The sequence below is a fragment of the Ranitomeya imitator genome, chromosome 7 (genome assembly GCF_032444005.1).
Source record: "Ranitomeya imitator isolate aRanImi1 chromosome 7, aRanImi1.pri, whole genome shotgun sequence".
NCBI lineage: Eukaryota > Metazoa > Chordata > Amphibia > Anura > Dendrobatidae > Ranitomeya > Ranitomeya imitator.
Genome location: NC_091288.1, coordinates 180,801,462 through 180,934,669, shown reverse-complemented (window position 1 = coordinate 180,934,669; position 133,208 = coordinate 180,801,462). Strand labels below are relative to the sequence as shown.

Sequence of the window (133,208 nt, the reverse complement as noted above, 5' to 3'; positions counted from 1 at the left end):
CGAGAATCGCACAAATTTTACCAAAACAGTGATCCGTGTGCAGTGCGAGGATGCGATTTTCTCGCATCAAATGATCCGTTTGACATCCGTGTGACATCCGTATGGCATCCGTATGGCGAGAATTTCTCGCAGGCTTGCAAAATGGACATATAACGGTTTTTCCACCTGAAAAAATTTAAAACATCACCAAGAACATTATTTAATGGCCCAAAACACAGGTGCCACCCACCAATCTATGCAGTAGAGTCCCTGCTTGTGTTGATGCACTTCGGATTGATGAGCAACATGTCTGATCGACTGACTTTCAACACCACAGAGCATGTGCTTTTCAACTGGGTACTTTCCCAACGTTTTGGCCAGCCATACCCAGTTATTGTAGATCCGAGGAGGCGGAGACGGATGTGGGTACATCCACTTATCAAACAACGTATCAATAAAGGCCATTTCAGCCGTCTGTATGCTGCTCTGAGGACTAATCCGGACAAGTTCTTCAACTATTGTCGGATGAGGATTCAAACCTTTGACATTTTGTTGGAGATTTTGCGTCCAGGGATCACGAAGAAGGACACCAGGATGCGCAAATCTATTTCAGCTGAGGAGCGCCTTATCCTTACCTTGCGGTATGCCTTAATACTAATTGACCCAATATGTTACTCATTTTTTTGTCGATACCCCTTCTTCAAATTATATACTTAAATGGTTAAGTAACTTCAACATAATTTTTACTTATTTTCTTAATGTAATTTTTTTAAAAGATCAAAGCCATAGCTTTTTTTTTTTTTTAAATTTAAAAAAAGTGTTTGATTGCCCCATATCACCCTGTATTGTGTTAATTTTATCTTTGATAAAAATATTATTTTGTCTTTTAGCTTCCTTGCCACTGGCCTATCATATGCGGCCCTGCATTTAGAGTTTTTATTGGGCAAATCTACAATTTCTGGGATTGTGCGGGATACATGCACGGAAATCTGGAGAAGACTCCATCAAGAGGTGATGCCTGAACCAAAAATTGCAGACTGGTTACGTATTGCTCAAGGATTTCAGGACACATGCCAGTTTCCGCACTGTATTGGGGCTCTTGACGGAAAGCACATCCGTGTGCGTAAGCCGCCAGGTTCAGGGACCCAATTCTATAAATATAAACAGTTTTTCTCTGTAGTGCTGTTGGCCCTAGTCGACAGCAACTACAGGTTTATAATTGTAGATATTGGGGCCTATGGGAGAACTGGAGACTCTAGAGTCTTCAGTTCTTCCATTATGGGTCGGCGGCTGCGCAACAATGAATTGGATCTCCCACCCCCAAGTCACATACCAGGTGCTAATTTGGATGCGGTGCCTTACATGATGGTAGCAGATGAGGCCTTTCAATTATCAAGGAACGTCATGAGACCCTATCCACGGAGAGGCCTGAACTACCGGCGCAGAATCTTTAATTTGCGTCTTTCCCGTGCCCGCCGCCTGGTCGAGTGTTTATTCGGCATTCTCAGTGCAAAATGGCGGTTCCTTCAGTCTGCAATCCAACTGAGTGAAGGCAATGTAAATGGTGTGATAAAAGCATGTGTTGTTCTTCACAACTTTACAAGAGACCATGATTGCCCATCATCTGCTGCAGATGACATTGATTATGCAAATACTGTCTTGACAACTACACGTGCTCGTCCTTCACGTCGTCAGCCCTCTGGCCTAAAAGTTCGTGATGTTTTAACCAATTTTTTTGTGTCACCAGAGGGATCTACGGTTTGGCAAGACAATGCTGTTTTGCCTTAATTTTTGTTTAGATTCTAAGTTAATAAATCACATAATTTCCTTCAGAAATTGGTGTAATATGTATCTGATGATGAAAAGATGTAAGTGTGTAAAGCTGACAAATCATGTATGTAGCTGGACCAAGACATAAGACTCTGTTTTCAGAACAAATTTTTACTGCTCTGCGCATATATATATGCATTCCCAAAACATATTTCAATTTTCATATGTAATTTAAACAAAACAAACAACACAGCTTTACATGCCATGGTCACAAAAAACTAAGGCCAACAAAAGGCCAAAATGACAGGCAAAATCTAACATCCAAAACATTACAGGTTATGGTAGGTTGGGGGTGGTGATGGTGATGGCGGGTGTCCAGCATGTGCGGAACTTGGCCTGGGTGGTTGACCAACCACTCTGTCTACCTGTGTTATTGCAGATAGAAATTGCGGGTGTTGCTGCAAGCTGCGATCATGTGTATGACCTAACACTTGATGTGGAGGGTAGAAGGGCATCAAGTCCTGGCTACTGGCTTGACCCATTTGTTCCGAACCCCCAATATGACCATGTCGAGCAGACACATGTTGGGACCAGCCTCCAAACATGTGTCTGTTCAAGTGGTCAGATTGGGGATGTGCTGCAAAATCATAAATACCCCTGTTTTGGCCTTGTTGTGTGGTTTGTGCAGGCTGTTGTTGTGGAGCTATAGGTTGCGGGGGTGGTGCTGACACAGTTTGTGATTGGTCCTGTGGAAGGTCTTGCACCGCCAGAAGGTTGGTAGATGACATTTGCCACCGTTCAAGATAATTAAAGATATTAGTCGGGTTGTTTGGGGGTGTTGCCGCATCTAGCAAAATTTGGATGCAACCTCTGGTCCGCAGCCTGAGCGAGCGGGGAATGGGACGTAAATAGCGGGCAAGACTGCGGAAGTAAGCTTCCTCCCCATCATCATTGGCAGCTCGGGACAAATAGTCCAACACCCCGGTATCAACTTGCCTCCTGGTGCCAATGTTCAAAGCCACCCTTCTGCGACGACCACGGTTTGGTCTGGTAGTAGGCTGTGGTGATGTATCCAGAGCCAATGTTGGACTGCTGCTCTGGCCTCCTTCATCAACCTCAGGATTTGCCTCCTGTGGAGCGGTAGACGCTGCTGGTTGTGGTGGTGGGGGAGGGTGGTTGCTGCCTGTTGCTTGCCCAGATGGTCCAGCCAATTCTGCATCTTCAGCAACAGGGTCAATCAGCAACTTAGAGTCAGATCCAGTCTCTCTTTCAGTCAGATTTGACTCTGTTCTGTATTTCACAAAACATTATTTATATTAAAAAATACATACATATTCACATCATAAAATGTGTTAAATATTTGTAGACATGCATGCACTTACAGTCGTAGCTCCATCACCGGGGCAAGAAAATTTAGACGGTCATAATAAAGGTATTTCCTTTTTTTGGGGGCTGCATCACCACTCCGCCCATGAACTTGACGCTCACGCCGGTATTGGTCCCGGCAACTCCGCCAGCGTCTATTTACATCATTGACTGCAAATATACAAAACATTTGAGATAAATATCACACACAAACAGTTACAGGCTTTGCAAAAACACATGGGCTAGGGGGACATAAAATTCCTTTGGCCCTATATTAACGGACTATAGCTAAATTAATTTAAAGCCATATTTGTGTCTCTTGGGAATGTTTTGGCATCTTCAACCAAGAGCATGGATGATTTACTAACATCATAAGCAAAACACATATGATGCTTTCAGGCTTACATGAAAAAAAAAAAATTTTGAAGAATGGTACTTACATATTTCTTGCTGAACCTCTTGAGGTCGCTCATCAAAATCGAGGAACATGTGGCGACATATTGCCCTCCATGCTGCGTCTTTACGTGCACGGTCCGCATAATGTGCGTCGCGTTGGTCCCATAATTCGGGCCTATCATGGACCAGAGCAATGAGCATCTCCACATTAATATGCCTGGCCATGCTGCTACTACAGAACACTCCGTGGAGGCGTGCTTCCTGGTTTGCAATCCAGCGTGGGCCTGAAATTAGCATTCCAAAGCTTCCTGATAATGGATGATTCAATTTCCTGTCACCTGGAGAAGTCTTCCGTATTTCTCGCAATGCACACGCATGGTCCGTATGTAATCCGATGTTTTCTCGCACCCATAGACTTTCATTGGCGAGTCTCGCCCGAGATACGCTGACAATCGCAGCATGCTGCGATTTCACTCGGATCCTGAATACGGCCGAGAAAATATCAGATGATGGGAGCTGCCCCATAGATTAACATTGGGGCGAGTGCTATGCGATTTTTTATCGCATTGCACTCGTCCGTATTACGGTCTAGTGTGACCCCGGCCTTATGTTTATTATCCTCCGGGGTCTGGCTAGAGTAGAAAAAGGGACATTCAATTTGCGGAGAATAACTTTGCTGTGAATCAAATTCGCAATTTGAGAAATTCTAAATGTTTCAGATCCGCTTATCTCTAGTGACTGTATATGTGAAATATGTAGTAATTTTTAAGGTGGGAAGGCTGCTTTAATATAAGTTGACTGTCTGCTTCTCTTGTCACCATCGGCCAAACATTCCACCTGCCATTTTATTAAGCAGTTAATATATTTAATGTTGCCTGTTTGATGTCTATTAGCTCTTTTCATATTCTTTAAATACATGATGTGGCTCTATCTAAATTATTTTTAAAAGTTTTAAAAAGCAACATGGCGTTCCTTGTCTGCCATAACTCTGTAGCACTTATGAGCTTTTTAGGACCCATTGATTATTTGGTAACTGTTGCTTTACACCCAAATTATGTCAATTCTATTCTTGGGGTGATTTGATTATTTAGACATTCCTGTTGACAAAGTTGGACTGACTATTAAGGTATTTGGGTTATGCTAGGAAGGAGGAAGAGAAGACTAGGGAATACCCTTTGGTTAGACGACCCCTCTAAAAAAAAAACTAGTGAATAAAACAAAGGCAGCAAGTGGAAAACATGACTCAATGAACGCAATTTAAGCTATATTTGGTTCGTAAATTGGCCAAAGTGGCAAATGTTTAACTTTTATGGCAGAATGACCGGTACTATAAACAAACATGACATAATCTTCAAGCTCTCATATAATAAAATACATAATATAATATAACACATAATAAAAAATAACACAAATGCAGAACTCACTTCTGGGGCCAACAACAAACTGTAAAATATTGGCCAGCTTGTTGTATTTGGAGTATGTCCAACCTCTAAGTGACCTATTTATGCACGGCTACCTCTTCATTTACAACGGTCATGAGACTAGGGGTCAGTGACCCCCATATAATGGCAGGTATTGGTCCCGGAGATCGGACCCACAAAATGTGTTTTACTTTTGGTGAAAAAAAATAGGTGTTACGTAAATACATTTTAAAACAACTCAAATCATGTGTGTCATAGCTATAGATATAGGTGTGGGGGGGTCATGACGTTTAATACCTGGGACCACAGATCACTCCTAAATTAACAGGAAGATACTGTAAATGCAATCATTCTTTAATAGACTGATCCTTTGCACCTTGGTGCTGTGGTCAATTCAAATTTGCTAAATGGTTTCATGCTGTTTTACATATTGAGTTCGTAGAAATATCGAAAATGCATTACTAGATCTTGTAAATTGTACCTTTAGAGAGGAAAAGGACTTGAACTCTGATGCCACCTATTGGAAGTAGCAATCTTGAAAGTCAATGTCCACTCTTTATCCAGCTTTGCCACATGACTTAGGATCAAAGCCAAACCAGAATCTCAATTTGCAAACACGTGTTTCGGGCTGTTGCCCCTCGTCAGTGAAAAGTATGAGATCTGATCCGGCTATATGAGAGACTTAAGACTGGGATCTAAGTAGTAACATTTCTTCTTATGGTGAGTGACATGGAGAGTGTAAGGAGACTTATATGCCATGCAATGTTCCTCTGGGAAATTAAATATACAAATTAAATTTCCCAGAGAAGCATTGCAAGGCGTATAAGTCTCCTTACATTGACATGTTACCCATGCCACTCTCCAAAAGGAGAAACATTACCCCTTAGATCCCTTACTAAGTCTTGTTATTTAATCAACATATTTTCAGAACTTAAATCCTAAAGTGATTGGACCAAGTATATGTTATCCCCTAGCGATCCTGAGAATGCGGCTCTTGAGAGTCCCATCTAAAAAGAGCAGAGCTCGAACATGTACACCTCCAAAGCTCCGTGCTGGTCAATGTCCAGCAGTCCAACAGAAAATGAATGGGGAGGAGATACACATGCTTCACTCAGACAGGACTCTGCAGAACCTCATTCTTGGGATTACTGGGAGTTTAAGTAGTCATACCCCAAGCGATCGATATATTTTACTATTTACTATTTGATAGGGAATAAATTATATACTTCTTACAATTCCTTTAAATCTCTGGTTACAGATGTGTCCTGTCCGCCCTTAACTCTTCTTGTGAAAATGTGGTCATGACTTAGCTTAGAAGAGTGCAGGAGAAGTCAGATAAGGGTTACAAACTCTGCTGAAAGTACAAACTCACTGCCAAATTCATAGTAAACTCATTCTGCAGCCAGCTATGCACAATAATACAGCACATACGTAGGATGTAAAGAAGCCAAATGGTCCAAAGGTTCTAATTAGTGATGAGCGAATATACTCGTTACTCGAGATTTCTCGAGCACGCTCGGGGGTCCTCCGAGTATTTTTTAGTGCTCGGAGATTTAGTTTTTCTTGCCGCAGCTGAATGATTTACATCTGTTAGCCAGCATAAGTACATGTGGGGATTCCCTAGCAACCAGGCAACCCCCGCATGTACTTATGCTGGCTAACAGATGTAAATCATTCAGCTGCGGCAAGAAAAATTAAATCTCCGAGCACTAAAAAATACTCGGAGGACCCCCGAGCATGATTGAGAAAAATCGAGTAACGAGTATATTCGCTCATCACTAGTTCTACTGCAAAAAAAATTATTTTTAAGTAAAAAATTTTAAGCTAATGTAAATCTGTCACCAGGATTTTGCCACAAGCCTGAGAGCATCATGATGCAGAGAAGGAGACCTAGATTCCAGTGATGTACCATTTACTGGGCTGCTTGCTGTAGTTTTGATAAGATTTTTATTTTATCAGCAGGAGATTATCACTAGAGAACTAGTAAACCTGCTGCCATGTAGTCCTCCATATTCATGAGCTCTGTATAACCCCACCCTCAACACTGATTGGCAATTTTCTGCCTATGCACAGTGTACACAGAAAGCTGCCAATCAGGGTGTGTGGGCGGGGTTATACTGAGGTAATCATTCAGAGAACTGGTTGATCCATAGCAGAGAAGACACTGATTTTATCAAAACTACAGCAAACAGATCTGTAAGTGGTACATCATTGGAATCATGGTCTCTACCCCTACATACCTTATGAACAAGTAATGTATGATAATAGACATTGTCTGCACAAGTTTTCCAAGGTCTTTGGTGTCTTGTATGACCCCCAAGCCCTAGCTGGCTATTCTCCTGACACCTTTAGGTACTGTCGGGCCTCCAGACTTGGTGAGGCTATGATGGACTATGTCATTCACTAAATGTCTAGTATCTAATATTTTCTCTGTCAGATGATCCCGTCAGGGAGGTATATAATAATGTGACCCTTGCTCTCAAATTGATTTAATGTTTTGTATTTATTACAAACCACACCGATATGTCTATTTTTGCTTTTCTTTATTGTATTGTACATAACCTAAAGTTCTAAGTCTAACAAAATGAGTAAAAAAAATGACATCACTGTTAGGTGGCCATATAGAGACACATAGAGAGTAAACATTTCGTGACAGTGTATCACAAAATCATATTTGTTTATGAGCTGTTAATGAGCTGGTAATCTTATCTCACACATTTGTATATTTTCAATGAAGAGCAAAGGTAAGAAAATACGCATCTTTCTAAAAATAAAAAAAAATAAAAAAACAGCCACTCTACATAAAAGGACTTTATTATACACTGGCCAATATTAATAGATAGGAACCCATATGTGCACAAAACATCTCTTCAAACATCAATTTTTTTAATGCATTTTATCATAGTAGATATTTATTTAAATTAAATTTTCAATTTTTCCGCAAGGTTTTACAATACACAAATTTTCTAAATTTGGAGGATAAGCAGTGGGAAGGCTCGTTAGAGAGCTTTACATCTTTATGGGCATATATACATTTTATCTTTTGATTTTATGCAATAGCAAAATCGAAGAGAATCTTAAGGGATAGGGACTCCAAAACTTGTAACTAAAACATAAGAACACAAAAATAACATGAGGAGGAGTATAAGAAGAAAAAATGGAAGAGGGAGATGATAAAAGAACCATTTTGGACTTCTCGAATGGTATTTAACCCCTTTACCCCCAAGGGTGGTTTGCACGTTAATGACCGGGCCAATTTTTACAATTCTGACCACTGTCCCTTTATGAGGTTATAACTCTGGAACGCTTCAATGGATCCTGGTGATTCTGACATTGTTTTCTCGTGACACATTGTACTTCATGACAATGGTAAAAATTATTTGATAGTACCTGCGTTTATTTGTGAAAAAAACGGAAATTTGGCGAAAATTATGAAAATTTCGCAATTTTCCAACTTTGAATTTTTATGCAATTAAATCACAGAGATATGTCACACAAAATACTTAATAAGTAACATTTCCCACATGTCTACTTTACATCAGCACAATTTTGGAACCAAAATTTTTTTTTGTTAGGGAGTTATAAGGGTTAAAAGTTGACCAGCAATTTCTCATTTCTACAACACCATTTTATTTTAGGGACCACATCTCATTTGAAGTCATTTTGAGGGGTCTATATGATAGAAAATACCCAAGTGTGACACCATTCTAAAAACTACACCCCTCAAGGTGCTCAAAACCATATTCAAGAAGTTTATTAACCCTTCTGGTGCTTCACAGGAATTTTTTGAATGTTTAAATAAAAATGAACATTTAACTTTTTTTCACAAAAAATTTTATTCAGCTCCAATTTGTTTTATTTTACCAAGGGTAACAGGAGAAAATGGACCCCAAACATTGTTGTACAATTTGTCCTGAGTATGCCAATACCCCACATGTGGGGGTAAACCACTGTTTGGGCGCATGGCAGAGCTCGGAAGCGAAGGAGTGCCATTTGACTTTTCAATGCAAAATTGACTGGAATTGAGATGGGACGCCATGTTTCGTTTGGAGAGCCCCTGATGTGGCTAAACATTGAAACCCCCCACAAGTGACACCATTTTGGAAAGTAGACCCCCTAAGGAACTTATCTAGAGGTGTGGTGAGCACTTTGACCCAACAAGTGCTTCACAGAAGTTTATAATGTAGAACCGTAAAAATAAAAAATCATATTTTTTCACAAAAATTATCTTTTCGCCCCCAATTTTTTATTTTCCCAAGGGTAAGAGAAGAAATTGGACCCCAAAAGTTGTTGTACAATTTGTCCTGAGTACGCTGATAGCCCATATGTGGGGGTAAACCACTGTTTGGGCGGATGGGAGAGCTCGGAAGGGAAGGAGCGCCGTTTGACTTTTCAATGCAAAATTGACAGGAATTGAGATGGGACGTCATGTTGCGTTTGAAGAGCCACTGATGTGCCTAAACATTGAAACCCCCCACAAGTGACACCATTTTGGAAAGTAGACCCCCTAAGGAACTTATCTAGAGGTGTGGTGAGCACTTTGACCCACCAAGTGCTTCACAGAAGTTTATAATGTAGAACCGTAAAAATAAAAAATCATATTTTTTCACAAAAATTATCTTTTTGCCCCCAATTTTTTATTTTCCCAAGGGTAAGAGAAGAAATTGGACCCCAAAAGTTGTTGTACAATTTGTCCTGAGTACGCTGATACCCCATATGTGGGGGTAAACCACTGTTTGGGTGGATGGGAGAGCTCGGAAGGGAAGGAGCGCCGTTTGACTTTTCAAAGCAAAATTGACAGGAATTGAGATGGGACGCCATGTTGCGTTTGAAGAGCCACTGATGTGCCTAAACATTGAAACCCCCCACAAATGACACCATTTTGGAAAGTAGACCCCCTAAGGAACTTATCTAGAGGTGTGGTGAGCACTTTGACCCACCAAGTGCTTCACAGAAGTTTATAATGCAGAGCCGTAAAAATAAAACAAAATTTTTTTCCCACAAAAATTATTTTTTTAGCCCCCAGTTTTGTATTTTCCTGAGGGTAACAGGAGAAATTGGACCCCAAAATTTGTTGCCCAATTTGTCCTGAGTGCGATGATACACCATATGTGGGGGGAACCACTGTTTGGGCACATGGGAGGGCTCAGAAGGGAAGGAGTGCCATTTGAATGCAGACTTAGATGGAATGGTCTGCAGGTGTCACATTGCGTTTGCAGAGCCCCTAATGTACCTAAACAGTAGAAACCCCCCACAAGTGACACCATTTTGGAAAGTAGACCCCCTTAGGAACTTATCTAGATGTGTGCTGAGCGCTTTGACCCACCAAGGGCTTCACAGAAGTTTATAATGGAGAGCCGTAAAAATAAAACAAAAATTTTTTCCCACAAAAATTATTTTTTAGCCCCCAGTTTTGTATTTTCCCGAGGGTAACAGGAGAAATTCGACCCCACAATTTGTTGTCCAATTTGTCCTGAGTGCGCTGATACCCCATATGTGGGGGGGAACCACTGTTTGGGCGCATGGGAGGGCTCGGAAGGGAAGGAGCTCCATTTGGAATGAGGACTTAGATGGAATGGTCTGCAGGTGTCACATTGCATTTGCAGAGCCCCTAATGTACCTAAACAGTAGAAACCTCCCACAAGTGACACCATTTTGGAAACTAGACCCCCTAAGGAACTCATCTAGATGTGTTGTGATAGCTTTGAACCCCCAAGTGTTTCACTACAGTTTGTAACGCAGAGCCGTGAAAATTAAAAAAAAAAATCTTTCCCCCCAAAATTATTTTTTAGCCCCCAGTTTTGTATTTTCCCGAGGGTAAGAGGAGAAATTCGACCCCAAAAGTTGTTGTCCAATTTGTCCTGAGTACGCTGATACCCCGTATGTTGGGGGAAACCAACATTTGAGCGCATGGCAGAGCTCGGAAGGGAAGGAGCGCCATTTGGAATGCAGACTTAGATGGAATGGTCTGCAGACGTCACATTGCGTTTGCAGAACCCTTAATGTACCTAAACAGTAGAAACCCCCCACAAGTGACCCCATATTGGAAACTAGACCCCCCAGGGAACTAATCTAGATGTGTTGTGAGAACTTTGAACCCCCAAGTGTTTCACTACAGTTTATAACGCAGAGCCGTGAAAATAAAAAATCTTTTTTTTTCCCACAAAAAATATGTTTTAGCCCCGAGTTTTGTATTTTCCCAAGGGTAGCAGGAGAAATTGGACCCCAAAAGTTGTTGTCCTATTTGTCCTGAGTACGCTGATACCCCATATGTTGGGGTAAACCCCTGTTTGGGCACACGGGAGAGCTCGGAAGGGAAGAAGCACTGTTTTACTTTTTCAACGCAGAATTGGCTGGAATTGAGATCGGACGCCATGTCGCGTTTGGAGAGCCCCTGATGTGTCTAAACAGTGGAAACCCCCAATTATAACTGAAACCCTAATCCAAACACATCCCTAACCCTAATCCCAACAGTAACCCTAACCACACCTCTAACCCTGACACACCCCTAACCCTAATCCCAACCCTATTCCCAACCGTAAATGTAATCTAAACCCTAACTGTAACTTTAGCCCCAACCCAAACTGTAGCCCTAGCCCTAACCCTAGCCCTAACCCTAATCCTAACCCTAGCCCTAACCCTAGCCCTAACCCTAACCCTAGCCCTAACCCTAGCCCTAACCCTAGCCCTAACCCTAGCCCTAACCCTAGCCCTAACCCTAGCCCTAACCCTAACCCTAACCCTAGCCCTAACCCTAGCCCTAACCCTAGCCCTAACCCTAGCCCTAACCCTAGCCCTAACCCTAGCCCTAACTCTAACCCTAGCCCTAATGGGAAAATGGAAATAAATACATTTTTTTAATTTTTCCCTAACTAAGGGGGTGATGAAGGGGGGTTTGATTTACTTTTATAGCGGGTTTTTTAGCAGATTTTTATGATTGGCAGCCGTCACACACTGAAAGACGCTTTTTATTGCAAAAAATATTTTTTGCGTTACCACATTTTGAGAGCTATAATTTTTCTATATTTTGGTCCACAGAGTCATTTGAGGTCTTGTTTTTTGCGGGACGAGTTGATGTTTTTATTGGTAACATTTTCGGGCACGTGACATTTTTTGATCGCTTTTTATTCCGATTTTTGTGAGGCAGAATGACCAAAAACCAGCTATTCATGAATTTCTTTTGGGGGAGGCGTTTATACCGTTCCGCGTTTGGTAAAATTGATGAAGCAGTTTTATTCTTCGGGTCAGTACGATTACAGCGACACCTCATTTATATCATTTTTTTATGTTTTGGCGCTTTTATACGATAAAAACTATTTTATAGAAAAAGTAATTATTTTTGCATCGCCTTATTCTCAGGACTATAACTTTTTTATTTTTTTGCTGATGATGCTGTATGGCGGCTCGTTTTTTGTGGGACAAGATGACGTTTTCAGCGGTACCATGGTTATTTATATCTGTCTTTTTGATCGCGTGTTATTCCACTTTTTGTTCGGCGGTATGATAATAAAGCGTTGTTTTTTGCCTCGTTTTTTTTTTTCTTCTTACGGTGTTTACTGAAGGGGTTAACTAGTGGGCCAGTTTTATAGGTCGGGCCGTTACGGACGCGGCGATACTAAATATGTGTACTTTTATTGTTTTTTTTTTTTATTTAGATAAAGAAATGTATTTATGGTAATAATATATATATATTTTTTTCATTATTTTGGAATATTTTTTTTTATTTTTTTTTACACATTTGAAATTTTTTTTTTTAACTTTTTTACTTTGTCCCAGGGGGGGGACATCACAGATCAGTGATCTGACAGTTTGCACAGCACTCTGTCAGATCACTGATCTGACATGCAGCGCTGCCGGCTTCACAGTGCCTGCTCTGAGCAGGCTCTGTGAAGCCACCTCCCTCCCTGCAGGACCCGGATCCGCGGCCATCTTGGATCCGGGGCTGGAGGGAGCAGGGAGGGAGGTGAGACCCTCGCAGCAACGCGATCACATCGCGTTGCTGCGGGGGGCTCAGGGAAGCCCGCAGGGAGCCCCCTCCCTGCGCGGTGCTTCCCTGTACCGCCGGCACATCGCGATCATCTTTGATCGCGGTGTGCCGGGGGTTAATGTGCCGGGGGCGGTCCGTGACCGCTCCTGGCACATAGTGCCGGATGTCAGCTGCGATAAACAGCTGACACCCGGCCGCGATCGGCGGCGCTCCCCCCGTGAGCGCTGCCGATCGCATATGACGTACTATTGCGTCCTTGGGAAGTAAAGCCCACCCCACATGGATGCAATAGTACGTCTAATGGCAGAAAGGGGTTAAAGGAAACATCATTAAGTTCATGCTGCCCAAATTACGGTCAACATGAATCGGCGAGAAGGTCTGGGAGGACTTAGCTTCAGCTCCAATGAAAAAAATGTTAAAACACAACTTTTGCTGTGCAATTAAAAATATGGTGAGAAAAAAAGAAATGGATAGAAAAGGTTAAGGATCCATAGGATTACATGTTTTGGGTTAGCAACACTTATTCAAAGATGTGAATAAGGGTTGCTATCCCGAAAGGTTTATAGATCCTTAATCTTTTTAATTATTTTATTTTTTCTCACCATTATTTTTTAACATCTTTTCATTGATGCAGGAGCCCAGTTTGCATAGACTTTTTCCCATTTCTTACCTTGATATCACCCTGGTGTGTCCCTACACTTCATGACCAAACGAGGTCTTCCTGAGATCCTACACGAATTCAAGTGGTTTTCACATTGAACAGTCCTAACTGGAAGGTGAGCTGATCATCATTTTTTCTTCTTCCCAACTTGAATCAGAGCCTGGCTCCACAAAGGAAAATAAGTCAAGCACTGGTCAGGCTTCATACTCAAACAAGTCCTAACAGATTTATATCAACAATGTCAGCAGGTTTCCGAACCTCCCCTTCCATTTTTGGAGAGACATTGAAATTGCTGTTTTTAGACTCAAAATAAACTTAGTATATAATTGTTGATACATACATACAGAGCAACACAACCTGCCAACCCTGCAGCATTTTGTTAAAAAAACACCAAACCATTAGCTGCCAGAGAAGGGCAAAGCTCTGGTGTGAGATTAACAAAGTATGACTTTGGGTGTTGGCGGTCAGGGAGGGTACAGCATCGTTTTACCTTTCTAACCGGGCATATGAATTTGGATACAGGCTTAGAGAAGGAACTGATCCTTTGCCCAAAGGGAAGAATATACCTTTTTTTTAATAGATATTACTATATCAGAAAATCATGCTATAGCACTGTGATATATTATCATCTTGTGATTTGTGGTGGTTCCAACGCCTTTTCTGAGAATGAAGAAGCAACGGCAGTGATGTAGCACTGTGCCCTCTTCACTGTTTTCTTTTCTGCACATTATCGTTGTGGCTTCTTTAGTTTCTGAATGTGATCCCTCTCATTTTATTATCCCCCCTATCAAAAAGTGATGATATAACCCTACGATATAACATCATTTCAGATGGTGGGGATAACCCTTTTAAGATTCTGTTATTAGGTGTCCAGGATAATAACCCACCAAAATAAATTCTTAGATCTAATTTTTCAGCACCCTTCAGGTGGTGACATAAGCTACTGGGAGAAGAGTGATTATACATGAATTTTTCATGATTTCATGATTTAAGTGCAGTTTTGCTATAATTGGTCTGGGTGTGATTTTCAGTAGAAGTCAACCAGAACAGCCTCATGCAACAAGTTCTTGGATTATAAAATATGGCAATGATATGTTGCACGTAGACACAATTTTACAACTTTATAGCTGTGGTTCTTAAGCCATTACTAAAATAAAACAAAAAGTGACGACAGAGTGACTATTTTGGGATAGGTATGTGTGACTCACAAAACAGAATTCCTATCATAAATGTTATATTGGACATATAGCTGTAATATTGTATATATATATATATTAAATCCGGTTACCATCTTCGGAAAACTGGCCATTAGAGGAATAGCTAAATTGTTGTCACCATTGAATTAGTTCAACCAAAAAAGTGTCAGCTCCACCAACAATTTTTAAGAAACTAACATTCAGGTGACGACCAATATGGCTGCACTTCCTCTTGCCAATTTTATAAAAAAATGGTCTCGAGATCAAAAAATAATATAAATGTATCTGAATGAAAAAAACATAATTACAAAACTTTTGATTTACTCATACTGTATATATACATTTTCACATTTTTGGTGGAAACATCTTCAAAGGAGTATCTACTGTCATATTTGTAGGAAGTGAGAGCATTATAAGTATAAACATTAGACGAATAGATTAGATGATTGTCAGCCATACGATAGTTCGGCCAACAGTTGTCTCAGCCAACTCTCCCATAAACAGAGGCACTTGTTTGGCTGAGGGCTCCTGTATTCTTCATAACATTTTACCTTATTCTAGTGACAAATGAAAACATAGAACCCTCTCTATGATCTTCACAGCATATGGACAATGATTGACTTCACGAGACAACTTCTGTAAAGTAGAAGATCAGAAGCTTATTCAGAAGGAATCCAGAACTCGGATCAACCGTCAGTAAAAAAAATTCTTTATTAGAAATATTAAAATATTGGAAAGTACCATTCTATCAATAAAGAACAGAAAGACATTTCAGAACTACGTCTCGGATTCCATATCTGTGGAACACTACTGATGATTGACAGCTCAGACCACTGGTAGACCGAACTGAGCTCTCATCCAAGATGCTATCATAGTCAGCTTCACGTCTGCATCATTCGAGTAGATCAGAAACACTGAAGTTGACCGGATTCAGTGATCCAAACATCTTCAGAGATGCATGTAAAAGTTCTAAAGCAAAGATTTTTCAAGCTTGTGCACCTTGCCCAGGAAATTAGCCACCCCTTAGAGATTGCAGAGGTAGTCCATAAACTAGGCAGTTAGTTGTAAACTATAAAATAAAAAAAAACCTCCATTCTTGATCTGGTAGAATTTTTAATAAGCAGTAGATTGCGAAGTTGCATGTACTTTTACATCATTATGGTTTCTCCTGAAGAAGAAGTTATATACTTCAAAACGCATTGAAATAAACCACCATCTTACTGTGCTACGCTGGGATATACATCTCCACTCTGTCGGCAGCGCGGAAATTCTCCACTATCTCCATTTACAATCTGATGTCTGATGGTCTCTTGCTGACCTGTGGATCCACTGCAGCTGATTTTCAATGAGTTGTTAACAGATTGAACAGGTGAGTTTAAACTGAGTCCAAAACTTACTGCATTTCTCGGATAAGGCCCTATTTACGCTCATCTCTCCTACAGTTTCTTGGTTATGTTGGGATCCCCGGCAGAGATACACGTGTTTGTGTATTTATCATCTATTGTTTTCATTGTATACATATATCTTATAATTCTTTTATGTGTTTAATATTGCAGGATTATGTGGTGGATTGTTTTGTCCATTTTTTTATCATAATATGGACTGGTGTGCACAGGTGTAGTAGTCTTTCTCCCACTTTTCCACCTTTGTAAGTGTTTTTACTATTTTTTGCACTTATATAATAATGATACAGTTTCACATTATTTGCCTCTCATAAATGCCTTTAAATGACGATTATTACTCTTTTGGGGCTTATTGGTGCTGGGTACACGATTTTTCTTATTCCTAGAATGCAATGTCATAGTACCCTTAAGAACAGACCTCAACTTTTTTGGTGCAGAAACCAATAGAAAAAGCCCTTTCTGTATGAAACAGTAGGGACATGGACAATAGGGGCTACGTGGCTCTGTGTAGCTTTATGTCAAGGTTATTACACCCATGCCTGAGCCATAAAGAAAAAAAAAACAGTATTACCATTTATCATTATAGTCAAAAACATAGCTACCATACTGTATTGCTATCTCAAATCAGGCAAAATTTCCAACAAACATTATTATTATTATCAAGGTTTTGGACACACTGGCAGGGAAAAATAAAGAAACAAAGGCAGTAATATAAAAAAATAGGGTTGAGGAACAAAAAGAGAGAATGGCTTTGTTAGGGTATGTGCACACGTTAAAGGGAATAGCGCTCTAATAATGTGTGGTGCTGGCACTGAAAGCCCCTCTGCCAGGAGGAAATTAATTTTATCCCTGCCGACAGCAATCGGCTTCAATTCAGGGGGATGATGTCACCACCATTTCAGTCACCGCTCTGTGTGTAGAGAGCAGTGGTTGTAACTGCACCCCAGCACTGACTGACAGCTGATCCCAATGCTAAGCGAGCTGTCAATCAGTGATGGAGCGCTGTTCCAGATGCCGCTCTTGGTTACTGAAACCATGACAATCTTGCCTTGCGCAGGCGTGTACTACGGAGGACAAAGAATGAACTTCAATCCAATATTGCGGCCAGCATGCAGCCAGCGGGTAAGGAAAGGGCGAATCAAACACCCGAAAACTCCGCCCATATGACCAAAAACCGGTCCCGCCAAATTCAGGTGACAGGTTCCCTTTAATTTTCCAATTTGGTTTGGACTGTTGGAAACCACTGTAATTCTCTGAAATGGGGAAGTGTTTCCTGCAAGTGTAGTTCTATTGTGAGAATGTGGTGAGGTTCTGACTGTCAGCTATCTTCTAATCAGGGAGTGATGACTTATGCAAGAAATCTGCCACTCCTTATAATGGTGCAAAGGTTTAGAAATTAGCTCATTTCAATCATGTTGAAACTGAGAATTCTCTTTTATATTCACACATATTTCTTTTTTGTTACATTTCCTAGAAGACTATCCCTGTATCTGGACAACATTTCACGCCATTCATATACCATTCATACTGGCCATCTTCTTTAAGACGATTATTTCTCTAGAAGAACATATTTCAATTTAACCCCTTAGTGACAGAGCCAATTTGGTACTTAATGACCGAGCCAATTTTTACAATTCTGACCACTGTCACTTTATGAGGTTATAACTCTGGAACGCTTTAACTGATCCCGCTGATTCTAAGATTGTTTTTTTTTGTGACATATTGTACTTCATGTTAGTGGTAACATTTCTTTGATATTACTTGCAATTATTTATGAAAAAATGGAAATATGGCGAAAATTTTTTAAATTTTGCAATTTTCAAACGTATTTTTATGCCCTTAAATCAGAGAGATAGGTGACTAAAAATAGTTAATAAATAACATTTCCCACATGTCTACTTTACATCAGCACAATTTTGGAAACAAAATTATTTTTGTTAGGAAGTTATAAGGGTTGACCAGCGATTTCTCATTTTTACAACAAAATTTACAAAACCATTTTTTTAAGGGACCACCTCACGTTTAAAGTCACTTTGAGGGGTGTACATGACAGAAAATACCCAAACTTGACACCATTCTAAAAACTACACCCCTCAAGTTGCTCAAAACCACATTCAAGAAGTTTATTAACCCTTGACGTGCTTCACAGCAACTGAAACAATGTGGAAGGAAAAAATGAACATTTAATTTTTTTGCAAACATTTTAATTCAGAACCAATTTTTTTTATTTTCACAAGTGTAAAAAGAGAAAATGAACCACAAAATTTGTAGTGCAATTTCTCCTGAATACGCCGATACCCATATGTGGGGGTAAACCACTGTTTGGGTGCACGGCAGGGCTTGGAAGTGAAGGAGCGCCGTTTGACTTTTTCAATGCAGAATTGGCTGGAATTGAGATCGGACACCATGTCACGTTTGGAGAGCCCCTGATGTCCCTAAACAGTGGAAACCCCCCACAAGTGACACCATTTTGGAAACTAGACCCTTTATTGAACTTATCTAGATGTGTGGTGAGCACTTTGAACCCCCAAGTGCTTCACAGAAGTTTATAACGTAGAGCCGTGAAAATTTAAAAAATCGCTTTTTTTACACAAAAATGTTCTTTTCACCCACAAATTCTTATTTTCACAAGGGTAACAGGAGAAATTAGACCATGAAAGTTGTTGTGCAATTTCTCCTGAGCCTTGAAAATAAAAAATCGCATTTTTTCGACAAAAATGATCTTTTAGCCCCCAAATCTTTATTTTCCCAAGGGTAGCAGGAGAAATTAGACCCGAAAAGTTGTTGTGAAATTAGTCCTGAGTACACCGATACTCCATATGTGGGGGTAAACCACAGTTTGGGCGCATGGCAGAGCTTGGAAGAGAAGGAGTTCTGTTTGACTTTTTCAATACAGAATTGGCTGGAATTGAGATCGGACGCCATGTCGCATTTGGAGAGCCCCTGATGTGACTAAACAGTGGAGACCCCCCACAAGTGACCCCATTTTGGAAACTAAACCCATTAAGGAACTTATCTAGATGTGTGGTGAGCACTTTGAACCCCCAAGTGCTTCACAGAAATTTATAACGTAGAGCTATGAAAATAAAAAATCCTTTTTTTTCCCTCAAAAATGATATTTTAGCTCGCAAATTGTTGTTTTCTCAAGGGTAACAGGAGAAATTGGATGCCAAAATTTGTTGTCCAGTTTGTCCTGAGTATGCTTATACCCCAAATGTGGGGGGAGACCACTGTTTGGGCACACATTGGGGTTCGGAAGGGAAGTAGTAACGTTTTTAAATGCAGACTTTGATGGAATGATCTGCGGGAGTCAAGTTGCATTTGCAGAGCCGCTGATGTACCTAAACAGTAGAAACCCCCGACAAGTGACCCCATTTTATAAACTAGACCCCCCAAAGAGCTTATCTAGATGTGTGGTGAGCACTATGAACCCCCAACTGCTTCACAGAGGTTTATAATGAAAATAAAAAAAAATATTTATTTCCACAAAAATGATCTTTTCACCCCCAGATTTTTACCTTCACAAGGGTAACAGGAGAAATTGGACCCCAAAATGTATTGTGCAATTTATCCTGAGTACGCTGATACCTCATAAGTGGGGGGACCACTATTTGGGCGCATGGCAGAGCTCGGAAAGGAATGTGCGCCGTTTTGGAATGCAGACTTTGATAGAATGGTCTGCGGGCGTTATGTTGCGTTTGCAGAGCCCCTGATGTACCTAAACAGTAGAAACCCCCCACAAGTGACCCCATTTTGAAAACTAGACCCCCAAGGAACTTATCTAGATGTGTGGTGAGAACTTTGAACGCCCAATTGATTCACAGAAGTTTATAATGCAGAGTCGTGAAAATATATATATATATTTTCCACAAAAATAATTTTTTTATCCCCCAATTTTTTATTTTCCCAAGGGGAACAGGAGAAATTGGACCCCAAAATTTGTTGTCCAATTTCTTCTGAGTACGCTGATACCCCATATGTGGGGGGGACCACTGTTTGGGCACACATCAGGGCTCGGAAGGGAAGTAGTGACGTTTTAAAATGCAGACTTTGATGAAATGGTCTGCGAGTGTCATGTTGCATCTTCAGAGCCCCTGATGTACCTAAACAGTAGAAACCCCCCACAAGTGACCCTATTTTGTAAACTAGACCCCCCAAGGAACTTATCTAGATATGTGGTGAGCATTTTGAACTCCCAAGTGCTTCACAGAAGTTTGACGCAGAGCCATGAAAATAAAAAATCTTTTTTTTCCCACAAAAATGATTTTTTAGCCCCCAATTTTTTTTTATTTTTGCAAGGGTAACAGGAGAAACTGGACCCCAAAAGTTGTTGTCCAATCAGTCCTGAGTACGCTGATACCCTATATGTGGGGGTAAACCACTGTTTGGGTGCATGGCAGAGCTCAGAAGGGAGGGAGCACCAATTGACTTTTTGAATGCAAAATTGGCTGTCGCGTTTGGAGACCCCCCTGATGTACCTAAACAGTGGAAACCCCCCAATTCTACCTCCAACCATAACCCCAACACACCCCTAACGCTAATCCCAACCTAATCCAAAACCCTAACCCCAAAACACCCCTAACCCCAATCCCAACCCTATACAATATACAAAAAAAGGTTGCACTCTATCGTGCCAAAGCATGTCGAATATGAAATACATGAAATATGAATAGCAAAATGGCTTTTTGAACATTAGGAAAAATATTTGAGATGCTTTGCACAGAATTTGGCCAAATAGTGTGAGCCCATCAACCATCGTCAAGGTGGTCTCGTTAATCTGATGGGTCCCTGACCTCCCTGTCCAAATGTGAACACTTACCGAAGGCTAATCCAATACAAGAAAAAATAGGAATGCACTCACCAGTCTGTTGAAGCAAAAAAAATCCTTTATTGGGACATGTGCAGGAGACGACAGGGAGAACGTTAGGACCCGTAGAAGCGCAGCAGCGCGAAACGATCGTCGTCCTTTTATTCCACATTCTCCCTGTCGTCTCCTGCACATGCCCCAATAAAGGATTTTTTTTTGCTTCAACAGACCGGTGAGTGCATTACTATTTTTTCTTGTATTGGATTTTACATTATTTTTGGATCTTTGGACCCGAGGGTCTTGTTTGTTTAGGCAGTTGTTGCAATAGCAGCGACATTAAGCGGTGGAGGTACAGACTTTGGGTCTCAGCGGTGACGATTTTTTTCTTTTATTGGATATTACCGAAGGCTAATGTCTGTATGCATGGGTGAATGTGGACACCTCTCTCAGTAAAGCCTACATGTATGGGTTGACCGAAACCAAGTATAATTAGATGTAATTAAAAACCACATGGTGAAGGGAGGAGTGTGCAGTCAGTAAGCTAACATAGAAATGACAGAAAAACGACTGGCACATCCAAACTAGTGTTTGCCAGGACTTGGCTGCAGAGATTACAACACAGGCACATCTGACTTTTCATATTTCTTGCACTGTTCCCATCTATCTCCAACCTTCACAAACTCCTCATCCTGCTGATACCCCAATACTCAGCCGCTGCTGCTGTATGTGTCCTGTTACTGCACCTGCTGTGTGGCACACAAGCAATGCTCCTCATAATGCATCACTGTGCCCCTTACATTATAAAATGTCTCCTTTGTGCCCTCACAGTAGCATCAAACTCTTTACAGGCCTCCACAGTAGCTCCCACACTGTATGATGGCCCGACAGCATTCTCCAAACTGTATAACGGCCCTTGCATTATCTCCCACACTGTATAATGACCCCCACATTATCTCCCATGCTGTATAATGGACCCTGCAATAGCTCCCACTCCTTAAATTCTGGTCTCTGTCTGTCCCCTTTCTGTGGGCTGCTTTTTGCACAGCTCTGATATATATGGCAAAGAGCTAAATAGAAGAAAATAGAAACAGATAGTGGGTTTGAATAGAGGCCAGTGTATGGGAATAGCTCCCTGAATGAATGGACAAAACACCAATGAGGGAAACAGAAAGGAGGGAACCAGAAGAAAGAGAGGGAGGTAGAATATTACCAATCTGAAGAAAAAAGTGCACCCCATGCCTCGTCTATTCTTCTCTTTTTCCCTTCTCCCCTTTGGGGTTTTGTTGTCTAGACAGAGTATATGTTCAGTGGCCCGCACCCATATGTGACTTTCTATATGCACTTACTTGCTGTTTCTTTTTTCTTCTGTCTGGCTATTTATCATATATATTCAGCCTCAACTTTTATTTTAATAAAAGGTCTTACAATGGGGTCTTTCGTGTTTATCATCTTGGATTTACTGATATGAGATCACACAAACACTGGTCTGATAGGACCCTGGCTATAGGACTGCATCACTATATATATATATATATATATATATATATATATATATATATATATATATATATATAGGAGAGTGACATGTATCCTCTGTAGGGTTCTGCAGCCAGGGTCACGTCTATTAGTGCACATTACCGACCAGTCTTGTCTCTCTATCTGAGGAACCATGAGATTTATGGCTGCTGCTCTGAAGTATTTTGTAGATCAGGTAATGCTCGGGTGGCCCGCACTGACAGTGACCAGATCTGTGTAACAGTTCAAGCAGCAGCCATTAATCTACTGTGTCTCAGAAAGAGACTGCAGATACAGCACAAGGCTGGGTCTTATCAGGGGGCAAGCAGCATCCTGCCACCGTCTCCCTGCACAGTGCAGACACTGCCAGTGAGCATACCTCCCAACCGTCCCAGATCCAGCGGGACAGTCACGATTTTGAGAATCTGCCCTGCTGTCATGGCCGGGATCTTACTTTACTCGCACTGCAATGTGAGCCTCATCCCTCCCCCCACAGAGCCACACACCACATATATGGCTGCTCTGTATCCACAGGACCTATGATGAGGTCACAGGAGGGGAGGAGTCAGGGGTCACATGATCAGGGGCCTCCGTGTATGCAGGAATCTGCTGTGCTGTCATGGTGCTGGATGATGGTAAGTTTATGTGTGGCGTCAGGAGGGGTTTACAGTGTGGATGTAGCAGAGCCATATGTGTACAAGATGTACGGAGTGGAGCCGTGTGTGTACGAGGTGTATGGAGTGGAGTCGTGTGTGTACGAGGTGTATGGAGCGGAGCCGGGTGTGTACGAGGTGTGCGGAGCGCAGCCGCATGTGTACAAGGTGTACAGAGCAGAGCCACATGTGTACGAGGTGTACAGAGTGCAGCCGTGTGTGTACGAGGTGTACGGAGCAGAGCCGTATGTGCATGAGGTGTATGGAGTGGAGGCGCATGTGTGCGAGGTGTACAGAGTAAAGCCACATGTGTATGAGGTGTATGGAGCGGAGCCGTGTGTGTACGAGGTGTATGGAGTGGAGTCGTGTGTGTACGAGGTGTATGGAGCAGAGCCGGGTGTGTACGAGGTGTGCGGAGCGCAGCCGCATGTGTACAAGGTGTACAGAGCAGAGCCGCATGTGTACGAGGTGTACGGAGTGCAGCCGTGTGTGTACGAGGTGTACGGAGCAGAGCCGCATGTGCATGAGGTGTATGAAGTGGAGGCGCATGTGTGCGAGGTGTACAGAGTAAAGCCACATGTGTATGAGGTGTATGGAGCAGAGCCGTGTGTGTACGAGGTGTAGGGAGTAGAGCCGTGTGTGCAAGGTGTATGGAGCGGAGTCATGTGTGTGTACGAGGTGTACAGAGCAGAGTCACATTTGTACAAGGTGTATGGTGCAGAGTCGTGTGTGTGCAAGGTGTACAGAGCAGAGTCGTGTGTGTACGAGGTGTATGGAGCGGAGCCGCGTGTGTACGAGGTGTACGGAGTGGAGCTGCATGTGTACAATGTGTACGGAGTAGATCTGCGTGTGTATGAGGTGTATGGAGCAGAGCTGTGTGTGTAAGGTGTACGGAGCAGAGTTGTGTGTGTCTATGAGGTGTACTGAGTGGAGCTGTGTGTGTACAAGGTGTATAGAGTGGAGCTGGCCATGTGTGTATGGAGCGGAGTCGTGTGTGCATAACTCCCAACCGTCCCGGATCCAGTGGGACAGTCCCGATTTTGAGACTCAGTCACGCTGTCCCGGCCGGGATCCTCCTTTTCCTGGCCTCAGACCAAATGCACCTCCGCTTTAAACTGCTAGTGCGATCACTAGCTGTGTCTGCTTGGAGCACATATTGCTCCTCGCTCCGACACTGACTAGCACAGGAGACACAGAGAGGTCTTTATCGGTCGTGTACCGGAGCTGTAGTGATGTGAGCAGTCAGCGGTGCGGTGTGGCTTGATGACATCATTCAGTGCCGAGGAAGCTGCCGGCTGCTGCGAGGGAGCGCGGTGAGAGGTGTGTGTGTGTAGGTGTGTGTAGTGATGGAGAAGGCAATGATGGGGGTTGGGGAGAACGCAATGATGGGGGTGTGGTAACTATATGTGGCCATTTTACTGTTTGCAGTATCATTTGGGGCCATTATACTGTACCCAGCATCATGTGGGGCCTTTAGACAGTATGGAGCATCATTTGGGGCCATTATACTGTATGCAGCATCATGTAGGGCCATTATGCTGTGCCCAGCATCATGTGGGGCCATTATAGTGTACCCAGCATCATGTGGGGCCATTATACTGTACCCAGCATCATGTGGGGCCATTATACTGTACTCCGCATCATGTGGGGCCATTATACTGTACCCAGCATCATGTGGTGCCATTATACTGTATGGAGCATCATGTGAGGCCATTATACTGTTCACAGCATCATGTGGGGCCATTATACTGTACCCAGCATCATGTGGAGCCATTATACTGTATGGAGCATCATGTGAGGCCATTATACTGCACCAAGCATCATGTGGAGCCATTATACTGCACACAGCATCATGTGGGGCCATTATACAATATGGAGCACTGTGTGGCCATTATACAGTATTGAGCATCATGTGTGACCATTATACAGTATGGAGCATCATTTGGGGCCACTATACAGTATGGAGCATCATGTGTGGCCATTATACAGTATGGAGCATCATGTGTGGGCATTATACAGTATGGAGCACTGTGTGGCCATTATACAGTGTTGAGCATCATGTGTGGCCATTATACAGTATGGAGCATCATGTGGGGCCATTATGCAGTATGGAGCATCATGTGGGGCAATTATACAGTATGGAGCATCAATGTTGGCATTATACAGTATGGAGCATAATGTGTGGCCATTATAGAGTATGGAGCACTGTGGGGCCATTATACAGTATGGAGCACTGTGGGGCCATTGTACAGTATGGAGCACTGTGTGGCAGTTATACAGTTATATGGTATTGAGCATCATGTGTGGCCATTATACAGTATTGAGCATCATGTGTGGTCATTATACAGTATTGAGCATCATGTGTGGCCATTATACAGTATGGAGCATCATGTGTGGCCATTATACAGTATGGAGCATCATGTGTGGTCATTATACAGTATGGAGCACTGTGTGGCCATTATATAGTATTGAGCATCATGTGTGGCTATTATACAGTATGGAGCACTGTGGGGCCATTATACAGTATGTAGCACTGTGTGGTCATTATACAGTATGGAGCATCATGTGTGGCCATTATACAGTATGGAGCACTGTGTGGCCATTATACAGTATGGAGCATCATGTGTGCCATTATACAGTATGGAGCGTCATGTGGGGCCATTATACAGTATTGAGCATCATATGTGGCCATTATACAGTGTGGAGCATCATGTGCGGCCATTATACAGTATGGAGCACTGTGGGCCATTATACAGTATGGAGCACTATGGGGCCATTATACAGTATGGAACACTGTGTGGCCGTTATACAGTTATACGGTATTGAGCATCATGTGTGGCCATTAAGCAGTATTGAGCATCATGTGTGGCCATTATACAGTATTGAGCATCATGTTTGGCCATTATACAGCATGGAGCACTGTGGGGCCATTATGCAGCATGCAGCACTGTGTGGCCATTATACAGTATGGAGCATCATGTGTGGCCATTATTCAGTATGGAGCACTGTGGGGCCATTATACAGTAGGTAGCGCTGTGTGGCCATTATATAGTATGAAGCATCATTTGTGGCCATTATACAGTATGGAGCACTGTGTGGCCATTATACAGTATGGAGCCTCATGTGGGGTCATTATACATTATGGAGCATCATATGTGGCCATTATACAGTATGGAGCATCATGTGTGGCCTTTATACAGTATGGAGCACTGTGGTTGCATTATACAGTATGGAGCACTGTGGGGCCATTATACTACAGTATGGAGCATCATGTGTGGCCATTATACAGTATGGAGCATCGTGTGTGGCCATTATACATTATTGAGCATCATGTGTGGCCATTACACAGTATTGAGCATCATGTGTGGCCATTATACAGTATGGAGCATCATGTGTGGTCATTATACAGTATGGAGCACTGTGTGGCCAGTATACAGTATTGAGCATCATGTGTGGCCATTATACTGTATTTAGCATCATGTGTGGTCATTACACAGTATGGAGCACTGTGCAGCCATTATACAGTATTGAGCATCATGTGTGGCCATCATACAGTATGGAGCACTGTGTGGCCATATCTTTTTGTTTATAATTATTGTTTATGAAACAGTGTGATCAGCAGTGCTAAATGGGTGTGGTTGGGGCGTGGATATGGGTGTGACTAGTTGTGAAATGGGTGTAGCCAGAGGTGTGGCCTAAAATTTGCTGCTGCATCCGCCGCAAACTTTGTCTTTCTTTGCCTTCTTCAAAAGTTGGGAGGTATGCCTGCGAGTAAAGGCAGAAGTGTGAGCTCTTACTTACAGCACTGTGTCCTGTTAGTATCTTGCTCCTCTCTGAATGGAAGAAGCAGCACCCCGGCCGTGATCCTGACTTCTCTGCAGCAGACACCCCCACTCAGAGTGCAAAGTGGGCTTGTTTGCATTATACTGGATATAAGAATAAATGTTAGCACAGCCAAACTAGGAGGTGCCACACAGTAGGTTCCCAAACCTTAAAGTTAAGTATCAAATACCGGGCACACTCAGGGATTTTTGGTGCAAAAATCAAAATTTAATACATACAGTAGCCACTAGTTACAAACATTTCGGTCGTGATAGACCTTCATCAGTGTGCTACGGTTAATTTTTAGATGCTAGTGTGAGTAGAACACAAACAGTAGCCAAAGATCAGCTTAAGGATGTAGCCCAGAGTGTAGGTAGTCAGTGACCTGCAGTCAGGTATACCAAACTAGATATGTGCCCAGTATCATATGTCACGGTGTCCACTGCAAGACAAGGAGGTGTCAACAGGACCGTCCCAGGACCCAGGGGGGCATATGCTCCTCTGCCTCTCCCCGGCCACTGACCGCGGTAGTGCAGGGAGAGATCGTGTCTCCCTGCTCTACCATGGTGCTTAACTATATCGGCGGGCTGTGCACGCTGATGAAGTTAAGGGTAGCTTAGCTCTAGGTGGGCCTCTGTGAGTGGCGGGCCCGGGGTGACCACACCCACGGCCCACCTGGTAGCTACGCTGCTGTACTTTGCCTTTTCACTACTTATTGGGGATTCTTTAACTTCCAGAAAGTTCTCTAAACTTTACTGCTTTGCAGGTCCTTCCTGGCATGTGCGTAGGTCAGCCCACTGTTGGGGGAGGGGCATAAAATACAGCTCTGGCAAAAATTAAGAGACCACCACATCAAAACCCTGTCATGGACAGCCCAATCTCCAGACCTAAACCCCATTGAAGACCTCTGGAATATAATCAAGAGGATGATGGACAGTCACAAGCCATCAAACAAAGAAGAACTGCTTACATTTTTGCGCCAGACGCAGTGTGAACGACTGGTGGAAAGCATGCCAAGACGCATGAAAGCTGTGATTAAAAATCATGGTTATTCCACAAAATATTGATTTCTGAACTCTTCCTGGGTTAAAACATTAGTATTGTTGTTTCTATATGATTATGAACTTGTTTTCTTTGCATTATTTGAAGTCTGAAAGCCCTGTTGTTGTTTTTTTACCATTTTTCTTTGTCAGAACAAAATACAAAATTTATTACTTGGAACTTCTGAGACATGTTGTCAGAAGTTTATAGAATAAATGAACAATTTACATTTTACTCAAAAATATACATGTAAAGAGAAAAATCATACACCTTGAACATTTTGCGGTGGTCTCTTAATTTTTGCCAGAGCTGTATATTGTACAAGGAGAACAATGGAAAAGATAGAACACAGGATGTTCCAAAGGGTATGTGACTGTTATTGCTTTGTGAGGCATTTCCTTGACAGCTTATTGCTTTTACTGACCTCTGTTTGTTTTTACACATCCCCCGAGATTTTATTTCTATTGTGGTACCTACTGTATGTGATAACCTTCCAGATTTATACTTTCGATTGCATGGCAATCACAGGCATCAACCTTTGACTTATTTACTCATACTCCATACAAAATGTCCTAGTTTATATATAAATATTATCAAGCAAATCCTACAAGTGCTCACCCTCGATACCTGGAATGCCCTTTGTAAATGGGCCTTTTTATAAACCGCATACACATTGGTAGCGTAATTGCTTTATCTATGGATCCAGCAATTTAGTGCTTAAATTCAATACTGCCACTTAGGGCTCAATCAAAAGTCAGTTTTTCTGGTAAATATGCTATCCGTGTTTTTCATGGATAGCACATGTGCCTGTTATAGTCTATGGGAATGTTCACGTGTCAGTGATTTTTTGCAGACCAAGTGGTCCATGCCCGATATTGATTCGAATTGTTGGATCAAATTTGGCAATTAAAATGTATGGGCCCGTGAAAGAATTGGACAGCATTCTGATGCTATCTGTGTGCTGTCCATTTTTCACTGACTGATCAGAGAAAGTAGAGGAACTTTTTTTTTCTCATCAGTGAAAGAAACTGATGAAACTCTGATGAAAATCACTGATGAAACTTGGTCCGTTTTTCTCGAACACCAAATAAATTAACATCAGAATGATCCCTAAGGCCATGTTCACATATTCAGTATTTGGTCAGTATTTTACATCAGTATTTGTAGCCAAAACCAGGAGTGGAACAATCAGATGAAAAGTATAATAGAAACATATGCACCACTTCTGCCTTTCTCACCCACTCCTGGTTTTGGCTTACAAATACTGATTTAAAATACTGACCAAATACTGAATGTGTGAACTTGTGCTAATATTTAATTACCGTATATACTTGAGTATAAGTCGAGTTTTTCAGTTCATTTTTATGGTGAAAAAGCCCCACTTGGCTTATTCTCAAGTGAGGGTCTCACAAGATGGATGGAGAGCGGCAGTGGAGCAGCGGGTCACAGGAGGCATGAGCCAGCTGCTAAGGCTAAAGCCTGTGGCCGCTGCTAAAGATAAATGAATATTCACTGCAGTCAAGTAATATATTACGCTATTTGTTGCCAAAAAATATATATAGGCCTAACATCGCGCCAATTAAGAATACGCATGCGCGAGCATGTACGTGATATTCTTGCGGCAGCTGCAGTCACAGATCTCACGACAGTAAAAACAATACCAAGACACTGTAAACTGTTTTACCAAAGCAACCCTAAATCATTTATGGTTAGAGGTATACAACATATACAGGGAGGGATTTGTGGGAGTGACATTAAGCGGCTGCTATCCCAAAAAGAATGTAGATGGATTACCATCTTGGGCACAATGTCCCCACATGGTCTTAACGAATCGCATGGATTTGCGTCGTTCCTAAAAAATTAACTATGTGTATTCCCCCCCCCTCTTTTTTGCCTCCTGCCCCTGCATGCCTCACTGCCACCCGATGATTTTAACCGTGACTTTTATTATTATTATTATTATTATTTTTTAATTCTTTGTGTTCCTTTCTCTTTTTTATAGTGACTAATCATGTTGATATCTGTATGATATATCCTTCCAAGATGTACTCTCTATATTGAATCAACTATCTACACAGCCACTATGCGGACTTTCCCCGTATGCCTCCTCTGGTTAAAAAGAAGCATGTTTTGGACCTTCGCTATTAGGCACCTTATGGACTTTATCTTTTACCACTACAACTGTTTGTCATTTTTTTAGATTTCACTTTGAAAGATACCTGTGCCCTTTATGTTGGTCTAGTAGCGTATGATTAATTGCCTAGGCATTAATGCTCAAATACGTTCCCGGGGACTGTTTGCTTATGTGCGCGTGCGCACTGATCTTCCGTGCCGGCTTCTCTCCGTGCACCTCCATCACCCCTTTGTGTGCTGGGTTGCATGGTGACGGCTAGGCGCCGGCCGCCCCACGTGATTCGGCTGGGGAGGGGTGATGCTGAGTGCTCGGCGTCTTGCGGCTCGGCGGTGGTGCGCAGGCGCAACAGGAGCATCCGTACTGGTCTCTTTTGACAAAGTGATCAGAAAGGCTGAGTATTTAGGGAGGGACACTTTACCCCATAAGTCACGCCCCTTGAAAAAGGAAAATTGTTTCCGAAACGTGCGTTGGGGAATGAGCCCTGACACATTTACAAGACATTAAGATGGGTAAATATACTTTATAAATTTACGACATTTGCTATGTACACTTCTATGGTGCTAATAAGTGTTTAGAGTCGCCCTATTGGGCTTAAACTATATTGGGAGTATATATTAGTGGCCGCAAGTACCCACATGGGAAATATACTCCATTATGATTACAAGGGGACTCCAACATAATTATGCTACCTGAACTTGTGTTAATATATCTTACATGCTATAGCAATATATTGTCTAAATGTGCCCCATATGCCTTGGTACTCTGTCGGGTTCTCATTTAATTTGGATTATCTGTCACTTATCTGTAACCCTTAAATTACACATTTACTTACTTGGTTGCTCCATGCCATGGGCTTCTTTTTTATCTAAAGCCCTTTTAAAGATATTTATATATGTGATTTATTGGATTAATAAAGTTTTCTAATATATTTCAATTATTAACATGACTCATTTTCTCCTGTACACTATATATATATATATATATATATATATATAGCTTTGTCACCATAGAAGGAAGGGGGCCCAGACACATTTCTTGTTGTCAGTGACCGCCCCTGGGTCCTGTTACTGTGCAGAGTGATACTATGTTGCCTTTTTTTCCTTCATTTGGTGTAGTGTAGAAGTTGGGAAAGAATAAGTAATGTGTTCTGCAAGCTGTGCTCTAGATAACTGTGGTATTTCCTGTAGAGACGAGCCCTGGCTGGAAGAAGTGACGTTGATCTGTGCTGGGTGAAGAAGAAAGACTTCACCTAGAGATGTCACTGGTGAGTCAGTGTGTTACCTATACACTGACACTATACACTGTACACTATATACAGAGTTCCTGTGTACAATGTCACCAGTGATCACTGTATTACCTTTACATTATACACTGTATACAGAGCTCCTGTGTACAATGTCACCAGTGATCACTGTATTACCTGTACATTGACACTACATGCTAAGTACAGATCTCCCATGTATAATGGCACATATGGTGATATTAGTATTGTGTTTTTTTTATTACTGATTAGTATTTTAGCATTCAGTCACAAAGTGGTGGTAATATGTTGTCCGGCCATGGTGTGGTGGTATTTGCTCCTTGTATGTGGTATTATTGGTCACCATGTGGTGGTAATATGTGGTCTGGTCATGGTGTGGCAGTATTTGTCCCTTGTATGTGATATTATTCGGTCACTGTGGTTTTAATATGTGGTCTGGACATGGTGTGGCGGTATTTGTTCTTTGTATGTGGTATTATAGGTCACTATGTGGTGGTAACGTAATCTGACATCTGCAAGATGTAGGAGCTGACATTTTGATTCCAGCGATGTATCACTTATGTTACTATGTGCAACAGTTGTGATAGAATCACTGTCTTCGCTGCTGCAGATCTAGCAGTTCTCTGAATGCTGTGCCTTGTATAACCCCGCCCACACCAGTGATTGGCTGCTTTCTCTGTACAATGCATATTGACTAAAAGTTGATAATCAGTGGTGGGGACGTAATTGGATCAGGAAGCTTGTCCTGTAGTTATACTCTCCTGCTGATAAAATACTGATTTTATTGAAACAGCAAAACATGGCCCAGTAAGTGACACATCACTGTAATCAGAGATGAAGTGGTGCCCATCAGTGAGGAGCAAGTATAATCGTTTCTCGGGTTTTCCCGAGCACGCTCGGATGATCTCCGAGTATTTGTGACTGCTCGGAGATTTAGTTTTTGTCGATGCAGCTAAATGATTTACGGCTGTTAGGCAGCCTGGGTACATGTGGGGGTTGCCTGGTTGCTAGGGAATCCCCACATGTATTCAAGCTGTCTAGCAGCCGTAAATCATGCAGCTGCGTCAACAAAAACTAAATATCCGAGCACTCACAAATACTCAGACACCACCCGAGCGTGCTGGGGAAAACCCGAGCAACGAGTATACTCGCTCATCACTAGTGCCCACCTCTTCATGAATCTGGAGTGTCTGTCAAGTGGTTTGCGCCTCCATGCGCTATACCAGAAATTTCATTTGTCAGATACTGGAGTGAGGTTTCTGGTGTAAAGAACACCCCAGCTCATCATAAATTAGATAAACTGTGGTGCCACGCCCTTGCCACGCAATGTCTCATCCCAGCCCCCCCAATTTCAGTGGAGCTGAGGGAAACTGTTGTGAAAACGCCAAAAGTAGCAAAATTTAATTTCAACTTCAACTTGTGCCTCAATTTTGTGATTTTCAAAGCTTTTATGCCAGAATTCTGGCATGAAATGCTTTGCAGAATCGGACCCATTCTGTGCACATACCATAAAGGTGTTGGTGTGGTTAGTTCCCTTGTTCATTATTTTGGATTTTGAGATAATCTTATAAATGTGCCCCTGCTGTGTACTGTGTAATGGCCGTGTTTGACATATTCCACCATGCTGTACAGAGACTGTCACCATTCGAACAATATCTGGAATCCATGTAATTGAAAAAAATCAAGTGCTGTCGAATTTAGAAGAGTAGTCCCTAAATTGCACAGAATGGATGAAATGATATTCTTCACTTTGGAGTAGATGCTTATGGGATTGGATTAGATTTCAGGACACTAACGTCTACGGATTTACTCCCAACAATCCCATTACATTATTTCGATCCATCCGCCTAGCCTTCCCATGGGCTCCATATGTTTTAATTCCTTTTCTTTAGTTTGACCTGTACTCAAGTCCATTTGCTGACTGTGTTCTTTAAGCTTCTGAGTGCTGTTTATTTTACCAAAATGATCATAATTTGTTCCTAAATGCTGGAGCCAAACTTGACTCTGGAATAGAACATAATAACATGTTACTAGGCAAATATATATACGGTATATAAAATTCTTACTTCAAATTTATTGCATTGTTATTGTTTCCAAGATAAGTTTTATTGGCCCAGAATAAATAGTTCTCTGTAATCTAAGTAAAGGCGTAAAGTATAGCTTCCATATAATGATTTGTATATGGTGGTGGTAAACTGTAAAAGTGCCCTAAAATCCAGTTTTAGACTTTAATGTGCTGCAAAAAATACTTTTTGTTTCAATTAAATTGCACACGTCATTGCGAAGGCCACATGTTACCAGTGCACATGTATAGCATAGCCCTACCTCTACTTATATATATATACAGTAGGTACGGAAAGTATTCAGACCCCTTTACAAAAAAACAGAAATGTAGAAATTTTTGCAAATTTATTAAAAAAGAAATACTGAAATATCCCATGGTCATAAGTATTCAGACCCTTTGCTCAGTATTCAGTAGAAGTAGCCTTTTGAGCTAGTACAGCCATGAATCTTCCTGGGAATGATGCGACAAGTTTTTCACACCTGGATTTGGAGATCCTCTGCCATTCTTCCTTGTAGATCCTCTCCAGTTCTGTCAGGTTGGATAGTGAACGTTGATGGATGCCATTTTCAGATCTCTCCCGAGATGCTCAATTGGGTTTAGGTCAGGGCTCTGGCTGGGCCAGTCAAGAATGATCATAGAGTTCTTCTCAAGCCACTCCTTTGTTATTTTAGATTTGGGTTTAGGGTCATTGTCTTGTTGGAAGGTGAACCTTCGGCCAAGTCTGAGGTCCAGAGCACTCTGGAAGAGGTTTTTATCCAGGATATCTCTGTACTTGGCCACATTCATGTTTCCTTCAATGACAACCAGTCGTCCTGTCCCTGCAGCTGAAAAATACCCCCATAGCATGATGCTGCCACCACCATGTTTCACTGTTAGGATTGTATTGGGCAGGTGATGAGCAGTGCCTGATTTTCTTCACACATACTGCTTAGCATTATCACGAAAAAGGTCTATCTTCGCCTCATCAGACCAGAGAATCTTATTTCTCATAGTCTGGGAGTCCTTCATGTGTTTTATACCAAACTCTATGAGGGCTTTCATATGTCTTGCACTGAGGAGAGGCTTCCGTTGGGCTACTCTGCCATAAAGGCCTGACAGGTGGAGGGCTGCAGTGATAGTTGACTTTGGAACTTTCTCGCATCTCCCTACTGCATCTCTGGAGCTCAGCCACAGCGATTTTGAGGTTCTTCTTTGCCTCTTTCACCAAGGCTCTTCTCCCACGATTGCTCAGTTTGGCTGGATGGGCAGGTCTAGGAACACTTCTGGCGGTCCAAAACTTCATCCATTTAAGGATTATGGAGGCCACTGTGCTGTTAGGAACCTTGAGTACTGCAGAATTTCTTTTGTAACCTTGGCCAGATCTTTACCTTGCCACAATTCTATCTCTAAGCTCCTTGGCCAGTTCATTTGACGTCATGATTCTCATTTTGTCTGACATGAACTGTGAGCTTGGAAATAATAAAGTAGTGTGGTTTATTCTATGCATTTCGAAGTTGTATGACTTCTTCATCAGGAAGAACCACTGACACTGGTACTTCCTGATGAAGAAGTCATACAACTTCGAAACACGTAGAATAAACCACACTTCTTTATGAGAATACGTCCGGACCTTCAGTTATTCGTCAGCGATGATTATTTCCATGCTTACCCGTTTGTTTTCTATGGTCTGGACAATTGTGGACCTGTGAATCTGCTGCAGCGGATAATCCTACATGCTGTAATAATTGCTCTATCTGGTGAGTACAATCTAATTGTATTAACCCCAATTGTATTGGATAAGACCCTATTTTGCGCTATTTTCTCCAGCAGCATTCAATGCACTGTGAGCTGTGAGGTCTCATATAGACAGGTGTGTGCCTTTCCAAATCAAGCAATATCAGTTTAATTAAACACAGCTGGACTCCAATGAAGGAGTAGAACCATCTCAAGGAGGATCACAAGGAAATGGACAGCATGTGACTTAAATATGCGTGTCTGAGCAAAGGGTCTGAATACTTATGACCATGTGGTGTTTCAGCTTTTCTTTTTTAATGAATTTGCAAAAATGTCTACATTTCTGTTTTTTTTTCAGTCAAGATGAGGTGCAGAGTGTACATTAAAGTAAAAAAAATGAACTTTTTTGAATTTACCAAATGGCTGCAATGAAACAAAGAGTGGAAAACTTAAAGGGGTCTGAATACATTCCGTACCCACTGTATACTGTATCAGTAGTCATGAGAGGGCGAAAGTATTATTATTATTATTATTTATTGTTATAGCGCCATTTATTCCATGGTGCTTTACATGTGAGGATGGGTATACATAGTAAAAACAAGTACAATAATCTTAAACAATACAAGTCATAACTGGTACAGGAGGAGAGAGGACCCTGCCCGCGAAGGCTCACAATCTACAAGGGATGGGTGAGAATACAGTAGGTGAGGATAGAGCTGGTCATGCAGCGGTTTGGTCAATCGGTGGTTACTGCAGGTTGTAGGTTTGTCGGAAGAGGTGGGTCTTCAGGCTCTTTTTGAAGGTTTCGATGGTAGGCGAGAGTCTGATATGTTGTGGTAGAGGGTTCCAGAGTAGGGGTGATGCACGAGAGAAATCTTGTATGCGATTGTGGGAAGAGGAGATAAGAGGGGAGTAGGGAAGGAGATCTTGTGAGGATCGGAGGTTGCGTGTAGGTAAGTACCGGGAGACGAGGTCACAGATGTATGGAGGAGACAGGTTGTGGATGGCTTTGTATGTCATGGTTAGGGTTTTGTAGAGGAGTCTCTGGACAATGGGGAGCCAGTGAAGGGATTGACAGAGGGGAGAGGCCGGGGAATAGCGGGGGGACAGGTAGATTAGTCGGGAAGCAGAGTTTAGAATAGATTGGAGGGGTGCGAGAGTGTTAGAGGGGAGGCCACAGAGCAGGAGGTTGCAGTAGTCAAGGCGAGAGATGATGAGGGCATGGACTAGGGTTTTTGCAGATTCATGGTTGAGGAATGAACGGATTCGTGAAATATTTTTGAGTTGAAGTCGGCAGGAAGTGGAAAGGGCTTGGATATGTGGTTTGAAGGAGAGATCAGCGTCAAGGATTACCCCGAGGCAGCGAGCTTGTGGGACTAGGGAGAGTGGGCAGCCATTTACTGTAATGGATAGGTTCGTTGGGGGGGTCGCGTGAGATGGGGGAAAGATGATGAATTCTGTTTTGTCCATGTTAGGTTTCAGAAATCTAGCAGAGAAGAAGGATGAAATAGTGGACAGACATTGAGGGATTCTGGTTAGTAGGGAGGTGATATCTGGTCCAGAGATGTAGATCTGTGTGTCATCAGCATAGAGGTGATACTGAAAGCCATGAGATTCTATGAGCTGTCCCAGGCCAAAGGTGTAAATGGAGAAGAGCAGGGGCCCATGGACTGAACCTTGTGGGACTCCGACAGATAGGGGGCGAGTTGAGGAGGTGGTGTGTGAGTGGGAGACACTGAATGTCCGGTCTGTTAGGTATGATGAGATCCAGGATAGGGCCAAGTCTGTGATGCCAAGGGATGAGAGGGTCTGTAATAATAGGGAATGGTCCACTGTGTCAAAGGCAGCCGACAGGTCGAGGAGGAGGACAGAGTAGTGTCGCTTGCTCTTGGCATTTAAGAGGTCATTGGTGACCTTAGTTAGGGCAGTTTCAGTGGAATGGTGTGACCGGAAGCCAGATTGTAAGCGGTCAAAGAGGGAGCAAGAAGAGAGATGGGAGGACAGTTCAAGGTAAACGTGTTGTTCCAGTAGTTTGGAGGCATAAGGGAGAAGTGATATAGGGCGATAGCTAGATATAGAGGATGGGTCAAGAGAGGGATTTTTGAGGATAGGTGTGATGGAGGCATGTTGGAGTATGGTGGAATAAGGCAACTGCATGGGGCACTATTGAGGATGGTGCCATTTATTTTTTATTTTTATTTTAAGGCTTGTGTCCCACCAGCGTATTTTCTCTCATCAGAGAGAATCAGTCCTATTATGCTAATCACGCTCTGATCAGAGTTAGATCAGAGTGTGATCATAGTGTGAGCTGATCTTTTCTTGGATGTGGAGAAGATGGAAAAAAATTCTGCATCTTCTCCTTTCTCTCAGTCTGTGAAAATCGAATCATACTTGGATGTCATCCTAGAGCAATTCGATGTTTTCCATGGGCTCATTCACTTGCATGGCCAAGTATGATCCAATAATTGAATCCAACTTGGTCATGCTGACACTTTTTTCCTAGGACCAGCTCTGTCCAAAAAATAAATGGGACATGTGGATGTCCCCATAGAATAATATTGGTCCGATTGCAATCCGACGTTTTCTATGGGCTTGCATGGCCAAGTGTGATCCAACAATTGGAACCAACTAGGACATGCTGTTAGGGCCAGCGTAACGCACCTAGTAAATAGATGAAGCTATTGGTGCATTCGCAGCCTGGGGTCCTCCGTGCAGGAGGAACCTGCTGCCAGCAAATCTATATATATAATTGTCTAAGGGTTTTTCCGTCTGTCTGTCTGTCTGTCTGTCTGTCTGTCCTGGAAATCCCGCATCTCTGATTGGTCGAGGCCGCCAGGCCTCAACCAATCAGCGACGGGCACAGCGACGATGATGTCATAAAGGACGTAGACATCCCGCGTCTGATTGGTCGAGGCCACCAGGCCTCGACCAATCAGCGACGGGCACAGTATCGACGTAGATGTCATAATGGTTGCCATGGCGACGATGATGTCATAAAGGTTGCCTCGACCAATCAGCGACGGGCACAGTCTGCCGCGAATTCTGGAATCATCATTGTCCATATACTACGGGCACATGCATATTCTAGAATACCCGATGCGTTAGAATCGGGCCACAATCTAGTGGCACTATATGGCGGTATAAGTGAACTCTGTTACTTCACAGAGTCGCCGACAAAAGAAAGCACTGTGCCCTGTTGAACTCACAGGAGTACGCAGCTTACTGCTGAGCTGATAGCAGTCAGTGGTCTTGCACACACACAAACTCCTCACCGGAGATGTCGGTATACTAGGGGCTTCTTTCATCCGGGACCCTGAATACATACACACAAAACTCCTCACCGGAGGTGCTGGTATTCTAGGGGCTTATTTCAGCCAGGGCCCTAAATACATACACACAAGACCACACTGGCGCAAAGCACATAACATAGATTGATACTAGCGCATGGCCGTGCGGTCATGCAAACCTTTTATAGCTGCAGCAACTACAGGACCTTCCCAGAAGGACCAATGGGAGGCTGCCACAGAACTTGAGCAACTTCAGGACCTTCCTAGAGGACCAATGGGAGTTGCTGCAGTACCTGAGCATGTGACCCTTGATCTCCAATGAGCAGGAGAAGAATGGGAGACCGCAGCGGAGATGGCTCGAGATTCCCCCTGTGCAGAGGTGGGAACTCGACCCCCAACATTACTCCCCCTCCTTGGACCTCGCTACGCTCGAAGGCAGCAATGAGCTGCGGAGCCTGAATGTGCTCAGCAGGCTCCCAGGACCTGTCCTCAGGACCATAACCCCTCCAGGCCACCAAATAAAATTTTTTGCCATGTACCACCTTGCACCCCAAAATAGCGTTTACCTCGTAATCGTCCGTAGGGTAACCCAATGTCCCAGCAGATGACTCGGAAAACCGGGACATGTATACGGGCTTCAAGAGGGACACATGAAAGGTGTCAGTGATACCGACGCGTGGCGGAAGGGCCAGACGGTAGACCACAGTGTTAACCTGTTCGAGGACCTTATAGGGGCCCAATGTTATGGACCTGGTGGTTAGGAGCACAAGTCACGACCTGATAGTTAAACTCACGCAGGACAAGCTCTGGGATGTGGGAGCTCTGCTGACCGCAGGCCCTAATCCTATCACAACAACTAGAAATAGCTGTGGAGCGTTCCTGACTCTCCCTAGACGCCTCTTCACAGCCTAAGAGCTAGCTAGCCCTAGAGATAGAAAATAAAGCCTACCTTGCCTCAGAGAAATTCCCCAAAGGAAAATGCAGCCCCCCACATATATTGACTGTGAGTAAAGATGAAAGTCACAAACGCAGAAATGAAACAGGTTTCAGCAAAGGGAGGCCAGACTTACTTTACAGACAGAGGATTGGAAAGGTATCTTTGCGGTCAGCACAAAAAACTACAAAAGACCACGCAGAGTGTGCAAAAAGACTTCCGCACCGACTCACGGTGCGGAGGTGCCACTCTGCATCCCAGAGCTTCCAGCTAGCAAGACAAAATCATGATAACCAGCTGGACAAGGAAACAATGAACAAATAATAACTATCAGGAACTTAGCTTCTGCTGGAGAAGACAGGTCACCAGAAAGATCCAAGAGCGAACTGAACCAATGCAGGAACATTGACAGCTGGCATGGAGTAACGATCTGAGTGAAGTTAAATAGAGCAGCCAACCAAAGGATAAACCACGTCACCTGTGTAAGGAACCTCAGAAGCAGCAGCTTCACTCACAGCCACCAGAGGGAGTCCATGGACAGAACTCGCCGAAGTACCATTCACGACCACAGGAGGGAGTTCGACAACAGAATTCACAACAGCCCAAGTAGCGAGGTGCAAACTTAGTGGACTCAACTTGCAGCCTGATGTTACGGGCGGAGAGCCACACTAAGTCACCAGGTGCAAAGGTCGGAGCGAGGTGCCGATGTGCATCAGTGGAGGACCTCATTCTCTCCTTGGAGACCCGAAAGGCATCCTGATTGTTGTCCCAAATGTCCCGTGCCTCCACAGTCCCATCTGCCACCCTGGAGTTGACGGAAATCACTGGCATTGGCACAGGAACCCGTGGATGCTGACCATAGTTAAGGAGGAATGGGGTCTGTCCAGTGGAGTCAGCTACGGTGTTGTTCAGCGCAAACTCCGCCTATGATAGCAAGGATGCCCAGTCATCCTGCCTGGCTGAGACAAAATGTTGCAGATATGTGAATATGTGAACAAGGTCTGGTTGGCCCTCTCTACCAACCCATTCGTCTCGGGATGTTATGCAGAAGAGGGATTCAACTCAATGCTGAGAAGACGGCAAAGCTCTCTACAGAACCGAGATGCAAACTGGGGACCCCGGTCACTGACAATTTTGTCCGGCATACCGTGTAGGCGGAAGATGTGTTTTATAGACAACGCTGCCAAGGCCCATGCAGAAGGTAGCCGTGGAAGCGTCATCAAATGCACCATTTTAGACAAATGGTCGGTGATAACCCAAATGATGGTGCAGCCACGAGACTTGGGTAAGCCCACCACAAAGTCCATCCCGACTATCTCCCAGGGCCTATCTGCCACCAGCAAGGGATAAAGTAACCCAGCTGGCCGTTGTCTAGGAGACTTATCTTTAGCACAGGAGACACGCCTGAATGTAATCTCTGACGTCACAGACCATATGCGGACACCAGTATGTCCTCGCCAGCAGCTCAGCTTTGTCCCAAAATATCCATCCACCCTGGACAAATGAGCCCAAGAGAGAACCTCCGGTCACAAATTAGTAGGTACAAAAGTCTAGCCCGGAGGTACTGACTATAGCGAAACCAGAGCTATGGTTCTCATGCTCTCAGAAGGGACAATTATCCGAGGCTCCCCTTCCTCCTCCTCAGAAGACACAACGGAGCGAGAGAGAGCATCAGCACGAATGTTCTTCTCCCCAGATACATAATGGAGGGTGAAGTGGAACCAGGAGAATAACAAAGACCATCTGTCTTGACGATAATTTAGCCGCTGGGCTGTTTGTAAGTACACCAAATTTTTGTGGTCAGTGAAGACTTGGAAGAGAAAGCGAGCCCCCTCCTAAATATGTCTCCACTCCGAGAAGGTCAAATTTATTGCTAGCAACTCCCTGTCCCCGATGGAATATTTTCTCTCCACTGCTGTGAAGGTCCTGGAGAAGAAGAAGCAAGGATGCTTCCGACCTTGAGCATCCTTTTGGAAGAGGACTGCTCCAGCACCAACAGATGAGGCATACACCTCCAATATAAACAGCTTATCAACATCGGGACGATGTAGGATGTGAGCACCAGCAAAATGAGACTTAATAGAAGTGAAAGCCTTGGAGACCTCTTCAGACCACATTTTGGGCTTTGCTCCCTTCTTGGTGAGGGCTACCATGGGAGCTACCAAAGTTGAGAAATGGGGAATGAACTGGCGATAGTAATTAATGAACCCAATAAAAGCACTGCACCGCTTTAAGAGAATGGGGTTCTTGCCAGTCCATAACAGCCTGTAGTTTGGCAGGATCCATAGCCAATCCCTGGGCGGAGATGATATAGCCCAGGAAAGGTAAAGTGTTATGAAATGTAATTCAGTACCGCAATGGACAAAGGGGTCAGTGCACATACAGTGACCTGGCAATAACCCAAAAAATAAGAACGAGCTCTGAGACGTGGGAACTCTGTTGACCGCAATCCCTAATCCTCTCCAACACAACTAGAGGCAGCCGTGGATTGCGCCTAACGCTACCTATGCAACTCGGCACGGCCTGAGAAACTAGCTAGCCTGAAGATGGAAAATAAGCCTACCTTGCCTCAGAGAAATACCCCAAAGGAAAAGGCAGCCCCCACATAGAATGACTGTGAGTTAAGATGAAAAGACAAACGTAGAGATGAAATAGATTTAGCAAAGTGAGGCCCAACTTCCTGAACAGAGCGAGGATAGAAAAGGCAACTTTGCGGTCAACACAAAACCCTACAAAATCCACGCAAAGGGGGCAAAAAGACCCTCCGTACCGAACTAACGGCACGGAGGTACACCCTCTGCGTCCCAGAGCTTCCAGCTAGCAGAAAAAACAAAATCACAAGCTGGAATAGAAAAAACAGCAAACAAATAGCAAAGAGGAACTTAGCTATGCAGATCAGCAGGCCACAGGAACACTCCAGGAGGAAACAGGTCCAACACTAGAACATTGACTGGAAGCCAGGATCAAAGCACTAGGTGGAGTTAAATAGGGTAGCACCTAACGACTTCCCCATAACACCTGAGGAAGGAAACTCAGAAGCCGCAGTACCACTTTCCTCCACAAACGGAAGCTCACAGAGAGAATCAGCCGAAGTACCACTTGTGACCACAAGAGGGAGCTCTGCCACAGAATTCACAACAGTACCCCCCCCTTGAGGAGGGGTCACCGAACCCTCACCAGAGCTCCCAGGACGACCAGGATGAGCCATATGAAAGGCACGAACAAGATCGGGAGCATGGACATCAGAGGCAAAGACCCAGGAATTATCTTCCTGAGCATAACCCTTCCACTTAACCAGATACTGGAGTTTCCGTCTAGAAACACGAGAATCCAAAATCTTCTCCACAATTTACTCCAACTCCCCCTCCACCAAAACCGGGGCAGGAGGATCAACAGATGGAACCACGGGTGCCACGTATCTCCGCAACAATGACCTATGGAATACGTTATGTATGGAAAAAGAATCTGGAAGGGTCAGATGAAAAGACACAGGATTAAGAACCTCAGAAATCCTATATGGACCAATAAAACGAGGTTTAAACTTAGGAGAGGAAACCTTCATAGGAATATGACGAGAAGATAACCAAACCAAGTCCCCGACCCGAAGTCGGGGACCCACACAGCGTCTGCGATTAGCGAAACGTTGAGCCTTCTCCTGGGACAAGGTCAAATTGTCCACTACATGAGTCCAAATCTGCTGCAACCTGTCCACCACAGTATCCACACCAGGACAGTCCGAAGACTCAACCTGCCCTGAAGAGAAACGAGGATGGAACCCAGAGTTGCAGAAAAACGGTGAAACCAAGGTAGCCGAGCTGGCCCGATTATTAAGGGCGAACTCAGCCAAAGGCAAAAAGGACACCCAGTCATCCTGATCAGCAGAAACAAAGCATCTCAGATACGTTTCCAAGGTCTGATTGGTTCGTTCGGTCTGGCCATTAGTCTGAGGATGGAAAGCCGAGGAAAAAGACAAGTCAATGCCCATCCTACCACAAAAGGCTCGCCAAAACCTCGAAACAAACTGGGAACCTCTGTCAGAAACGATATTCTCTGGAATGCCATGTAAACGAACCACATGCTGGAAAAACAATGGCACCAAATCAGAGGAGGAAGGCAATTTAGACAAGGGTACCAAATGGACCATCTTAGAGAAGCGATCACAGACCACCCAAATGACTGACATCTTTTGAGAGATGGGAAGATCTGAAATAAAATCCATAGAGATATGTGTCCAAGGTCTCTTCGGGACCGGCAAGGGCAAAAGCAACCCACTGGCACGAGAACAGCAGGGCTTAGCCCGAGCACAAATCCCACAGGACTGCACAAAAGCACGCACATCCCGCGACAGAGATGGCCACCAAAAGGATCTAGCCACTAACTCTCTGGTACCAAAGATTCCAGGATGACCAGCCAACACCGAACAATGAACCTCAGAGATAACTTTATTCGTCCACCTATCAGGGACAAACAGTTTCTCCGCTGGGCAACGATCAGGTTTATCAGCCTGAAATTTTTGCAGCACCCGCCGCAAATCAGGGGAGATAGCAGACACAATAACTCCCTCTTTGAGGATACCCACCGGCTCAGATACACCCGGAGAGTCGGGCACAAAACTCCTAGACAGGGCATCCGCCTTCACATTTTTAGAGCCCGGAAGATACGAAATCACAAAGTCAAAACGGGCAAAAAACAACGACCAACGAGCTTGTCTAGAATTCAAGCGCTTGGCGGATTCAAGATAAGTCAAGTTCTTATGATCAGTCAAGACCACCACGCGATGCTTAGCTCCTTCAAGCCAATGACGCCACTCCTCGAATGCCCACTTCATGGCCAGCAACTCTCGATTGCCCACATCATAATTTCGCTCAGCAGGCGAAAACTTCCTGGAAAAGAAGGCGCATGGTTTCATCACCGAGCAATCAGAACTTCTCTGCGACAAAACGGCCCCTGCTCCAATCTCAGAAGCATCAACCTCGACCTGGAACGGAAGCGAAACATCTGGTTGACACAACACAGGGGCAGAAGAAAAACGGCGTTTCAACTCTTGAAAAGCTTCCACAGCAGCAGAAGACCAATTGACCACATCAGCACCTTTCTTGGTCAAATCGGTCAATGGTTTAGCAATACTAGAAAAATTGCAGATGAAGCGACGATAAAAATTAGCAAAGCCCAGGAACTTTTGCAGACTTTTCAGAGATGTCGGCTGAGTCCAATTATGGATGGCTTGGACCTTAACAGGGTCCATCTCGATAGTAGAAGGGGAAAAGATGAACCCCAAAAATGAAACCTTCTGGACACCAAAGAGACACTTTGATCCCTTCACAAACAAATTAGCACGCAGAACCTGAAACACCGTTCTGACCTGCTTCACATGAGACTCCCAATCATCCGAGAAGATCAAAATGTCATCTAAGTACACAATCAGGAATTTATCCAGGTACTCTCGGAAGATGTCATGCATAAAGGACTGAAACACTGATGGAGCATTGGCAAGTCCGAATGGCATTACAAGATACTCAAAATGGCCCTCGGGCGTATTAAATGCAGTTTTCCACTCATCGCCTCGCTTTATACGCACAAGATTATACGCACCACGAAGATCTATCTTGGTGAAACAACTATCCCCCTTAATGCGAGCAAACAAATCAGATAATAATGGCAAGGGGTACTGAAATTTAACCGTGATCTTATTTAGAAGGCGGTAATCTATACAAGGTCTCAGTGAACCATCCTTCTTGGCTACAAAAAAGAACCCTGCTCCTAATGGCGACGATGACGGGCGAATATGCCCCTTCTCCAAGGACTCCTTCACATAACTCCGCATAGCGGTGTGCTCAGGCACCGATAAATTAAACAGTCGACCTTTTGGGAATTTACTACCAGGAATCAAATCGATAGCACAATCACAATCCCTATGCGGAGGTAGGGCATCGGACTTGGGCTCATCAAATACATCCCGGTAATCAGACAAGAACTCAGGAACCTCAGAAGGGGTGGATGAGGAAATAGTCAGAAATGGGACATCACCATGTACCCCCTGACAACCCCAGCTGGACACAGACATGGATTTCCAATCTAATACTGGATTATGGACTTGTAGCCATGGCAACCCCAACACGACCACATCATGCAGATTATGCAACACCAGAAAGCGAATAACCTCCTGATGTGCAGGAGCCATGCACATGGTCAACTGGGTCCAGTACTGAGGCTTATTCTTGGCCAAAGGCGTAGCATCAATTCCTCTCAATGGAATAGGACACTGCAAGGGCTCCAAGAAAAACCCACAACGCCTAGCATACTCCAAGTCCATCAAATTCAGAGCAGCGCCTGAGTCCACAAATGCCATGACAGAATACGATGACAAAGAGCAGATCAAGGTAACGGACAGAAGAAATTTTGACTGTACCATACCAATGGTGGCAGACCTAGCGAACCGCTTAGTGCGCTTAGGACAATCAGAGATAGCATGAGTGGAATCACCACAGTAGAAACACAGCCCATTCAGACGTCTATGTTCTTGCCGTGCAACTCTGGTCCAAGTCCTATCGCACTGCATAGGCTCAGATTTAGGCTCAGGTAATACCGCCAAATGGTGCACAGATTTACGCTCGCGCAAGCGTCGACCGATCTGAATGGCCAAAGACATAGACTCATTCAGAACAGCAGGCATAGGAAATCCCACCATGACATCCTTAAGGGCTTCAGAGAGACCTTTTCTGAAAATAGCTGCGAGCGCACCTTCATTCCACTGAGTGAGTACAGACCACTTTCTAAATTTCTGACAATATACCTCTATATCATCCTGACCCTGACACAGAGCCAGCAAATTCTTCTCTGCCTGATCCACTGAATTAGGCTCATCGTACAGCAATCCGAGCGCCAGGAAAAACGCATCAATATTACTCAATGCAGGATCCCCTGGCGCCAGGGAAAATGCCCAGTCCTGAGGATCGCCACGCAAAAAAGAAATAACAATCCTCACTTGTTGAACTGGATCACCAGAAGAGCGAGGTTTCAAGGCCAGAAACAGTTTGCAATTATTTTTGAAATTCACAAACTTCGCTCTATCACCATAAAACAAATCAGGAATAGGAATTCTTGGTTCTAACATAGGCTTCTGAACCACCATATCTTGAACCTTTTGTACATTTATAACGAGATTATCCAATGAAGAGCATAGACCTTGAATATCTATGTCCACACCAGTGTCCTGAATTACCCAAATGTCTAGGGGAAAAAAAAAAAAAAAAAAGGCAAAACACAGTGCAAAGGAAAAAAAAATGGTGTCAGAACTTCTTTTTTCCCTCTATTGGGAATCATTAGTACTTTGGGCTTCCAGTACTGTTATGAAATGTAATTCAGTACCGCAATGGACAAAGGGGTCAGTGCACATACAGTGACCTGGCAATAACCCAAAAAATAAGAACGAGCTCTGAGACGTGGGAACTCTGTTGACCGCAATCCCTAATCCTCTCCAACACAACTAGAGGCAGCCGTGGATTGCGCCTAACGCTACCTATGCAACTCGGCACGGCCTGAGAAACTAGCTAGCCTGAAGATGGAAAATAAGCCTACCTTGCCTCAGAGAAATACCCCAAAGGAAAAGGCAGCCCCCACATATAATGACTGTGAGTTAAGATGAAAAGACAAACGTAGAGATGAAATAGATTTAGCAAAGTGAGGCCCAACTTCCTGAACAGAGCGAGGATAGAAAAGGCAACTTTGCGGTCAACACAAAACCCTACAAAATCCACGCAAAGGGGGCAAAAAGACCCTCCGTACCGAACTAACGGCACGGAGGTACACCCTCTGCGTCCCAGAGCTTCCAGCTAGCAGAAAAAACAAAATCACAAGCTGGAATAGAAAAAACAGCAAACAAATAGCAAAGAGGAACTTAGCTATGCAGATCAGCAGGCCACAGGAACACTCCAGGAGGAAACAGGTCCAACACTAGAACATTGACTGGAAGCCAGGATCAAAGCACTAGGTGGAGTTAAATAGGGTAGCACCTAACGACTTCCGCATCACACCTGAGGAAGGAAACTCAGAAGCCGCAGTACCACTTTCCTCCACAAACGGAAGCTCACAGAGAGAATCAGCCGAAGTACCACTTGTGACCACAAGAGAGAGCTCTGCCACAGAATTCACAACAGTAAAGACTCCTGCTCAAACATACATTTCTCCAACTTTGCATAGAGGGAATTTACCCGTAAGAGGTCGAAGAGTTTGCAAACATCTCTCCGGTGGGAGTCAATATCTGGAGAGAAGATGAGAATATCATCCAGATAGACTATGACCGAGGTGGATAGCATATCTTGGAAGATATCGTCAACAAAGTCTTGGAAAACGGCTGGGGCATTACAGAGCCCGAAGGGCATCACCAGATATTCATAGTGCCCATCCCTGGTATTAAAAGCCGTCTTCCATTCGTCCCCCTCACGGATGCGAATCAGGTTATAAGCACTCCCGCAGATCTAATTTGGTAAATACCTTTGCTCCCCGTAGCCTATCAAAGAGCTCAGAAATCAGGGGCAACAGGTACTTATTCTTAACGGTGATGGCGTTAACACACCTGTAATCTATGCATGGATGTAATTCTCCGTACTTCTTCTAAAGAACCCTGCCCCTGCAGGTGAGACTGACTTCCTAATGAATCCTCTTGCCAAACTCTCCTGAATGTATTGGGACATAGCCTCCGTTTCCGGGAGAGAGAGGGAATAGACCCGTCCCCAAGGAGGTTCTGCTCTAGGCATGAGATCAATAGGACAGTCATAGGGGCGGTGAGGCGGAAGGGTCTCCGCAACCTTTTTGGAGAACACATCTGCATAGGACCAATAGCACTTGGGAAGGGAAGTAAGATCTGCGGGTATCTCTGTAGTGGTAACCTGAATGCACTCCCTCACACATCTGCCCTTACATGATTCACTCCATTCCAATATCCTCCCAGAGGTCCACTCAATATGTGGGGAGTGGAAATGGAGCCAAGGTATTCCCAGCAGAATCTTGTCTTTCCTTTGGGAATGACAAGAAGGGAAATAATCTCCTGATTGGAAGGGGACATGGATAATGTGAAAGAGATAGTCTGATGTGTGATTTGTGTGGGCAGTGTCGATCCATTCACTACTTGAACAGTCACCGGTTTGGCGAGCATCACCAGAGGTATTGCATAGCAGTGAGCAAAGGCTGAGGATATGAAATTCCCCTTTGCTCCTGAGTTCACACAAAGCTCGACTGTTAGAGTGGATGAGCCTAAAGTGATTGTCCCTTTAAAGGACAGCTTGGAGAAAAATGCCACTGTGTCCAGTGAACCTCCTCCAATGGTTACTGGACGCGATCGTTTTCCCGACCGCTGTGGACATTTATTAGCATAATGTCCTAACTGTTGGCAAATATTACAAACCACGGGTACTCGAGCGGCCCGGGATTTAGGTCCCACTCGAGAAACCTCCATGGCCTCATGGGAGTCGGATGCCTGAACGGAAGATTCTAGAGGTCTGGTGAAGGTGGGAGCCAGCAGGAACCTCTGCCTACACTGGGTCCGCTCTAAACTCTTCTCGTTAAAACGGAGGTCGATGCGGGTAGATATTTTAATGAGCTCCTAAAGTTTGGCGGGAATCTCCCTGGTGGCCAAGGCGTCCTTCACATGGTCTGCCAGTCCTTTCCAGAACACCGGAATAAGGACTTTACCCGGCCACTCCAACTCTTAGACCAGAGTCCGGAACTGGACGATGAACTGGCTGACCATGGATGAACCCTGTGTTATTGCCAACAGTTGGTGCACCGTATTGTAGGTGACACAAGGTCCTAGAAAGACCTATTTCAGAGAGTACAGGAAGAGAGGAGCACTCTGCGCCACACGATAATTGTGCTCCCACAGCAGCGTTGCCCACTCCAACGCCCTGCCCGACAAAAGGAATAAGATAAAACCCACTTTCACCCGTTCCATAGGAAAGCGTGCAGCCAGAAGCTCTAGGTGTATGGAGCACTGACTCACGAATCCCCTACATTGCTTACTGTCACCAGCAAACTTCTCTGGAAGCCGGAGACGGGATAAAGTTGAAGCAGGGGTGGCAGAGGACAAACTGGCTGCAGCCACAGTAGCAGCCTAAACAGCGACTGCGGTAACATCCCCAGCTGAGGTTGTGCATTCTAGATCCGTCAACCTATCCTCCAGCTGCTGGATGTACCGCTGTAGACGCTGATCGTCTGCCATTTACTAGCCAGACCCTGGAGCTAGTCTTCTAGGGCTAGTGGAACGCACCGAATAAATAGATGAAGTTATTGGTGCGTTCGTAGCCCGGGGTCTACCGTGCAGGAGGAACCTGCTACTAGCAAATGGCACTATATGGTGGTGTAAGCGAACTCTGTTACTTCACAGAGTCACCGACAAAAGAAAGCATAGTGCCCTGTTAGACTCACAGGAGTACACAGCTAACTGCTGAGCTGATAGCAGTCAGTGGTCTTGCACGCACACAAACTCCTCACCGGAGGTGTCGGTATACTAGGGGCTTATTTCAGCAGGCACCCTGAATACATACATACAAGACCACACTGGCACAAAGCTCATAACATAGATTGATACTAGCGCATGGCCGTGCGATCATGCAATCCTTTTATAGCTGCAGCAATTACAGGACCTTCCCAGAAGGACCAATGGGAGGCTGCCAAAGAACTTGAGCAACTTCAGGACCTTCCTAGAGGACCAATGGGAGTTGCTGCAGTACCTGAGCATGTGACCCTTGATCTCCAATGAGAGATCTTACCCTGGGCATGCTCAGAAGATGAAAAGTAGGACTTAGTCCCAAAGATATCTGCTCGCCGCTGACCAGAACTGGCTACAATGGCAGAAGCTAGAAAGGCAGCAGTAACCCTTTGCACAGTGTCAGACTGAGCGAGACGCTGGGACCGACACCTCCGCTGAGCAGGCTCCACTGCAGCAGGAGAAGAATGGGAGACCGCAGCAAAGACGGCTCGAGATTCCCCCTCTGCAGGGGAGTGAACTCAACCCCTAACACATGCTGCCATTTTATCAGACATGTGGACGGCCCCATAGAATAATATTAGTCTGAATGTGATTCAATGTTTTGTCAGAAAATACAGTCATGTGCATGAGCCCTTAGACAAGTTCATATGTTATTTTGCTCTAATTACAATACTAGAGATTGATGGGAAGCTGAATAACAGGACAACTATACATTCATCAATTATTATGCTGAAGATAATAAACTGCAGAAAGTAGGGGTGGGCATAACGTTGGTGAAACCTGTGCAACTGCACAGGGTCTAAAGAGGTAAAGGGGCCACTTCTACCTCCAAAGGTGGAATTGTGCATTTAGATGAGCTATTGGACTATTATAGAACCCATAATTTGTTCTTGCACAGGGGCCCTCTTCTGTCTGTGTCGACTCCTGGTGGAAAGTACTCGGGCACCACTGGTGCCGTTAATTTCCCATGGTATCTAGGTGAATTATGTATAAAAGGCAAATGAATGCTATTAAATCAGTGTGTATATAATTAGTACATTTGGGTTGACTTGACTTGAGAAGTTCTTACTAATAGTAACGAGCGGCGGTTGCATATGCTCAGTGCTGATTTATTCACGGGGGGGGGGGGGGGGGGGCGACCTCAGTTCTTATACTTGGTTGGATTCCCGTGATTGTACATTTATCACCAATTCTATTGATAGGTAAAATTTGTTGTTTATTGGTCCTTAAATTGCAGTAACCGTTGTTTACATTGATTTTTTTTAAATAAATGAACAGTACATGTGAAAATAAGAAATCTGCTTTTTTCTCCTACTGAAGGGATCAATAATTTTCAAAATACTCAATCAATTCATGATGAGTAAACTCTGTATTCCGTGAATGCAGATGTTCCCATTTCTGATATAGGAGATAACAGTTGGTGCTCATAAACTTCCATGGAGAACTGTAACTGTTGTTTATTAAAACGTTCAGTAGAATGTCTCTGTCTGCTTCTAGCTCCTCCTCTTCCTCTTTCCATAGAATTCTAAAAGCACCAACTGTCATCTCCTATTTTAGTAAATCTGTTTTCTTCTCTGAACACAGATTTTACTCATGATTTGAGAGTGAAAAATCTGTCCAGTTTGAAAAAAAAGGAAATTAGATAACTGTGTGCTTTATGAATTCGATATTAAAACAATGTTTACTTTTTAATATCAAATTGTACATTTTGGATTTTTAGGATACTGGTTTTTCTATCAAAAATATAAGAAAAGATCATTACCGTGATGTAATTAGTTATTTTTTAACTTTTTAAGTACAAAAGGTCAGTAAGTTGCGTCATTCAATAACGATAAAGACAAGGTTGAATAGCAATTAATTTATTTTTTGCAGCAAAAAAGAAATCAGTTTAAAAGGATACTCGCCCTGTTATATGTCATCACCTGCGCATTGGTGGGTGTCCGACTTCAGGGGCACCCACTAATCTCCTAAGAAAGGAGCTGCAGGGCTAATTAAGTTCTCTTGATGAATGGCCCTGCGCAGAGGGTTGACCTGAACGCTGCACTGTGCCAACAATATCTGGAATACCCTTTCAAATACATCATAAAATGAAGTGTAAAATCAAACCTTAAAATGTCAACGTTATACTTATTTTCACCAACTTTCTCCATGATCCCTGTGACTAATAAATATAGTGCATTTTTAAAGAAAAAATAAAGTGCCCATCTAGAGAATTTTTTAGTAAATGTTAAAACTCTCCGTCATTTCAGTCTTTTTTGATGCGTAAAAATTTTCAAAGGAGTATAATTCCAAAAGTTACAACATGAGGGTAACAAGTAAGATTGCAAATAGTGTCAGTAGGTCCAAACAAGTCCTTTTATCTAAAAAACAAAACAGCAAAAAAATATAATTATTTAAATTTTAATATATAATAAAATGCAAAACGCAACTAGAAAATATATAGAAAATAGTGATATCAACTTTTTTTTTACATAAGGGGTTATGCCTTTAAGTTAAAAATAGGGATTTTTTTTTACTATGGGTCTAAGAACCAACAAATAGGTAGTTGCTACCTGCTTACACGTCGTGATAGACGCCAATCTCTACCGGCAGAGAAGCTCCCGACGACTATTTAGCAGCTTCCGTTGACGTCATTTAGGCAGGGCAGCGGCTTCTTTAATGCTCTGCTCTTTTGATGGGGCACGAAGGCTGATGTCATGCTCATTGACAGCCTGCTCCCCACTGCCTAACTGCAGGGAGGCAGCTGTCAATCAGCATGACGTCAGCACTCAATCACTTTCGACACAGGAGCCCGAAAGAAGATGAGCTACTCTGACGTTAAGCAGCAGAATAGCAGGCAGGAGCAGTCAGTGACCACTTTGAGACAGCACCAGGTACAACAGGTAGCAACTTACTGCTTGTTAGTTGTTAGGCCCATAATTAAAAAAGTAAAATAGTCCTGAGTCACCCCTTTAAAAGGAATCGATCACCAGGTTTTTGATATATAATTCAAGAGCACTATGATGAATAAAATATAAATTATAATCATATTTTATTTATTTTTTATTTTCCATGAATCTTTTATAATTAACAAGGGGGGGAGTGGTAAGGGAAAAGGGTAAGTAGATTATGACTTGAGGGGTTTGTTTATTAACAGAAAGGATGAGAGGGGAAAGGGAGAGTGGGACATTGGGAAACATAGGGAGATCTTAGTTTTTTACAGGTGTAGGGGCTTTATGACCTTTCCCCGTGCCTGTGCACTGCAGGACTTTGCTCTGCCCTCAACAGGGCAGTGTAAGTATGCCTGTGCAGGAGCGTGATGGCGGGGATTGTGTGGATGATGCAGGGACACGTCATCCACATGAAGAAAGCAGGAGGACGGCATAGCAAAAGATGGGAGGCGCCGGACTAAGAAGAGCGACACCCATCGGACCGGACCGCCCTCAGGTGAGCATAATAAAAGTTATTTTTCTTCCCTTACAGGTTGGGTTGGGGGCAGATATACAGCATTATAGAATTCTATATATAAGCCCTGAAAGGGGGTGGCCGTGTATCGACCAAACCTGGCGATAGGTTCCCTTTAAACATCTTTCACAGTTAGGTATATTTGACATTATCGTTTTTTATGTGGGTTGATCACAACAATATCATATTCATACAGGTTTTTTTTTTCAATGTTTTTCAACATTTGCGTAAAAGAATAATTAAAAAGTAAGCGTTATTTTTGGTCACAAAATTTGATGTCCATAATTTTTTATTTTTATGTAAATGGAGTTGAATGAGGTCTTGTTTTTGAGGCACAAGGTATAGTTTCTGCTAATAAGATTTTGGTGTATACGTGTATTTTGATCACTATTAAATTCATTTATGGTAGGAGATAGAAACAAAAAGCATTGAATCTGAAATGATTTTTTTATTTCATTTTGAAGGCTTTCCCTGTGCAGCATAATTGATGCTAGCTTTATTCTAGGTTTAGTCCGCTGTATCAGGAGATTAACTTTGTATAACAGCCGACTCCTGTTATGGATGGCATGGGCACAACCCCTGTGCCTGCCTATACCATACCTGAGACATAACTATGGTAAACCTCTCGTTATCTAGGAGTATAGCTACATAAATTTGCGCCAAAGTGATAATGGTTATAGTATTTATCAAAGATCATCCAACTTGCCTGATTTATAAGCTTGAAGAAAAAATAATATTTATAATCAAATAGGTTGCATCTTATTCATTATTACTAAATACATACCAGCACTGGAAGTTGATGCAGTTATTATGGGAGATGTACTATTGGCATCTGTGGAAACAAAAACAGGATAATTTTACGAAAATGTGCAAAATCTTAAAGAGGTCATACACCCAGATATTTATGTCTAATCCCTTTTTTGGGGGGAGTCCTGTTGTAAGCCCTAACGGAACCACTGAGAATGGGGAAGAAGGCAATCTGAAAGAAGACTAACTAACAAAGTTACATCAATCACATAAGGAAAGTTTGACAATCATAGAAAATTGATTCCATGAAGAGCAACCAGCAGGCACTTTACAAATCAAATCACATTCTCTCAAGAATTCAGATCAAACATCAACTTGGACGTAATGACATAGTAATTGAATTGCAGTAGTCAATCATATAATGTGCTTACCCATAATGCTAAAGTGCCAGTGCAATATCCAGGGAGAGTCGCAAATGCTCATTTTGCATGTACTTTTCAAGGGGAGTGACTAAGTAGATATCATAGTTTCAGAAGTGAAGGACAGCATCCAATCCAGGTGAAGAAATAAACACTTTATTGTGCCATAGGTGCAACGTTTCAACCCCAAAGGGGTCTTTATCAAGCATACATGATAATCAAAATGACGGCCTTATATAGGAAGTGGATCACCACCACCTGACAGGTCCGCCCCCAACATTTACATAAATAATATCTGGTGATCATATTAATCATAAAAAAAATATACATAGTGAGACATACATAATTAAAATCTCATTGCATTAATATCACATAACCTCGTTGTTGGCAATAGTGTTCAAATTCATAGTAATCCGCACATGTCAACGGTAGAGAGTAAACAAACAAAGCCGCATGTCGCTTATAAGCCTATCAGAGGACTCATGGGGGCTATTGTGAGTGTGAGCTGCCTATCACTGAACTTATATCACATCACTACTGATTAACCAATCTAAGCCTTTGGTGAAGGTCCAATCCAGGGCACTGATACACATCAAGCCCATGCATTGTAGCCAATCCAGGCTCCGTATCTGCTTAAATAGAACCACCCCCCAGGCTGATCATTATCATACTCCATGGCAACATAGATAATAGCATTCAAGGCTTACTTCACTCACCCCTTAAGATATCCAATCACAGTGAGCAAGCCCGCCGGCCACACGGCAGCGCCAAGCATGTAAAAACATGCGGCGCCGCTGAAAGCAGCCGAGAGGCACGCCTACCCAAACCGGTACACGCCCCACATAATGGAAACAATCCAGACTCTGTATCTGCATCCGCCCCCACTCAGGTCACATGACCGACCGGCCTTCCATACGCGTCAGCCCAAGCCTGCCCACTAAATCGCACAAAAGCCCAGGACTGAGTGCGCACGCCTGACGGCTTCCCAGCGGCGCATGAAAACACAGCGCCGTCACAGAAAGCCGAAAGGCGCGCCCCCCGGCCACCGAACACCGCCCACTTCCAGGGCTAAAATAATGTGCTAATGATCCATCCATACCCTTACTATTACTAAGGTGCACATGCTAATGATCCATCTGTACCCTTATTCTTACTAAAGCGCTCATGCCATTAAACATACGGGCATACAGAAGAGAGGTATGTGAAGACATTAAAGTCCCCCATCTAAACATATTTAGAGGCAGTCCTCTTAATTAACCCCTCAATAAATATAAAGGGCCATAGTAAGCTAAAGATAGCTCAGACCCACCATAGTTGATAGACAACTATATGGGGAAACATACAAGTGAACCATCTTGACTAATATAACGCCATATCCATGGCTATATAGCCCATTATAAAGGCAGAACGTCACCTCAAACTGACAGGAGACAACCAACCAATTTATTGTATGCCAATTCACATACTCTAAAAAAACAAAAAATGCAATAAGTAATATACCAATCACCACATTAAAAACAATCTAAACGGATGCGAGCCACACGAACCATATAAAGATAGATCAAGATACACATAATGAGAGATTGTAGTCAACATTTAACCCCCCAGGCTGTCGAGAGCCCAACCTCGATATCCATCTAAGTTCTTTCTTTTTTAATAATTTAACCCTGTCTCCACCCCTACGTAAAGGAGGCACGCCATCAATCACCCTAAACCGTAACTGACTAACTGAGTGTCCACTCTCAATGAAGTGTTTAGGTATTGGTAACTCCATCATCTTGGTTCTGATGGTACTTTTATGTTTACTGATGCGTGCCTTTATTTCCATTGTGGTCTCCCCCACATATGTGAGTCCACAGGGACAAACAATAAGATAAATAACAAAACTTGAGGTGCACGTGTACCTCTCCCTGATGGAAAACTTCTGGCCTGTGCGAGGATGATTAAAAAAATCTCCCTTGATCATATTCCCACAGCACGCACATCCCAAACAGGGAAAATTTCCAAATTTCGGGGGACCTAACGTCCTCTGTACACTGACCACTGTAGGACCAACGTCAGATTTGACTAATTTATCCTTTAAATTACGTCCTCTTTTGTAGGATAAAATCGGTGGCAGGGCAAATTCTTCAATGTCAGGCAGACCTTGATGTAAAATGTGCCAATGTTTCAAAATCATATTTTTCATCAACCCACTAGCTGTATTAAAGGTGGACACAAAGGGAATTCGCTTCTCTCTAACCCTAATTTTTTTCTCCCTTGTGGCCGCTCTAGATGTCCCTTTAGCCCGTTCCACATGTTTTCTAACTCCATTCACAGGATAGCCTCTACTCAAAAATTTAAGGCACATCTCATCCAATCTAGAGTCAAGACGTGAGTCATCAGCCACTATCCTCCTAACTCTAAGCATCTGGCTCCATGGTAACGACTCAACCATATTCCTTGGGTAATGGCTGTTGAACCGAAACAAGCTGTTTCTATCAGTGCTCTTCACATATAGATCAGTTTTCAAAGAAGACCCAACTTTATACACCAGTGTGTCCAGGAATCGCACCTGTTCCTGAGAATGTGTGTTGGTATGCCAACATTTATATGGCGGTACTCGAGGACCAGTACGTGTATGTTTCACGGATTTGGCCCCGGGTCCGGGCCTGGTGGCGCTACATCGACGATGTGTTTGTAGTGTGGGAGGGGCCTCTCAGTGAACTCCTGGATTTTGACCAGGAGTTAGATAACATTTTTCCAGAACTCAGTTTTACAATCACACAATGAGATTTTAATTATGTATGTCTCACTATGTATATGTTTTTTATGATTAATATGATCACCAGATATTATTTATGTAAATGTTGGGGGCGGACCTGTCAGGTGGTGGTGATCCACTTCCTATATAAGGCCGTCATTTTGATTATCATGTATGCTTGATAAAGACCCCTTTGGGGTTGAAACATTGCACCTATGGCACAATAAAGTGTTTATTTCTTCACCTGGATTGGATGCTGTCCTTCACTTCTGAAACTTTGGTATGTACTCCTCCACTTGGATCCTGTGGAGTTAGGACGAGCAACCATTTTATACTACAGAGTGCTGTCTGCCGCAATTTTGCTGTAAGTAGATATCATGTCTGATATCCTGTATGAAGGAGATCAATAATTCACATTGGATATCACACTATCAATCCAATGGACATTATTGATTTCCCTTTATATATCGGACAGGATATCAATGTAGTTACTCCCCTTGAAAAAGCACAAAAAATGGTCATTGGGGACCGTCCCTGGATATTGCACAACACTTTATTATTATGAGCAAGCATCTTATATGATTACTGCACATTATTTACTATATCGTTAAATCCATGACAAGTTGACATTTGGTCTTCAAATTCTGGAGAGATTGTGATTTGATTTGTACTGTGCCTGCTGGTTGCACTTCATAACATCCATTTTCTATTGTTAGGGCTGGCGGAACATACCGAGTCAATATAGAGGAAGCATAGGTGCGTTTGCAGCCCGGGGTCCACCGTGCACTACGCCTGAATAGACACGGGTACCGTCACCCGGTCTGTATAGGAGCGAACTCTGTTGCTTCACAGTCGCTGAGATTAAAGATAGCGCTGTGCCCTGTTAGCATTCACAGGGCGCAGCAAATGGATACTAACAACTCACCCCCACTATGCTGGTGGTTGATCCCGCTCTGACCCTCGGTGGCTTTTGAGCCCGCGCCTGAGGATGCCCCGAGTCAGATGCTGAGATCAAACAGGAGTTCCCTCCCTACTCTCACGGATTGTCAGGAGACGCTAAGATAGCTGCACAGAGTGCGTACAGTACCGCAGCGGTGGTCACTGCAGGATAGACGCAGTATATTTGTGCCTGGTACTGGATGGCAATATCTGGCGCTAGACAGCTACAACACTCGTGAGCATTCAACAAAACTAGGGATGGGAATGATTTGGAGCTTTCACCAGAACAGGCATACATACGCACAAATACTGAATTATACTAGTGCATGGCCGAGCAGCCATGCGAACCTTTTATAGCTGCAGCTCTTCAGGACCTTCCTGGTGGACCAATAGGAGCTGCTACAGGCCCTGAGCGTGTGACCTCCGACCTCCAATGAGAGATCTTTCCTTGGGCATGCTCAGAAGGAGAAAAGCAGGACTTAGTCCCAGGGACGCCTGCTCACCGCTGAACAGTATTGGTTATAATGGCTGAGCCTGGAAGGGCAGAGGACCAAGCGCGCAGCATCTGTCCAAGCCAGGCGCTGGGACCGATGTCTCCGCTGAGCAGGCTCCACTGCGGCTGGAGGAGAATGGGAGACCCAAGTGGAGATGGTTTGAGATTCCCCCTGTGCAGCGGTAGGAACTCAACACCTAACATGTATGATTGACTAACTCTCGTTATGTGATTGATGTAACTACGTTCATTTATTTATCACATTTATTTTTATCTAACAGATAATTTACTGTTACTTGTGCCTACAATTCCTTGGATTTCTTTGATGCTCCGTTGGCAAACCTCTTCTTAAATTTTGTGTATATAATTATTGTCTGTTCATTGTAATTAATTATAACAATATATTGCATTTTTACTGTGGAAAAAGTTACATCATAACTTTTCATTCATTGTCATAATGAACACCGCACTATTACACGTGTTTTTCTTGCAAATCATCATCATTTTTATAACATCTGGGATTTTGGGCTTTTCATATTTTATTTTTTTAAGCTTAAAAAAAAATATATTTTTTGTAAGTGTTGAGATTGGAGCTAGGTTTAGTCCCTGCATCAGGCGATTAACTTTGTATAACGGCCGCCTCCTGCTATGGATGGCATGGGCACAACCCTTATGCCTGCCCATACTATCCCTGAGACATAGCTATGGTAAACTACTTGTTATCTGGGCGTATAGTTACATAAATTTGTGGCAAGGTGATAATAGTTATAGTATTTATCAAAGATCATCCAACTTTTCTGATTTATAAGCTTGGAGAAGAAATTCATATTTATGACCAAGTAGGCTGTATCATATTCATTATCACTAAATACATTGCTCATACCGGCTCTGGTAGTTACTGTGGTCGTTAGGGGAGATGTTTTGGCATCTGTGGAAACAAAAACAGGATCATTTTCTGAAAATGTGCAAAATCCTAAAGAGAACATAGATGTCTGATATTTATATCCTATCTTTGAGATAGGTCATCAAAATCAGTTATTCTGGGCTTGGTCCAACACGGGGGCATCACTCATGAAGAAACCTTGGTACTTCAATTCCTTAAAATTTGAAGCTATTTGGAAGAAATCCAACATGTATCTGTAACATTTCAGTCCTTAGATCTCCATCAAACTTATAGACGGTTTGAGAAAAAGCACATGCAGTAGTAGACTGAGTGTCCACCTCCACTATACGCCAGAAAATTATGTATGACAGAGCGCACGTTGGCTGTCAGCACCATTATAGTCTATGACCCCGTTTGCACATACATCCAAATATTGTTTTGTGGGGGAATATGGACATAAGCCCAAACGGGATGTTAGGTCTCGAGTTCCCGCTTCTGCACAGGGGGAATCTCGAGCTGTCTTCGCTGCGGTCTCCCATTCTTGTCCAGCCGCAGTGGAGTCTGCTCAGCAGGGACGTCGGTCCCAGCGTCTTGCTCATTCTCACTCTGTTCTGAGAGTTACTGCTGCTTCTCCAGTCTCTGCCATTAAAGTCAGTACTGGTCAGCAGCGAGCGGACTTCTCTGGGACTAAGTCCTTGTCTGCACACACTGAGCATGCCCAGGACAAGATCTCCCGTTGGAGATCGAGGGTCATGTGCTCAGACTCTGCAGCACATTCCATTGGTCCTCTTGGCAGGTCTTGGAAGGGCAAAGTTTCTGTAGCCACTTCCTGTGCTGCAACTATTTAAACTGCGCATGACCGCACGGCCATACGCTAGTGTACAATTATATTATGTGTGTGTGTAGATGGATGTATGTCGAAGGATGAAAGCTCCTAAGTATCCCTCCCTAGTATTGTTGTCTGCTCGCGGATGATGGTAGCTCTCTAGCGCCCGACTAACCATCTGCACGTTACACACTTCTCAGCGTCCTGTGGCTGTGTCCGCCAGTACGGCGCCGTGCGCTTGCCTTGCGCTTTCCATACCCAAGCCTGGGTGGATAGTGGCGTCCGTCAGTGCGGCTTCGCACACACTCTTGTGCTCATAGAACATTAATAAGGTTCTTTACACACCCAGTTTTGGTGTTGTGCCAGCAAGGGTCTAATCGGACTTCAATCCCAGTTGGGGTTAAGTTCGCTGACCACTTGCTCGCGCTCTATGTGCGGTACCGCGGTCCTGTGACGTAACAGGATCGCTTTCTTCACACTGGGTGAGGTTAACCCACGTGTGTATACTTTTGAGTACCGTCATATAGTCTGCCATTTACTAGCAGCAGGTTTACCTGCACGGTGGACTCCGGACTGCGAACGCATCCATATCATCTTTCTCGGTGCGTTCCGCCAGTCCTAACATTACACTAGCGCCAGGGTCTGGCTAGTAATGGCGGACAAGCAGCAATCTTTGCGGTATATCCAGCAGCTGGAGGGTAGGTTGGCGGCTCTCGAGAGCGCAACCTCATCTGTGGATGTTACCGCAGTTGCTGTACAAGCTGCCAGCGTGGCTGCAGCAAATATGTCCATTGCCACCCCTGTTCCGACATTTTCTCGCCTCCCGCTGCCAGAAAATTTTTTTTTTTGTAGGGGATTTGTGAGTCAGTGCTCTATTCACCTCGAGCTCCTGGCTGCACGTTTTCCCACAGAGCGGGCTAAGGTGGGATTCATAGTTTCTCTCTTGTCGGGCAGGGCGTTGGAATGGGCTACGCTGCTATGGGAGCGTGGCGATCATGTGGTGCCGAGTGCTCCTCTATTTCTGAGCACTCTGAAACAGGTCTTTTTGGGACCTCAAGTCACCCATGACACTGCGCTTCAACTGCTGGCATTAACTCAGGGTGAGTCCTTGGTCAGTCATTTTGCCGTCCAATTCCGCACTTTAGCATCTGAGCTGGATTGGTCGGATAGGGCCCTTATCCCCATATTTTGGAGGGGTCTGGCTGACCATGTAAAGGACGCTCTGGCCACTAGGGAGATTCCTGCCACACTGGAGGACTTAATAACTGTCTCCACTCGAATTGACCTCCGTTTTAACGAGCGGAGGTTAGAACGAGCCCAGTGTAGGCAGAGCTTTCGGCTGGCTCCTACTTTCGCCAAACCTCTGGAATCTCCGGTCCTGGTTCCTGAGTCACTTGAGACCAGGGAAGTGTCACAAGCGGGATCTAAGTCCCGGACCGCTTGTGCACTCAGGGTCTGTAATGTTTGCCAGCAGTCAGGGCATCTAGCCACTAGATGTCCTCAGCGGTCGAGGAAACGTCAGCGTCTAGTGGTAGTCGGTGGAGGTACACTTGACACGGCGACGTTTGCCTCTAAATTGTCCTTTAAGGGGACAATTACTATTGGCTCATTTTCCCACTCGGTAGAGCTCTGCGTGGATTCTGGGGCGGAGGGCAATTTTATGTCTTCTGCCTTCGCCCAACGTCACGCAATACCCCTGGTTATGCTAGGTCAACCAGTAACGGTACGAGTGGTGAATGGGTCGACACTGCCTTCACAGATAACACACCAGACCATCCCTTTTACACTGTCCATGTCACCATCTCATCAGGAGATTATTTCTCTGCTCGTCATTCCGGAAGGAATTGATGAGGTCCTGTTGGGAATACCTTGGCTACGGTATCACTCTCCTCATATCGAGTGGTCCTCAGGCAGAATTCTGGGATGGGGTGAATCTTGTAGGGGTAGGTGTCAGAGGGAGTGCGTTCAGGTTGCTACAACAGAGGTACCCGCAGATCTTTCCTCTCTCCCCAAGCAGTATTGGTCTTATGCAGATGTGTTCTCCAAAAAGGCGGCGGAGATTCTTCCGCCCCATCGCCCCTATGACTGTCCTATTGACCTCTTGCCTGGTGCTGAGCCTCCTCGGGGTCGAGTCTATCCGATATCTCTCCCGGAGACGGAGGCAATGTCACAATACATCCAGGAAAATCTGGCAAGAGGATTCATTAGGAAGTCAGTGTCTCCTGCTGGGGCAGGGTTCTTCTTTGTGCAGAAGAAGAGTGGGGAATTGCATCCATGCATAGACTACAGGGGTCTTAATGCCATCACCGTTAAGAATAAATATCCCTTGCCCTTGATATCTGAGCTATTCAATAGGCTCCGGGGAGCAAGGGTATTTACGAAATTAGATCTGCGGGGTGCTTACAACTTGATTCGCATCCGTGAAGGGGACGAATGGAAGACGGCATTTAATACCAGGGATGGGCACTATGAATATCTGGTGATGCCCTTCGGGCTCTGTAATGCCCCAGCCGTTTTCCAAGACTTTGTGAATGATATCTTCCGGGATATGCTTTCCACCTCGGTCGTAGTCTATCTGGATGATATTCTCATCTACTCTCCAGATATTGATTCCCACCGGAGAGATGTTTGCAAAGTCTTCGATCTCCTACGGGCAAACTCCCTCTATGCCAAGTTGGAGAAGTGTATGTTTGAGCAGGAGTCCTTACCTTTCCTAGGCTACATCATCTCTGCCCAGGGATTGGCTATGGATCCTGCCAAACTACAGGCTGTGATGGACTGGCAGGAACCCCATTCTCTTAAAGCGGTGCAGCGCTTTATGGGGTTCATTAACTATTATCGCCAGTTCATCCCGCACTTCTCAACTTTGGTAGCTCCCTTGGTTGCCCTTACCAAGAAGGGAGCGAATCCCAAATTGTGGTCTGAGGAGGTCTCCAAAGCCTTTGTCTCTATAAAGTCGCACTTCGCTAGCGCTCCCATTCTACATCGCCCCGATGTTGATAAGCCATTTATCATGGAGGTGGATGCCTCTTCTGTTGGTGCAGGAGCAGTCCTCTTCCAAAAGGATGCTCAAGGTCGGAAGCACCCTTGCTTCTTTTTCTCCAAGACCTTCTCACCAGCAGAGAGGAATTATTCCATCGGGGATAGGGAGTTGCTAGCCATGAAGTTGGCTTTCTCGGAGTGGAGACATCTCTTGGAGGGAGCACGTTTTCCCTTCCAAGTCTTCACAGACCATAAAAATTTGGTGTACCTGCAGACAGCCCAGCGGCTGAATTCTCGCCAGGCCAGATGGTCCTTATTCTTCTCCCGGTTTCATTTCACCCTCCATTTTCTTTCTGGGGAGAAGAACATTCGGGCCGACGCTCTCTCTAGCTCCGTTGTGTCATCTGTGGAGGAGGAGGAGGAGCCTCGGCTTATTGTTCCCACCGAGAGCTTGAGAACTGTGGCCCCGGTTTCGCTAGAGTCTGTGCCCCCGGGCAAGACTTTTGTTCCATCCAATTTGCGACCGGAGGTTCTCTCTTGGGCACACTCGTCCAGGGTGGGTGGACATTTTGGTACCAAAAGGACATCTGAGTTACTGGCGAGGACATACTGGTGGCCCCATATGGCTCGTGATGTCGCAGAGTATGTTCGGGCGTGTGTCTCTTGCGCCAAGAACAAGACTCCTCGGCAACGGCCAGCTGGTTTGCTTTATCCTCTGCCGGTGGCAGACAGGCCCTGGGAGATGGTCGGGATGGACTTTGTGGTGGGCTTACCCAAGTCTCGTAATTGCACCATTATCTGGGTGATCACCGACCATTTTTCCAAAATGGTGCACTTGGTGCCTCTTCCACGGTTACCTTCTGCACGGGCCTTGGCTGTTCTGTTCGTCAAGCATATTTTTCGCCTACACGGTATGCCAGACAAAATTGTTAGTGACCGAGGTCCCCAGTTTGCGTCTCGATTCTGGAGAGAGCTTTGTCGTCTACTCAGTATTGAGTTGAATCTCTCTTCGGCATATCATCCCGAGACAAATGGGTTGGTAGAAAGGGCCAACCAGACCTTGGTCACATATTTACGACATTTTGTTTCTGCCAGGCAGGATGACTGGGCATCCTTGCTACCGTGGGCAGAGTTTGCACTTAACAATGCCGTTGCCGACTCCACCGGTCAGACTCCATTCCTCCTGATTTACGGCCAGCATCCGCGTGTTCCTGTGTCCATGCCTGTGTCTTCCGCTGACTCCAGGGTGGCAGACTGGGCTGTGGAGGCACGGGACATTTGGGACCGCACGCAGGATGCCATTAGGGCCTCCAAGGAGAGAATGAGGTTCTCCGCCGATGTTCATCGGCGTCCCACTCCGACCTTTGCTCCTGGCGACTTGGTGTGGCTCTCCGCCCGTAACATCAGGCTGCGTGTTGAGTCCACTAAGTTTGCTCCTCGCTACTTGGGTCCCTTCAAGGTTCTCGAACAGGTTAATCCTGTGGTCTACCGTCTGGCCCTTCCTCCACGCTTGGGTATCACCGACACCTTTCATGTGTCCCTCTTGAAACCCGTATACATGTCTCGGTTTTCCGAGTCATCTGCCGGGACATCGGGTTCGTCTACGGACGACTATGAGGTGAACGCTATTTTGGGGTGCAAGGTGGTACGCGGCAAAAAGTTCTATCTGGTGGATTGGAAGGGTTATGGCCCAGAGGACCGATCATGGGAGCCTGCTGAAAACATTCGGGCCCCACAGCTCATTGCTGCCTTCGAGCGTAGCGAGGCCCAAGGAGGGGGGGGCCCTAGGGGGGGGGGTAATGTTAGGTCTCGAGTTCCCGCTTCTGCACAGGGGGAATCTCGAGCCGTCTCCGCTACGGTCTCCCATTCTTGTCCAGCCGCAGTGGAGTCTGCTCAGCAGGGACGTCGGTCCCAGCGTCTTGCTCATTCTCACTCTGTTCTGAGAGTTACTGCTGCTTCTCCAGTCTCTGCCATTAAAGTCAGTACTGGTCAGCAGCGAGCGGACTTCTCTGGGACTAAGTCCTTGTCTGCACACACTGAGCATGCCCAGGGCAAGATCTCCCGTTGGAGATCGAGGGTCATGTGCTCAGACTCTGCAGCACATTCCATTGGTCCTCTTGGCAGGTCTTGGAAGGGCAAAGTTTCTGTAGCCACTTCCTGTGCTGCAACTATTTAAACTGCGCATGACCGCACGGCCATGCGCTAGTGTACAATTATATTGTGTGTGTGTAGATGGATGTATGTCGAAGGATGAAAGCTCCTAAGTATCCCTCCCTAGTGTTGTTGTCTGCTCGCGGATGATGGTAGCTCTCTAGCGCCCGACTAACCATCTGCACTGTGAAGAGCAGAACAAAAATGATTACCTCAATGAACAAAAATAAAAAAAAGAATTTGTGATAAATATTGACCTGTCCATTCAAGGACATTTTAGCTATAGTATGAAATCCTGTTTTTCTTGTCTGTGGAATTGCCTTTGTACTGTTTGTTGTGAAACTGCCGCCCACGAAACTGTTTTCTTTTCTTTTCTTTCTTTCCTGTTTTGTCTCTTTGTTTAAACATGCAAAACTTGTATAACCACTAAACCTACTGAAACAGCTATATAAAGAAGGGATAGCACACTGAAGGCAGGCGTGCTTCAGAGACTTCCCAGTGATACACTATACAAGACGTGTCTTGTGTATTATTTCTGGTGATTCACCACTTCCAAAGGCTGCTCCGACTGAGTGTGATCCCGACATTTCCTGGCGCCTGAACAGGGACCCGAGGTCTGTGTATTCCTTCAAGAACACCGGCAGAATACGAACGAAAAGAGAATCTGGGATAATGGACGGCAGATGAACAAAAACCTGGCCAGGTAAGAGACACTGTTAGATCTCTTATATCTGCCCTGCACTGTCCGTAAGATTTTCTGTGTCGTGTTCTTTAGCGGGTAGTTCTAGTAGAGGAGGATACCTATAGCTCGGGTTCTTGAACTATTTAGGAATTGATCACCTCATGGAGTACGGCATTGAATGAGAGTGAATGTGAATAGAAGGTGTGTGGAAGTTGGGAATAGCCCTATAAGCCGCCCAGGGGGTTGAAACAGAAGTGACTGTCCCACTGGGCAACGTGGTTGCGTCCTTTCGGGGAGACCTCCGCGCCTATGTTCAATCTCTGATCCTGTCTTTGACAAAAACCTGGTGACGGATAAGTGTATGATAGTATGAGCCCAGGACAGATAAATTAGCCTGGGACAAGAATACGTTGTATGTGATAGTATAAGCCCAGGACAGATAAATTAGCCTGGGACAAGATACGTTGTATGTTCTTTTTCTGTCTGGTTGCATTTGTGTTGTTTGCTATAGGTGTAGGAATCAGGATTTTCTTACATCAACACAGTTTAAACATCCTAGCTCCTTAGGAAGAAGGTAACGAGGTATTCTCATACCCAAACGCCACCTAGGGCAAGAAAAAGACATCCTAGCTCCTTAGGAAGAAGGTAACGAGGTATTCTCATACCCAAACGCCACCTAGGGCAAGAAAGCTCAGGATAAGAAAATGGGGAATAAGCAAACAAAGTCGGAACCAGAAGAATTAGATATCTATACTATCATAAAGGAGAGAAGTGGTGAAGATGCCACTAAGGGGCTGAAAAAGATTTTTAGTAAGTTTGGAGTTACTAGGGCAGAAGCTTTTAGTAGAAAACTATGGGAAGGAATTCAGGAAAGGAAAAAAGGCATAATCAGAGACAAGAAATGGATAGATCAGATCCAAGCATTGATTGATGTCTCTAGGGTAGCAGAAAATGAGGGATGGACATATAATCAACAGAGTAAAAAGTGGTGTATTAGACCCACAAGCTGTGGAGAAAAACAAAATGTGGAATCTAAAAATACCCCACCCCCATACCTTAACCCACATGCCCCATCTTTTCTCCAAACACCACCTCAAAGTTTAGCCGGACCAGGAGGATGGGTATGTCCGCACTGTGGACAACAAAATCCAGACTGGAGAAATGATTGCCTAGCCTGTGGTACACCTAGACATGGCGCTGTACTTGCCCCTGTTAGGGTAGTACCAAGACCCTTTAGGGAACCTGGTGCTGACGGAGTAATGGGAACTAGATATCACCAAACTCGACAATATTTCCCTTGGTCCCCCGCTGAAGGCATGTCTCTCTTGCATAACGCACCAGATCCCACCCAGTGTCCAGTTAGATTTGCACAATATATACAGCAAATTATGCAGACTCACGCTGGAGTTTGGGCAGATGGAGAGGAATTATGTAGAATGAAAATGACTCCTGGACTCTTCCAGGAGCTATTAGCGAATCTACAGGTACATAGGCCCCAAGCAGGAGATGGTGCCTTACAAACGATAGAATCAGGTACACAATTTGTAGATCACTTAATGGTTTTCATGAGGGAGAGACAGAGGCAGAGAGGAACAACGGGAGTGGTGGCTCAGAAATCTGGACAATCAGTAGACGAATATTATCTAAGTGTAGAAAATAATTTCAGAGATGAAGGCATGGATCTAACCGCTCCAGGAATGATGAGGTTAGTTACAAAAACCTTTATAGATGGATTGTCTCCAAAAGTGAAGGAAAAGCTTAAGGCCGCAACCCCTGATTGGAGAACCTTGGAAGACCCACACCTGGCTAGACAGAAAGCTGTAGGGATAGAAATGGACTTAAGAGAAAATTCTAAGCCAGTAAGAATTGCACAGGCTAATACTGGCTCTGCTAATCAAAAGTTTACTTGTCATTACTGTAAGAAGCCAGGACATTTCCAAAGGGAATGTAGGAAGAGAAAAACAGATATAGATTCAGGAACCTTTGTACCCAAAAATAGGATAAATAACCCAGTGCCTGATCAAACAGACAGCTCAGAATGACTGAAAGTTATGCAGGTCTCTCTTCCTTCTAGAAGACCAATAATACAAGTTGAAGTTGAGGGTAAAAATGTACCTTTTCTGATAGATACGGGAGCAACATCCTCCATTTTAAATCAGGACTTTTTACCATATCCTGACAATATATCCTCAAAGGTTACATATGCAGAAGGGTATGATGGTAAAATTCAGGCGTTGCCCTTTACAAAACCTTTAAATGTGAGCTTTGGCCCTAAAACTTTTGTATCCAAATTTTTATTTGCTAAAGGTGCACCTACCTGCTTGTTGGGTACTGATGTCTTAAGTAAAATGCATGCAAACATCCATTTTAGAGAAGATGGCACAGTTATGCTGACCATCCCTGAAGATGCAGAAACTCTGGAACCATATGTTAGAATACAGGCAATGGAGGATTTTCCCGAAATTTACACTCAACAAGCAAAAATTGACTTGTCTCGGGTTCCTGACAGCCTATGGGCAAAAGGAGACACTGATGTAGGATTTTTATCAGTAGCTCCTATACTGTTAGAAACTGCCCCGGGAACCATATTACCTCAGCTTAGGCAATACCCCATCAGCGCCCAGCAAGAACAGGCGATTTCTCAACAAATTCAGGATTATGTGTTACAAGGTGTTTTGGTAGAAATCAGGTCACCCGCCAATACACCCTTATATCCTGTTAAAAAGAAAGTGTCCTCCAAAGAAACTATGGTGAAATATCGCATGGTGCACGACTTACGGGAAATCAATAAGGTTTTGGCACCGGTCACCCCTGTGGTACCGAATCCTCATACCTTACTGTCTCAAATTCCCAGCACTGCTGCATATTTTACGGTAATTGACTTATCAAACGCATTTTTTTCTGTGCCACTACATAAGAACTGTTGGCATTTGTTTGCCTTTACATTCAAGGGTAAACAATTAGCATGGACAAGATTGCCACAAGGTATGGTACACTCACCAACTTTGTACTCTGAAGCAATGCAGACCGTGCTAAAAAATTTCATCCCAGAACCAGGAGTAGTCATTCTACAGTATGTAGATGACTTACTTATTTGTTGCCCTGATGAACAGACGGCAGTTACCTCAACTGTTAATTTCTTAATTTTCCTAGCGCAAGAAGGCTGTAAAGTAAATAGACAGAAACTCCAGGCTTGTCAACAAACAGTCGTGTTTTTAGGTCACTGCATATCACAGGGCATCAGACACCTCACACCTCAACGTACGGAAGCCATACGTAACATGCTTGAACCCAGGAATCACAAACAGCTGCGTGCTTTCCTAGGTATTGTTTCACACTGTAGACAGTGGATCATACATGCAAGTCAACTCATGCAGCCTTTATATGACTGTATTGCCAACACACCATATTCACTCAGTGAAGAGGCTAAACAGTCATTTTCCTCTTTGAAAACAGCACTGGTATCAGCTCCGGCTTTGGGACTCCCAGACTACACTAAACCTTTTCAATTGATGGCAGCTGAGATATCCTCACATGCTACAGGGGTGCTCACACAAAAACATGGAAAGAAACAGAGACCTGTGGCATACATATCAGCTCATCTGGACCCTGTAGCTAGAGCCGCACCTTCTTGTGTAAGAGTAGTAGCCGCAATTTCACTGTTATTAGATAAAGCTTCTGAGATTGTTCTTGATCACCCACTTCTAGTTCAGACCACTCATGATGTACATGGCATTCTTAACCAGGTCCAACCTAAACATATTTCAATGGCCAGACACCTCCGTCTCCAATGTTCCCTACTACTGCCGCCCAACATTTCCTTTGCCAGGATTCAGACTCTTAATCTCGCGTCTTTACTCTATTTAGAGTCTGAGGGGGGTACCATACCTGAGGAAACTGCACTCTCCAACTCCTTTGAAACTGCACTGTCCAACTCCTTTGACCCATCAAAGTCAATGCATGATTGTGTACAATTAATGGAACAAGAGACTCAGGGCTTATGTAATGTACGTGACAAGCCACTCTGTAATGCTACATTTGAACTTTTCATAGATGGCAGTAGATATGCAGATATGAATGGACAATTTCATACAGGTTATGCGGTAGTAACTCAGCATGAAATGCTGAAAGCAGAACCTCTCCCTGCTAATCAGTCTGCACAAGAAGCAGAACTTACGGCATTAGTTGAAGCTCTAAAAATAGCCAAAGATCAGACAGCAAACATATACACTGATTCTAGATATGCACATGGCATTATTTTCGATTTTGGCGTAATATGGAGAGCCAGAGGTTATATGACTGCTTCAGGCCAACCTGTTAAACATGCCTCCCTCATTAGACAGATTCTGGAGGCAGCACAAGAAACTAAAGAAATAGCGGTGATAAAGGTAGCTGCACATGTGAGACTCGACACCGAGGAAGCCAGGGGTAACGATAAAGCCGATAAGGCAGCAAAACAGGCAGCACGTAAACCCTTACATCATGCCCACACACTAGATAGCTCTGAAGATGATGAGGAAAGATTGAAGGAAGCTCAGAAACAGGTAGACGACGAAGAACGAGGGCAGTGGCAGAAAAAAGGGGCAGAAGATCAGCAAGGATTATGGAAAAAAGGAACTTTGTTGTGTTTACCCAGAGCCTGGTACCCCGCAGTGGCAAGTGACCTCCACCTACCCACGCATGTGTCGGCAAATGGTATGACGCTCAAGGTAAAAGAAAGGTGGTTGGCTCCAGGCTTTGGTAATTTTGCTCGGAACATGTGTGCTGCATGCGCTATATGCCTGGCACACAATCCAGGTCAGGCCATTAAAACCCCAACCAAGCATCATGTAAGACCACTGTATCCCTTTCAAAGACTCCAGATCGACTACATCCAACTTCCTAGGTACAATGGATACGAATATGTGCTTGTGTGTGTGGACATGTTCTCAGGGTGGCCAGAGGCTTATCCAGTTCGTAAAGCCTCAGCAAAAACTACTGCCATTAAAATAGCACATGAACTGATACCCCGTTACGGCATGCCTGAGGTGATCGAGTCAGATAGGGGTACCCATTTTACTGGGGAAATATTCCAGAATGTTATGAAAATGTTGGGAGTAGAAAACCAGTTTCACACTCCATATCATCCACAGAGTTCAGGTAAAGTGGAAAGATTAAATGGGACAATAAAATTAAAAATCCAGAAGGCCATGGCAGAAACAGGAAAGCCTTGGACCGAGTGTCTACCACTTGCCCTGTATTCCATCCGAAACACCCCAAGGGGGAAGGCTAAGCTGTCACCACATGAGATTCTTTTTGGTAGAGCAGCAAATTTGGGTTGTTATTTTCCACAACAACTGATGTTGAATACTGAGACTTTAACTGCTTATGTACAAGAATTACAAAAACGTTCAACTAAAGTGCATTCGCAAGTTTTTGCTTCCCTTCCAGATCCAGAAAATCTCGAAGGAGGCCACAAGTTGGAACCTGGTGATCAAGTCTACGTGAAAAGACACACCAGAAAGACTCTGGAACCGAGATTTGACGGACCTTTCCAAGTCCTGTTAACAACTCCAACAGCAGTCAAGCTTGAAGGAAAGGCATCATGGATACATGCAAGCCATTGCAAAAAAGCAGTATAAGACTCATGATATTGATGTTAATAATGTTAACCTCAACGGAGGCATGGGAAAGACTGAATTCTCTAGCCCCTTTGAACAATAGATTCGTACAACATCATAGAAAATTAGTGCATGACTTGTTAAATAATACGCAACCCCTGGCAGATTGTTGGATCTGTACCCATTCACCAGTATCAGCCACAAGTATACCTTTTCTAGCAGTTCCCGTGTCAGCTGAAGAAATATTCGCTTGACCTAATTGTTCAGACAACCTGGCCAACAACCAACCTGGCAATACTAGACTATGGAATACTACAATCGCCATACCAATTGTGGGATGGGTAGAATTTCCTTGGTGGCAGGGCAATCTTACAGGAAAAATAGACAACTTACAATATTTAGCATTCAAGGGAGGAAAATGGGTACCTAGGAATAAGACTGGATTAACTGATTTAGGACAGGTCCCCACTGAAAATCTACAGCTCAGTTTCAGTACAACCACCCCTTCCTCTGATGCTTTCAAACCTACAGTATTGGAAAGATACATACATAATAGAAAATGGGAACATTCTGAGTTGTTCCCCCAAGGTGATGCAGACAGTTGTACAAGTAAGCCGGGGAACCTGGTTTGTAATGAATCCAATGAGTATGTCAACGGAATGCATGTATGTGGGAATCCCGCAGCCGGGTACTGTAGCCCCTTGGGACAAAAACCCTCTTGGTGTATGCTTCAGAATGTATCTAGTTTTGTGGATTTGGCTCACAGATTGGTATTGCAGCACTCAGCTTTGTGGGATCTGCCTGAGGGTACATTTTGGATATGCGGAGAAGGAGCATATAAATGGCTTCCCGTAGGTATAAAGGGTACTTGTACATTAGGACGCCTAACCCCGGCTACTTTCATAATTTCAAATAAACAAGTGAATATGCAAGCCGTGCCCAAGCACACACTGTATAAAAGAGCTGCAGATAACTCACCACGTCCCTCGGGGAGGCCGCATATAGTACAAATGGGAATTCCCAACAAAATTGCTAGTACCATTTTTATTTATCCTATGTTAACACAGATGTGGGATAAATTAGTTAGAGCCACGGATTATCTAGATGATCAGATTTGGGATATATTGGACATATTAAATAGTAGTATAGCTGTACAGAATCAGCTTATAATAGTCACTAACCAACATACCCTGGTATTGGATTACCTAACTGCCTCACAAGGGGGTATGTGTCAAATCATCGGACCCACCTGCTGTCATTATATAGACCCGAATAGTACTATGAGTATGAGATTTAAATTAAAAGACGTACAACGACTCAGGGATCAGTATGACAAAGACAATGACCAAAATAAGGATAGCTGGTGGTCAGATACCTTTTCTTTTCTTAACCCGGCCAATTGGTTCAGAGGGATCGGTGGGTGGGTTACCGGGATTATGCAAAGCCTAATACATACAGTTATGGTTATTGTAATTATATATGTATTATTCAAGGTTGTACTCAAGGGTATCTCGGTATGCACAAATAAATTTTGTGTAATGGATGCGAGAATATAAAGTTGTTTTTTTTTGTAATATCACAAAAAGAATGACTAAAATGATCGACAAGGTTTTGAATGGAATATGTCAAAGGGGGGATTGTGAAGAGCAGAACAAAAATGATTACCTCAATGAACAAAAATAAAAAAAAGAATTTGTGATAAATATTGACCTGTCCATTCAAGGACATTTTAGCTATAGTATGAAATCCTGTTTTTCTTGTCTGTGGAATTGCCTTTGTACTGTTTGTTGTGAAACTGCCGCCCACGAAACTGTTTTCTTTTCTTTTCTTTCTTTCCTGTTTTGTCTCTTTGTTTAAACATGCAAAACTTGTATAACCACTAAACCTACTGAAACAGCTATATAAAGAAGGGATAGCACATTGAAGGCAGGCGTGCTTCAGAGACTTCCCAGTGATACACTATACAAGACGTGTCTTGTGTATTATTTCTGGTGATTCACCACTTCCAAAGGCTGCTCCGACTGAGTGTGATCCCGACAGCACGTTACACGCTTCTCAGCGTCCTGTGGCTGTGTCCGCCAGTATGGCGCCGTGCGCTTGCCTTGCGCTTTCCATACCCAAGCCTGGGTGGATAATGGCGTCCGTCAGTGCGGCTTCGCACACACTCTTGTGCTCATAGAACATTAATAAGGTTCTTTACACACCCAGTTTTGGTGTTGTGCCAGCAAGGGTCTAATCGGACTTCAATCCCAGTTGGGGTTAAGTTCGCTGACCATTTGCTCGCGCTCTATGTGCGGTACCGCGGTCCTGTGACGTAACAGGATCGCTTTCTTCACACTGGGTGAGGTTAACCCACGTGTGTATACTTTTGAGTACCGTCATATAGTCTGCCATTTACTAGCAGCAGGTTTACCTGCACGGTGGACCCCGGACTGCGAAAGCATCCATATCATCTTTCTCGGTGCGTTCCGCCAGTCCTAACACGGGATCACTGAGTGTGGGGAAGAAGGCAATGTGAAAGGAGTCTAATGAACAAAGTTACATCAATCACATAAGGAGAGTTCATCAATCATAGAAAATTGATGTCATGAAGAGCAACCAGCAGGCACAGTACGAATCAAATCACATTCTCTCAAGAATTCAGATCAAACATCAACTTGGACATAATGACATAGTAATTGAATTGCAGTAGTCAATCATATAATGTGCTTACCCATAATAATAAAGTGCCAGTGCAATATCCAGGGAGAGTCCCCAATGCTCATTTTGCATGTACTTTTCAAGGGGAGTGACTAAGTAGATATCATGTCTGATATCCTGTATGAAGGGAGGTCAATAATTCACATTGGATATCACACTATCAGTCCAATGGACATTATTGATTTCCCTTGATATATCGGACAGGATATCAATGTAGTTACTCCCCTTGAAAAAGCACAAAAAATGCTCATTAGGGACCGTCCCAGGATATTGCACAACACTTTATTATTATGAGCAAGCATCTTATATGATTAACGACTGCAAATTATTTACTATATCGTTAAATCCATGACAAGTTGACATTTGGTCTTCAAATGCTGGAGAGATTGTGATTTGATTTGTACTGTGCCTGCTGGTTGCACTTCATAACGTCCATTTTCTATTGTTAGGGCTGGCGGAACGTACCGAGTCAATATAGAGGAAGCATAGGTGCGTTTGCAGCCCGGGGTCCACCGTGCACTACGCCTGAATAGACACGGGTACCGTCACCCGGTCTGTATAGGAGCGAACTCTGTTGCTTCACAGTCGCTGAGATTAAAGATAGCGTTGTGCCCTGTTAGCATTCACAGGGCGCAGCAAATGGATACTAACAACTCACCCCCATTATGCTTGTGGTTGATCCCGCTCTGACCCTCGGTGGCTTTTGAGCCCGCGCCTGAGGATGCCCCGAGTCAGATGCTGAGATCAAACAGGAGTTCCCTCCCTACTCTCATGGATTGTCAGGAGATGCTAAGATAGCTGCACAGAGTGCGTACAGTACCGCAGCGGTAGTCACTGCAGGATAGACGCAGTATATTTGTGCCTGGTACTGGATGGCAATATCTGGCGCTAGACAGCTACAACACTCGCGAGCATTCAACAAAACTAGGGATGGGAATGATTTGGAGCTTTCACCAGAACAGGCATACATACACACAAATACTGAATTATACTAGTTCATGGCCGAGCAGCCATGCAAACCTTTTATAGCTGCAGCTCTTCAGGACCTTCCTGGTGGACCAATAGGAGCTGCTACAAGACCTGAGCGTGTGACCTCCGACCTCCAATGAGACATCTTTCCTTGGGCATGCTCAGAAGGAGAAAAGCAGGACTTAGTCCCAGGGATGCCTGCTCGCCGCTGAACAGTATTGGTTATAATGGCTGAGCCTGGAAGGGCAGAGGACCAAGCGCGCAGCATCTGTCCAAGCCAGACGCTGGGACCGATGTCTCCGCTGAGCAGGCTCCACTGCGGATGGAGGAGAATTGGAGACTGAAGTGGAGATGGTTTGAGATTCCCCCTGTGCCACGGCGGGAACTCGACACCTAACATGTATTATTGACTAACTCTCGTTATGTGATTGATGTAACTACGTTCATTTTATTTATCACATTAATTTTTATCTACCCGATAATTTACTGTTACTTGTGCCTACAATTCCTAGGATTTCTTTGATGCTCCATTGGCAAACCCCTTCTTCAATTTTGTGTATATAATTATTGTCTGTTCATTGTAATTAATTATAACAATATATTGCATTTTTTACTGTGGAAAAAGTTACATCATAACTTTTCATTCAGTGTCATAATGAACACCGCACTATTACACGTGTTTTTCTTGCAAATCATCATCATTTTTATAACATCTGGGATTTTGGGCTTTTCATATTTTATTTTTTTTAAGCTTAAAAAAATATATATTTTTTGTAAGTGTTAAGATTGGAGCTAGGTTTAGTCCCTGCATCAGGCGATTAACTTTGTATAACGGCCGCCTCCTGCTATGGATGGCATGGGCACAACCCTTATGCTTGCCCATACTATCCCTGAGACATAGCTATGGTAAACTACTTGTTATCTGGGCCTATAGTTACATAAATTTGCGGCCAGGTGATAATAGTTATAGTATTTATCAAAGATCATCCAACTTTTCTGATTTATAAGCTTGGAGAAGAAATTCATATGTATGACCAAGTAGGCTGTATCATATTCATTATCACTAAATACATTGCTCATACCGGCTCTGGTAGTTACTGTGGTCGTTAGGGGAGATGTTTTGGCATCTGTGGAAACAAAAACAGGATCATTTTCTGAAAATGTGCAAAATCCTAAAGAGAACATACATGCCTGATATTTATATCCTATCTTTGAGATAGGTCATCAAAATCAGTTATTCTGGGAATGGTCCAACACGGGGGCATCACTCATGAAGAAACCTTGGCACTTCAATTCCTTAAAATTTGAAGCTATATGGAAGAAATCCAACATATATCTGTAACATTTCAGTCCTTAGATCTCCATCAAACATATAGACTGTTTTAGAAAAAACACATGCAGTAGTAGACTGAGTGTCCACCTCCACTATACGCCAGAAAATGATGTATGACAGAGCGCACGTTGGCTGTCAGCACCATTATAGTCTATGACCCCGTTTATAATAATAATAATAATAATTTTTATTTATATAGCGCCAACATATTCCGCAGCGCTTTACAAATTATAGAGGGGACTTGTACATACAATAGACATTACAGCATAACAGAAATACAGTTCAAAACAGATACCAAGAGGAGTGAGGGCCCTGCTCGTAAGCTTACAAACTATGAGGAAAAGGGGAGACACGAGAGGTGGATGGTAACAATTGCTATAGTTATTCGGACCAGCCATAGTGTAAGGCTTGGGTGTTCATGTAAAGCTGCATGAACCAGTTAATTAATTTTTTTTTTTTTTTTAATATAGGCCACACAGGGATCGTTAGGTTAATGCATTGAGGCGGTAGGCCAGTCTGAACAAATGAGTTTTTAGGGCACGCTTAAAACTGTGGGGATTGGGGATTAATCGTATTATCCTAGGTAGTGCATTCCAAAGAATCGGCGCAGCACGTGTAAAGTCTTGGAGACGGGAGTGGGAGGTTCTGATTATTGAGGATGCTAACCTGAGGTCATCAGCGGAGCGGAGGGCACGGGTAGGGTGGTAGACTGAGACCAGAGAGGAGATGTAGGGTGGTGCTGAGCCATGGAGTGCTTTGTGGATGAGGGTAGTAGTTTTGTACTGGATTCTTGAGTGGATGGGTAACCAGTGTAATGACTGGCACAAGGTAGAGGCATCGGTGTAACGGTTGGTGAGGAATATGATCCTGGCAGCAGCATTCAGGACAGATTGGAGCGGGGAGAGTTTGGTAAGAGGGAGGCCGATTAGTAGAGAGTTACAATAGTCCAGACGAGAATGAATAAGTGAAACAGTAAGAGTTTTTGCAGAGTCGAAAGTAAGAAAAGGGCGAATTCTAGAAATGTTTTTGAGATGCAGGTAAGAAGAGCGAGCCAGTGATCGGATGTGGGGGGTGAATGAAAGGTCAGAATCAAGGATGACCCCAAGGCAGCGGGCATGTTGCTTTGGAGTAATGGTGGAACCGCAAACGGAGATGGCAATGTCAGGCAAAGGTAGGTTAGTAGAGGGAGAAAACACGAGGAGTTCAGTTTTTGACAGGTTTAGTTTCAGATAGAGGGAGGACATGATGCTAGAGACAGCGGTAAGACAATCACTGGTGTTTTCTAATAAGGCAGGCGTGAGATCAGGAGAAGAAGTGTATAGTTGGGTGTCGTCAGCATAGAGATGGTACTGGAAACCAAATCTACTGATTGTTTGTCCAATAGGGGCAGTATACAAAGAGAAGAGGAGGGGGCCTAGGACTGATCCTTGAGGAACCCCAACAGTAAGGGGAAGGTGAGAGGAGGAGGAACCAGCGAAACATACAGTGAAGGATCGGTCAGAGAGATAGGAGGAGAACCAGGAGAGAACGGTGTCCTTGAGGCCGATGGAGCGGAGCATAGTGAGGAGGAGCTGATGATCCACAGTATCAAATGCTGCAGAGAGATCCAAGAGAATTAGCATGGAGTAGTGACCATTAGATTTAGCTGTTAGTAGGTCATTAGAGACTTTAGTGAGGGCAGTTTCAGTAGAGTGTAAAGAGCGGAAACCAGATTGAAGAGGGTCGAGAAGAGAGTTATCTGAGAGATAGCGGGTAAGACGGGAGTGGACCAGGCGTTCGAGGAGTTTAGAGATGAAGGGAAGATTAGAGACAGGTCTATAATTAGCGGCACAGTTTTGGTCGAGGGATGGTTTTTTAAGTAATGGATGTATGATGGCATGCTTAAATGAGGAGGGAAAAATACCGGAAGTGAGGGAAAGGTTGAATATTTTTGTTAGGTGAGAGGTGACAGCCGGGGAAAGGGACTGGAGGAAATGTGACGGAATGGGGTCACTGGTGCAAGTGGTCGGGCGAGAAGATGCAAGGAGCCTGCTTACTTCTTCTTCTGTAACTGGTTCAAAGTCAGAGAGTGAACTAGATGCAGTGGGGGAGGGAGGACAGTGCATGGTATGAAGAGATTGGGAGATGATTTCCTGTCGAATATGGTCAATTTTTTCTTTGAAGTAATTGGCCAGATTGTCAGCACGGAGATCCGTGGTTGGGGCCTGCGCTCTTGGGTTGAGTAGGGACTGGAACGTGTCAAAGAGACGTTTAGGGTTATTGGACAGGGAGGTGATGAGGGTGTTGAAGTAGGTTTGTTTGGAGAGGTGAAGGGCAGAATTGTATGTCTTTAGCATGAACTTATAATGGATGAAATCTTCGGGTAGATTAGATTTTCTCCACAGACGTTCTGCGCACCTGGAGCACCGCTGCAGGAAACGTGTTTGCAGCGTGTGCCACGGTTGTTGCCGTCTGTGCCGAGTTGTTTTATGTATAGGAGGAGCAGCTTCATCCAGGGCACTTTGCAGGGTTTCATTGTAATGCTTCAGAGCAGAATCAGGACATGAGATGGAGGAGATTGGGGCCAATGAGGACTGCAAGTTCTTCATAAGTTCCTGGGTGTTAATGGCCTGTATGTTTCTATAAGTGTGGAAAGTGGGGGTGACCTGAGCGGGATGGCAGTTCTTGATAGAGAATGAAAGAAGGTGGTGGTCAGAGAGTGGGAGAGGGGAGTTTGTGAAATCATCCACTGAGCAAAGCCGGGAGAAGACCAAGTCAAGGGAGTTTCCATCTTCATGTGTTGGCGAGTTAGTATGCTGCGAGAGGCCGAAAGAGGAGGTTAGAGCCAAAAGGTGAGAAGCAGATGGGGAGAGGGGAGAGGCAATAGGGATGTTTAAATCACCCATGATAAGGGTGGGGGTGTCACAGGAAAGAAAGTGTGGAAGCCAGGTGGCAAAGTGATCCAGGAACTGATGAGAGGGGCCGGGAGGACGATACACCACCACCACTCGCATGGAGAAGGGGACGTAGAGTCTGACCACATGGACCTCAAAGGAAGCACATACATCCAAATATTGTTTGCACATACATCCAAATATTGTTTTGTGGGGGAGTATGGACATAAGCCCGAACGGGATCACTGAGTGTGGGGAAGAAGGCAATGTGAAAGGAGTTTAATGAACAAAGTTACATCAATCACATAAGGAGAGTTCATCAATCATAGAAAATTGATTCCATGAAGAGCAACCAGCAGGCACAGTACAAATCAAATCACTTTCTCTCAAGAATTCAGATCAAACATCAACTTGGACGTAATGACATAGTAATTGAATTGCAGTAGTCAATCATATAATGTGCTTATCCATAATAATAAAGTGCCAGTGCAATATCCAGGGAGAGTCCCCAATGCTCATTTTGCATGTACTTTTCAAGGGGAGTGACTAAGTAGATATCATGTCTGATATCCTGTATGAAGGGAGATCAATAATTATCACTGGATATCACACTATCAATCCAATGGACATTATTGATTTCCCTTTATATATCGGACAGGATATCAATGTAGTTACTCCCTTTGAAAAAGCACAAAAAATGCTCATTAGGGACCGTCCCTGGATATTGCACAACACTTTATTATTATGAGCAAGCATCTTATATGATTAACGACTGTAAATTACTTACTATATCGTTAAATCCATGACAAGTTGACATTTGGTTTTCAAATGCTGGAGAGATTGTGATTTGATTTGTACTGTGCCTGCTGGTTGCACTTCATAACGTCCATTTTCTATTGTTAGGGCTGGCGGAACATACCGAGTCAATATAGAGGAAGCATAGGTGCGTTTGCAGCCCGGGGTCCACCGTGCACTACGCCTGAATAGACACGGGTACCGTCACCCGGTCTGTATAGGAGCGAACTCTGTTGCTTCACAGTCGCTGAGATTAAAGATAGCGCTGTGCCCTGTTAGCATTCACAGGGCGCAGCAAATGGATACTAACAACTCACCCCCACTATGCTGGTGGTTGATCCCGCTCTGACCCTCGGTGGCTTTTGAGCCCGCGCCTGAGGATGCCCCGAGTCAGATGCTGAGATCAAACAGGAGTTCCCTCCCTACTCTCACGGATTGTCAGGAGACGCTAAGATAGCTGCACAGAGTGCGTACAGTACCGCAGCGGTGGTCACTGCAGGATAGACGCAGTATATTTGTGCCTGGTACTGGATGGCAATATCTGGTGCTAGACAGCTACAACACTCGTGAGCATTCAACAAAACTAGGGATGGGAATGATTTGGAGCTTTCACTAGAACAGGCATACATACGCACAAATACTGAATTATACTAGTGCATGGCCGAGCAGCCATGCAAACCTTTTATAGCTGCAGCTCTTCAGGACCTTCCTGGTGGACCAATAGGAGCTGCTACAGGACCTGAGCATGTGACCTCCGACCTCCAATGAGACATCTTTCCTTGGGCATGCTCAGAAGGAGAAAAGCAGGACTTAGTCCCAGGGACGCCTGCTCGCCGCTGAACAGTATTGGTTATAATGGCTGAGCCTGGAAGGGCAGAGGACCAAGCGCGCAGCATCTGTCCAAGCCAGATGCTGGGACCGATGTCTCCGCTGAGCAGGCTCCACTGCGGCTGGAGGAGAATGGGAGACCGAAGTGGAGATGGTTTGAGATTCCCCCTGCGCAGCGGCGGGAACTCGACACCTAACATGTATTATTGACTAACTCTCTTTATGTGATTGATGTAACTACGTTCATTTTATTTATCACATTATTTTTTATCTACCTGATAATTTACTGTTACTTGTGCCTACAATTCCTTGGATTGTTTTGATGCTCCATTGGCAAACCTCTTCTTAAATTTTGTGTATATAATTATTGTCTGTTCATTGTAATTAATTTTAACAATATATAGCATTTTTTACTGTGGAAAAAGTTACATCATAACTTTTCATTCAGTGTCATAATGAACACAGCACTATTACACGTGTTTTTCCTGCAAATCATCATCATTTTTATAACATCTGGGATTTTGGGCTTTTCATATTTTATTTTTTTTAAGCTTAAAAAAATATATATTTTTTTAAGTGTTGAGATTGGAGCTAGGTTTAGTCCCTGCATCAGGCGATTAACTTTGTATAACGGCCGCCTCCTGCTATGGATGGCATGGGCACAACCCTTATGCTTGCCCATACTATCCCTGAGACATAGCTATGGTAAACTACTTGTTATCTGGGCCTATAGTTACATAAATTTGCAGCAAGGTGATAATAGTTATTATAATATTTATCAAAGATCATCCAACTTTTCTGATTTTTAAGCTTGGAGAAGAAATTCATATTTATGACCAAGTAGGCTGTATCATATTCATTATCACTAAATACATTGCTCATACCGGCTCTGGTAGTTACTGTGGTCGTTAGGGGAGATGTTTTGGCATCTGTGGAAACAAAAGCAGGATCATTTTCCGAAAATGTGCAAAATCCTAAAGAGAACATACATGCCTGATATTTATATCCTATCTTTGAGATAGGTCATCAAAATCAGTTATTCTGGGCTTGGTCCAACATGGGGGCATCACTCATGAAGAAACCTTGGCACTTCAATTCCTTAAAATTTGAAGCTATTTGGAAGAAATCCAACATGTATCTGTAACATTTTAGATCTCCATCAAACTTATAGACGGTTTGAGAAAAAGCACATGCAGTAGTAGACTGAGTGTCCACCTCCACTATACGCCAGAAAATGATGTATGTCAGAGCGCACATTGGTTGTCAGCACCATTACAGTCTTTGACCCCGTTTGCGCATACATCCGAATATTGTTTTGTGGGGGAGTATGGACATGAACCCGAACGGGATCACTGAGTGTAGGGAAGAAGGCAATGTGAAAGGAGTTTAATGAACAAAGTTACATCAATCACATAAGGAGAGTTCATCAATCATAGAAAATTGATGTCATGAAGAGCAACCAGCAGGCACAGTACAAATCAAATCACATTCTCTCCAGAATTCAGAGCAAACGTCGACTTAGATGTAATGACATAGTACGTGAATTGCAGTAGTCAATCATATAATGTGCTTACCCATAATGCTAAAGTGCCAGTGCAATATCCAGGGAGTTGCCCAATGCTCACTGGATATCACACTATCAATCCAATGGACATTATTGATCTCTCTTTTTATCTGATATACTACATGTAGGGAGATCAATAAATACCACTGGATATCACACTACCAATCCAATGAACATTATGAAAAATATCTGTGTAGTCACTCCCCTTGAAAAAACACACGCGAAACGTGCATCGGGGACCCTCCCTGGATATTACACCGGCACTTTATTATTATGGCCAATCATCTTCTATTATTGACTACTGCAAATTATTTACTACATTGTTAAATAGGAGACAAGTTGACATTTGGTCTTTAAATTCTGGAGAGCTTGTGATTCGATTTGTACTGTGCCTGCTGATTGCACTTCATGACATCCATTTCCTATGATTGACTAACTCTCTTTTTGTGATTGATGTAACTTTATTCATTGTATTTATCACTTTAATTTCTATCTACCTGATAATTTATGATTACTTGTGCCGACAATTCCTTGAATTTCGTTGATGCTCCATTGGCAAACCGCTTCTTATCGCCGGTGTGTATAATTATTGTGTGTTCATCGTAATTAATTGTAACAATAAAAGATTGCATTTTTTACTGTATGAAAATGGTACTCGAGTCTCCTGACTTTTTTAGGTTCAATATTATTGGGAGTTTTTTTATTTATCTTTTTCAAATTATTGGTGGGGGCACCATGGAATTCTAATGACAGCATGTTCCCTGTTACTATGGTAGCGCTCTCTAGTTTATACTTTTCTGGGAGGTATAATAGAGGAACAGCACAACACAGTGTTCTAAGGAAAATTTGATGTAAGCATTTACTGAAACAAACATGTCAGGAAGAATAAAGGTAAAGATTTATAACCGGAAACATATTACATGAAATGTACTGCTCTTACCAGTCTTATTCTCAGATACAGTCACTATGGGTGTATCGATGGGATCTATGGTAATGAAGCAAAATCGCATTACAATAACTTTACTAAATTGAAACTACAGTAGAATTATTAGCAGCCATAACAGTTGTGATAGTAGTAGAAGTATAAACTGAAAGGGGTAAAAAGTTGAGAAAATCCAGTACCAAGGAAAAATATATCTAAAAGAAATTCTAAAAGTTTATTTGAAATCCATTAAAAAACATCACACTGGACTGACAGTAAAAAAAAGGGGGGCATCCCACTGGAATCCTTTTGCGTTTTGGACATCCATGTCCTCACTCATAGGTAGTAAAATCCTTACTCATTAGTGGTAAAATGGCCACAACAAAAAATAAGAAAAAAAAATATAATATCATTCCTGAACTTTGTCTACTGTTCTCACCTTTAATTTACCAAAATATGTGAATTTTTACATAAGTTTTTACCTACTTTTAGGTATTATCTATGAGTAAGGACGAGGATGCCAGAAACGCGTACGGTAACAGTGTGACCGCCCTCTTTTTTACTGTCAGTCATGTGTCCCTTTTTTAATGCATTTTGAATAAATGGAATACTTTTAATTCGATTTTTCCTTGGTGCTGAATTTTCTCTATTTTTTTCTTGTTTGCAACCGGGGATATTGGCCCCCCGCCATGTCCAAGCTTCATTCCATGGACTTTTTGTTGCCTTGACACATTTTCTTGAGCTGATGTTTTTTTTCTGTTCCTTTTTTTTTTTTTACATAAACTGTATTAGCAGTCATTTCCTAGCCATCTGATATATGGCATTCTCCAGAATCACCGGGATCTTCGAGGATGAGCACAATAAGTCGAAGTTCACACCAGCATATAACACAATCATCTGATTTCGACTAATGATTTTCCATCTATATTATCTTCCATGTGCCATCCGTATGTCCTTTATTATATCGGTATAGCATCCATTTTTACACATAAGCTAAGACCAAATACAGTTTGCTATGTTAAGAATTACAATTTATCCATAAAAATCAGATGCTGTACGGTTGATTCAGATGGGATCCACTTTTTTTTTTAATGGGCAAGTGTTATCTAAAATATGGAAGAAACTAGTGCACGTTTAAACAAAGTCATTTTTACCATCTTGATAATATAGCAGTATTATTAGTAGTGATAGTACTAATTGTAGCAGCATACATTGTAATAGTATTTGTGAAGTATACATTTTGATTGTTGTATATTACCATTAAGCTTTATTTTAAATGAGTCCCTTTTGAAAAATTAGCTATAGTAAGGCCAATTAAAGATAATAAAAATCCTCTTTAAGTGTTATGGTGCTATGGCTATTAAGGTGTAATAATAATCTTTATTTTTATATAGCGCTAACATATTCCGCAGCGCTTCACAGACATTATCATCGCTGTCCCCGATGGGGCTCACAATCTAAATTGTGTATCAGAATGTCTTTGGAATGTGGGAGGAAAATGGAGGAAACGCACGCAAACATGCGGAGAACATACAAACTCCATGCAGATGTTGTCCTTGGTGGGATTTGAACCCTGGACCACAGTGCTACAAGGCTGCAGCTCTAACCACTGAGCCACGATGCTAGCCACTAAGCCACGATGCTAGCCACTGAGCCACCGTGCTAACCACTGAGCCACCGTGCTAACCACTGAGCCATCATGCTTAGTATTGTTGGATTGATGAAAGACATTTGTACAATATAATAGAGGACTAATGTCACACTGAGGCTTAGTAGCAAAATATAAAATGTTGTCCATAGATATTCTACTTACTGCCAGAGGGATTCACACCATTATCTGGAAAGAAAAACAAGCACAATGAGAATGCTGGAGAACATGGCATTGAGACACTCTCTAAAGAAAGAACATAGCTTCCTTTTAACTTTCTTCTCTAGGATTAACTTAAAAAAAAAATGGCTTGAAATGCAACCGGGCTGCTCAGCAATGACTGGCGCCAGCCAGAAGTTCTCGGATGCTGCCGAAACAAACAGCTCCTTGACTTCTGTAGTGGCTGCAGCCGGGAATTTCAGATTTGCCTCCCATTGTAAAAAAACACAGAATTTGGAATCTATTCGCATAAAACAAATTAGGTGCGTACCATGTGTTTTTTATTCTGTAATTTGTAAATTATGTTATAGAAATTAAATAAATAATGGCAGCAAACCTTAATTGTTTTCCAAATTGTTGGCCATTTTCATCACATTATTTCATGCAAAATGTTTTCTTTTTAGTGTCTGATAAAGTATAGTAATAGAAAGTAGACAGTAAGCGATATCCCTTTCACTAGCAGTAAAATGGCCATAACGATTAACCCCTTAGCGACCGCCGATACGCCTTTTAACGGCGGCCGCTAAGGGTACTTAAACCACAACGCCGTTAATTAACGGCGCTGTGGAAAAAGTAAATAGCGCCCCCCACAGGCCGATTTTCTCCGGGGTCTCGGCTGCCGGGGTAGCCGAGACCCCAGAGAACATGATTCGGGGGGTTTTTAACCCACCCCGCATTTGCGATCGCCGGTAATTAACCGTTTACCGGCGATCGCAAAAAAAAAAAAAAAAAAAAAAGCGATCTCTTTTTAATTTCTCTGTCCTCCGATGTGATCGCACATCGGAGGACAGAGAAAAGGGGTCCCAGGTGGCCCCCCAATACTCACCTAGCTCCCCCGATGCTCCTCGTGTCTCCCGGTGGGCGCCGCCATCTTCAAAATGGCAGGCGCATGCGCAGTGCGCCCGCCGGCCAGCACCGGGAGAATTTTTGGGGTCTCGGCTGCCGGGGGTAGCCGAGACCCCAAAGAGCATGATCGGGGTTGGTATTACCGACCCCTGTTTTGCGATCGCCGGTAATTAACTGTTTACCGGTGACCGCAAAAAAAAAAAAAAAGTAAAGTGTAATTCTCTGTCCTCTGATGTGATCGCACATCAGAGGACAGAGAAATAGGGGGATTCGGGGACCCTAGCATACTCACCTAGGTCCCTGGATCCTCTTGCTGCTCCTCCTGGCCGCCGGCAGAAGAACATGGCGGACGCATGCCCAGTGCGCCTGCCATCTGTCTCCATCTGCCGGCTGGCAGGAGAACAGCAGTTAGGGCTAAAATTAGGGTTAGGGGTAGGGTTAGGGTTAGGGGTAGGGTTAGGGGTAGCGGTAGGGTTAGGGTTAGGGTTAGGGGTAGGGTTAGGGGTAGGGGTAGGGTTAGGGGTAGGGGTAGGGTTAGGGGTAGGGTTAGGGGTAGGGTTAGGGTAGGGATAGGGTTAGGGCTAGGGTTAGGTTAGGGTTAGGGGTAGGGTTAGGTTAGGGATAGGGTTAGGGTTAGGGGTAGGGTTAGGTTAGGGGTAGGGTTAGGGCTAGGGTTGGGGCTAAATTTAGGGTTGGGGCTAAATTTAGGGTTAGGGTTGGGGCTAAATTTAGGGTTAGGGTTGGGGCTAAATTTAGGGTTAGGCTTCTTTCACACTTACGTCGGTACGGGGCCGTCGCAATGCGTCGGCCCGACATACCGACGCACGTTGTGAAAATTGTGCACAACGTGGGCAGCTGCTGTAGTTTTTCAACGCATCCGCTGCCCAATCTATATCCTGGGGAGGAGGGGGCGGAGTTACGGCCACGCATGCGCGGTCAGAAATGGCGGATGCGACGTACAAAAAAACGTTTCATTGAACGTTTTTTTGTGCCGACGCTCCGCCAAAACACAACTGATCCAGTGCACGACGGACGTGACGTGTGGCCATCCGTCACGATCCGTCGGCAATACAAGTCTATGGGCAAAAAACGCATCCTGCGGGCACATTTGCAGGATCCGTTTCTTGTCCAAAACGACGGATTGCGACGGAATGCCAAACGACGCAAGTGTGAAAGTAGCCTTAGGGCTAGGGTTAGGGTTGGGGCTAAAGTTAGGGCTAGGGTTGGGGCTAAAGTTAGGGTTAGAGCTGGGATTAGGGTTAGGGTTTGGATTAGGGTTGGTATTAGGGTTAGGGTTGGCGTTAGGGTTACGCTTGGGATTAGGGTTTGGTTTGGCATTAGGGGTAAGGTTAGGGTTGTGATTAGGGGTGTATTGGGATTAGGGTTAGGTTTGAGGTTAGGGTTGAGATTAGGATTAGCGGTGTGTTGGATTTAGGGTTTTGATTAGGGTTATGGTTAGGGTTGACATTAGGGTTGTTTTGGGGTAAGGGTTGTGATTATGGTTAGGGATAGTGATTAGGATTATGGATCAGGTTGGGATTAGGGTTAAGTGTGTGTTGGGGTTAGGGTTGGAGCTAGAATTGGGGGGTTTCCACTGTTTAGGTACATCAGGGGGTCTCCAAACACGACAGCCAATTTTGCGCTCAAAAAGTCAAATGGTGCTCCCTCCCTTCTGAGCTCTGCCGTGCGCCCAAACAGTGGGTTACCCCCACATATGGGGCATCAGCGTACTCGGGATAAATTGGACAACAACTTCTGGGGTCCAATTTCTCTTGTTACCCTTGTGAAAATAAAAACTTGGGGGCTACAAAATCTTTTTTGTGAAAAAAAAAATATTTTTTATTTTCACGACTCTGCATTCTAAACTTCTGTGAAGCACTTGGGCATTCAAAGTTCTCACCACACATCTATATAAGTTCCTTGGGGGGTCTAGTTTCCAAAATGGGGTCACTTGTGGGGGGTTACTACAGTTTAGGTATATCAGGGGCTCTGCAATCGCAACATAATGCCCACAGACCATTCTATCAAAGTCTGCATTCCAAAAAGGCGCTCCTTCCCTTCCGAGCTCTGCCGTGCGCCCAAACAGTGGTTTACCCCCACATATGGCGCATCAGCGTACTCGGGATAAATTGGACAACAACTATTGCAGTCCAATTTCTCCTGTTACCCTTGTGAAAATAAAAACTTGGGGGCTACAATATCTTTTTTGTGGAAAAAAAAATATTTTTTATTTTCACGACTCTGCATTCTAAACTTCTGTGAAGCACTTGGGCATTCAAAGTTCTCACCACACATCTAGATAAGTTCCTTGGGGGGTCTAGTTTCCAAAATGGGGTCACTTGTGGAGGTTTTCTACTGGTTAGGTACATCAGGGGCTCTGCAAACGCAACATAATACCCGCAGACCATTCTATCAAAGTCTGCATTCCAAAACGGCGCTCCTTCCTTCCAAGCTCTGCCGTGCGCCCAAACAGTGGTTTACCCCCACATATAGGGTACCAGCATACTCAGGACAAATTGGACAACAACTTTTGGGGTCCAATTTCTCTTGTTACCCTTGTGAAAATAAAAACTTGGGGGCTAAAAAATCTTTTTTGTGGAAAAAAAAATATTTTTTATTTTCACGGCTCTGCATTATAAACTTCTGTGAAGCACTTGGGCATTCAAGGTTCTCACCACACATCTAGATAAGTTCCATGGGGGGTCTAGTTTCCAAAATGGGGTCACTTGTGGGGGATTTCTACTGTTTAGGCACATCAGGGGCTCTCCAAACGCGACATGGCGTCCGATCTCAATTCCAGCCAATTCTACATTGAAAAAGTAAAACGGCACTCTTTCTCTTCCAAGCTCTGCGGTGCGCCCAAACAGTGGTTTACCCCCACATATTGGGTATCGACGTACTCAGGAGAAATTGCACAACAACTTTAGTGGTCTAATTTCTCCTGTTACCCTTGTGAAAATAAAAATTTGTGGGCAAAAAGATCATTTTTGTAGAAAAAATGCAATTTTTTTTTTCACGGCTCTACGTTATAAACTTCTGTGAAGCACATGGGGGTTCAAAGTGCTCGCCACACATCTAGATAAGTTCCTTAAGGGGTCTAGTTTCCAAAATGGTGTCACTTGTGGGGGTTTCCACTGTTTAGGCACATCAGGGGCTCTCCAAACGCGACATGGCGTCCAATCTCAATTCCAGCCAATTCTACATTGAAAAAGTAAAACGGCGCTCCTTCACTTCCAAGCTCTGCGGTGCGCCCAAACAGTGGTTTACCCACACATATGGGGTATCGACGTATTCAGGAGAAATCGCACAACAACTTTTGTGGTCTAATTTCTCCTGTTACCCTTGTGAAAATAAGAATTTGTGGGCGAAAAGATCATTTTTGTGTAAACAAAAGCGATTTTTTATTTTCACGGCTCTACGTTATAAACTTCTGTGAAGCACTTGGGGGTTCAAAGTGCTCACCACACATCTAGATAAGTTCCTTAAGTGGTCTAGCTTCCAAAATGGTGTCACTTGTGGGGGGTTTCCACTGTTTAGGCACATCAGGGGCTCTCTAAACGTGACATGGCGTCCGATCTCAATTCCAGCCAATTCTGCATTGAAAAAGTCAAACGGCGCTCCTTCACTTCTAAGTTCTGCGGTGCGCCCTAACAGTGGTTTACCCCCACATATGGGGTATTGGCGTATTCAGGAGAAATTGCATAACAAAATTTATGGTTACATTTCTGTTTTTACACTTGTGAAAATAAAAAAAATGGTTCTGAATTAAGATGTTTGCAAAAAAAAGTTAAATGTTCATTTTTTCCTTCCACATTGTTTCAGTTCCTGTGAAGCACGTAAAGGGTTAATAAACTTCTTGAATGTGGTTTTGAGAACCTTGAGGGGTGTAGTTTTTAGAATGGTGTCACACTTCATTATTTTCTATCATATAGACCCCTCAAAATGACTTCAAATGTGATGTGGTCCCTAAAAAAAATGGTGTTGTAAAAATGAGAAATTGCTGGTCAACTTTTAACCCTTATAACTCCCTAACAAAAAAAAATTTTGTTTCCAAAATTGTGCTGATGTAAAGTAGATGTGTGGGAAATGTTATTTATTAACTATTTTTCGTGCCATATCTCTCTGATTTAAGGGCATAAAAATACAAAGTTTGAAAATTGCAAAATTTTAAACATTTTCGCCACATTTCCGTTTTTTTCATAAATAATCGCAAGTAATATCGAAGAAATGTTACCACTAACATGAAGTACAATATGTCACGAAAAAACAGTCTCAGAATCAGCGGTATCCGTTGAAGTGTTCCAGAGTTATAACCTCATAAAGTGACAGTGGTCAGAATTGCAAAAATTGGCTCGGTCATTAAGTACCAAATTGGCTCTGTCACTAAGGGGTTAAAATAATTACAAAAATGTAATATACGGTAATTCTTGAACTTTGACTACTGCTCTAACTTCCGATTTACTAAAATATGTGAATCATTACATTTTAGCTTGAGATCTTTTTTTAAAATGAATCATTTTTCGTCAAGTGAAATCATGGTATGGGAATCCTAGACAAACATGCAATGAACTTTTGCCTAATATATTCACACCCAATGCCGGTGGCAATCACTAGCCTCAGCAGTCATATACTATACATGCAAACATCTCTGCTGAGGCCAATGACGTCATCTCAGCCTGACCGGTCTGGACCACTAGAGTCTTGGTCCCGAAGTTGTTATTTTAAAACTTTTTCAGCCTCGGCCTGTTTGGCTTTATTTTAAAACCTGGAGAACCCCTTTAAGTAATTATTCATTTAGAATTTTACCCAGATGAAATGGTCCAAGTGTTAAAGTCTTCCCAAGTGGTGCAGCGCTGCGTAAATTTGGTCTAGGACAAACCTAAAAAACAAAAATATTTAGCACGATAGATATATAATTCTGCAGACAATGAAGTGAAATAGATGAATGGTTACACTGACAGATAATGGATAGATAGATAGATAGATAGATAGATATGATAGATAGATAATAGATAGATAGATAATAGATAGATAGATAGATAATAGATAGATAGATAATAGATAGATAGATAGATAGATAGATAGATAGATAGATAGATAGATAGATAGATAGATAGATAATAGAGAGATTATAGATAGATAATTGTAAGATAAATGATAGAGAGATAATAGATAGATAATAGAGAGATTATAGATAGATAATTGTAAGATAAATGATAGAGAGATAATAGATAGATAATAGTTAGATAATAGATAGATAAATAGAAGATAGATGATAGCTAATAGATTGTCAAACTTGCACTTACAGGTCTACATTCACCAGATTTACTGCAAAGATTAACTTTGCAATGAAGAAAAACGTAGTTGTGCTTAACAAACTTGAACATTAAGATAGAGAATTTTCCTTCACTTGAAATTCCATTAGCATAAATTTTAATAGTTTGATCTTCTTCATTAGCACAGCTGTTCAAAAGAATAGATAAAAATATATTAAGTGCATCTATCTATTATCTAGCTATTATCTACCTATTTTCTATCTATCTATTATCAATCTATATATCTATTATCTATCTATCTATCATCTATTATCTATCTATCTATCTATCTATTATCTATCTGTCTATTATCTCTCTCTATCTATCGATCAGTTATCTGTCTATCTATTATCTATCTATTATCTATATATCTATATATTATCTATCTATTATCTATCTATTATCTATATATTATCTATCTATCATCTATCTATTATCTTTCTATTATCTATCATCTGTCTATCTATCAATCTATTATCTATCTATGTATTATTTATATGTCTATTATCTATCTCTCTATCATCTATCTATTATCTATTATTTATCTATTTTCTATTATCTTTCTATTATCTATCTATCTATCTATCTATCTATCATCTATATATCTATCATCTATCTATCTATCTATTATCTATTTATCATCTATCTATCTATCTATCTATCTATCTATCTATCTATCTATCATCTATCTATCTAGTATCTAATATCTATCTATATATCATATATATATATCTATTATCTATTATCTTTCTATTATCTATTATCTATCTATCTACCGTATCTATTATCTATCTATCTTTATATGAAGTCATTCTGATATTATTTACACGTTATTTTATAAATCTGCCAGAACACAAACATACCCTCTTCCTGTGTATGCCATGTTCCGGAGCATCACCATTCTACATTCCGCATACCGCACACATTCTACAAGAGTCAGACAAGCTTCATGCCCTGCTGTATAAGCCTAATGCCAGGGTGTAAGGTCCTTTTTTTTTGAGGCGGGACTCTACTGAATATGGCTCTTTATCTTACCTGTTCACAATAATTCCATATTTTGTTGGATCATCAGGATTTTGTGTAGGCGTTGCATAGCAATGCTGCATGACAAGGTGAAACTGAGTTGTATCGCCTTTAGAGATGAAAACACCAATAAACAACCTCTCTTTGGTAGATAAAGTAATCTCTCCTTTTTCGTAAGGCTCTTGGTAAGCTTCATCTTTGAAAGCAGCCATAATGACCTCAAAGTGCCCGTTGCCTGTTATATTGAAGTATACTGTGCTGCAAAAAAAACACAAAAATACGGAAGAAAACATTATAACAAATGGATTTTGCATCATCAACAGCCATAAAATCTAAATTCAAATGTGGTAATCCTATAGTTCTGTTTAGAGGTGGGAGGCTCTCATTGATGGTTAAATATATAAAATGCTAAGGAGACAAAAGACAGTGAGACCACCCAAACTGGGACAAATGGTCTACATACCGCTGGAGGCATTAAAAGTGTTTGGTGTTATAAAACTATAAGTACTTTTATGCAGAAGAGTAAGAGCCATAAGTTGGAGAGTTGCAGCTCTAATTAAAAAGTCATTTCCTATAATTGATTTTCAATGAGAATCTCCAAGAAAACATCACGAGTGAGTCGTGTAGTCCTGAAGTGAACGGGGTTTACTAATTCAATAGATTCAATAAAGGGAGGTCCCTGAATATTGACCTCCTTCAATTAAAGGGTTTCTAGTAGAATATACAGTAATATTAATGATGTATTCTAGGGAAACCTCAGTAAAGGGAATCTGTCACCCCCAAAATTGTATATGAGCTGCGGCCGCCGGCATCAGGGGCTTATCTACAGCATTCTGTAATGCATTCTGTAATGCTGTAGATAAGCCCCCGATGTAGCCTGAAAGATGAGAAATAAAGGTTAGTGTTGTGAATTCTGTGGCTGAATTCACTCCTGTGGTCACAAGTGGTACTGCAGCTTCTGAGCTTTCTTCCTCAGGTGTTCTGGTGAGCTCGTTGACTGCTTCGTTACTTAACTCCGCCTGATGCTGCTATCCCTGCTCCTTGTCAATGTTCCAGTGTTGGATCTGAGCTTCTACTGCTTGTTCCTGTGACCTGCTGCTCTGTATAGCTAAGTGCTTTTTTGCTATTTTGTTGCTTTTTTTCTGTCCAGCTTGTCTTTTGTTTTGCTGGTAGCTCTGAGAAGCAAAGGGTGTACCGCCGTGCCGTTAGTTCGGCACGGTGGGTCTTTTTTGCCCCCTTTGCGTGGTTTTTGCTTTAGGGTTTTTTGTAGACTGCAAAGTTCGCTTTACTATCCTCGCTCTGTCTAAGATTATCGGGCCCCACTTTGCTGAATCTATTTCATCCCTACGTTTTGTCTTTTCATCTTACTCACAGTCATTATATGTGGGGGGCTGCCTTTTCCTTTGGGGTATTTCTCTGGGGGCAAGTCAGGCCTATTTTTCTATCTTCAGGCTAGCTAGTTTCTTAGGCTGTGCCGAGTTGCATAGGTAGTTGCTGGGCGCAATCCACAGCCGCTATTAGTTGTGTTTAGGATAGGTAGGTGTGCAGTCTACAGAGTTTCCACGTCTCAGAGCTCGTTCTTTGTTTTTGGGTATTTGTCAGATCACTGTGTGCGCTCTGATTTCTAGGCACACTGTGTCTCTGGATTGCCTTCATTACACCTTTCATTAGCAAACATAACAGTACAAGGAGCCCAACTAATGATTCTCAATAGAGGGAAAGAAAAAGTTCTGACATCATTTTTTTTTTTTTTTTTCTCTGCTCTGTGTTCATTTTTTTTTTTTTCCCCTAGACATTTGGGTGATTCTGGACACAGGTGTGGACATGGATATTCAGGGTCTGTGCTCTTCAATGGATAATCTCGTTTTAAATGTACAGAAGATTCAAGATGCTATTGATCGGAAAAATGTGTTAGAACCAAGAATTCCTATTCCTGATTTGTTTTTTGGAGATAGAACAAAGTTTCTAAGTTTCAAAAATAATTGTAAGCTATTTCTGGCCTTGAAGCCTCATTCTTCTGGTAATCCTATTCAGCAGGTTTTGATTGTTATTTCTTTTTTGCGCGGCGACCCTCAAGACTGGGCATTTTCTCTTGCGCCAGGAGACCCTGCATTGAGTAGTGTCGATGCGTTTTTCCTGGCGCTCGGATTGCTGTACGATGAGCCTAATTCAGTGGATCAGGCTGAGAGAAATTTGCTGGCTTTGTGCCAGGGTCAGGATGATATAGAAGTATATTGTCAGAAATTTAGGAAATGGTCAGTACTCACTCAGTGGAATGAATCTGCGCTGGCAGCTTTGTTCAGAAAGGGTCTCTCTGAGGCTCTTAAGGATGTCATGGTGGGTTTTCCTATGCCTGCTGGTTTGAATGAGTCTTTGTCTTTGGCCATTCAAATCGGTCGACGCTTGCGCGAGCGTAAATCTGTGCACCATTTGGCGGTATTGCCTGAGGTTAAACCTGAGCCTATGCAGTGCGATAGGACTATGACCAGAGTTGAACGGCAGGAATACAGACGTCTGAATGGGCTGTGTTTCTACTGTGGTGATTCCACTCATGCTATCTCCGATTGTCCTAAGCGCACTAAGCGGTCCGCTAGGTCTGCCGTCATTGGTACTGTACAGTCCAAATTCCTTCTGTCCATTACCTTGATATGCTCTTTGTCGTCGTTTTCTGTCATGGCGTTTGTGGATTCAGGCGCTGCCCTGAATCTGATGGATTTGGATTATGCTAAACGTTGTGGGTTTTTCTTGGAGCCTTTGCGGTGTCCTATTCCATTGAGAGGAATTGATGCTACACCTTTGGCCAAGAATAAACCTCAGTACTGGGCCCAGCTGACCATGTGCATGGCTCCTGCACATCAGGAAGTTATTCGCTTTCTGGTGCTACATAATCTGCATGATGTGGTCGTGTTGGGGTTGCCATGGCTACAAACCCATAATCCAGTATTGGATTGGAATTCCATGTCGGTATCCAGCTGGGGTTGTCAGGGGGTACATGGTGATGTTCCATTTTTGTCGATTTCATCATCCACCCCTTCTGAGGTCCCAGAGTTCTTGTCTGATTATCAGGATGTATTTGAAGAGCCCAAGTCCGATGCCCTACCTCCGCATAGGGATTGTGATTGTGCTATCAATTTGATTCCTGGTAGTAAATTCCCTAAAGGTCGATTATTTAATTTATCCGTGCCCGAACACGCCGCTATGCGCAGTTATGTGAAGGAATCCCTGGAGAAGGGACATATTCGCCCATCATCATCACCACTGGGAGCAGGGTTCTTCTTTGTAGCCAAGAAGGATGGTTCGCTGAGACCGTGTATTGATTACCGCCTTCTTAATAAGATCACTGTTAAATTTCAGTATCCCTTGCCATTGTTATCTGACTTGTTTGCTCGGATTAAGGGGGCTAGTTGGTTCACTAAGATAGATCTTCGTGGTGCGTATAATCTGGTGAGAATCAGGCAAGGAGATGAATGGAAAACTGCATTCAATACGCCCGAGGGTCATTTTGAGTATCTAGTGATGCCGTTCGGACTTGCCAATGCTCCATCTGTGTTTCAGTCTTTTATGCATGACATCTTCCGTGAGTATCTGGATAAATTCCTGATTGTTTACTTGGATGACATTTTGATCTTCTCAGATGATTGGGAGTCTCATGTGAAGCAGGTCAGAATGGTTTTTCAGGTCCTGCGTGCTAATTCTTTGTTTGTGAAGGGATCTAAGTGTCTCTTCGGTGTGCAGAAAGTTTCATTTTTGGGGTTCATCTTTACCCCTTCTACTATCGAGATGGATCCAGTTAAGGTCCAAGCCATCCAGGATTGGATTCAGCCGACATCTCTGAAAAGTCTGCAAAAATTCCTGGGCTTTGCTAATTTTTATCGTCGCTTCATCTGTAATTTTTCTAGCATTGCCAAACCATTGACCGATTTGACCAAGAAGGGTGCTGATTTGGTTAATTGGTCTTCTGCTGCTGTGGAAGCTTTTCAGGAATTGAAGCGTCGTTTTTGTTCTGCCCCTGTGTTGTGTCAGCCAGATGTTTCTCTTCCGTTCCAGGTCGAGGTTGATGCTTCTGAGATTGGAGCAGGGGCGGTTTTGTCACAGAGAGGTTCTGATTGCTCAGTGATGAAACCATGTGCTTTCTTTTCCAGGAAGTTTTCGCCCGCTGAGCGTAATTATGATGTGGGCAACCGAGAGTTGCTGGCCATGAAGTGGGCATTCGAGGAATGGCGCCATTGGCTTGAAGGAGCTAAGCATCGCGTGGTGGTATTGACTGATCATAAGAACTTGACTTATCTCGAGTCTGCCAAGCGCTTGAATCCTAGACAGGCCCGTTGGTCGTTATTTTTTGCCCGCTTCGACTTTGTGATTTCGTACCTTCCGGGCTCTAAAAATGTGAAGGCGGATGCTCTGTCTAGGAGTTTTGTGCCCGACTCTCCGGGTTTATCTGAGCCAGCGGGTATCCTCAAGGAAGGAGTCATTGTGTCTGCCATCTCCCCTGATTTGCGACGGGTGCTGCAAAAATTTCAGGCGAATAAACCTGATCGTTGTCCAGCGGAGAAACTGTTCGTCCCTGATAGGTGGACTAATAAACTTATCTCTGAACTTCATTGTTCGGTGTTGGCTGGTCATCCTGGAATCTTTGGTACCAGAGAGTTAGTGGCTAGATCCTTCTGGTGGCCATCTCTGTCACGGGATGTACGTACTTTTGTGCAGTCCTGTGGGATTTGTGCTAGGGCTAAGCCCTGCTGTTCTCGTGCCAGTGGGTTGCTTTTGCCCTTGCCGGTCCCAATGAGGCCTTGGACACATATTTCGATGGATTTCATTTCTGACCTTCCCGTTTCTCAAAAGATGTCAGTCATTTGGGTGGTCTGTGATCGCTTTTCTAAAATGGTCCATCTGGTGCCCTTGGCTAAATTGCCTTCCTCCTCTGATTTGGTACCTTTGTTCTTTCAGCATGTGGTTCGGTTGCATGGCATTCCTGAGAATATTGTTTCTGACAGAGGTTCCCAGTTTGTTTCAAGGTTTTGGTGAGCCTTTTGTGGTAGGATGGGCATTGACCTATCCTTTTCCTCGGCTTTCCATCCTCAAACTAATGGCCAGACCGAACGAACCAATCAGACCTTGGAAACATATCTGAGATGTTTTGTTTCTGCTGACCAGGATGATTGGGTGTCCTTTTTGCCGTTGGCTGAGTTCGCCCTTAATAATCGGGCCAGCTCGGCTACCTTGGTTTCTCCATTTTTTTGCAATTCTGGGTTCCATCCTCGTTTCTCTTCAGGACAGGTTGAGTCTTCGGACTGTCCTGGTGTGGATTCTGTGGTGGACAGGTTGCAGCAGATCTGGACTCAGGTAGTGGACAATTTGACCTTGTCCCAGGAGAAGGCTCAACTTTTCGCTAATCGCAGACGCCGTGTGGGTCCCCGACTTCGTGTTGGGGATCTGGTTTGGTTATCTTCTCGTCATATTCCTATGAAGGTTTCCTCTCCTAAATTTAAACCTCGTTTTATTGGTCCGTATAGGATTTCTGAGGTTCTCAATCCTGTGTCTTTTCGTTTGACCCTCCCAGACTCCTTTTCCATACATAATGTATTCCATAGGTCGTTGTTGCGGAGATACGTGGCACCTATGGTTCCATCTGTTGAGCCTCCTGCCCCGGTTTTGGTGGAGGGGGAATTGGAGTATATTGTGGAGAAGATTTTGGATTCTCGTGTTTCTAGACGGAAACTCCAGTATCTGGTTAAATGGAAGGGTTATGCTCAGGAAGATAATTCCTGGGTTTTTGCCTCTGATGTTCATGCTCCCGATCTTGTTCGTGCCTTTCATGCGGCTCATCCTGGTCGGCCTGGGGGCTCTGGTGAGGGTTCGGTGACCCCTCCTCAAGGGGGGGGTACTGTTGTGAATTCTGTGGCTGAATTCACTCCTGTGGTCACAAGTGGTACTGCAGCTTCTGAGCTTCTTCCCTCAGGTGTTCTGGTGAGCTCGTTGACTGCTTCGTTACTTAACTCCGCCTGATGCTGCTATCCCTGCTCCTTGTCAATGTTCCAGTGTTGGATCTGAGCTTCTACTGCTTGTTCCTGTGACCTGCTGCTCTGTATAGCTAAGTGCTTTTTTGCTATTTTGTTGCTTTTTTTCTGTCCAGCTTGTCTTTTGTTTTGCTGGTAGCTCTGAGAAGCAAAGGGTGTACCGCCGTGCCGTTAGTTCGGCACGGTGGGTCTTTTTTGCCCCCTTTGCGTGGTTTTTGCTTTAGGGTTTTTTGTAGACTGCAAAGTTCGCTTTACTATCCTCGCTCTGTCTAAGATTATCGGGCCCCACTTTGCTGAATCTATTTCATCCCTACGTTTTGTCTTTTCATCTTACTCACAGTCATTATATGTGGGGGCTGCCTTTTCCTTTGGGGTATTTCTCTGGGGGCAAGTCAGGCCTATTTTTCTATCTTCAGGCTAGCTAGTTTCTTAGGCTGTGCCGAGTTGCATAGGTAGTTGCTGGGCGCAATCCACAGCCGCTATTAGTTGTGTTTAGGATAGGTAGGTGTGCAGTCTACAGAGTTTCCACGTCTCAGAGCTCGTTCTTTGTTTTTGGGTATTTGTCAGATCACTGTGTGCGCTCTGATTTCTAGGCACACTGTGTCTCTGGATTGCCTTCATTACACCTTTCATTAGCAAACATAACAGGTTAGATTATACTCACCCAGGTGCGGTCCCGGTTCATTTTGGGTCCGATGGGTGTCGCAGTCCGGGTCCAGCGCGCAGGCACTGGGAAAGGTCAGAGAGGCCCGGCGCCTGCGCACTGCAGTACTTTGCTCTTCCCTCAACAGGGCAGACAAAGTACACCTGTGCCGGAGCCGCGGCAAGAAGACAAGAAGAGGACATCATCGTAAGAAAATAGGCCCCGGACCCGGACCGCTACGCTCATGGGACCTGACCGCAGCAGGAACCTGGGTGAGTATAATATAACCATTATTTCTCATCTTTCAGGATACATCGGGGGCTTATCTACAGCATTACAGAATGCTATAGATAAGCCCCTGATGCCGGTGGCCTTAGCTCATATACGATTTTTGGGGTGACAGATTCCCTTTAATATCAGACTGTTGGGTTTTCAACATCCAACACCACCATCGATCAGCTGCTATTAGGTAAATATTCATAGAGCTCAATGGCAGATCAGCTCTTGTCAGAACCCCGTAATCTGGTATTGATGACCTCACTAGAAATATTACTCCAGTCCATAACTGGAGTAAGAAATGCCAGCATTTTTGCCCCATTCTGCCCGGGCTCCTCCCCTGCTCTGCCAATTTTGGCCGAGCTGGCTCAAACTGGTGTGAAAGTGTCAAAAGTTGCATAATATGTGCAACTTCTCAATGCATTTTCTAGCATAAAATCTTTGATGAAAAAAAGTAAAAAAAACCTTATGATTGGAGACAGCACTTTTTGAAGAGAAACATTCAAGTCCAGGGGATAGATGCAAGAGACGTTGATGTAAAAAGCGGTCCTGTAGATGATTTGAGAACTAATTGGAGGCAAATAAATCGAGTTCTTATAGATCGCATGTGTTTTGTTGGTCTGAAAAAACAAAAGAATAAAAATTAATTAATATTAACACAGTATAGAAAACAATTCACCGTTTACACTAAGCACCCTGTGCCATAGATGTGCCAGTTATGGATATGACAGGGGCAATATTCCTGGTGGTCATATCATAGTTACTTATACCATACCTATTGAACATTAACACTTATGGCATATTCATAGTACCAACCACTGGTACCTTTATCTTAGTGGAAAATTGGGTCCGATAACCTGCACTCTGTGATACAAGTGTCCATTATATTGTAGATAGATAGATAGATAGATAGATAGATAGATAGATAGATAATAGATAGATCATAGATAATAAATATATAGATAATAGACAGATAATAGATAATAGATAGATAATAGATAATAGATAGATAATAGACAGATAATAGATATAGATAGATAATACATAATAGATAGATAATAGATAGATAGATAGATAGATAGATAGATAGATAGATAGATAATAGATTGTTAGGACTGGTGTAACGTGTCAAATAAAGCTAATAGAGAATATGAGGTGCGTTCACACTCCGGGGTCCACGGTGCAGAGATGACACCTGCTGCTGGATAATGGCGGATGGACGCTTGCTCACACGTTGGTTTAGACCTCACCCAGTGTGAATGGAAGCGAACTTTGTTGCTTCACAGAGTCGCCAATATACGCTGCGCCCTGTTATCAGACACTAGTGGGATCCGTATGAATCACCCCACTAAACTGGTGATTGGACTCGCTCTGACCCTCGATGGCTTTTGAGCCCGCGCCTGAGGACGCCCTGAGTCAAATGCTGAGTCCAAGCGGGAATTCCCACCCTACACTGACCGGTTGTCAGGAAAGCGCAGAGATTACGCACGGTGCCGCACTGGCGGGCAGTGCGAAGAGACGCTGTAACGTGTGCTGAGTGTGAAGGTTAGCACTGTCGGGCGCTAGGTAGCTTCCACCATTCGTGAGCAGTCATCAACACAAGGAATGGGAATGATTAAGGAGCTTTCATCCATCGACAGACATTCATCTACACACACACGTTAGTAAGTATACACTAGCGCATGGCTGAGCGGCCATGCAAAATTTTATAGCAGTAGCAGACCGGGACCTTTTTGATAGTCCAATAGGAGCTGCAACAGGACCTAAGCATGTGACCCCTGACCTCCAATGGGAGGTCGCCCCGTGGGCATGCTCAGTATGGGAAAAGCAGGACTTGGTCCCAGAAAGGCCTGCTCGCTGCTGATCAGTGCTGGCTACAACGGCAATGCCTGGAAAGGCAGTAGTAACCAGTCATACAGTATCAGCTTGAGCCAGATGCTGGGACCGACGTCTCCGCTGAGCAGGTTCGACTGCGGCTGGAGAAGAAACTGAGACAGCAGCGGACATGGTTTGAGATTCCCCCTGTGCGGCGGGAACTTGACACCTAACATAGATAGATAATAGATACGTAATACATAGATCAAACAATCACAGCTGCAAGTCACCCAAGGGAACAATTAAATAAAGTAAAAAGAAAAAAAAAGTATTTAAAAAAACACAAACTTTGAAATCACCCCACTTTTGCCCCATTGGAAAAAAAATTACACATATTTGGTATCACTGCATTCAGAATTATCAGATCTATCAAAATGTAAAGTAAATTAATCCGATAAGGTAAACGGCATGACAAGAAAAAAAATCGAAACTCCGGAGTTACATTTTTTTGGCCACAGCAACATTGAAATAAAACGCAATTAGAGGTGATTATCATACCTACTCCAAAATGGTATCAGAAAATTTTCAGCTCAGGTTGCAAAAAATAATCCATCACCCAGCACGAGATCTCGAAAAATGAAAACGTTACAGGTCTCGGAAAATGGCAACAAAAGCAAAAACAAATTTTCATGCATATTTCAGAATTTTTTAAATAAAAAAAAAACTATACATGTTTGGTATCTGCGTACTCGTACTGAACTGGAGAATCATATTTTCAGGTCCATTTTACCATATAGTGAACATGGTAAATTAAAAAAAAAAATTGTGGAATTGCACGTTTTTGCAATTTCACCACACATGGAATTTGTTTCTGGTTTACCAGTACACAATATGGTGAAATCAAATGATGTCATTCAAAAGTACAACTCGTCCTGCAAACACCAAGCCCTCATATGGGTATATTGATGGGAAAAGTAAAAAAGTTATGGCTCTTGGAATGATGGGAGGGAAAAACAAAAACAAAATAACGGAAAATGGGGTCCGATAACCAAAAATAAAATAACGGAAAATGGCCTGGGGGTGAAGGGATAAGACAGAACATAAGACTGGAAATGATCTCGATGTTTGATACCTACAATCAGTTCTGCTCCACATATACCAACTCCAAGCGGCCATCCTACTGACACAATGTTTCCATCTTCATAGAAATCATGGCATTTCCTTGCATTGGTTTCCAGCTGTGGAATATCCACATGAGAATCTATAAGATCCTTTCTTGGTAACGTCACGTTGATATAGGAAGCACCGCACTGGAGATCCGGACACAAGTTTTCAGGTTCTAAAGTCAAAGAAATGAAAATATGCATCATGACGGCTACATTAAAAATGTGTTTCAGTATTTCACTATTTTCAAGACCTCTGCAAATACGTAGAGAATCTAAGATGTGAACTGTGTGCAAATCTTTTTGTACTATATAGGAGCTGGCACTTCTCACAAGCAGTGCCGCTGTGTCCGCAGTCTTCATGCCCCGAATTCCAAAAAAGTTAACTAAAGGCAAAAAATGAGAAAGGCTCCGTTCACATTCGTTTTTGCCATTAGAATTTTTCGGAACACTTTTTTACTTTATGCTTCTATATTAAATAATTATAGTATATTACACTATGTGTGATATATGGTGTGAGCTTTCCTTGCATTTGCCCAAAGCACAATCTTTTAGCAAATTCCTAGCCAATAGAAATTTATGAATATTGGTTTATGCCTATGGCCGTGATTTTCTAGCAGGCCAAATTTACACGTTCAGTATTTGGTGAGCTTTTTACCTCTGTATTTGCAGGGAAAACCAGATCTCACACTTTGCACTGATGAGGGGCAGTACTCCGAAACAGTGTCTGTAAATTGAGATTTTTATTTGGTTGGTGGGCTAGAGTTCTAGTCCTCCTCCTCTCTGAAAAGACAATTTGCATAGTTCCCATTGCGGCTTAAAAGTCTCTTCACCTTGTCATGTCAGGCTTGACATGTTCCTCTCTGCAAGGAGGAACATTACCCGTTGGATCCCGATCAGACGCCTGTCACCTAGCCAAACCAGATCTCACACTTTGCACTGACGAGGGGCAGTGCCCCAAAACAGTGTCTGCAAATTGAGATTTTGGTTTTGCCTTTTATCCTAAGTCATGTGACAAGACTCGTCAAAGAGTCGATAATGACGCTAGAGTTCTAGTCCTCTTCCTTTCTGATGAATGAAACAATCAGAGTAAAAGTATAATAGAAACACGTCACCACTTCTGTATTTTTCACCCGGAAAAAAAAATATGGATGTAAAATACTGACCAAATACTGGATATGTGAACATGGCCGTATGTCAAAATCGATCTGAGTTTCATTAGTGTTTTTTTTTATCAATTTTTCTCCCATCTGTCATGGAATTCGAATGTGGTCCAATTTTTTTGTGGACCTATAGACTTTTGTTGCAAAGTTTGAGCTGACATTGGACGTGTTTTGCACAGACCACTCGATCCGCAAAAAATCAGGGACATGTGAACAGACTATCATAACTATCAAGCTAGCTTTATGGGGTGTCCCTACTGTTTTTACATACATAACAGAGTAATTATTCCCCTTCACTAGGTCCAGCGTGGGCTTTCGCTGCTGCTCCGACCTCATTGTCTTGGCTTCAGAAGTGGCAACACATCGACAGCTCATATTATGGTTGCTACCGCTCAGGAAGCTTAGCGACTCTGCCTATGTAAACAGTTTTGGGGTTCACTTTTCCTGAAGTGTAAAACCCCTTAAACAGTTCTGTCAGATAATATAATCTCTATGTATGGCGGTTCTTCTTCTGGCATTACCTTTGACGCCTACTCCAAGTGATAGGTAATCATCAGGATTCCCAGAATCATCATCAGAAGAACCGTTTCCATTACAGTCCTAGAAGAGAAGATATAATAAGGAACACAGTAACCGCACACAGACCTTTATCTACAGCTCTACACACATTGTATCAGTGGGTACAAAAGAGGGATGCGATGTGGAGCGAGCCTTCACTTTCAAAATCAATCGTCGGCTGCTCAGTTACAACAGTACGATAACATATAAATTATATAATTAAATATCATTTTAAATATATATATTGTTTAATTATTTTTTGGTTATTTATTACATTTGCTTATTTATCATTTACTGCCAATCCTATTAAAATGAGTCTCTGGTTTCCATTGTCTGTCCTTAAGGGGATTTTCCCGCTAACAAAGTACATTTTAATAGATCTTTAAATAATAAATTCCACAATTGGATGTGTAAAAATAAAATGTTCCCGTGCTGAGATAATCTTATAAATGTGCCCCTTCAGCACAGAAACAATCATTTTTAACATATCCAATTGTGAAACTTTTTTTTATCCCGCAAACTATTGACTAAAATTATCTTTAGTCATAGGAAAAACCCTTTTCAAGAGCCCCTTTTAGAGATGAGCAAATCCATTTAATCTGAATTGAATTCATGTCGAATTTTTAAGAATTTTTTCAACCGAGTGAATTAGAATAGGCTTTAGTGGTCGAGGTGTCCTGCTTCAAACTTTAACCAGTCATTGACTGAGTATAAACTGCGATGTTCCTACCAGCCATGGGTCTCGTAATCCAAACTCGACAGTCTTATAGGCCAGACTGTATGCAGAGGTCTACACGGGTGATGCAGTGGCTAAGTGGATATCACTGTAACCTTGCAACGTGGGGGTGTTGGGTTCAATTCCTACCAAGGACAACATCCTACCAAGTGCCTGACCAGTTGAACCCTGATCCTACTCTGACCTGAGGTCATATAACATAAGGTTAGGTTTCAATACTAGAGGATAGGATTGTCTCGATTTCGGTGCATCTTGTCGCGGTGGGATGGCTTTGACGCCTTTTTTAAAAGCAAAAACGGTGTTTATTAGGCATTCTATGTTATTTATGTGTACTATTACTATTCACTTACTTACAGCAGGGTATTTGCTCATTTCTTTTCTATCTTAGGTCTTGTTTGCTAAATGGCCACAGTGTGAACGTGCTTTTGTACTTTGCATGTGTACCAACTTATCCTTCGGCTCCTTTCTTTGGTTTTGCTGTAGTTTCTTGTACAAAGAGTGGTGTGACTCCTTTGACCTAGGCATTTCATTTATATAGCTTCCCATTACTAGATGACCAGTTGGACCCCGGTCCTGCTTTGACCCTATCTACATTGAGGTCATCTGACACTAGGTGTGGTTTCAATGCTAGAGATTAGGACTGTCCTGATTTGGGTACACCTTGTCGTGGTGGGATGGCTTTTACACTTTTTTGATCAAGAACAGTGTTGACTAAGTACCCAATGTTATTTATATGTACTTTTACTATTTACTTACTTACAGCTGGGTATATGCTCATTTTGTTTCTAAGTTAGTTTTTTTTGAAGGACAACATCTGCAAGGAGTTTGTATGTTCACCCCATGTTTATATGGTTATCCTCCCACAGTTCAAAGACATTCTGATAGGAAAATTAGATTGTGTGCCCCAATGAGAATGGGGGCAATGTTTATAAATTGCTGCAAAATTAATGGCGCTATGTAAGTAAAATAAATTAATACTCAGATGTTGGATGTATGGCGGGGAGCCTTACGAGAATGTAAAAGCAGCTGTTTTTCTTCTTGACCATTGCTGCAGCAGTCTACATTCAGTAGCAGGAATTATATTCTATCCACGATGTATTGTACATTCGGGCGAATACAATTGGGAAATTGGGGAAAACTTAAAAAGACTTTTCAAAAAGATATAATAAAGATGATGAATAATTATACAATCAACAAATCGTCATTATTATTGTGGATTTAGAACCGTTTCCCTTCCTTTTTGCTTTTCGATGTGGTTTTCAGAAAGCCAGAATGTGTATTTTTATTTGCTATCTTTGTACAAACCAATAATATATTTTACTATATCCGTACAGATAACAGATAGATGAAGGTTTTATAGTCCTTTTGTACATTCCTGAAGAAATCTGATGGCAATAAACTTGAACTTACAGGTACACAAGATCCCGACTTCTCACAAAGGTGAACTTGACAGTGCAGAAAGATTTGACCGTATCCCTTGATAAACTGGAAAGCTTGCACGGAGAATTGACCATAGCGGGCAATGCCATTTGCAGCCACATGAATGGTGTTGTCCTGCTTATTTTTGCAACTGTAATAACAATAAAAAAATTAAAAAAATTTCTGCCCAGATTCATCCTTTGCATTTTAAGTCATTGTTCTTTTCTGTCTTATGGTGTTGATGGCTGTTTTTTTCTGCTCCAGATTCCTCAAAATAGTACACATGATTCCTAGATTTTACATATAATTAGTTGTGTGTTTTTGCCTTTAATTTTTGTACATTCAGTTGCACATTTCAAAAAAATGGCTCAAAAATTGCGCAAAAATATATGAAGTACATAACATCTCTCTTTTGGGGACTGAAGCATATTTTGTGAACATATATAAAAATAGAATTTAAAAAAAAGCAAATATAAATATGAATTTTGAAGCAAGGAAAAAAAGGGCACAAAACACTAAAAGAACCCCAAAAAATTGTATTTTAAATATTGACACTTCGCCCCTGTTAGTATGGTCAAATACGCTATCACTAAAGTACTAAGGAAATTTACTGCTTGGACTTTATTAAGGTTGAAAAATACTTTGAGATAAGTAGTAAAGCCTTTTGTGTAGGAAAATGAGTCCATCCTTTATATTATTGGACAGTTATCTATATGATTTGGAGAACATAACATACAATGGAGCAATGTACTAGAATACATAAAATCACTTACCTGTGTTTGATAATGTAATATTTCAGATTGTCATAGATATTATTTGTAGGGGTCGCAAAACAGTTTTTCATCACTAGGTGAAAATGATCCGTATCTCCTTTAGTGATGTTCACACCAACATACAGCATGTCCTTAGTGGAAAGCACATCTCCTTCCTCACGGGGAATTACATAAGCAGGGTCCTTAAAAATGGCCATTTTCACTTCAAATTGACCACTTCCTGTAACGTTGAGGATTTTTGTGCTGCAAAATGTAGTAATCAATTAAATTAGTTTCTTCAAGTAATAAAAAATTTACAAAGACAAAATCATTGGAAAGGAATTTTTCATGAGAAAATGGTGTTTTAGTTAGTTTTTTACATGACTTAATATGTTAATGGGAACTCATGTATCCCAAACTTCGGGCAGCATGAATCAGAGAATGTCTGCACGATTGCAGCCAGGTATATTATGCTTGCTTTCCCTCATTTTCCATCTAATTCTTCTTTGATTGACATCTCTAGATTCATAGAGCCAGAAAATGGTGGAGAAAGACGGAGAACATATACAGCTCTGACAAAAATTAAGGGACCACCACATCAAATCCCTGTCATGGGCAGCCCAATCTCCATACCTGAACCCCATTGAAAACCTCTGGAATGTAATGAAGAGGATGATGGACAGTCACAAGCCATCAAACAAAGAAGAACTGCAGTGTGAAAGACTGGTGGAAAGCATGCCAAGACGTATGAAAGCTGTGATTAAAAATCATGGTTATTCCACAAAATATTGATTTCTGAACTCTTCCTGAGTTAAAACTTTAGTATTGTTGTTTCTAAATGATTATTAACTTGATTTCTTTGCATTATTTGAGGTCTGAAAGCACTGTTGCCTTTTTTTGTAATTTTGACCATTTCTCCTTTTCAGAAAAAAATACAAAATTTATTGCTTGAAAATTTGGAGACATGTTGTCAGAAGTTTATGGAATAAAAGAACAATTTACATTTTACTAAAAAATATACCTATAAAGAGAAAAATCAGACAAACTGAACATTTTGCAGTGGTCTCCAAATTATTGCCAGAGCTGTAGGTGGATTAAATGATTGGCACCGCCCGGAAGCACAGAGCAGCTGTGCTTGGTTTAAACTTTGATTCTGTGGTGACAGATTCCCTTTAAGGTGGGGATAAAAAAGGCAAGCGAAAAACAGCTTGGTCCTTAACCCCTTAGCACATAAGGACATAACTGTACGTCCATAATGTAGCCTACATTTACAGAGCAGGCTCAGGAGCTGAGTCCGCTTCACATGCAGCAAATGCCATTGTGTTCCTCAACCAGCAATTGCCTGTACAGCAACAGCAATTACCAGAGTGGTTGTTTGACCATTTTAACCAATCACAAACAGCAGCATTTAAATTGTACGATTTCGGGGTTTGGTTGGGTTACCTTGGCAACCAGAGGCCTACTGAAGACCACCAGCAGGTTCCATCATGGTGCTCCTAGGAAGCTCAGACTGTGGCTGAGCTCTATAGGAGACCAAAACTTTCACTATACACTGCGGTATATAGAAGGTCAAAACACAACAGATTCTATAGATACTATATAACATTTAATGCCCCCTTTTCTCAAACTATAAATAAAGAAATAAAGTGAAAAAAATGAAAAGTGGTCCAGTCCCAAAGAGTTTAAAGAGTTGATTTAAGATGGTCAGTGTGGGGCACAAAAATCATAATAGTCAGATCAAAAGTGGTGCACTCATCTAGTTAGGTGGTGCTCAAAGGAAAAAACTAAGATACAAAGAGAATAACCTTCGGCACTCAACAAGTCCACAATTTTTTACTCTCTGAAAGGATGGATTTATTAGTAGACAGCCGGCTACAAAAATCAGACAGTATTAGTAATAGAAGGGCTTATTGCATTAGAGGAGGGAGAGGTCAGTGATTTCAGTGTGGTTTATGGAACTAGGACTATGGTATTACATGAATATCTTTATGTGGCTTATAGCTCCTCATGCAGAATTGAGCCACCATTTTACTACTAGCACTAATAATTATAGAATAATTATATTTGTTACCATTATTGATTGTAAATAAATATAAAATACAATACCAAGGAGCATTAGAGCATAGTATTGACTTTATACTAGTGTTCTTAAAGTTGTTGTCCAACGAACAAAGTACATCTTAATTAATAATAATATCTTGAAATATTAATAAGTTCCACAATTAGTTGTGTTGAAGAAAAATATTACTGTTCCTTATAAATGTGCCCCTGCTATATACTGTGTTATTTGCTGTGTCTGACCACATACAGCTAAAGCAGCTCTTGGTCCAGCATGCATACACAGCTCCTGGACAGGGGAGAAAGAGTTAGTGAATATGCCAGTGACACTGCAGGGACTCTCAACTGTTTTCTGAAGAAACACATTTCCCTGTCTGTTTGTTTTATCACAGGAGCGAATGTTTCTGCATTGTTACCAGCCCTGTGAGATCATTGTAAATCAAGTCAGTAACATAAGTCAAAGCTTGTACGCATTAATCTGCAATTGGTGAATAGCCTGAACACCTCAGCCTTCGGATGCAAGACAAACAACCATGACTTTAACCAAAGACTGAAGGACATTGATATACAGATCCTCCTTAAAACATGGACTAAGGCCTATAATGAATCCTATGTCCCCACCGGATACAGGGAATTCTCTGTCTCTGCCCAGAAAAACAAAAGCATCAAACAGGCCCGGAGCTCAGGAGGAATATTAGTATGGTACAAAGAAGAGCTCCATGAACATATCAGAGCAGTGAAGAGAGGAGACAGCCAAATCTGGATAAGAATAAGCTGCTCCATCCTCACATCCGGGGCCGACATCTACCTCTGTGCAGTGTACGTAGCTCCTCCAGAGTCTCCATACTTCAACCCAGACAGCTTTGAGACCCTAAAGACTGAAGCTGCCCATTTCCAGACTCCTGGCAACGTTCTCATCCACGGAGACCTCAACGCAAAAACGGGAAGAGAAAGAGACTATCTGACCACTGATGGAAACATCTATATACTTGGAGCAGATACCGACTGTGACAACCCAGTGCACACTGACAGGAACAGCTATGATTGCACAGTTAATAAAAGCGGCAGAACGCTATTGAACCTATGCCGAAGCCTTGGACTTCGTATCCTCAATGGCCGCACCAAGGAAGACTCACTGGGAAGACATACCCTAAACTCCCATGTGGGCAGCAGTGTGATAGACTATACTGTTATGACCTGGTGGTCCGGACAATAATGGACCTGGTGGTTAAGAGCACACGGAATGACCTGATAGTTACTGATAATAAAGGACGAGCTCTGGGACGTGGGAACTCTGCTGACCGCAATCCCTAATCCTATCAAACACACTAGAAATAGCCGTGGATTGCGCCTAACGCTCCCTATGCAACTCAGCACAGCCTAAGGATCTAGCTAGCCCTGAAGATAGAAAAACAAAGCCTACCTTGCCTCAGAGAAATTCCCCAAAGGAAAAGGCAGCCCCCCACATATAATGACTGTGAGTAAAGATGAAAATACAAACACAGAGATGAAATAGATTTAGCAAAGTGAGGCCCGACTAACTGAACAGACCGAGGATAGGAAAGGTTACTTTGCGGTCAGCACAAAAACCTACAAAAAGACCACGCAGAGGGCGCAAAAAGACCCTCTGCACCGACTCACGGTGCGGAGGCGCTCCCTCTGCGTCCCAGACCTTCCAGCAAGCAAGACAACAATAAAATAGCAAGCTGGACAGAAAAATAGTAAACCAAAGAAATACAAGCTGGAACTTAGCTTCTGCTGGGAAGACAGGTCACAAGAACGATCCAGGAGTGAACTAGACCAATACTGGAACATTGACAGGTGACATGGAGCAAAGATCTAAGTGGAGTTAAATAGAGCAGCCAGCTAACGAATTAACCTCGTCACCTGAGGTAGGAAACTCAGAAACACCCACCAGAGGAAGCCCATGGACAGAACCAGCCGAAGTACCATTCATGACCACAGGAGGGAGCCCGACAACAGAATTCACAACACTATACCATCACAGATATGGACCCTACAAATATTGGTACCCTTATAGTCACCCCACAAACACATCTGTCAGACTATAACCAACTGCTCCTATACATCAAATCCACAAAGAAATCACCCTCAGAAACCCCGCAAAAGACTGACCTCTTTAGCCTGCCACCATCCTTCAAATGGTTTAAGATGTCGGCCCCAAAATACAAAGATGCCATCAACAGACCAGAGATCAAGGAGAAGCTCCAATGCTTCCATAATAACGTGTATGAACTTAACCCAGAAGGAGTACAACTAGCGGTAAGAGACCTTAACGACATTGTATATGCCATGGCAGAAATGTCTGACCTGAAAAGAAGCATCAACAAGAGACGGAGTAAACAAAATCCCAACAACTGGTTCGACAAAGAATGCAAGACCATACGGAAGGCCCTAAGAATGGCCTCAAATAAAAAACACAGAGACCCCAACAACCCCACTCTGAGAGAAGCCTACCACACCGTACAACGAAATTAAAAAGCCATCCTCAGAAATAAAAAGCAAAACGACATCTCTACCAAACTCCTCCAATTCCAAGATGCCCTTGAAGACAACAAATTTTGGGAACTGTGGAATCACCTTGCATCCAACCAGAAAAGCAACAGCCTCCACATCCAGAGCAGCAACATCTGGCTCCAGTACTTCAAGGACCTTTACAAAGACCTGAACCTGGCACAAAAAGAGCTTGTGAAAAAACTGAAAGATATGCAGCAAAATTTCAAAGATTTCCAAAATCCTCTGGATACACCAATCACACTGACAGAAATAACAGAAAGGATCACACAGATAAAAGGTAAAAAAGCCAGCGGTCCAGATGACATCCTCCCAGAAATGCTGAAATACAGCCCTCCAGACATCCAAGCTGCGATAACAAAACTATTTAATATCGTAGCAGGCCGGCTGCTTCCCCAAAAACTGGAACTAAGGCCTCATAACCCCTATACACAAAAATGGGGACAAGTACGACCCAGAAAACTACCAAGGGATATGTGTCAGCAGCAACCTGGGTAAACTCTTCAACTGCATCCTGAACAAGAGGATCCTCACCTTCCTCACCGAGCACAACGTCCTCAGCAAGAGCCAAGCATGGTTCATGCCAAACCACCGCATCACTGACCACATCTACACTCTGCACAGCCTCATCAAGAGCCACGTCCACAATACAAAGAACGGGAAGATATACGCTTGTTTTGTGGACTTCAAGAAGGCCTTCGACTCAGTGTGGCACCCAGGACTATTCCTAAAACTGCTGGGGTGCGGAATAGGAGGCAAAACATATGACGTCATCCGAAGCTCATACACTGAGAACAGTTGCAGTGTTAAGGTCAACGGAAAGAGGATGGCCTATTTCCAACAGAGTCGAGGAGTGAGACAGGGCTGCAGCCTCAGTCCAACGCTCTTTATCATCCACATCAATGAGCTGGCAGTGGCCCTAGGGTCCTCCTCAGCACCAGGACTCACCCTCCATGACACCCAGGTGAAATTTCTGCTGTATGAAGATGACCTCGTGCTGTTATCACCAACTGAGAAAGGCCTCCAAGATCATCTGAAAATCCTAGAGACCTTCAGCAGCACATGGGCACTTCCAATCAATGAGAAAAAAACTAATATCATGGTGTTCCAGAAAAGAAAGCAGAAACCCTCTGGCCATCCTACCTTTATGATAGACAACTGTCCACTTACAGAAACCAACAGGTACACCTGGGCCTAGAACTCAGCCAGTCATGGAGCTTCAAGCAAGCCATAGAGTTACTAAAAGACAAGGCATCCAAAGCCTTCTATGCCATCAGAAGGCGTCTGTACCATCTCAAGGCACCAGTAACCGTCTGGCTAAAAATCTTTGACTCCATCATTGCCCCAATCCTTCTGTACGGTAGTGAGGTCTGGGGCCCAGTCTCATACCCAAACTGGTCAAAGTGGGACGCTGGGCCAACAGAAATATTCCACCTAGAGTTCTGCAAGCATCTTCTCCAAGTCCATCGGAGCACATCAAATAGCGCCTGCCGAGCAGAGCTGGGCAGATTCCCACTACACATTGCAATAAAGAAGAAGGCACTGTCATTCAAGGCTCATCTACAAAGTAGCAGTCCCAGCTCCTACCATCACAAAGCCTTCCTACACCAGGAAGCCTCCCAAGAAAAAGTACCCAAAGCCAGTCTCACCAAGCCATCAACCTACATGGCCTGACAAAAGTTGAAATCCAGAAAATGGTACACAAAGTCAAAGAGGAATATCTCAACATCTGGAGGAACAACATAAACAAATCCAAGAAACTGACAATATACCAGAATCTACAGAGGGAGTACAAACTGTCCCCATATCTACAGAAACTAGAAAACCCCAAAGATCGACAGATCCTGAACCGGTACAGACTGAGCGCCCACAGCCTACTCATCGAATCCAGGCAGCACCGACAGAACTACAAGCCCCGAGAGAGCAGACTCTGCCAGCAGTGCCCCCAGGAGGCCGTGGAGGATGAGGCCCACTTCCTGCTGAGGTGCCCCAAATACTCTACAGTAAGGGACACTCACTTCAAGAGACTGTCTGATCTCCTCCCAGACTTCACCTCCACGGAGGAGGAAGAGAAACTGCCGATAATACTGGGGGAAGAGGAAAGTGCAGTGGCCGTAGAAGCGGAATATGTCAGTGCCTGCCAAAGACTAAGAGGAGCCTGATATGTCATGGACTCCTGTACCCCAACACTGGACATATCCCTATCCCCCGACTAAAGAGCCTGATATGTCATGGACTCCTATACCCCACCCTGGAAACATCCCCTATCCTCTAAAAGGTGTCTGATATATCTTGGACCTCTATATGCCTCCCTCCCCCACCCCCATATTTTTACCATATGCTTTGGCCATGCTAACGTGTACTTAGTCCTGTCAATAAAGCTCATTTGAATTGAATTGAATTGAATATGTACTTTGCTCATGGAAGAACCTCTTTAAGACATAACAGAAAATATATGTTCTACTATCGCTTTAAATATGAAAAAATAGGTAAACCTGATAATGGGTTTCAAACCAGTCCCCAAAGAAACATTCATATTCAGAGGGTAGATACATGAGAAGTAAACCACGTAGTCTTCTCTGTAAACTTCCAGAGAAGGATCTGGCTTCAGGACAATGTTATTTTTGTAATTGGCGTGTGTCTCATTTACCTGTAAATGAATAATCATTACATCAATGAGGCATACCACAATATTATACTAGCTTGTAGTAACAGAGACTGAATATTGTAGAGCATTCATTACAATAATAAATCTTTTTATTTTTCAAAATTCAACAAAACCCTTAAAAGTTACACGGTCTATCAGGTTTCATTCAGATTATATATACCATCTATGGGATCCAGCACAACAATAAGGGTGCAAGTCATCGTATGGTTTACGACTATTTCCTGGCTTTCAAAATATTAGGCAGGATTTAGTGAATGTGGATGCAAGAAAATAAAATATCGCAACTGAATTTATCCAATGCAACTATCATAAGGTGGTTGCAGGCATTTTTATACCAATTTAATGTTTGACAATTATCAGCTCATGTTAGAGGGCTTTAAGCCTTTTTGATAGATTTACACTGAGGAAACAATGTACAGTTTATTGGCATCAGTCACTCACCACCCAGAAAAAAACTGAAAACATGGCAAAACCCTGGATTGGATCAAATACAGTGTGCTGCTGTTTTCATATTTTTACAAGATGCTTGCAGCGGAAATACATCAGAAGCGCATGTAATCCACACATGACTATATCAATATACTGTTGTCAGAGCAAAATACCAGGAATTATCAATAATAAAGCAGTTTTATTTCAAACACGACATTCTAATGACAGATAAAAAATGCAGCATCAAAAACGAGATAAAAACGCATCTAAAAGAAAACACAAAAACCCAAGTGACCTGATTTACTTACCGTAATAGGTGCAAAAAAGGGGCAGAAAGTCTCATTAAATACTTATCATGGGAACATAGCCTAAGTGCACGAATAAGTGAGTAAAATCCACATCAAACACTCAATGGGTGAACTTGACATTAGATATGGGAAAGGGTGAAATTTACAGCTAATCTGCAACAAAACCCACAGCAAAATTTGCAGGCAATATGCACAGATTTAGGGGCTTTGTGCCCACGACGAGTGCGTTTTTTAAATGCATTTTTATTGTGTTTTGACGCTGCATTTTTTTGTCACTTTTTGTTATGTCATGTTTTAGATTCACATGTAAAGCATCATGGAATAAATGGCGCTATAATAATAATAATAAATTATAATAATAAAGCTGCTTTATTTTTTATATTCTTGGTATTTGGCGTTTAACAAAATTTTATTAATATTGATATTTTACCTCGTAAATGCACAGAAAACTTGTGTGCGTTATTAACTTTCAGATTTTCCAAAACTTAGCATATCTGCAAGAGAAATTGACAAGCGCACCACAGTTCTGTGTGCACAGGGTAAAAAAGAAGTGCAGTGGGCATGACATTTCTATAAATCACATCCACTTTGCTAGAACTGTAGAATGCTGTGTTTTTGATCCTGCGGAAATACGCAGAGTCAAAAAGTCACCAATATATAATATTAAAATATGAGATCGGTCACATGTGATGCGAATGTCTCTCGAGGTTGAAGTGGTTTACCAGAATGTTAAACAACGATTGGTATTACTTACAATCACATATGTACCGCACATTCGGTTTTTAGTTGGACTTTGTATGGATACAGTGCTATCATCCTTAAAACCCTTACATGAAGGGTCAATGAGATGGATGTTGTTAACGTCCACTTTGAGATTTTTTAAATCGGATATCAGAAAAATGACGGTCATGTTTTCTGACCCACAGATGAGAGTCGGGCAAATGTAATTTGGAAGCGATGAGATTTTACCAACTATATTGTAAAGGGGGAAAAAAAAGAAGAAATTCATATTATATTTTGAATTGTAATTAAATTAGGCAGTAATTTTGCATTTTAAATCTAAACCATTACTTCGTGGGAACTTTGTGTTCTCTTCTACTCAAGTTTTGGCATATATTTTATGTCACCTTTTTCTGACTTCAACAATCTCTGGTTTATTGTGCACTTATTTCCTACTTTTTTAAAGATATACCGTAACTCCTTTTAGGACACAAATGAAAGATAAATTGACCGATATTTTTCATATTCTCGTTTCACTTCCTATTGATGAGGCTCAGGAGCTACCATGTTTTGGCTGATGGTATCAAATTCTTTTTAAACTTACCCTATGTCTTAGAAAACAGATTGGTGATATCCTGTGTCTGGTAGTGAAGCACATTTTCACTTTTATTTTCATAATCATAATCATCAAAATTAGTTTCAAAAGAAAAAAAAAGGACTTCAATGTCCATCTGATAAATAAAGAACATTTTCTGTATTAACATATAGAAAAATGTCAAATTTAAGCTAAATTCACACAACCATGTGACTGTTACTGTCCAAGAGAAATGGACCCATTTTTTTCTCAGGTCTCATCCTAGTTGTTTCCATTTTTTTCTCATTTTTGTTCACTGCAGTAGGTAGACTGTCCAATCTTTTTTCATCCACTGACGTTTAGGCCACATGCACATTTTGATTATTTGGTGAATTTCTTATCTCGGTATTTGTAAGCCACAGCCACAATTCAAATTCAAATTCAAATTTCAAATTCAAATTTCAGAAGAGGAGCACGTGTTTCTATTACACTTTTCCTCCGATTGTTCCTTTCCTGGTTTTGACTTACTAATATAATATATAATATATTATATAATATGTAATATGTATAAATTTGGGAACAAATCAAGCTAGACATGAAGCTCGAAGCAAGGAACATCAAGCTATGACTTGATGTCTTGCCTACTTTGGACACATCATATAAAGAAAGCAATTACTGGCTGGATACTATTAAGATAATGATGAAGACGACCCTGGTGGACTTATCTAGTCTTGCAAAAGATCGATCTTCCTAAAGAGCGTTCATCCATCAGGTCACCATGGCTCGAGATTAAATAATAATAATAAAAATATATCTAATTAGTACTAAAACTGTAGCCTCCAACTTCTTAGAAATTATGAGTATTTTTTGGTTATTAAACTGATGCTTGGCACAAAATTAAAAAAAAAGATATTTGTTTACTTTTTTTTCATGAAAAAATAAAAAATAAAGATCTTGTCCTTGAGAAAAATAAATAGTAAAACTACTTACATGTTTCTACAATAAATAATAAGTACTAACGTGCTGTGCTTCATGGCAGATTCATGGTATATTTTTGCATTAGTGTTGTCAATAATTTAAGATAAAATACTATTTTACTTACTTTTCTCAGTAGTGGGTGAAGCTAGATCGGAATGGAATCCAAAAAGCAATATAATGCTTATTTGGATAATTCTTTGCATTGTTTGGCTAGGCATTATTGAGCTCTTAAGTCTACACACAAAGTAAAGAGATAACAGCAAGTAAGGTGTGCAAAAATACAAAATATACAAATATAATCAAGAAAGAAAATCTGCTGTACAAACCTGTGCTGATGTTTTTGGGCATAGTAAAATTGAGGTCTAACCTTCAAGTGGTCAACTTATTCAATGGGGCTGTGAACAGTAGCTTAGTGGTTTATATATAAAACTAGTTATTTCTTTATTACCCTGTAAACCTGCGTACTACGGGTGTTGAGCATCAATAAAGTCATTAAGACCAAAATATATACCTGACATGAAGATTTATATTCGGATATGGGACAAACATTATACACTAAAAATTGTGATCTCCGGGACAAACAACACACCCTTTAGTTAAATATAGAACATTATCACATAGTCTTCATCATTGCTTCCAAGAAGTAGAGTTCTATTGTGTACCAGTCAAAAAGTTCTATTGTGCACCATGAGCATCACGGTGGCTCTGTGGTTAGCACTGGCCTCTTGGAATGCTGGGTTCCTGGGTTCAAATCCCAGCAAGAAGACGTCCAAGAAGTAGAGTTCTATTGTGGGCCCAGTGTTGGGGTCCTTGGTTGAAATCCCAACAAGAACGCATCCAAGGAGTAGATTCAATGGTGTGCCAGTCAAACAGTTCTATTGTGTACCATGAGCAGGACAATGGCTCGGTGGATAGCACAGGCCTTTTGGAGTGCTGGGGTCCTGGGTTCAAATTCCAGCAAGAATAATATTTATTTGTATGTTCTCCTTGTGTTTGTGCTTGGGTTCTACAGTTTCCTCCCACACTCGAAGCATAATACTCATAGGGTGTCATGTCCCATGACTTGATAATCATACAGTATTGTTGATGTTACACTGCTATGCAATCAGTCTTCATCAATGCTTCCAAGAAGTAGAGTTCTATTGTGAAGCCCAGCTCTGATGTACATACAGTACATACAGTAAGTCCTCCTTACTTCTCCAGTTAGTGTTTATCAGCCATCTTTCAAGGTTCATCTCTATACATCTCTGGGTCAGAATTGTCTTTTTACCTACTGCAGCTGCTGCTGTTACTCTTGTACTTAATACAAGAATTCTGCCTGGGAATGAACTTCTTCTGGAATCTTCATGTGTCTCTGCAGTCAAGTTGGAGCTATCTGATGAAGTTCTTGGTGTGAGAACTGGTTCAATACAGATATCCAAAGACACGCTGTCTCAAGAGCTCCACACTTGCAGCCTAAGGCTACTTTCACACTTCCGTTTTCTGGGGTCCTTCGTGGTGCAGCAAAATGACGTATAGACAGACGTCATGAAAACAGGGAAAAATGTGTGCAACGGATCCAGTGTAATGACGGATCCGTCGTAGAGAAATTCCGGGAATTAAATGTCCGGGGGCGAGAGAGAGAAAAAGAGAGAGAGAGAGAGACTTTTTCCCGGATTTAGAAATCCTTCCGGGCATGCTCAGAAGGGAAAAACTGAATCAGTCGCTGGATTCCTGCATGTGACGGTCAGCGACAGCAGACCGATTTTCCGACGTGCACAAAACACGTTACAATGAACGTTTTCTCTGCACGACGGATCGCTATTTTACGAAGGATCCAGTGCACGATGGATGAAATGGATGGCCATCCGTCACAATCCGTCGCTAATACAAGTCTATAGGAAAATGCAGGATCCCGCAAATTTTTTTGCAGGATCCTGCATTCTCAAAAATCAACGGATTGTGACGGATCTGAATAGACGGAAGTGTGAAAGTAGCCTAATTATGGAGTCACATTATGGGGAATCTACATTGTGAGTTCAAACGGAAACAGTGATGATGTCTGAAAAATGCTGTGGAATACGATGGCACAATTAAAGGGAGAAAAATAAATACATCTTACATTTTCCTTATCATTGATGCATTGCAGTAGGTTCCTCAATCAAGTGTTCTTTGCATTAAAGTTTTAAAGGAAAAACATGAAGACTCTTTTCTAGCTAGAACACCACAGCAGTCCATGGATTGTTTGTGATATTACAGCATATACATTCAATTTAACGGAGGAAATACATTTTTTACTAAACTTTTTGCAACAGATTTAACCTAAATGTGGCTTCTATTCCTGCAGAAAAGAGAGTGGTTCATTATAAATATTTGAGAACGGGGAACTGACTTCTTGAAGCTGCATTTCTGCTTCAGAGCAACAGGTGGTAAATTTAAGGCTACGTTCACACGTTCAGTATTCGGTCAGTATTTTACCTCAGTATGAGTAAAGTCTGCCGCAGAGAGCAAGAGATACTAGGGATGAGTGGGCCCTTGGTAGTTCGGGTTTGAGTAGCAGAAATACACCGAAACATGAACCAAAACCTGAACCTCATTTAAAACAATGGAGACCCGAACTTTGTATCTGAAAAAATATATATCTCTCTTTGCAATTAACTTCCCCCGGAACTTCAAGCATTGCAATTGACTTCTGGGAGAAGTCCGTGTTCGGTGATTAGCACTGGACACTAAGTGTCCTGTACGAACTTTGAACTTTTCATTTCGGGTTCGCTCATCTTTAATGATTACATAACAAAATCTAGTAGGGTCAAATGATTTTTTTTGTTACTATGGGAATAGTTTAGAACAATAGGAACATATTGTCAAATATTTTTCAAAGGAGTTATTCTTTAGAAAATATATTCATACCTATTATGGGTGGATACCTTTTTACATCAGCTCAGATAGATGTCAGGTCTTTTGCCATTCTACACATCAGTCACAGAAGGCACACATGGACTCAGTGTTGCAGTACGAACTTCCCCTGTAATGCCTTGCATTCCATTCCATGGTATAGCACAACCAATTCAAGAGGGACTATTGTATCCTGTTTAAAAGCACAAACAGGGAATGCAGCAGCCATTTAGTGAACTGCATAGTGAAAGTATTTCACAGCTCACAGCTTCGAAATAGATGGATGAAGAGAAAGACAATAAACACGGAATAATAGTTAAAGCACTGTAGTGAAGAACAGATCTGTTTACCTAAAGCCACATAAGCTAAGATGACTCTGACATTACTAAGGCTGTGTTTGCACTAAAGAGTTTGCAATAAGGCTCTGTTCACACATACGGTATTGTTTTTTATGTCTGTATGGGGTCCGTTTTGTAAGGACCGCAAATACGGACATTCGCACACCTATTTTATTTAATGGTGGTGCACACTTGTAAGGTTTTCACGTTGACTATGTGTCCATTTGAAAAACTTGCAGACATGACAAAATAAGTGGCGTACACATGCGCACTGATGACACACGAATGGCATCCTCTTCCCACTTGACCAGGTGCGGTTAGAAAAAGGGTTAATATTTGTGGGCTTGATGTCAGCTTTGCATTGCTAGCTGACATCAAGCCCAGGGTAAAGTAATGGAGAGAAGTTTATAAGACACCCCCATTGCTAACCCCATAGCAAGTTTTGGAATAAACACACAGCAAGAGTAAAATCCTTCATTTGAAATAAAACTCAACTACCTGTTTTGCACATTAATTGAAAAATAAAAAACACAGATTCACCTTTATGCCTAATTAACTGAAGCCCATGTCAACTATAAAAAACAAAAATAATAACTTACCATATTTCTAACCTGTCTGAAGTAAAGACAATACAAACTGTCCAATGTCGTAATCCTTCTGTGCGACGTGTGGTTTTCAAAATGAATGGTGGCATGATGCAACCGTTCAGGCTGAAAACCACGAGACAATGAGCTGCTGCGAGCAGGCCGATGAACTGCGGTGACCTCAAAGAGATCACCACTAGCACTGTGGGTGAGGTCACCGCTAGCATCGTGAGAAAGTTATCACGGTGCTAACGGTGACGTCATGAAGGTTACCCGAGTTCGTTGGGCTGGCTCACAGTGAACTGGGGTAACCTTCATGACGTCACTACTAGCAGTGCCATTTTTTAAATGTAATTCTTAATTTTACACAGGATTTGTGAAGGAGGCCTAAGATGAATACAGTCAAGACCTCATTGTGTTTCACACATCTTTTCAGAGCAATAGGAGTACTTGAAATTTGCTGCAAAATAAATTTTAAAAAAATTTGGTGACGCTGGTGAATTAAAATGTTAAAAGATTTTATCATCTCAACTAACTAACTAAGATCATCCCAAATGATATGGTTATTTTTGTGTTACAAAAGTTCTTTTCCTGATGGTCTCTTATCATCAGCTTATTGCAGGGCAATTTTAGCAATCTTTTGATTGATGTCTAAAGCTAAAGGTACAGTACAAGTAATTTCGAATATATTGAATTTCTTTCCTTCCTTGAAAGCTATTTTTAGCAGCTTGATTCATTCAGGCGCACATGTATGAAAGCACAGAAATTAAAGAAGTCACGTTGACTTGTAGTCACAGTTAGACTACTGATGTGAGATTTAATGCTTTGCTGTACAGTTGCTCATTAAGAACTGAGGCAAATGTCATTATATGTTTTTGCCAAATGCAAAAAAATAATGCAGGGTGGTTGGAATCCCTAGAAACTGTAGATCTACACAAAACTTATCTGCTTTAATCACAAAGTTCAACATTCACATTATGATCTACAATTATGTATAATTATATAGTAAGTAAACTGCATCTTAGGACACCCAAAGGTATTGGTCGTGGTCCATCTGCTTCCAAGAGTGAAAAAGATTGAGCTCCGATCGCTTTATCCTATAAGTCATAACTTATCGATATGGTGCTGGTATACTGATTAATATATTCTTTCAGTGTAGAATATGTTGGCCCTCACGGAAACCTGGATTCAGGATTCTGACACTGTGTCTCCCGCTGCCATTTCCCATGGTGGCTTACAATTCTCACATTCCCAGAGACCCACAAACAGACAAGGTGGTGAAGTTGGCATACTCCTCTCCCCACAATGCACTTTCCAGGTCATCCCCCCCAGTTCCATCACTCTCATTCCCTTCTTTTGAGGTCCACACCATTAGGCTCTTTCTCACTCAGAGTAGCTTTTATATACCGGCCCCCAGGCTCACCCACCCACTTCCTGGGCCATTTCTCTGCCTGGCTGCCGCACTTCAGGTCCTCAGGATTACCAACCCTTATCCTGGGAGACTTCAACATCCCCACTAACATCCCCACTTCCACATCTGCATCTTAGTTTCTATCACTAACTGTTGTGAATTCTGTGGCTGAATTCACTCCTGTGGTCACAAGTGGTACTGCAGCTTCTGAGCTTCCTCCCTCAGGTGTTCTGGTGAGCTCGTTGGCTGCTTTGTTATTTAACTCCACCTGATTCTGTCTTCCTTGCTCCTTGTCAATGTTCCAGTGTTGGATCTGAGCTTCTGGATCTTTCCTGTGGCCTACTGCTCTGCTTAGATAAGTGCTTCTTTGCTTTTGTTGCTGTTTTTTCTGTCCAGCTTGTCTTGTCGTTTTTGCTGGAAGCTCTGAGACGCAAAGGGTGTACCGCCGTGCCGTTAGTTCGGCACGGTGGGTCTTTTTGCCCCCTTTGCGTGGTTTTTTGCTTTAGGGTTTTTTTTGTAGACTGCAAAGTTCTCTTTGCTATCCTCGCTCTATCTAGAATATCGGGCCTCACTTTGCTGAATCTATTTCATGCCTACGTTTTGTCTTTTCATCTTGCTAACAGTCATTATATGTGGGGGGCTGCCTTTTCCTTTGGGGAATTTCTCTGAGGCAAGTCAGGCTTGTATTTCTATCTTCAGGCTAGTCAGTTCCTCAGGCTGTGCCGAGTTGCATAGGTAGTGTCAGGCGCAATCCACAGCTGCCTTTAGTTGTGTTTAGGATAGGTTCAGGTATTGCGGTCTACAGAGATTCCACGTCTCAGAGCTTATTCTATTGTTTTTGGGTTATTATCAGATCACTGTATGTGCTCTGATTGCTGGCACACTGTGTCACTGGATTGCCTACATAACAACTAACCACATCTCTAGGCCTCTCACAGCTCTCAACCTCTGAAGCACACAAAGACAGTAACACCCTTGACCTGGTCTTTGTCCAGCTCTGTTCAATCTCCTACTTAGATTACTCACCGCTTCCCCTCCCTGGCCACAACATTCTCTCCTTCACACTCACAATTCCTCGCACAGCCCAGCACACTCCTAATTACCACACATTCAGAAATCTACATGCTATTAACCCTCATACACTTTCAGACTCCTTACACTCATCATTGTCCCCAATCTCCTCTTTTTCCTGTCCTGATCTGGCTGTTCATCACTACAATGACACTCTTAGAAGTACACTTGACCAAGTAGCTCCCCTCACCCTCAGAACCTCCAAGCACAGAGTAAAACAGCCCTGGTTCTCTTCCTAGCTTTCTGACTGCTTCTTCAGTGTTCTGTTCACTGACTCCACTTCACTTCCTTTTCCTCTCACTGTTGGGGTACCTCAGGGCTCAGTCCTTGGGCCCCTTCTATTCTACCTCTACACGGCCCAAATTGGTCAGACCATCAGCAGATTTGGCTTTCAGTACCATTACCATCTTTATGCTGATGACACACATCTATACACGTTATCCCCTGACCTTACCCCTGCTGTACTACAGATCGCTAGTGACTGTCTGTCCACAGTCTCCAACATCATGTCCGCTCTCTATCTGAACTCAACCTCTTCAAAGCTAAACTTCTTCTGCTCCGGCCATCTACTAACCTCCCGAAATCTGACATTTCCCTCTCTGTGGGTGGCACTTTAATAACACCCCGGAAGCAGGTGCGCTGTCTGGGTGTTATGTTTGACTCCGATCTCTCCTTCACACACCATATACAATCTCTTGCCCGCTCGTGCTGCTTACACCTAAAGAACATCTCTAGAATCCACCCTTTTCTCCCCATGGAAACAACAAAAACCCTTACTGTCTCCTTGATCCACTCCCGCCTGGATTACTGTAACGTTCTAGTAATGGGCCTCCCCCTCATTCAACTTTCCCCTCTCCAGTCTATCCTTAATGCAGCAGCCAGGGTAGTCCATCTAGCTAATCGGTATTCAAACTTGTCCGCTCTTCGCCACTTGTTACACTGGCTGCCCATTCATTACAGGATGCAATTCAAAGTACTTGTTCTCACCCACAAAACTCTCCACAGGGGTGCCCTTACATCTCCTCCCTCATTTCGGTCTATCGGCCTAACAGACCGCTGCACTCTGCAAATGACTTTGGACTAACCTCTGCACTAATCCGTATCTCCCACTCCCGACTCCAAGACTTCTTCCGTGCTGCGCCGATCCTCTGGAATGCTCTACCCCAAGATATCAGGACCATCCACAATTTGCATAGTTTTAGGCGCTCCCTCAAAACACATTTGTTCAGAGCGGCCTATCATGTTCACTAATTAAAGTCATTTTATGTTTGTGTGTGTGTGTGTAGCCCATTCACTATCTCCATCTACCCTCCACCCCCTGAAGATGGCTGGACCATTTTTGTAAACACATCATCGTAATTACAGACCTGTACTTTGTATCTCCCCCACCTCATTGTAGATTGTAAGCTCTCATGAGCAGGGTCGTCTTATTTTGCTTTAATTATTGTATTGTTAACATTGTTACTTATGACTGTTGTATTTGAAACTGTTAAACTGTAAAGCACTGCGGAATATGTTGGCGCTATATAAATAAAGATTATAATTATATTATTAGAAATTTGTAGCCTGGTTTTCATAAAATCATCAGTAGAAGGATTGGTCTCTCTTGTGCACCGGGCGAGACTGTGGGTAGGATCTTCGGCTCTGCCTTGGCCTCTGCTGTCTATCTTCTTCTTCATTTAAATTCCAAACTGGCATCATCCTCGCTGGAAGCGGCACTTGTGCAGATTGATCTCTCGATGGGCTTTAATAAAATGGCGCTGTAATGGGGCATGCAGAGATTGATCTTCTGACAGTCTGTAAAATGGTGCCAGTGGCGGTGCAGGTGCAGATTGAGATCTTGGCTCAAGGATGAACTGAGTTCTCAATTTGTGCATGCTCCGCCACCGGCAAAATTTTTTCCAAAGACTGTCTGAAGATCAATCTGTTCGCCATTATCATCACCATTTTATTGGATCCCATCAATAAATCAATCTGTGCAAGCACCACTTGTACCAATGATGGCATTTAAATAAGGAAGAAGATGGAAAGCAGAGGCAGTGGAGGAACCATGGCAAAGCCAAAGACTCTAACCAACTCAACAGTCTCATCCCTCAGGCCCTCCCCAACTCACAGAGACCAAACCTTTTAATTATGATTTTATAAAAACTATATTGAACCACAAAAGCATGGAGCATACAGTGGGGCAAAAAAGTATTTAGTCAGTCAGCAATAGTGCAAGTTCCACCACTTAAAAAGATGAGAGGCGTCTGTAATTTACATCATAGGTAGACCTCAACTATGGGAGACAAACTGAGAAAAAAAAATCCAGAAAATAACATTGTCTGTTTTTTTAACATTTTATTTGCATATTATGGTGGAAAATAAGTATTTGGTCAGAAACAAACAATCAAGATTTCTGGCTCTCACAGACCTGTAACTTCTTCTTTAAGAGTCTCCTCTTTCCTCCACTCATTACCTGTAGTAATGGCACCTGTTTAAACGTGTTATCAGTATAAAAAGACACCTGTGCACACCCTCAAACAGTCTGACTCCAAACTCCACTATGGTGAAGACCAAAGAGCTGTCAAAGGACACCAGAAACAAAATTGTAGCCCTGCACCAGGCTGGGTAGACTGAATCTGCAATAGCCAACCAGCTTGGAGTGAAGAAATCAACAGTGGGAGCAATAATTAGAAAATGGAAGACATACAAGACCACTGATAATCTCCCTCGATCTGGGGCTCCACGCAAAATCCCACCCCGTGGAGTCAGAATGATCACAAGAACAGTGAGCAAAAATCCAAGAACCACGCGGGGGGACCTAGTGAATGAACTGCAGAGAGCTAGGACCAATGTAACAAGGCCTACCATAAGTAACACACTACGCCACCATGGACTCAGATCCTGCAGTGCCAGACGTGTCCCACTGCTTAAGCCAGTACATGTCCGGGCCCGTCTGAAGTTTGCTAGAGAGCATTTGGATGATCCAGAGGAGTTTTGGGAGAATGTCCTATGGTCTGATGAAACCAAACTGGAACTGTTTGGTAGAAACACAACTTGTCGTGTTTGGAGGAAAAAGAATACTGAGTTGCATCCATCAAACACCATACCTACTGTAAAGCATGGTGGTGGAAACATCATGCTTTGGGGCTGTTTCTCTTCAAAGGGGCCAGGACGACTGATCCGGGTACATGAAAGAATGAATGGGGCCATGTATCGTGAGATTTTGAGTGCAAACCTCCTTCCATCAGCAAGGGCATTGAAGATGAAACGTGGCTGGGTCTTTCAACATGTGTTATGTAGGCAATCCAGTGACACAGTGTGCCAGCAATCAGAGCACATACAGTGATCTGATAATAACCCAAAAACAATAGAACGAGCTCTGAGACGTGGAATCTCTGTGGACCGCAATACCTGAACCTATCCTAAACACAACTAAAGGCAGCTGTGGATTGCGCCTGACACTACCTATGCAACTCGGCACAGCCTGAGGAACTGACTAGCCTGAAGATAGAAACACAAGCCTGACTTGCCTCAGAGAAATACCCCAAAGGAAAAGGCAGCCCCCCACATATAATGACTGTTAGCAAGATGAAAAGACAAAACGTAGGGATGAAATAGATTCAGCAAAGTGAGGCCCGATATTCTAGATAGAGCGAGGATAGCAAAGAGAACTTTGCAGTCTCCAAAAAACCCTAAAGCAAAAAACCACGCAAAGGGGGCAAAAAGACCCACCGTGCCGAACTAACGGCACGGCGGTACACCCTTTGCGTCTCAGAGCTTCCAGCAAAAACGAATAGACAAGCTGGACAGAAAAAACAGCAACAAAAGCAAAGAAGCACTTATCTAAGCAGAGCAGCAGGCCACAGGAAAGATCCAGAAGCTCAGATCCAACACTGGAACATTGACAAGGAGCAAGGAAGACAGAATCAGGTGGAGTTAAATAACAAAGCAGCCAACGAGCTCACCAGAACACCTGAGGGAGGAAGCTCAGAAGCTGCAGTACCACCTGTGACCACAAGAGTGAATTCAGCCACAGAATTCACAACAGTACCCCCCCTTGAGGAGGGGTCACCGAACCCTCACCAGAGCCCCCAGGCCGACCAGGATGAGCCACATGAAAGGCACGAACAAGATCTGGAGCATGGACATCAGAGGCAAAAACCCAGGAATTATCTTCCTGAGCATAACCCTTCCATTTAACCAGATACTGGAGTTTCCGTCTAGAAACACGAGAATTCAAAATTTTCTCCACAATATACTCCAATTCCCCCTCCACCAAAATCGGGGCAGGAGGCTCAACAGATGGAACCATAGGTGCCACGTATCTCCGCAACAACGACCTATGGAATACATTATGTATGGAAAAGGAGTCTGGGAGGGTCAGACGAAAAGACACAGGATTGAGAATCTCAGAAATCCTATACGGACCAATAAAACGAGGTTTAAATTTAGGAGAGGAAACCTTCATAGGAATATGACGAGAAGATAACCAAACCAGATCCCCAACACGAAGTCGGGGACCCACACGGCGTCTGCGATTAGCGAAAAGTTGAGCCTTCTCCTGGGACAAGGTCAAATTGTCCACTACCTGAGTCCAGATCTGCTGCAATCTGTCCACCACAGAATCCACACCAGGACAGTCCGAAGACTCAACCTGTCCTGAAGAGAAACGAGGATGGAACCCAGAATTGCAGAAAAATGGAGAGACCAAGGTAGCCGAGCTGGCCCGATTATTAAGGGCGAACTCAGCCAACGGCAAAAAGGACACCCAATCATCCTGGTCAGCAGAAACAAAACATCTCAGATATGTTTCCAAGGTCTGATTGGTTCGTTCGGTCTGGCCATTAGTCTGAGGATGGAAAGCCGAGGAAAAAGATAGGTCAATGCCCATCCTACCACAAAAGGCTCGCCAAAACCTTGAAACAAACTGGGAACCTCTGTCAGAAACAATATTCTCAGGAATGCCATGCAAACGAACCACATGCTGGAAGAACAAAGGCACCAAATCAGAGGAGGAAGGCAATTTAACCAAGGGCACCAGATGGACCATTTTAGAAAAGCGATCACAGACCACCCAAATGACTGACATCTTTTGAGAAACGGGAAGGTCAGAAATGAAATCCATCGAAATATGTGTCCAAGGCCTCTTTGGGACCGGCAAGGGCAAAAGCAACCCACTGGCACGTGAACAGCAGGGCTTAGCCCTAGCACAAATCCCACAGGACTGCACAAAAATACGTACATCCCGTGACAGAGATGGCCACCAGAAGGATCTAGCCACTAACTCTCTGGTACCAAAGATTCCAGGATGACCAGCCAAGACCGAACAAGAAAGTTCAGAGATAACTTTACTAGTCCACCTATCAGGGACGAACAGTTTCTCCGCCGGACAACGATCAGGTTTATTCGCCTGAAATTTTTGCAACACTCGCCGCAAATCAGGGGAGATGGCAGACACAATGACTCCTTCCTTGAGGATACTCGCCGGCTCAGATAAACCCGGAGAGTCGGGCACAAAACTCCTAGACAGAGCATCCGCCTTCACATTTTTAGAGCCCGGAAGGTACGAAATCACAAAATCGAAGAGGGCAAAAAATAACGACCAACGGGCCTGTCTAGGATTCAAGCGCTTGGCAGACTCGAGATAAGTAAGGTTCTTATGATCAGTCAATACCACCACGCGATGCTTAGCTCCTTCAAGCCAATGACGCCACTCCTCGAATGCCCACTTCATGGCCAGCAATTCTCGGTTGCCCACATCATAATTACGCTCAGCAGCCGAAAACTTCCTGGAAAAGAAAGCACATGGTTTCAACACTGAGCAACCAGAACCTCTCTGTGACAAAACCGCCCCTGCTCCAATCTCAGAAGCATCAACCTCGACCTGGAACGGAAGAGAAACATCTGGTTGACACAACACAGGGGCAGAACAAAAACAACGCTTCAACTCCTGAAAAGCTTCCACAGCAGCAGAAGACCAATTAACCAAATCAGCACCCTTCTTGGTCAAATCGGTCAATGGTTTGGCAATGCTACAAAAATTACAGATGAAGCGACGATAAAAATTAGCAAAGCCCAGGAACTTTTGCAGACTTTTCAGAGATGTCGGCTGAGTCCAATCCTGGATGGCTTGGACCTTAACCGGATCCATCTCGATAGTAGAAGGGGAAAAGATGAACCCCAAAAATGAAACTTTCTGCACACCGAAGAGACACTTTGATCCCTTCACAAACAAAGAATTAGCACGCAGGACCTGGAAAACCATTCTGACCTGCTTCACATGAGACTCCCAATCATCTGAGAAGATCAAAATGTCATCCAAGTAAACAATCAGGAATTTATCCAGATACTCACGGAAGATGTCATGCATAAATGACTGAAACACAGATGGAGCATTGGCAAGTCCGAACGGCATCACTAGATACTCAAAATGACCCTCGGGCGTATTAAATGCAGTTTTCCATTCATCTCCTTGCCTGATTCTCACCAGATTATACGCACCACGAAGATCTATCTTAGTGAACCAACTAGCCCCCTTAATCCGAGCAAACAAGTCAGATAACAATGGCAAGGGATACTGAAATTTAACAGTGATCTTATTAAGAAGGCGGTAATCGATACACGGTCTCAGCGAACCATGCTTCTTGGCTACAAAAAAGAATCCTGCTCCCAGTGGTGATGATGATGGGCGAATATGTCCCTTCTCCAGGGATTCCTTCACATAACTGCGCATAGCGGCGTGTTCAGGCATGGATAAATTAAATAATCGACCTTTAGGGAATTTACTACCAGGAATCAAATTGATAGCACAATCACAATCCCTATGCGGAGGTAGGGCATCGGACTTGGGCTCTTCAAATACATCCTGATAATCAGACAAGAACTCTGGGACCTCAGAAGGAGTGGATGACGAAATTGACAAAAATGGAACATCACCATGTACCCCCTGACAACCCCAGCTGGATACCGACATAGAGTTCCAATCCAAAACTGGATTATGGGTTTGCAGCCATGGCAACCCCAACACGACCACATCATGCAGATTATGTAGCACCAGAAAGCGAATAACTTCCTGATGTGCAGGAGCCATGCACATGGTCAGCTGGGTCCAGTACTGAGGTTTATTCTTGGCCAAAGGTGTAGCATCAATTCCTCTCAACGGAATAGGACACCGCAAAGGCTCCAAGAAAAACCCACAACGTTTAGCATAATCCAAATCCATCAGATTCAGGGCAGCACCTGAATCCACAAACGCCATGACAGAATACGATGACAAAGAACATATCAAGGTAATGGACAGAAGGAATTTGGACTGTACAGTACCAATGACGGCAGACCTATCGAACCGCTTAGTGCGCTTAGGACAATCAGAAATAGCATGAGTGGAATCACCACAGTAGAAACACAGCCCATTCAGACGTCTGTGTTCTCGCCGTTCAACTCTGGTCATAGTCCTATCGCACTGCATAGGCTCAGGTTTAATCTCAGACAATACTGCCAAATGGCGCACAGATTTACGCTCGCGCAAGCGTCGACCGATCTGAGTGGCCAAAGACATAGACTCATTCAAACCAGTAGGCATAGGAAAACCCACCATAACATCCTTAAGAGCCTCAGAGAGACCCTTTCTGAACAAAGCTGCCAGCACAGAATCATTCCACAGAGTGAGTACTGACCACTTCCTAAATTTCTGACAATATACTTCTATATCATCCTGACCCTGGCACAAAGCCAGCAAATTTTTCTCAGCCTGATCCACTGAATTAGGCTCATCGTACAGTAATCCGAGCGCCAGGAAAAAACGCATTGACATTACTCAATGCAGGGTCTCCTGGCGCAAGAGAAAATGCCCAGTCCTGAGGGTCGCCGCGCAAAAAAGAAATAATAATCAAAACCTGTTGAACAGGATTACCAGAAGAATGAGGTTTCAAGGCCAGAAATAGCTTACAATTATTTTTGAAACTAAGAAACTTAGTTCTATCACCAAAAAACAAATCAGGAATAGGAATTCTTGGTTCTAACATAGATTTCTGATCAATAGTATCTTGAATCCTTTGTACATTTGTAACGAGATTATCCATTGAAGAGCACAGACCCTGAATATCCATGTCCACACCTGTGTCCTGAAACACCCAAATGTCTAGGGGAAAAAAAAGACTGAACACAGAGCTGAGAAAAAAAAATGATGTCAGAACTTCTTTTTTCCCTCTACTGAGAATCATTAGTTTGGCTCCTTGTACTGTTATGTAGGCAATCCAGTGACACAGTGTGCCAGCAATCAGAGCACATACAGTGATCTGATAATAACCCAAAAACAATAGAACGAGCTCTGAGACGTGGAATCTCTGTAGACCGCAATACCTGAACCTATCCTAAACACAACTAAAGGCAGCTGTGGATTGCGCCTGACACTACCTATGCAACTTGGCACAGTCTGAGGAACTGACTAGCCTGAAGATAGAAATACAAGCCTGACTTGCCTCAGAGAAATACCCCAAAGGAAAAGGCAGCCCCCCACATATAATGACTGTTAGCAAGATGAAAAGACAAAACGTAGGGATGAAATAGATTCAGCAAAGTGAGGCCCGATATTCTAGATAGAGCGAGGATAGCAAAGAGAACTTTGCAGTCTCCAAAAAACCCTAAAGCAAAAAACCACGCAAAGAGGGCAAAAAGACCCACCGTGCCGAACTAACGGCACGGCGGTACACCCTTTGCTTCTCAGAGCTTCCAGCAAAAACGAATAGACAAGCTGGACAGAAAAAACAGCAACAAAAGCAAAGAAGCACTTATCTAAGCAGAGCAGCAGGCCACAGGAAAGATCCAGAAGCCCAGATCCAACACTGGAACATTGACAAGGAGCAAGGAAGACAGAATCAGGTGGAGTTAAATAACAAAGCAGCCAACGAGCTCACCAGAACACCTGAGGGAGGAAGCTCAGAAGCTGCAGTACCACCTGTGACCACAGGAGTGAATTCAGCCACAGAATTCACAACAACATGACAATGATCCAAAGCACACTGCCAGGGCAACGAAGGAGTGGCTTCGTAAGAAGCATTTCAAGGTCCTGAAGTGGCCTAGCCAGTCTCCAGATCTCAACCCTATAGAAAACCTTTGGAGGGAGTTGAAAGTCCGTGTTGCCAAGCGAAAAGCCAAAAACATCACTGCTCTAGAGGAGATCTGCATGGAGGAATGGGCCAACATGCCAACAACAGTGTGTGGCAACCTTGTGAAGACTTACAGAAAACGTTTGACCTCTGGCATTGCCAACAAAGGATATATTACAAAGTATT

At 43.0% G+C, this 133,208-nt stretch overlaps 1 protein-coding gene across 6 annotated transcripts; it reads right to left on the bottom strand.

Annotated features, from left to right (window-relative positions):
- Positions 1–51,684: 51,684 nt before the first annotated feature.
- Positions 51,685–118,043, bottom strand: LOC138645089 (pancreatic secretory granule membrane major glycoprotein GP2-like). 6 transcript variants are annotated; one of them, XM_069734136.1, is made up of 19 exons: positions 117,979–118,043; positions 117,777–117,886; positions 116,135–116,352; positions 114,471–114,625; positions 107,404–107,646; positions 106,622–106,781; positions 104,439–104,517; positions 102,728–102,930; positions 100,242–100,396; positions 92,853–93,098; positions 91,809–91,965; positions 91,309–91,381; positions 85,603–85,626; positions 83,808–83,852; positions 82,188–82,232; positions 76,557–76,601; positions 59,565–59,609; positions 54,125–54,172; positions 51,687–52,256 (listed from the first exon to the last, which is right to left on the bottom strand). In XM_069734136.1, the coding sequence occupies exons 2-19, from the start codon at positions 117,868–117,870 to the stop codon at positions 52,192–52,194; spliced, it is 2,100 nt and encodes a 699-aa protein (XP_069590237.1). In that variant the 5' UTR covers positions 117,871–117,886; positions 117,979–118,043; the 3' UTR covers positions 51,687–52,191. The 6 variants fall into 6 exon arrangements, with proteins under 6 accessions (XP_069590242.1, XP_069590239.1, XP_069590243.1 ...); XM_069734141.1 differs by lacking the exon at positions 59,565–59,609 and having other exon boundaries at positions 51,685–52,256; XM_069734138.1 differs by lacking the exon at positions 82,188–82,232 and having other exon boundaries at positions 51,686–52,256.
- Positions 118,044–133,208: the final 15,165 nt, after the last annotated feature.

What these genes read in the sequence shown, in the direction of transcription:
- LOC138645089 (XM_069734136.1), bottom strand. Translation starts at nt 117,870, where the DNA reads ATGCCTAGCCAAACAATGCAAAGAATTATCCAAATAAGCATTATATTG. An exon ending in TGTGCGGTACATATGTGATT is followed by an intron (nt 114,626 to 116,134) that starts GTAAGTAATACC and finishes ATTCATTTACAG; the next exon opens with GTAAATGAGACACACGCCAA. An exon ending in TATGTGGAGCAGAACTGATT is followed by an intron (nt 100,397 to 102,727) that starts GTAGGTATCAAA and finishes TTGTTTTTTCAG; the next exon opens with ACCAACAAAACACATGCGAT.